Source organism: Adiantum capillus-veneris, chromosome 4 (genome assembly GCF_014529385.1).
Source record: "Adiantum capillus-veneris isolate H3 chromosome 4, ASM1452938v2, whole genome shotgun sequence".
Lineage (NCBI taxonomy): Eukaryota > Viridiplantae > Streptophyta > Polypodiopsida > Polypodiales > Pteridaceae > Adiantum > Adiantum capillus-veneris.
The window spans coordinates 132,452,878-132,597,056 of NC_140934.1; the positions used below are offsets into that span (position 1 = coordinate 132,452,878).

General features: G+C 43.4%; 1 protein-coding gene across 3 annotated transcripts; it reads right to left on the bottom strand.

Moving 5' to 3' along the window:
• Positions 1-17,583: 17,583 nt before the first annotated feature.
• LOC147460000 (EKC/KEOPS complex subunit tprkb-like protein) lies at positions 17,584-113,407 on the bottom strand. Of its 3 annotated transcripts, none has more exons than XM_086511156.1 (6): positions 113,231-113,407; positions 67,117-67,183; positions 66,289-66,411; positions 66,112-66,195; positions 18,128-18,214; positions 17,584-17,995 (listed from the first exon to the last, which is right to left on the bottom strand). In XM_086511156.1, exons 1-6 carry the CDS (start codon positions 113,305-113,307, stop codon positions 17,828-17,830), a joined length of 606 nt encoding a protein of 201 aa, XP_086367282.1. In that variant the 5' UTR covers positions 113,308-113,407; the 3' UTR covers positions 17,584-17,827. The 3 variants fall into 3 exon arrangements, with proteins under 3 accessions (XP_086367282.1, XP_086367284.1, XP_086367283.1); XM_086511158.1 differs by having other exon boundaries at positions 17,706-18,041; positions 113,231-113,400; XM_086511157.1 differs by lacking the exon at positions 113,231-113,407 and having other exon boundaries at positions 17,706-18,041; positions 67,117-67,278.
• Between the last annotated feature and the right edge of the window lie 30,772 nt (positions 113,408-144,179).

Here is a 144,179-nt window from a genome sequence, read left to right on the forward strand (position 1 = left end):
TGATGCTTAGTGTTTTAAAAGAAGATGCCGACAACTTGGCCAACATAGAAGCAGAAACTTCTCAACTAGAGCTTGACATGATAGAACCAAATGAAATACCACCATTCATGGCGTATTGCCCAAATTGTGGACGAAAGGGTGGACATTTTTTTGAAGATTGTCCAAGAAACCCAGACAACAAGGACACATCAACCACCAAGCAAGGTACAAAGCAAATTGGAAATGTGAATCTTAATGTAAGTGCATTTAACTCGTTACTTTTAATGCAATTAAATGATTTTGCATTACCATTAGAAGCACAATTTGAAACACTGCAAGTTCAAAATCAACATAAAGATGCACAGGCACCTGAAAAGCTTAAACTTGATTCTTTGAACAACAAATTCTTGCATGAATTTAGTAAAGGTGTCGAGACATCACCAAAGGGTGAAAAAACTTTTAGGTTTGCAAATGATTCTGCATCCACTGTCACAAGTGTGCAATCATTTAGTATAAGGGACACATCAAACAGAATGATGTTAGCTTTGTATGGTACACATAATTCATATGCACACTATGTAGACCAAAAAGTGAAACTGTACAAAAAGGAACGACCAATGTTTGAACGGCCCACATACCAACTCATAAAAGTGCGTCCAATGATAGATCAGAAAGGATGGTTCCTTTCAGAGGAAAGAATCTATTATAGCCCATCCTCTCTAGAGCTGAAGGATATTACCTGAGTGAAACCGGAAATCTATTCAGAGCCAAACCCTCCTCCATCAAAAATAAGCTTCGATGTTGTGACCAAACGAACATATACTTTGACCAAAACAATCATAGATATAGACAAGAGTCTAGCATCTATGATGCCTTGGGTCCTGAAACCACAGAAACCCATATCATAGGAGACCCATGGGATAGAAAATATCAGGCATCTACCATGCCTTGGGTCCTGAAACCACAGAAACCCATATCACAGGAGACCCATGGGATAGAAAATATCAGGGCAAAGATAATGTTATCTACAGCTTGACTTGGGAAATAATTTGTCAAGTTTCACGGAGATAAATAGAAAACTATGCAGCAGGTTTACAGATGCCAAACATCAACAGTGATACCCAAAGTGTACCTTCACAATCCTAAAAGATGAGACTCAACCAGATCCAAAAAATTTTGAGCTCTCAATTTGTACATTGACCCATGTGGCATTTAAGACCATGGTAGGTAGAGCTAGCTTGCTGAGGACACAAAATAGAATCTATAAGGTTTGAAATTCTCTTCACAATGTACTTTGGAGTATAACATGTTCCTGCAAGTGATGAGTCCGTCCACACAATGCATGCACATTTTCAAATGCTTGACCACATATTTCATTGATAGCCTCCTTTAGATATGAAATTTGCACATGGTAGATACAACAACATGGCAGCCTGTTCTTTAGCTTTCACACAAAGTAAATCTACTCTGATTCAAAGGCACTAAGCTGGATTTGTACATCTAGAAAGCTACTCTGATTCAAAGGCACCATTGGAAGACCATATGATTGTTGGAAGTTTTCCATTGACCCAGAAACCATCAAAATTTGCAAAAAAATTCTTTTAGGAAGATCGTCGAGGACAAAAGTTTCAGTTGATCTCCACAAGTCAAAGTCAAAAGCTGAGAAATCCCATAGTGTTCAAACAGTTGCATGAGACCAAGCTCACATATGCATATCAAGATGCACATGGTAACGAATATCAACAAGATCCTGACCTTGTACAAACCCATGTGGATGGTACGACTGAAGTCAAAGACTATCTGAAGATGATGCAAACCCGCAAGTTGCCAGACTAGGTGACTGAAAAGTCAAGATCAACGAAAGCTAAAGTCCAGAAAGATACACAAATGTCACCACCAAAATCTCCTCCGAAGAGACAAATTCTGCTAGAAAGTACAGTGGATCTTCTAAGATCAAAAGTTACTCAAATGCAAGCACACAATGCTCAACAATTGCAAGAAAAAGGTGCGGTATTACAACAAAATGAGCCAACATCAATTGAAGCAGGTGATCAAAGCAAAGAAGATGCAAATAAAGCTCAACCAAAGGACACTGCCACAACAAAAGCAGTCAATAAAGAAAGAAATCCTGAGACGATCAAGTGCAACATTGTTGGTGAGAATGAAGAAAAACTGTCAAAAGAAGTGAAGCTATATTTTCAGCTAGATAAGAACCTAATGTCCTTTTGCACTTGGAAAAGATGTGGTCAACCACAACTGAAAGATGCTTCTAAATGTGTGAGCATATCAAGAAAAAAACGAGCAGAATGCTGGGGAATCATCTCCACTACCATTGAAGTAGGTTCACAGATCATCATAGCTCAATTCTATGTAATAATAGCAAAAGATATGCGAGACGACATCATAATGGGAATGCCAATGGCCCAGAAGATGTTAGAGATACAGGATGTAAATAGGATGCAGTCTTCAGAGACAACAAAGAATGAAGACCAAGACTAGTCACCCGTGGATGACAGTACAAAGTCCTCAAGCACAGTTAAAATGGAGACTGATGCCAAAGCAAAGCTTATTGAAGATGATTCTTCTCCATCATTTAGAACTTCAAAAGAGCTTAAAGCAATCAGGCAATAGCAAAGTGCGGATCAAACAGAACAAAAAGCAACCACGATAGCAATTGAGCAAAGAATGCCACCAGAGCGAGAAGTTAAGAAGAATGAGGTTGCAAACAACCAAGAATAAATGGGAAGTCCAAAGATCAATCAGAGAGTGCCAGTCGAATTAGCTGATGTAAGCTAGATTGGAACACAAAGTCTCAAGCTACTCTCCCTAGAGACACAATTAGATCAAGATGAGACCATGGAAAAAGAAAAACAAATACAAAGATCTTCAATAGAACCAACAATGAGAATAGCTATAATTCTCAGTAGTACAAAAGGAGCAAGTGTCAGATGCAATGCTCTATTGGATAAAGAAGCAAAATACAATATGGTTGTAGAGAACATCAAAAGGATCCTCCAGATCACTCCATGCAAACATGATAGCAAAACAATGCGAGGTTTGCATACAAGTAAAAAAGAAATGGTTGCTACCCTTAGCATCCAAAATCATGAACAACAGGTGCAGTTTCACGTGAAGCCTTCAAAGGAAATGCTTGCAGATGTCATCCTTGGACATCAATGGTTAGACCAACACAAGGCCTACAAAGAAGATAAAATGCTAATACTCTCTTCTCCAAGAGGTAGCCAACAACAATTACACGTATCGTTAATGCTAGATTCATAGTTGCAGGAGTCACTAGAATCAAAGACAAATCGTGCAGACAAAGGTAAAGCTAAAGTGAAACTTCCAGTGATTAACAAAGAAGGTGTGAAAGCATATGCCTCTACATCAAAGAACCCTCATGGATTAGCTTCTTCAAGTAAGTTAGGCTTTCAAAACTTCAAGTCAATTGCTGACCCAACTAAAACCTCAATGGAGACACTCAGAAAAGCAAAGATATATCAGCTAAAGTACTCAAGAAAGCAAAGAAAAGTTAAGCAAGTGTTCATTCCGAGCAGTTTAGTCAAATTCAATGATCCGATTTGGGTTAAAGACGGGAAATCAACACAGAAAGACAAACACATGGGATGGATAGCATCACACTGGAGCTTAAAGGAACAGAAGTACTATGGAGGTAACACATAGATATGGGTGCCAAAACCGCAATTTAGGGCATATGAAGTGACTTCAAGTCCCTCCCAAGAAAGAAGGCCCACAAGGTATCAACCTCAACAATATCTTAGAATACCTAAGAAGCAGGTATACAACAAAACAACATCGAAAGAGGCTCAAGTCTACCACAACTTTCAAGAGGATACAAAAAAAAAGACGGATCTCAAAGAGTCGTCCCCTTGGGCAAGGATTTTACACAAGGTATACAAAGATTTGGCTACCAGTCAACCACAAGCCAACTACAACTACACCACACCTGCATGAAGATCTCAAGAGCTCAACAAGACCTAGAGCTCAACAAAGTCAACAAAGGAGATACAAAGGTCATCAAGAGATTTGGATTCCTAAGTCTTCCAATGCTCCTACTCAAAAGCCAGATGCCGATAGCCAACAAAGGCCTACAACAACATCAAAGACTCCTATCAACAGGCCTACTTGGAGAATCAAATGAAGAATGGAGTCTTCACAGTCAAAGAAGGACAACCCAACCAACAAGAATGCAAATGCCAACTTGGTCCTTCAATAATCCTCTTTTTGAGGATTCAAGCTTACTTTTACCTGAAGACATGTTTGTAGTAAGCACAAGAATGTAAAAAGTCAAGTTGCCAGGGTGCAAAAAGCACTCTTTGGCATAGTCAGAGTCGGGCTGTTGAGCCATAAAATGAGCAAAGCATTAGTCCCAAAGCTTCAAGTCATATTAAACTCTGTGCTAAGAGTCGTAGTTATTAGGCTTACGCTCAAGCTGGAAGAGTTGAGCATATAAAGTCATGTTGCTCATGCTGGATGAGATGAGCATAAGAGTCGAAGTCTACTAACTTACAATTGGTGGAGTGTTGTAGAGTCCAACACTCACGCACAATGCACAATAAGATAAGAGCACATATTCTCGTCAACAAAAACCATTCTTAAAGGAGTGCCAGCTTGCAAAGCTATGTCATATGCTTTCATAGCTACACTATCTTTCTGAAGACCCCTCAAAATTATTCTGGCACAGCATATTGTTTTCCATGCATTTTTGTGTATGCATAAATAGGATGTCCCACCATTGGACGTATGCATTAAGCACTCTTTTTTGATTCCACCTATGCACCTTGAGTGGACTACAACAGGAAACAAATGTTCCATCATGCTACCCTTTCATATTTGTTGTCTCTTTATTTCCATATCTATCAGCAAATAATCGTTTGAGTACTTAATTAATATTTCCTATGCTAATAAGTACTCCAATAATGTGCGTATCCCAATGGCACTTCTTTTCCAATGGATTTTTTCCCTTTGGTCATCCACGTATTAGACCTTAATTTAGAACCTCATCATTCTATTTCCCTTGTACATAATTTTTGTAAATAAATAGAAGCCTCCTCATTATGCTATTACAATGGACAAATGCAACATCATCTCTCACATCAGGCATATTCTGACCAATGAAGATGCTGCAGCAAATTGAACCTCATCAAAAAATTCAACGACATATGAAGACAATCAGCCTATCAACAACCAATCAAAACCTTCCACAGCCTCCACGGACACTTTTAAACAGTGCCCGAGGACGGGCACTAAAATCGGAAGGGGGGAATGTTAACTAACCCGATGTCAGTTAACAGGAGTTTCTAAAGATCCAAGCCTTATGAATGCACATCGAAGATGAATATGAAGAAGCAGTGAAGATTGGAGTTACACACTTTTCACATTTTTCCAAAATGGCCATGTATTGTAATTTTCCGATTTATTTAGCCGTTGTGATAATTGTAACATGTTACGGGCTCAATAAGAGTTCCAAGATGTAAAGCATAGGTCACTTAGTGTACCTGGGTTGCATATACAATAAGTGTGGAGACTCAATGGTCTTGGGCGTCGGACATTACACATTTTAGACCTTGGCTAAGGTATAAAAGCCAACTTTGTAAAGATTTGTCAAGTTTTTGGATAATGAAATACACAGTGTGAGCTAACGGCGCTCACTCCTCTCCTTCTCGCACTTCCTACTCCCTTCCCGGTTGTCACATTGCAGCCGCGTTTGTTATTTCATACACAATCTTCTGCTGCTTCCCTCAAGATTTGATCCTAAGCCACAAGTCCAATGCTCCACTTTCCTACTCTTGTCTAGCCGTCATTGCCATAACCTAGAATTAGCAAGTAGCTCTCCCCTTTGGTGGAAATTACAAAAGCATCTATTGACACACTTACCTCAAAAATTGTCACCTTTACACCATTTACCTTGCCTACACATGCAACACAAATATTGTTGGCCATCTTTGCTTGCAAGAAAGTGTGCTCTTTCACTACCAATCCTAATTTGTGCATAATCTTTTCTGTCATTACACAAATTTTTGCACCTCCATCCACATAAATATTAGAGATCCATTGATCCCTGATCTCAACATCTATCACTGGTAGAATATCTTTGATGCCTTGGACATTGATAGCCCCAATAGATTTAACCTTAGCTTTCCTAGTACTCACCATCTTGGACTAGAACATCCTCATCTTAGGCAAGAGATGAAGGAGATACTGCCAAGTAATCTTTGGCCCTTGCTTACTAACATTTGCAGACAAATCATATGGTAAAGATCCTATCCCTAGCAAAAATCCTCTATACCAATGTGTCTTCAAGACTTGCTCTTCCTCTTTGTTGCATCCTTAGGAGCCTATGATGAACCTTCTTTCGGTGCCTTCTCCCACTCTAAGGCATCCATTTTATCAGACCTTTGTCTTCTTAACCTTTTGATAATCATCACATTAACTTCATCCACTTTTCCACGATCCAAGATAATGATTGACACCGCTTGTTGCTCACCTCTTGGGGGAAGTGGGGGAATCTCTGCTAGTGTAAGTTGTGGTGGTGGCGGCACAAGGTGCCTCAAGATGTGTATTGACGGTGTCATGGGTGTAATAGGCCCTCCTGGTGGCCTAGCCCATGGAGAAGTCACCTGATGTTGAGGTGGTTGGCGTGGATTTCCATTCCCTTAAGCTTGGAAAGAAAAGGGCAGAAGTACATGACATGCCCTACTTGCCCACAATTATAACACATATTCTTGAGCCTACCGTTAGGCACTTCGTTGATTAGCTCCATTGGCTTATGGTGGGTATCTGACCACTTGAACTAAAGTTATGGAGATTCCTTCCAACTATTTAGTAATCTACTACAGTAGCTCTTGTTGTGGGGCTTTGGGGTTGGCTAGAGCCATTCCCACCATTGGCCTTGGTTGTTGTGCCAGTGTTGGGGGCTCAATTCCTCCTCACAAATGTGCTTAGAACTTTAGCTTATGATCCTTATCCCTTGCATGAAGAATAATCTAGTCATAGGAGGTTAGGAACTTTTCTTTTACCTTCTCTCTTAAGATCTAGTAGAGCTCGGCCAAGAAGCAATATTTCTTCAAACAATCTAATGCTCCTTAATGAAGAAGACCACTTCTCCCATAGTTTTAGAAATGGTTCATCATACACCTCGTAACCATCACGAGAAGATTGGAAAAGTTCTTGGAGTTGTCTTCAAATTTGGTATGGGTGCTCCTCTTATTAATAGTTATTGAGAAAATCTATCTTCAATCTCTCCCAATCCTCTCTCACATTTAGAGAGAGCATTTGATACCATACCTTGGCTCTTTCTTGTAGGACTAGAGAAAAAGCCCTATCCTTGGTTGCTTCGTCATCTTGCCCAGATACTAAGAAGACCATCTCTAGATTATCTAAGAAACCTGGAGCAAGTTCACTCGGCTTTCCATGAAAATTTGCAAAAGACATTCTACCTTTGAACCAAGAACTCAAAAACTATAAAGACTCTTCTTTTTTTCTTCCTTTAAAAAATTTAATTTTCAATGATCCATACTGGTTTTATACAAAGGGTTGGCCAATTGGATTTTTTCTAAAAGGAAGCAAGGGACTAGAATAGAATAAAAATGGACACATCAAAGGAAATGGACACATCAAAGGAGTGATGATAATCAAGGATGGGCAAGATGATAGGATGTGGGGAATTGAGGATTTCACTTAGCAATTTTGCTTCAAACAAAAAAAAAACCTTCTATTGATATAATATTTTTCTATCTATATATACATCCACATGCATATGATGTAAAAAATGAAAGGAAAAGAACTTAGGACAATTATTATTGTCCATACGAGGTATGGGATAAGGTTTCACCTATTGGAGCTGCATACTTTTGGTGTTGATAAGGCGATACATCCACAACAGGTCTCTATCACTCATGATATCCACTTTGCCAAATTCCTCACTCAGTGTATATGAAGTGATGATCATATTTTTGATAGATTCAAGCCTTTTGGCCAACAATAGTTTTACATGGTTTCCATAGTTAGCCTCGCTCATAAAGGTCCACCATTTAGGTGTAACTCGTCATTGATCCACTCAGTTGCATTTGTAGTGGATAGCTTTCTCAACATGAGCTATAAAGAAAGGACGGGGGAGACCCTCGATATGCTCACCAAAACTCCGGCTACAATGACCAAACCACTTCTCTCTTTGACATGGGAAAGACCTTGCTTGGATTTGCTTTAGGGTTGATGAAATGGACTGATTGCACTAACATACATGCCATAAGACGGCACGCCGCCTTGTGCTTCTTTGCTTTAGAGGATAACCTCCACGGTAGCCTAGGTGGTATCTTGGCTATTGTGGTTGGAGTAGGTTCTAGACTTGAAGCACCATCATTGTTGGGCACCTCTTTTCTCCAAGGGCTCATGTAACTTAGTTCTAGCTAATGACGATAGCCTTGCTCTTACCCTTTGCTCGTGCCGCGCCTTTGGGCCACTTAGGGATGGACATAGCCTTCCTTTTCCTTGGTGATTCCTTTAGTGAAGAAAGGCTTTACCACTTTTTTTCCTCCTTTTATGTAGACGAGCTAGTTACTGTGAGCGTCGATGAAGAAGATTTCTGCTTTGAATGCGCTTGCCAAGGCTACATCACTCATTTGGGGAGAAAGTAAAGGTTTTGGAAAGCCCTCCTCCATGGGGGCACCATTTCATTAGGGATGCAAATTGGACCTGGTGGCCTCAACAACAAGACGATGCACATTAGACCTCATCCGGGGGGGGGACCACCTAGCTAGGAGTATAGAACGCATCATGGGGGTATAGAATTTGGGGGGCACCACCTAGCTAGAAGTGCGGCTAGGAAGCAAGGTAAGGATTAACACATGACACACAAATACAAGGATGCTAGAATGCTCACTCTTACACTCATCACACACAACTAGGAATGGAATACACTCTATCCACATAAGGAGGGTGACATGACACATGTGCAAGAGAGAGAGAGAGAGAGAGAGAGAGAGAGAGAGAGAGAGAGAGAGAGAGAGAGAGAGAGAGAGAGAGAGAGAGAGAGAGAGAGAGAGAGAGAGAGAGAGAGAGAGAGAGAGAGAGAGAGAGAGAGAGAGATACATTCAACAATCATGCCAAGCATCCCATCGCAAACCTTGAGTCATAAACCATCACAAACATGTATATAGATCACAAAGAAAATAACGTGAATTTTCAAGAAAGAGAGTGTCCTATCTATTGGTGTTGATGTGTACACGAAGATGATTCATTGTAGACAAATTTGGATGAGTTTTCCATCTGATGCGTTGTGCCTTGTAGATCCTACAAGCTGATATCACTCCATGAAAATTCGCCAATGGTGCTAGCAAACTTGGTGGCATGTGGTGCGTCCAATGTTATCGGTGCAAGCTTGTGTAGTGACATGGGAGGGAGTGCAAGAGTGTGAGGTGAATCCTCTTGAAATTTGTGTTTAGTGTTGTTACAACTCAAGAGAGGAAAAAACCATCAAATATGTAACGCATCATGGGTGCCTATAGTTGACTATAGTGGATACGACGATGACTAGAGTGTGCCTCTTGGTGGTGTTGTGTGTTTTCAAAGAGACCTCCTCCTCTTTATATAGGTGGGGAGGAAGGATTATTTACAATTTTTATTTTCCAAACACAAAGGGTCCATGTATAGCAGGGCTACAATGTCACTGGCACATGACAAACAGTCAGTTGCAGTGGGCTGGAGTTCACACTAGACAGACTCTTGCCTGGGCAGTGAGACATGGCAAGTGGTACGGATGGTGGTCTAGTGGACACTGTGGCCAGATCACCACCACCTTAGTTTGGAGATAGTCGTAGCTGGATTGGGATATCTGCTAGCCGTTGGTGGCTCTTTAGGAGATACATGTGTGTGGTTGGTTCGAGTCGTCAGACACATTGGATCATCATCTTCTTTGTATGGTCGTGAGTACTTGAGTCTAGTATCTGGAGTTCACGCACAACACGTCTACACCATCCCTGCACATTTGAGCCTTGACACCCCACTATACCTGTGAGTTCTGGGGTGGAGCCGAGTTAGTCGAGTCCCATGTTGTTCAGGTTCGACCGTTGAGTCTTGTTTTGCTATGTTATTCTTTGTCTTTTGTGTTTTCATCATGTTGGAGTGAGATTTCATGCACACTGCACTGAGGAGAATCCAATGTAGAGAGCACGACACATTATCTCCGTTATAGGTGCTGTCATTTTTGGCACGCCCGATGGGACCTCAATTGAAGTCTCACTCCGTTGTGCCTACAGGTTGAGGAGTTAGCTGGTTTAATCTCTCACCTATGTTGGTCTGTTGGTCTTGCCTGCTATGATCCAAGTCCAGCTTCCTCTCGACCAGTTCGTCTAGTCACTTGCTCTGGTCTAGTCACTCGTCTTGGATTAGTTACTCGCCCTGGTCCACTCACTTGTCTTGGTCCAGTCACTCGCCTTCGTCCAGTCACTCATAGACTTGGTCTAATTTCTCATCTTGGTCACTCGCATTGGTCTAGTGGAGTCTGGACCACCTCCGTAAAGCGTTAGTACCCAAATTTTGGATGGGTTTGATTACTGCATGACACATACAAGGCAGTCCAAGGATCGACAAAGTCCATTGCTAAGTCCTTTGAAGTACTACCACAGAAAACGTCAACCCTTTGTGCCAAGCAAAAGTCCACCTGTGACAAATAAAGCAAAGTCTGGTCTTACTCTTCACCTACATCCAACATGGTTTCCCCCTATGGCCATCCAAACCACACGCCACCTTTTCTGATAGCCCCTCCTATGCAAGGTATACAGAGCAATTTTCCATCTCAGAGATTTTATCATGCCCATGCTCCCTCATCTCCTCAAAGCTTTTACGCCTCCACCTCCAACTCCATGTGCCAGGAGCAAGGACCACCTCACCCTTCAACTCGCCCATTGAATCGGCCCATTTTGTGCTATCGATGCGGGGAATATGGACATTACCAAAGTAAGTGTCCTCTCCATGTGCCATGAAGTCTAGAGATTGGAATGAAGAGTGTAGGAGAGATGAGAGAGTAAATTATGCTGTGCAAAATCCACACAGCCGTAGAGATGTGCGGTGATGACAGTATTCATGTTTGTTTTTGCCGTAGAACTTCCTACACAAGTGAGTAGTCTCTTTTGCTACTCGTACTACATGTGCGCCAACTTTCATCGATTTCAAAGAATGAGAGAGAATGTCACATTGCCTTGCCATATTCCGAGAAGGGTAAGAGGGTGAGAGGGAGTGTGCATGGTGTGTGGATAATAATGAGAGAGAGATAAGATACTTGGGTCGGAAAGTCTAGAGAGACAGAGAGAGAGAAAGGATAATAATGAGAGAGGTAAGATACTTGGGTCGGAAAGTCTAGAGAGACAGAGAGAGAGAACACTGACGAGGGAAAGAGAATGAGGATGGGAGAGGGGAGGGGTGTGATTATGGTGTGTGTGTGCGTGCGTGCGTGTGTGTGTGTGTGTTGAAGAAAGAGAGAACAAGAAGAAGAAGAGAATTTTAACATCGTAGAAAACTAGTTGAGTCACTTGCTTCCCTAAATTTACATTTTAGTCTTAGTTCCATCGCTTTTTGAGATGCGATAGGTGTTGGTCTATTGAGCACTAGTGGAGAGAGAGCCTCCGTGGTGCTATGAGGGAGGTAGCGGCACCCCTCTCCATAAATATATGTATTTATTTAAAACCTTAAAAAAAAAATCCAAGTGCACTTTTGAGTAAGAAGCCCATCATGCACTTTGTGGGCTCTTTGTAGATACCCCCCATCTGACATACATATTGACCAAAACATTGCTAAGCACGTTTTCCCCCAAGAACCCTTGACTAGCTACTATAACCTCATGAATTTTTTTCTACCCATATTGGCATCTCGCACAGTGCCACATACCTTCAAGATGCAAGGCAGGGAGTTTTTTTTGTTAGATCTACCCTCTCCTGCCCTTTAGCGCATCCTATAATCAACGCACTCCAAAGGCTAACGCTTTGAAACAAGAGCTTGCGAAGCCTTCAAAGGATGCCACAACATCATTGCAGATTGAGTCACCCACGTCGATGCCTTGTGCATTGTCTTGGGCCTTTGCAGAGGAGGCCCATGTAATTGCATCGTGGTGTGCAATAGAATTTTCCTTTTAGCTGTTGATTATGCCCGAAAGGTGGTCTTGAGGGCATTAAAAAGATGGTGTATTGCCAAGCACGACCTCAAGCTTCCTCGGCCAGTATTTTGTTCATTTTTTTACTTTTCTTGTATTTTTTCTCATTTGGCTGCTAGTTATGTACATGTGACTTCTCTTAGATGGGTTGTGAAAAGCATGGATCAAGCATGTAGGTAGCACACATGGCAGCCTCTAGCCAAAGAGGATGTGGCAAAGATTGGTTTTTTATCATACATCATGCCATCTCCATAGTGACCTATTTTTTCTTTTAGCAATACCAATTTTTAAAAGGTGCATAAGCCACTATATATAGGTGTTTTATTCCACGAACAACAAAAAATGCATCAAATTCTTTTGACATGTACTCCCTCCCTTGATCAAAAGGAAGGGTGTCCATAGTACAACTGAATACATTTTCAATCAACAATCAAAACTATTTTAAGCATATAAACACTTTGTACTTAGCCTTAAGTGGACATACCCATGTATGCAGTGAGTAATCATCAATGAAAGTCACGAAGTACAAATTCTTACTAAAAGAAGGAGGGTGCATTGGACCACAAACATCACTATGAACAAGCTACAACTTGCGAGTGGCCCGCGTTAAATCAATATTCAAAAACCTAGAACACTACATTTTTCTCAAAATATAGCCTTCACAAACATGCTTAGATGGTACCTCCAAAGGGGACAATGAGGCAATCATATCATATTTCTGCAAACTCATCAAATTGGAAAAATTTAGACACCCAAACCACAAATGACAATATTCCCATTGGGGACATCAAGAGAAGTGAGCAAGTCATGATGAGATGTATTGTGATTTGTAGTACCACTGTCCCATTCTCCATCGACAACAAAATTTTAATTTTGCAATGGCTGCATTTAAATAAGATTTGCTTTCTTTCTTATGTTCCTCTTTAGCCTTTATCTTAGAGGGTAGCTTTATCAGAAGATCAATAGCTCCACAATAGCTGCAACATAACTTTTCTTTCTTCTTTCAAAAGGTCTACTAGATGCATTGTTGTTATATGAGCCATTTGTCATGGATGTTTTGCTACTTGAAGAAGGAACATTGGAAGTTGTAGCATTATTATTGCTTCCTCTTCTTTGAGCAACAACAAAAGCCTCATCAACAACACTTTGCTTAGCCTTGTTTTTTCTTGACATAACCTCTTATAACAGCAAAGTGTCCAACCCATCAAACTTAACATCATTAAATTTAAAAGTTTTTTTTTCTTGGCATAGCCTCTTATAACAACAAAGTGTCTCACCCATCAAACTTAATAGCATTATCGTTTTCCTGTGTAACAAGCCTCAAAGTGGAAGCAAAAGTCTAATATAAATCTGGTAATACATCTAGGACAATCTACACAAGTGAGTGATCAGGCATGACTTCACCTGCAACAATGAGTTCCTCATTGGTATCTTTCATTTCAACGAGAAAAATGTTCATTTCATCTCCCTCATGCATGACCTTTGACTTTAGCTATTTGTGTAGAAATTGTATTTTTGTCTCATTGTGACCTACATACAATGCAACTAGAGTATCCCCAACGTGTTTTTTGTTTTGGCTGAATGAATGTAACGAGTAATGGTGCACTTGATAGACCACACAATTAATGCATGTGCTTGTGCATCTCTACTATCCCAAAAAGTGTGTTTAGTTGTAGGTAAACCACCAGCAATAGGAGAACAACTACCCAAATATGCAACATCCTCCACAAAACCTATGCGTACATCAAAACCTTAAAAAATGTTCCATACACCCTTGAAAACAAGTACATGATGTATCATGTAAGCCCACAATGGATAGTTGTTTCCATCCAATTTTTCGTTAGCAAACAATATCTTGAAAACATCATTGCTCTCAGCCATAGTGAAGGATTAAACTTGATGTAGAAAATGCCCAAACTGAGTAGAAACTAAAGGAAAATTGCACGTGCTATATATCACAAACCATAGTAGATTGTCAAAGACCTATTGTGCAAAATTTTGCAATGAAAGAAATTCTACAAAAAGGATGAAATTGCATGTGTAGTACTTGTAGTTGTGAAAACCGAGCCAAAACCTATTCTCTCACCAAAGCTCACCAAATTGAAGAAAGTGAGTAGGGGGGTTCCCGTGACATTGGCGACTATGCCTGGAGGATGCAACCTGCTTTGATACTACCTGTTGGAGTTAGGGTTACAGTAATGCACACACAAGTTAGAGATGGAGAAGAAGCTCATGGAACACAACAGAGAATACATTACTTGGGTATGAAAGTACAAGATAAGATAGCCCTAAAGTGATGGGCGTATATACAAAGCATGGGGGAGAAAACCTCCTAGTGGAGAAAAGAGTGCCAAGACGGTCCTAAGTATGCCCAACTATCATATACAAGATAACAAATATGAGCATTCTTATGATTCATTGAAATCGACATGACCATCCCAAATGGACGGGCACTTCAAAAAGCATTAGGCATCATGTCAAGGTAATGATAACTCAAGTGACGGGCATGACCACACCATTGATCCTTGACAAGTACCAATGTGTTTGGGAAAAAAAACTATAATGGGCTCATTGATGAAGGTGGGGCAAGCAACTTCATCAGAGAGGAAGAGCTTTCAACCATCATTGAACACATGGGACCATTAGACAAAGATAGTTGGTAAGAGAAACTATATGGTTTTAGGGTTGTGTTTTTACTCTCAAAACTTCACCATCTTGTCTAACGCTAATAGGTTTAAAAGGTCTATGACAACGGCTCACCATGGAGGCCCAAGGAGAGCTAAGACGTTGATGCCTTGTTTAAGCTTGAAGCGGATGCACCTATAATTTACTCCATGAGAGTTATTTTTTAGGCCAAGGAAAAGAGACCATTAGATTTTTTGTTTTCACTGCCGAGCCAACATGCAAGTGGACCTTGTTAACAATCTACAACAAGCATGCGTCCAAGTTGACTATCACACTATATGTTGTAGCAATGGGTGATAATGGTATGTCATATGTACGATATAAGGTTGAATGTTTTTCTCTTCCACTTTTGTGTGCTTCATAACCTCCTCATCATAATCATAGTGATCTAAGAAATATGCTTGTATCTTAGAACGCAATGACTACTCATAGTTGCTACATGTGAGATGAAAGAAGAGGATACACATGCACAGTGTCTGTTTTGGACCATCTTTGAATGAAGCAATGTGGTCAAACACAAGCGAACATACATTCCATGGCTTCACGGCAAATGAAACCCAAGCAAATCGAAATGTTATTTCTTGCTCCTTGGGAAAGCACTTTGGCTCCTTGTTCCTACAAACCACAAAGGTTGGCTACATGGGAAAGCACGTTGGCTTGGGTCCAAGGTTCACGAGCAAAGTAACACTATGGCAAAGGCAGTGAGGATTATAAACATGTTCACTGCAAGAACTCCCATGTATCAAGGGCGTCCCTTCTTTGATGGGAGATTGGGGGTTTTTGGGACACATGATAAAAAACATAGCACATTAATAAAGGTTGAGAACAATCCTAGTCATCAATCAAAATCCACCCAAAACCAAAAATTTAGACGATGCCTTGGAAAGATTTAGTTTGTCAATACTTCTTTTAATAGGAGGTCGAAGAGCAAGGTGCAAAAATTCATTGCAGGTTGTGCGAACGAAATTCACACACTAGCATCAACAAGACATATGTGGTTTTGCCAAGATAATGTGATCTATTGCTACGTAGTGGACCACAACATAGATCCAACGACTCATTCTCATTGATCATATGAAAGAGCATATGACTAGTAGCTTTAGGATAAGTACACGATGAAAATTAGAAAAGTTGCAACGTCAATGGGAAATGTAGCAACAACATCTTCAACCAGAACAAGGAGCTCTACAAAGGAAGATGGAAGCAACCCAAGAATAAGTGTTTGCAATGAAATCCAATTGATATATCGGCCAAGAGAATACGAAAGGCATTTGAGATGTAAGCAAGAATCATGAAGGAGATGGTGCAACTAGAGAAAGCTCATGATATTTTCAAATTTCTTGTAGACACTGACACACATCAACGCCACATCTATAGTGTGGAGATTTAAAGGGATCCATCCTAGATTTGACTTTCTACAACATGAGGAGCAAGGAAAGCCTTATCCTTCTTGTAAACAATAGTACTTTGCGCTTCAATCTTGAGCTAGAAAGGATGTAGGTTCATTCACCAACCCCATTCTCATAGAAGAGAAGGTTAACATTGCCCTCATCCTTGCACCGGCCGATATATGACCTACCCTTGTATGGAGCAGCACATGCGTGCTACCGACGACTATGTACAATGGGCTCCATCTAGACTTTTTGCCTTTTTTGAAATGAAGAAGGCTCTTTGAATAGGTAGAACCTTGTATTGCGCAATATTTGTATTGATTATGGTAATTTGATATATTTTTACATATTCGAAATTTAATATTTTTTCTAGTAAAAGAACACTCACTAGAAAATGCTTGCCTAAAAGCAACCCATGTATCTCGTGATTTTAATCGCTTGAGCATGAACTTGAAAAGAAAGGTGTTTTGCCTTTAAAATGTCTTTAAAATGTCCACAATTGGCCCCGGGTTTAGACTAGATCTAGTGAGCAAAATAAGAATAGGAGATTTATGTCATTCTCAAGTGTGTTTCAACGCTAAAATGATCACACGCTGTATCAACTAAAAATTGTGATGTGATAGAGAGCTAATTTTATTGTGAAAGGACTCAAATTCATCGAGAAGAATAAGATACCATACTCTAGAGCTACCTAAAGGCCTCCACATTATGCAGAGATGCAATAAACTTTTACTAATGTCATAATATAGAGGCCCTAATCTCCATGCTTCATAGCGTCAAGCTCCCTCCAGGCCTCAACTGTGAGACAGAGAAAAAGAATCTAGAAAATTTCCACCCAATTGTTCTATATATCAACCCTCGGCAACTAGCTCTCCTTTGGAGCCCTTGCTTCTTTGACACTTAGACTAAGCCTTACAGTTGTAAGTCATGTCAAGCCAAGCACAAACAGGCTGCCAATCCTAGTATGGTAGATCATTGAGGGCAATACAAGAAAACCGAGAGAGAGGACAACACAAATGCTACACTGCACAACCGTCGATGGAATGGCCTAGGCAAACTCATGTGTCAGAATGCGAAGTTGAGCATTTGTCCAGGGTGATGTTGCCTCAGGGATTGCTCTTGTAGCATAATTTTTATTGTGTTCAAAAATCCAGCTCCCTAAACAATAGAAACACTGTAGGTACTATCCCCCTTCACAATCTTTTAAGAAGGCTATAAGAAGCCCCTGCGCTTTCAATTCCTTTGCCCCGAGCTCAAATCTTACTCCAGAAAAGGCACGTAAGGCCACCAAAGGATTACCATCAACTGAATACATAAAGATCACTAGGTTCATGTTATACCAAATGCAGCTCAACAAGAGAATTTGGAACCTCGCAAGTGTCCTACTATGATGCTAATCAGCACATCATATCGGCCCTCATGACCCAATGTTCACCAAGAGCTCTTGTACATTCCAATATACGAGTTGCATACAACCATGACTCGTCACCACACGACCTTTAATTAAACAAGTGGATATAAACACACATTCCAAGAATCTCACCAGGATGAAGTTTTCTCACTGACAATAATCAGACAAAACCGCCAAAATCTTCACCCAGGGATCTCACAGAATGGACATTCTGATCAACTCCTTCCATGAAACATACCATGTGGCACTGTCATGTGCCATTGAATCTGCTAAAGAAGATAAGTCGAGCTCAAAGGAAGAGAACTTGGAAGTGTTGAAAAGGTCACATAGCATCCCGTGCTGCAATGCGACATGCCACTGCATCTGCTAAAGAAGATACCTCGAGCTCAAGAGAGGAAATCTTGAAGTGCTGAAAACAAGATCAAGGTTTCTGTAAAGAATTGGTTTTATAGACGACGATTTACAAACCACAGCCTGTCAATGAAAATAGTTTACCTTTTGTATTAGTGGCTTATCTGATCTTTTTTCAAGCTCCTCTAGGTCAATTTCCTTGCCCTTGACTAGACCTCTTGCAGCCTCCAGCTGAAAAACACAATAACAAACACTTCTGTTTTCCAAGTTCCATAATGTAATGAACAAAATTATCTGATCTAACCAAGACATTGAGCATGGGCTTAAGACTGTAAAAATCAACTGAGAACAGCAATAACTCCTAGACGAAGCACATATCTGCAATGCATCCCTATGGCTATTCATTCCCTCGTCCATGTTTGCTATCACTAAACCTGCACTGTGCCCTTGTTCTCCCCACACGCCCTCCACCCTGTCGATTGCCATGAAGTACTCTCTTCGGCCTTCTTGGCTGCTGCCGTGCTGTCTCTTCACTGCCTTCCCTCCTCCCCAACCCCTCTTCCCCCCCTCCATCAAAGGTTTGTATTGCTGTGACTTCTTTGGATTGCATCCACAAACTGATGGACAGTCGGAAGAGGCCAATTCTATTGTCCTAGACCTGCTTAAATGATATGTGTTAGACAATAAGGGCAAGTGGGAACAATATTCACTCATGCTTGGGTATGCATACAACAATACGGTGCATTCGTCAACAGGCAGGCACCCTTTGAAATTGTTGAGGGTGGCAAAAACGTTCCTCCCATTTTGCATACAAAAGATGAGATTTTTGAAGCAGATCTTATGTAGAAAATATGGATGAAATGTATAAGAAGATTAAGCTTGCTTCGGAGAAGACTCAAGCAAAGCAAAAAAGGGCTACTGCTCGTCATCAACATGAACTTTTGTTTTCACTTGGTGATTGGGTTCTCTTGCAATTTGAAAAGGCAAGATTAAAGAAGATGAAGGGCAAGGAAAGGTGGTTTCCAAAGCTCAGTATGCGCTACTATGGGCCTTTTCAAGTAATTGACAAGATCAACCATGTTGCATATAGGCTGAAATTGCCAGACAGTTGGAAGATTCATAATGTGTTTCATGTGAGTCTTCTAAGACCTTTTGTGGGAGATGTGGCAAACGTTATTTGGTGAAGTTTAAGAACTATCCACCTATGGATGCAAAGTGGATGGAAGAGATTGAACTGGTAGAGTCACCAAATGTATTGCAGCTTCACCTTGAAGCCTTTGGTTTACAACCCACATATTCCCCAACTCAGATCACCTTAGTAGAGCAAAGGTCGAAGGCTTTGACACATGCTCAAAAGGGGAGTGATGCTAGAGCTAGCACTTCTCATGTACACACAGATTCAATGCAATAGAAGTGTACAAATGTTAAAGGTCCAATGCTCACTTCTATAATAGATAGAAATGGCAAAAGTGTGAAGATTCCATTAAGTCATTGCATGGTCAATGTGAAACGGCCATTGGCCAAGAGTTTCACCCGCGGGCCGCAAGAGTCAAGGTTAGCAGCCACAAGATGGTTGGGCCGATCAGCACTGAAATTTGACTAGTAGAGAAGGGGCTAAGCTAAGTTAAGGTCTTTTTAGGCCAGGTAAGGAATTGAACCAAATGGGGCAAAGTAGACACATGTCAGATGGGGAATCTTCAAAAGGACACCTCACAAATCAAGAAGCACAAGGCCAGCTTGATGGGGGCGCCCAAATCGATTTAGAGAGAGAGGGCTGATTTGGGGATTATCATGCATTACAGTGTTTGTGTGAGTAGTGGGTGCAAGTGCTCAAGCTTCCATGGTGAGCTTGCCTTCTCCCTTGTCTTATGTAGCACACTCTCGTGCACCTCATTCCCCTTTTGAATACATAATCGTGATGCCCAGCTCAAGGGCTTTTCATTTGTTATGTACAGTTGTGAGGATTCTATGCTCAATTGCCAAGACAAGAGCCTCTTGCTTGAGTACCGAATCAGCTAATTGCTGATTCAAAGCATGCACATGCACTAATAGGTTGATTTAGACTCGCAAGAAATCTCATCTAAATCAAGGGGTAAGTAACCCTACAGGTGCGGGAGCTGAGGCCGGGGCTACCCACCCTTGGGCCGCCCTCCTTAGATCTTTGGGCGGCCATACCCTCTTAGTGCACCACATTTAGTTTCCATGTCGATCAAGGCATTGCCTAGCACATCATGACTCTCCAAAACCCTTAACCGGCATATAAACTCTCGACCAAAGCACTACCAACCATGGCATCTTCCCACGCAATCCGTGACCGGCCATCTCCTTGTCAATTCTCTCGCCCATATCAATGTCCTATGAGGCCACTCACCTTCAAGGGGCAAGTATAGATGAGAGCATTTGAACAAAGGTCGTTTCTTTCACATTCGATTGAAATTGCCCACAAAAACCTTGCCATAGCCATAATGGGCATATCCTGTAATCAACGGTTTCCAACAAATGACATTTTGAATAGAGCTCATCAAGAACCTTATGTGCTTCCATAAGGGCACTACATTTGATTACATATCAGCCAAGCATCACCAACCACAACACATTTGGCATACATCTTGACCTAAGTAGTGCTGACGAGCACAAATCCACCAGCATACCTTGCTATCAATGCACTGCAAGAGATGACATTCCGGACAAGATGCTCCTCAAGCACTCATTGCTCTATTAAGTGCACCATATTTGGCCTACATATCATTGAACTTGCTCGTTACTGAGCCCTGGTCACTGCTCAATAACCACATAGACATTGGATAAGCTTACTCTACATCCTCTTGTCATTTTTCTCATCATGGAAGCAGAGCGACACGACATCCACCCCCTCCGAACCTGCACTGCATTCGGTCTCTGCCAACAGGTCTTCAATCTACATTTGCTATAAGCACTTTAAGCTCTTTGCCATCAAGCTCACATAACTGGTAAATACATGCAAAAGAATATAAGGTTTAAACCCTATCATCAATGGTCTAGCTTTATCATTTGGTAACTCCGCATCGCAAATCTTTGAACCATATTTGCCGTATCTTTAACACACTCAATTATGGAAGACCCTGTATAGTGAACCCCACCAAACTCAAGTATGCTCCAGTTAGTTGTGCACACGTCTTGACCATCAAGCTCGATTCAGGGAGCTCTGTCAAGCTCAAGTATGCCTTAGCCTGTCTGCACATGAAATGGCCGTCAAGTCCTTTACTTCCACTTTCGGCAACGGAACCAACCCAAAAGGTGTGAAGACACTCCATCAATTGTCGAAAGAAGTCAAATGGAAGCTAGCCATGTAAACTTACTAACCACAAACCAAAAATTCTTTCCTTCATAGCATAAATCCAAAAACAAAACCTAGTACCAAGCAACCTGCTACAAGAAATAACTGAAGCACCCAATTTTCCCTTAAAATCATCTTCACATTGCCTTTGTTTGTTGGATGTAAGTTGTTCGATCTCAAGATCTAGTACCGTAAAGCTTGCATGGATCAAAGCGTTTGCAAATTCACTCCATTGCTCGAAAGAACACTCTGTTATCTCTTGGTACACTTCTATGAAATTTGAATCCACAAGCTGTCCAAAAGCCACAATCATTTGGTCCTCGGGTACACCTCGGCTTGTCATCTCTACTTTATAGCATGTAAGGTAACCTTCAGAATCATACCCTTAAAAAACATTATGTTCTTCATACACGACATCTAGTGCTATCTCAACAGCTTCGTCCATCCTCATTTGTTGTGTTTTCTTGGTTTCCATCACTTGTAGATACCCTTTGTACTAGCTCTAGCATCTTTGCATAGTCTGGAGTCACAATCATCCAATCTTTTTGATTTTCCATCTTCATTGCTGTCACCTGGTTCCCGAGTCTTCACATCTCTTCTATCTCCCACCCCGGCTTGTTTCGCATCTGGTTCACAAGAATGTCGGGGGATATGTGGTCGGAAGGTGAGCCGGGAAGGCGCGGGGCCTTTGGCTATGAGAGATGTGTGTGAGAGAGAACAACAGATGCAAATAGCTTCAACAACCGCCATGAGCATAAATAAACCTTGAGTAAAGCTTAATTAATAACCAAAGCGGGCCGTTAACGGCACCACAGTTGAAACCTAAAGAGTTTAAGCTCCTTATAAAAATTATGCAGGCCGTTAACGGCACCATGACTTATCAACAAGATTAACAAAGTTTAAGCTGATGATGATGATGGAGATTGAATTAACTGAGAAAAAGAGCGCCAACGACGGTAACGAGCGCGATCGCTCCCTCTGTTCTTCTCTGCTACTCTTCACTCTGCCTTAATTGCCAAAAAACTCTCCTCTTGCTGCCTTCTTTATGTCCCTCCAATGTCGAGAGAGAATAAAAACGAGGTTATGCCCTTCTTCTGACTTCTCTCTTATTTTAATATGCTCCTTAAGTGCTCTTAATGCCCTTAAGAACCTCCTTAATGCTCCCTTCGCATCCTCTTTCCCTGCTTATTCTTCTTGAAGCTGAATGTGAGGGAGATATGGGAGCTTGAGGGTATGCGAGAGAAACAAGTCAAAAACTTAGTATATCCGACTGCTATGGATCTTGAGCTCCCTACAAGAGTATATTAGAGCTTAAAGGTTATAATTATGAGGGCAAAAAGCTAAGGGAGATCGGCTATGGCGGTGAGAGGAAGATAGGAGAGTGAGATTTGGGGAAGAGAGTTTTTCTAGCTTGAGAGAGCAATAGAACGAATTACGGTGGCTTCATGTCACATACTCATGATGTGGCAATACTGCTCGGACACACACACACACACACACACATTGTACGGACGTCCACAAATTGCATTGACGGGCTGATGACGTGGCAACAGTGTACGGAATTCTGCTTTTTGGGGCTAGATTTTGAAGCCAGTTGCTTTTGGGATCATCGCTTTAGGAACCAATTGCTTTTGAGTTTAACTCTTTCTGGGGCTCTGCTTTTGGCTCCCTTGTAAGAATAAATAAGCCCTTAGGAGCCTCACTCTTCAGAGCATCTGGATGTAGAGTCTGCCATAGGATCCCTCGGGTGTTGTACTTTGCTCAAGCATTAATATAATAAAGAAATACCGGAAGCGGCACCAGCTTGTGGGGCCAACACCTCTGGGCACGGAACTACGTCGGGCCGTGTTGACTTAAATTTTAAAGCTATGAAGTATTTAAAGTGATTCTCTCTCGTGTCGCGCCAGATTCTTGACTTGGGGTACCCAAGTCTGTGACACTTTGGCCCACGGGAGAGCACACGAGAGAGAGACACGGCATACCGGTCCTATCAAAGAGCAGACATGGCATTTGGGCACTTTGGAGAATCTGTGTCCCGAACCTGGACTTATTAGGTACTTCCACCCTTACTTCATCGCGCATCGGACACGCTCCCGTCTTCATCGCTCTGTCTTACAGGCCAAAAAGAATCCTAGATTACACATGGGTTCTCGTGGAGAATCTAACAAGATAACGCCTCTCAGCGGAAAGGCAAAGAAGAGTTAAAATCCGGTGTGGGAATTGAAGAAAAGAATGAAGATTTGGGCAAATTTTTTTCGACGGAGAAGTTTGCCATAGCGAAGTACAAGCGTTAACTGTTGTGTGAAAAGGTTGATCAAGTACTCCAGAGACCCGAGATTTGCAAAACACCTGAAGAATTACTCGAGATCCTCTCAAGACGGGATGAAAGCTGAAAGGACAAACGAGTGCAAAAAAGTGGAAGCTTTACTCACCGGAAGAGCTAGAACAGAACTGTTGACTAGAAGATGAACCAGATACTCGAAAGGCCACTGAAAGGGATACTGATATATTGACAATCTGGTTGTTTGTGACAGATAACTGGAAATAGGAGCGAGAAACTCGCATCTGTATGGATTGGGATCCCCGGAAATGATTACTCACACACGACAGTATTGGAGTACAGATGTAAGGTGCAGCGGAATGAATGTTGTATTTTCTCAAGATTAGTGATTTTTATTGCTCAAGGTTCCTTTTAGTTCTTAGGGAAGGAGAGAGCCTTCCGTCTTGTAGAGTGCTGTGATCACGAACAAAGTGAGTGGATATTGTGCGTGCAAGTGAATGAGACTGAGAGAAGGAGAGAAGAGATACGAAACCCGAGAGTTGTAAAACCCTCCTCCGAAGGCCCCACTCTCGTCGGTGAGAGTGGTCTACTTTGATTGCACAAAGGTGTACAATGCGAATGCAATGGACTGATGCAATGGGACTATGCTGATGACGACGACGACGACGACGGCGACTTAGGCTGAAATCTGTGATCTTCTATTGGCTGAATTTCGTGGTCTTCTTGGTGGCTAAAAATGACTGTTTCTTGCTGTTTTCATGGCTGAAAATGACTGGTTTGTTCGGGGGTCATGCTGAGGGTAAAAACGCTGATGGGTCCTGCTGCTAGCCAAAAACGCTAGGCTGATCTGAATCTGCAATCCAAAAATGCTGATTGGGCTGATTTGGGAAAACGCTAGGGAAGCTGATGAATCTACTGGCGATGGCGGGGATCTGCAAACGCTAGGGTGCTGATGATTGATGGCGATGGCCTGCTGTGGAAGGGAGCGCCAAGGATGGGGTGAGGATGCAAAAACGCTAGAGGGTCATGAGGGGGTGCCTCTTCTGCCATTTAGTGCTAACTTGGGTTTGCTTATATATTAACTTAGCAAAATTGCCCTACCTACTTTTGTTGGAAAGTCACTTAAAAATAATAAGTGAAAATAACCAAAAATAGGAAAATAGGCTAAATGCACTGGAAAATTCTCCTAACTGATGCTAATGGATTCTGATGGGCATTCTGATGATCATGTTGTGTGCAACCGGAGGATATGCATCTATACTAAGTGACTGGGCATGCACGGTCTACGAATAGACTCACAAAAGTGCCAGATCACTGTTAATCTAAACCGACTGAACTGACTGAACCCTACTGTGGTGTAGCTTGTCAACGGATACATAGGGTTGGGATGTGTCACGTGACAACAGATGGAATGATCACTCGCACACGATAGTGCTAGAGTGCAAAAATCTAGGGACATGATCGCAATATGGGATTAGTCAATCCGACATTAGTGAGATCTGGGATAGATCTAGATATGGTTGCTAAATACGTTGCCAAGAATCATGGTCCTAGATCAGAACCGAATCCATGGACGTGATCGCGATAAGGGATTAGTTAATCAACGTCAATGAGGTCCGGTGTGGATCTAGATGCGATCGCAAAATACGTCGCCAAGAATCACAATCCTAGATTCTATGTGATGTGATCTGAATGTGATGTGATGTGACTGTCGTCTTTGTATAAGTGCCAACCCCTTCTGGTATTTCTTTATATAGTAATGCTTGAGCAAAGTACAACACCTCTGGGCACGGAACTATGATGGGCCATGTCGACTTAAATTTTAAAGTTGTGAAGTATGTTTAAGTGATTCTCTCTTGTGTTCGCCCCCAAGTACGTGATAGTGGTATCAGAGCATCAGGCGTGTGCTTTTCTCAAAGCATACGGTCCTATCCAAGAGCAGATAAGGCACTTGGGCACTTTGGAAATTATCATTGAAGAATCTTCGTGTCCGGACCCCAGACTTATTAGGCACTCCCACCCATTTCATCGTGCATCGGGCGCCCTCCCGTCTTCATCCCTCTGTCTTACTGGACATAAGCCAAAAAGAATCCTAGATTACACATGGGTTCTCGTGGAGAATCTAACAAGATAACACCTCTCAGCGGAAAGGAAAAGAAGAGTTGAAATTTGGCATGGGAGCTGAAGAAAAGAATGAAGATTTGGGCAAATTTTTTTCGAAGCAGAAGTTTGCCAGAGCGAAGTACAAGCGTTAACTACAGGTTGACAAGTGTGTGAAAAGGTTGATCAAGTACTCCAGAGACCCGAGATTTGCAAAACACCTGAACGTTTACCCGATTGATGAGATTCACTCGAGATGGCGTGAGGCCATTGATTCTCCTCTCAAGATGGGATGAAAGCTGAAAGGACAAATGAGTGTAGAAAAGCAGAAGCTTTACTCGCAGGAAGAGCTGGAACAGAACTGCTGACCAGAAGATGAACCAGATATTGGAAAGGCCACTGTAAGGGATATTGATGTACTGACAATCTGGTTGTTTGTGACAAATAACCGGAAATAGGAGCGAGGAACTCGCATCTGTATGGATTGGGATCTCCGAAAATGATTACTCGCACACGACAGTGCTGAAACTCGCACACGACAATGCTGGAGTGCAGAAATCTATGGACACGATCGCAATATGGGATTAGTCAATATGACATCAGTGAGATCTGGGATAGATCTAGATGTGATTGCTAAATACGTTGCCAAGAATCATGGTCCTAGATCAAAACCGAATCCATGGACCTGATCAAAATATGGGATTAGTTAATCAACATCAGTAAGGATGTAGATGTGATTGCTAAATACGTCACCAGGAATCACAGTCCTAGATTCTATGTTATGTGATCTAAATGTGATCTGAATGTGATGTGATGTGACTGTCGTCTTGTACAAGTGTTGGATTTGTGTCGTCTAGTGCGTTGGTGGGTCGGTGTCTACAGAACTAGTTATGGCTTATGTCTGATTTTGCAAGAGTAATCGAGGACGATTACAATTCTTTCAAGAGGGGGGTATGTCACAAATTGATGACGTGGCAATACTACCCCCTACGAACGTTGACGTGGTAGGGACTGTACGGACGTCCACAAATTGTGCTGACAAGCTGATGACTTGGCAGAATTGTACGAAATTCTGCTTTTTGTGCTGGTGCTTTTTGGGGATCATTGCTTTAGGAACCAATCGCTTTTGAGTTTAAATGCTTTTGGGGCTCTGCTTTTGGCATCCCTTGTAAGAATAAATAAGCCCTTAGGGGCCTCACTCTTCAGAGCATCTGGACGTAGAGTCTGAGAGCAAAGGACCCCTCGGGTGTTGTACTTTGCTCAAGCATTAATATAATAAAGAAATACCGGAAGGGGCGCCAGGTTTTGGGGCCAACACCTCTCGGCACGGAACTACGCCAGGCCGTGTCGACTTAAATTTTAAAGTTGTGAAGTATTTTAAAGTGATTCTCTCTCGTGTCGCCAGATTCTCAACTTGGGGTGCCCAAATCTCTGACACATCGGCCTATAGGAAAGCACATGGGAGAGAGATAGAGAGCTTTTTAGCAACAAGTTTTGGCTTAGGAATGAAATTCTAAGAGAGACCCCCAAATAATGAGCTTATCCTTCTATTTATAAACTTCTCCTCCCTTTGCATGCATTAACTGCCACTTGCTAACTATAGCCGAAGTTTGCCCCCTTCCTACCACTAGCGCTAGCGCTAATGCAAAGGGGGCATGACCTCCGATGACGTGGCAAGCATGGCAATCGACTACACCAAATCCAACAGAATTGGCACCACATGGGGGCGCCATGCCAAGCTGATAACAACTCGCTTCATGGTCGAGTGCATACGAGGCCCACACAGCACGCTGCGAGCGCTTTGCTTCTCCCTTGCACCCCTGATTCGCTGCCAACGCCATGCCTCACCTCCTTTTGTCTTCCTTTTCTCATCCATTAACCCTTGGGCGGCCCTCCTTTAGTCTTTGGGCGGCCATACCCTCTTAGTGCACCACATTTAGTTTACATGTCGATCAAGGCATTGCCTAGCACCTCATGACTCTCCAAAACCCTTAACCGGCATATAAACTCCACCAAAGCACGCATGGCATCTTCTCACACGATCCATGACTAGAAATCTCCTTGTCAATTCTCTCGCCCATATCAATGTCTTATGAGGCCACTCACCTTCAAGGCGCAAGCATAGATGAGAGCATTTGAAAAAGGTCTTTTCTTTCACATTCGATTGAAATTGCCCACAAAAACCTTGCCATAGCCATAATGAGCATATCCTGTAATCAATGGTTTCCAACAAATGACATTTTGAAGAGAGCTCATCAAGAACCTTATGTGCTTTCATAAGGGCACTACATTTGATTACATATCAGCCAAGCATCACCAACCACAACATATTTGGCATACATCTTGACCAAAGCAGTGCTGACAAGCACAAATCCACTAGCATACCCTGCTATCAATGCACTGCAAGAGATGACATTCCGGACAAGATGCTCCTCAAACACTCATTGCTCTATTACGTGCACCATATTTGGCCTACATATCATTGAACTTGCTCGTTACTAAGCCTTGGTCACTACTCAATCACCACGTAGACATCGGATAAGCTTACTCTGCATCCTCCTGTCATTTTCCTCATCATGGAAACGGAGTGGCACGACAACTGCCTCTCCTCATTGTAAGTCTATGGATAGTGATGTTGCTTGGCGCTTGACCAATTTATCTTTACACATGCTCCTTTGGATATGTCAAGGGAATTGAAATGGTGCAGATCTAGGTTTTACGCTTCTAGACATCTTTATGTAACAGGCAGGCACCATGTGCCAACGGAAACGAATTTTTTGAACAGACTTTTAGTACCTTAAAACAACTGAACTGAAAGAGATGCACGGCACACGAGATACGGAGTGACGAAGTTCCACCCCAAGCGAGCACTGGCCCTAAACCCTGGCGCCCCTTTCGGTATTTCTTTATATTGCTTTGACTCGGTACAACGGTGGCGTCACGTATATGCACCTTCGTCGGAAGCATGCCAAATAGTGAGCTCTTAAAGGCCCTAGGCTTAAAAGCAGTTACATGAAAAGCATCCAACTCTAAAATCATCTTGTCCTCAAAAGCTAGCAACGTAAAATTAGGGTATTCTGTACACTCCCATGCCAACAGCTTGCAACACAATTCATGAGCATCCGTACACTTGCCATGTCATCAGTCCAGCAACGCAAATTGCAGAGCGTCCATACAACAACTACCACGTCATCAATTTTCCACGCAATGTTTGTGTGTGTGTCGTGCTATTTTAAACCTAGTCACTTAAGCACCATCGAATGTGGCCCCATAAGTTGGTGGAAACTTTTCTTTAAGGATTAGGCCACTCGGCAAGACTTAGTAAGGTGGTAAAACGTCTTCTGTTGCTTCTTCTTAGGGTTTAGGCCCCTTGGACAGGATCTGCATGTCGGGTAGGGTTAGGCTCAGAGAGCCCTAACCCGCCGCGTCTTCAGTGGCTTGACATGTTGTTGGGCACATTTCTGACACCCCATTTTTTGTAAATTTGTACATATCCACATCACGTCAAGAATTCAAGTAGTGTGTGGGATGCTTCTTTATGACCTTTTTATCTTGATTTGGCAAGCACATGTACATGCACCACAAGTCGCTAGTCTAGTGACAGTTGTCGGGTTACTTTAAGTGCCCGTTCTTCTGTTTTTTTAAAGGAGACTTGTACATAACTTAAATACAGGTACAAAATGAAAAAAGTTCAGGAAAATGTGAGCTTTTTGTTGGCTTTTGGTCGTTGGAACTCCCTCATGCTCTCTCTATTCTGTTTTTTGCCCTCGACTAGCTCTCTCTAAACCTAGTCTTCCTATTACACCATCCCGTTCGCGTTGATTTTGCACATAATTGTCTTTTGTTGCAGAGTTTCCAGAGATTTTTTGAAGCTTGAAATCATGTCTTTTGGAGTTATGGTCTGTTATCTACAGTCTACAGTGTATGGAAGCTTTGGGGCAAAACTATGTAGGTTGAATTGTGGAAACCCATACGTCTTGTGGGTGATGTATGCTTTGAAGGGGGAGTTTTAAAGTGGTTTTTGATGCAGGGCAAAGCTTTGTTTTCAAGAGCATTGATACGTGATGTTAGGAGTTTTTTGGAAGAAGTGATTGCGCATATGTACATACACATGCATGGTGCATCGAATAAAGAATTGCCCATTTTCCAGAGCTAGGTGGTTGTGGGGCCCACATGTGTACAGGTAGGACAGCGTATACATAGTACATCGATTTTTATCATCACCAGTATCATTGTGTTTTTCTATAATAAAGAGGAGTTGGTAGAGCGTAAAACTTCTCGAGGAAGCTATCAACGGGCCGACACTATGAGGTAAGCAGGTGCATCAAGTGGCATCCAATGGCGTCAGGAGGTCGAATGGGCTCCAGACTTGCACGTGGATAAGTGAGGACTCAACGGGAGTGTTTTCTTGTGATGAATTATGCAAAAAGGTCATCATGAGAACTGTATTTGGGGGCCACTTCACGTGATTGAGGGATGCATTATTGAGAAAAGTTGAGTGCCAAGTGTAGGGATGGATATAGAAGGGTAACGAAAACGCACTGCGTGGCCATTTTTTTTTGCCCTATTCGGGTCCGTTAGAGGTAAATCAAAAGGCCAAACGTGCCCAAGGGATAAAGTGAAGTGTGGACACTAAAAAATCTAAGAAAAAAACCAGAAAAACGTGAAGAGAAGAGGAGGAACAGCCACAACTCAGTTTTTGCTGTTCTTGGAGCCTGTTTTGGCCATAAACTGCTCATCCGAGCTCGAATTTGAGCACTTTGATATTGTAGACTGGGGTTTTTGGCCGTTCCGGACGCAATGGCACTGTCCATTTTACCAAATTCCTCATTATTTCTTGCTATTTTGGCTGTGTAAGTTTCTTCTGTGAACGAAGCCTCTACTCAAATTTGTGATTGTATCTGGCATATTTCATCCATATGGTGTGAGCTATTTGTCCCATTGGTGTCGGCCCAAGATCAATTGTATCTAAGCATGATAAATCTTCCTCCTTTGAGCTGATTTGTGTATATGTGTGTGTGTGTGTCTGTGTTGAGTGGACAAATGAATAGTCTCTCTCCTCTCACTCCATCGGTGTGTTTCCTGTCTCGGCCAGGTGGATTGTGTAAGCTGAGTGGTGCCCCATAGTGTGTGTGTGTGTGTGTTATCCCAAGAGAGTGTGTGGAGTGATTATAGAGGCGTTGTGTGTTTCCATCCCGCTCACAGCGACGTCCGTAATTCCGTGTCTAAACAGGTTTCTTCCTTCTTTGTGGTATAGTCTCTTAGGTGGGCGACGGCCAGTAAATTCCCAAGGGGACTGCTCTTGTTGGATTTGATGGTGTTTCAAAGGGGTTTCCCAAAGCTTTTGGTGTTCTTGTAGTGCTCTTTCAACGCTTTTGGGTGACATCGCTATAGAGGTGTTCCAGGTTGCTTGTTTCCCAACAGTGTTTTGGTGTCCGCCATCGAGGAATCGCTTCAAGTTACCTTCAATTTACAGGTTTTAAAAGACACGGCGTTTAGTTTTCAAGAGTTTAGTGGGAAATCAAATGAAAGTGCCAAAGGTTTCATTGAGCGAATGGAGTTTGCTTGCCTTCTTGCTAACAACCAAGACCCAGAGTGGGTGCTTCGAATCTTCTACTTCTGTTTGAAGGAAGATGCTAGGGAATGGTTGGAAGGCTACGAAAAGGAGCTACAATCAGCCCAACCTCCTCAAGTTATAACTTATGAAATGGTAAGACGTGCTTTTCTTACAGCCAAGGGCTGAAGTGAAAGTTGTAGAGAAACCAAGGGTCCTCGTCAGGGAGCCGGTTTATAATCAACAAGCTTCTCAATGTGAATGCTTTTCGCAAGAAGATGCAAGAGGTTGTAGGTCTTATGAAGAATCTTAGTGTGCATATGATGGGAGGTGGAAGAGGTCAAAGCTATGGATATGGACTTGGCTATGGAAGCAATGAGGGGTTTGCATGTGGTAGAGGAAGAGGCATGGCTAGAAGAGGAGATATGTTTCAATGTTACAATTGTGGTGAATGGGTCATAAAAGCCCTCAATGTGTCAAGCCAAAGAGAATGGGTAGTGACATGTTTTCTCTTCCTTCACAAATTCCTTCTCGAGCTCAAGACTATGGTATTGAGATTAAAGGGGAAGTAGGGCCAAGTGGTTTGACAGCTAAAGAGAAGGGAAAAACAAAGGTGGTAAGCATAATCCGTTTGGAAAAGAAAGAGGATGATTCGGGAGCTATGGTCATGCCAATAGGTAAGAGGGTTAAAGATCATGACATGAGTGATGCAAGTCCCAACCATAAAAGAGGGAAACAGGTTGAAACAAGTACATATAAAGAAAAGAAGAAGAGAAAACCCAAGCAACATTACAATGCATCCGACTTTCCTTTGGGAGAAGGGCAGCCAAATTATAGCGTAAGGGCTGATTTGGTGAGTAGAAAGGCTGATGTTACCTTTGGGGAACTCATGGAGATGTGTCCTAAGTTGAAGAGGCAGTGGAAGTATGTAGTCAACCCCATGAAGAAGGAGCCTGCAACGGGGTCGGTGAGAGTCCCATCTTTGAATGAGCTACCTGACAAATGCCCTACTATCATGGCATAAGAGAAAGTGCATTGAAGAGGCTTATATTGATGGAGGTGCACAGGTATGTGTTATTACTCAAGCTTGTGTATCAAAGTTGGGACTCAACATGGTGAAGAATTCAGGTTTTCGCATAAAGCTGGCCAACCAATCCAGGGTGAGGTGCTTGGGAGTTATGAAGGACTTGGAGGTGGATGTATTTGATGTTAAAGTGCTGGTCAATTGTCATGTTATGCCTGCGGGTATTGGTGCTTTTTCTTTCATCCTTGGAAGACCATGGTTATAGGCAACCAAAGCTGTACAGGATTGGGGACATGGTACCATCACTCTCTACAATAGAAGGGGTGATAAGAAGAGGTTTGATATGGCTAGCAAGAAATCTTTGGACACTGATTTTGATGAGCAAAGTGATGTAGAAGAGTACTCAAAGTGAAGAAAGAGTACTCAAAGTGAAGAAGAAGACAATGGGGATGATGACAGTGAAGTGGAAGATAGCAGCGATAGTGATCTAGATGTTTCCTCATTGTTTCTTGAAGAAGAGCATGATGAGAAACAAAGATTTCTTGGCCTTACGGAGAATGAGGGTATCTCTGGTCCTTATGAGCAAATTGAAGAGCTGATGCAACCCAAAGTTCAACCTAATGTCAAACAGAAGCTAGTACAGGGTATGTTGTCTCCCGACTTGACTAGTCATGAGAAGGGTGAGTACCTACATATGATACATCAATTTCCCAATTTATTCATCACTTCTTATGAGGAAATTAGAGGCTTCAAGGGAGAGGAAATTCACATTCCAATCAAGGAAGGAACTCAGCCCGTACGCCAAAAGCTAAGGAGAATGAGACAGGTACAACCTAAGGCTTTAGAGGAAGAGGTAAACAAGCTTCTCAAAGCAGGTTTCATATGTCCTATGAGTATTGTAGAATGGGTGAGTCCTCTTGTTGTCACACCCAAGAAGGATGGAAAGTGGAGAATATGTATTGATTTTAAGCCTCTAAACGCAACCATGAAGAGAGATCCATACCCTCTTCCTTTCATAAATGACATACTTGATTCTATTGTAGGGCATGAGAGGTATAGTGTATGTGATGGATTCTTTGGATATTTTGCTCACCTTTGCTTTAGAAGATCAAAAGAAGACCACATTTATCACACCATGGGGATGCTTTTGTTATTGTGTGCTTCCTTTTGGTCTTATGAATGGTTGTGCATGGTATCAAAAGCACGTCAATAAGGTGTTCTCTCCCTTTCTTGGCAAGTTTATAAAGGATCTTATTGATGACTTTTGTATTTATGGCTCTAGAAAGGATCATTATGCAAAGCTTGGGATGGCATTGAAGCAATATGATGAAAGTGGAGGTCAACTCAATCCAAAGAAGTGTCATCTTGCTCAACCAAGAGTGAAGTTTTTGGGGCGTATGATCTCATAGAATGGGATTGAAGCGGATCCTGACAAAGTGAAGGCTTTGGTGCTCCTCCCATCACCTAAGGATACAAAGCAAATTGCTACTTTCATTCAAAAGGTGAAGTATACGTCAAGGTTCATTCCCTTGTCCTCTCAACTTCTTTATTCTCTACAACAAGTAGCAAGGTTGGATCCTCTACAATGGACAAGAGAATGTGAAGAGGTTTTTCAAGGTATCAAAGAGGTTCTTGGTTCTCTTCCTGCTATGCGAGCTCCTAATTGGGATAAGGAGTTTTATGTAAATCCATGAGTAGGTGAGGATGCTACTGGAGCTATGCTTCTTCAACGAGGTAACAACTCCCACTACATGAAGCCTATCTATTGTGCTAGCAGGGTGAAGCTAGAGGTGGAAAGAGGCTATACTGAGGTGGAGCTCATCATTGGTAAGTGTGATTTATGCATGTAGAAGGTTTAGGCACTACCTTCTCCCTAAACCATTCACATTCCTCACTAGCTACACTCTTCTACCTCAATTGGTGAATAGATCTACTTTGTCAAAGAGGCTCATGAAGTGAATTGTGGAGCTACAAGAATTCCAATTCTCTTTTCTTGTTGAGGAGAGTACAAGGGATACATTGGCTGATTTGCTTACTTATAAGGAAAGCCTCTTCTTATTAAGGAGGAGGGGTATGTGTGGCCAAGCATTCAACATGATGTTCATCATTGGTGCAAGTCTTGTAAAGAGTGTCAAAGCATGGCAAGTAGGGTTCTCAAATCAGAAATTAGAGGCACCATTGTGGCTTATGATGTGTTTGAGAAGTGGGGTATTGATACAATAGGTCCTCTACCTATGACAGCTAGAGGCAAATGTTACATACTTACTCCTGTTGACTATCTATCCAGGTGAGCCGAAGCCAAAGCTGTTAAGCACATCACGAGTAAAAATGTTTCGCGATTTATATTTGCTGCAAATTTGGCATGCCATTGCAGTTACTTTCTGACAAGGGTCCAAGTTTAAGAGGAGAGCTGGTGGATTATCTATGTGAGAAGCTCCATGTGCATCGCAGGTTTACTACTCCATATTATTCCCAATGCAATGGCATGAATGAAAGGTTTAATGGAGAACTCATAGGATGCATACGAAGGTGACAAGAAACAATGTGAAGACTTGGGATTTAGAGCTACCTTATGCTTTATGGGCTTACAGGACTGCCATCAAATCAGGTACCGGTTTCTCTCCCTTCCATCTAGTTTTTGGTGAAGAGGCTTTACTTCCTATTGAGGTAGAGATACCAGCTTTGAAGCTAATGCTAAAGCTTGAAGAAGAGCCCAATGATGCATTCAAGGAGAGGCTTCTATATTTGCAATGTGTACAATTGGATAGGTTACTGGATTTTGAGCATTATGAGCAGGTCTTGAAGAACAATCAAGCAAACGCAAATGAGAAGGTGAAGGACAAAGATATCAAGAAGGATGACATGGTGCTTTGTTACAATAATAAGCTTGATAGCACTTTTCAAATAAAGTGGCAAGGTCCTTTCTTGGTCTTAAACAGGTTTCCAAATGGCACATATCAGCTTGCTGACTTGGATGGTGCCCCATATAAAGCACGTGTGAATGGCTACAGGTTGAAGAAGTATATTGCTAGGTTGATGACTGTAATTGAGCATGAGCCTTCTTTTGAAGAATTTGTTGATCATGTGGCTAAGAATGAAGATGAAATGAAGACTCCCTTATGTTGTTTACAAGATCTCTTTTGTGTTGTTGATCATGAATGATCTAGCAGGCTGGGGTGTGGCAAACTATGTTGGGCGCAATTCTGACACCTCATTTTTTGTAAATTTGTACATATCCACATCACGTCAAGAGTTCAAGTAGTGTGTGGGATGCTTTTTTATGACCTTTTTATCTTGCTTTGGCAAGCACATGTACATGCACCGCAAGTCGCTAGTCTAGTGACACCTGTCGGGTTACTTTAAGTGCCCGTTCTTCTCTTTTTTTAAAGCAGACTTGCACATAACTTACATACAGATACAAAGTGAAAAAAGTTCAAGAAAATGTGAGCTTTTTGCTTGTTTTTGGTCGTTGGGACTCCCTCATGCTCTCTCTGTTCTGTTTTTTGCCCTCGACTAGCTCTCTCTACACCTAGTCTTCCTATTACAACATCCTGTTCGCGTTGATTTTGAACATAGTTGTGCGTGGGTTCGATTTGAAGGATTTGAACACTTTTGTTGCAAAGTTTGCAGAAATTTTTTGAAGCTTGAAATCATGTCTTTTGGAGTGGGGTTTTGGAGTTATGGTCTGTTATCTACAGCCTACAGTGTATGGAAGCTTTGGGGCAAAACTATGTAGGTTAAATTGTGGAAATCCATACGTCTTGTGGGTGATGTATGCTTTAAAGGGGGAGTTTTAGAGTGGTTTTTGATGAAGGGGAAAGCTTTGTTTTCAAGAGCATTGGTAGGCGATGTCCGTAATTCCGTGCCTAAAGAGGTTTCTTCCTTCTTTGTGGCATAGTCTCTTGGGTGGGCGACGGCTAGTAAATTCCCAAGGGGACTACTCTTGTTGGATTTGGTGGTGTTTCAAAGGGGTGTCCCAAAGCTTTTGGTGTTCTTGTAGTGCTCTTTCAACGCTCTTGGGTGACATCGCTAGAGAGGTGTTCCAAGTTGCTTGTTTCCCAACAACGTCAGCAGTTTGTGACATTCCCCAATCTTGAAAGAAGAGTAATCGTCCGCGATTACCATAAATTTGCAAAACAACTCAAGTTAGCTCATAAAAATTTTGAGGGTCATTCTGAGAGACATTCCGAGGGACAATCAGTTTTCTCATTCTAGATCGGAGATCTTGATATTCCGGCGTAGCGAAATTAGCCATCACACCCAGACCGCGCTGATCTTGAACGGGTATCTTGATGCACTAAAATTACATACCCAGACAATCTCACCCAATTAGGAATATTTAGTGGTTGGCACATCACAATGTAACACAAATGCTCACATATTCATGTTACAAGACAAAGAAACATATGGTCGCCAATAAACACTCCTCCCCCTACAAATAACCATCCTAGTCCGCACCACGAGCTGTTCAAGACTCCCTAATCACTCCTCCTGCAAATAACCTTGGGCCATGAGATAATAGAGGCCTTTTACAAACCGGACCGCACCCTGCGTCGCTTGGAGGTGCTGAGAGTAACTATTGCTCAGAATTCTTAATACTCCCCCGTAAATAACCATCTAGGTTTGGGCCATGAGTAAAAACAACATTTTTCAAACATTCATTAGTCTCTCTCTCTCTCTCTCTCTCTCTCTCTCTCTCTCTCTCTCTATACACACACACCCCCGCAAGTAACAACAAAGGTCTGGGCCATGAGTATGGGCAAGCATTCTCAAACATCAATTCTCGTCAATACTCCTTCCAAACAAATTTCAAACAGTATTTTCTCAAACAAAGTACAAAAGTATCTAGATACAAAGCAACTAGAAAAATCATTCGGGTTTTTGTTTGGATAGCCGAACGTTTAAGGACAACCGGCCTGTCCGACATCAAGGTAATCGTACGATTCCGGATTTGGAGTGTCGCGTCATTTTTCTAGTGCCAAGGCATGCCCAAGAGAACGTCGCAATTGTGCAACTTCATGATGTGGAAATCCGCTTTTCCACATATCCTTGGATAGTCACTAGAAAAGCACCAATCAACGGTACCACCTTCTGAGTTTGTCCCGTGGCTAACTCGGCTTCAAGTTCTCCACCCTGTGCATCATAATCAAATCCCATTTTAAGTCCATTTGCTTCAGGAATTCTGAATGGATGAAATTTTCGGTAGCTCCCAAGTCAAAGAAAATCACGGCTATCAAGTCATTGACTTTTCCATATGCTCTGTACAATTCATTTGTACTTTCAAGGTTTATGCCATAAATGTCAGGAACAAGGCCAATGGCACGTTTAGCCCGTTTGGCTAGAGGTGGTCCTCGGCTTTTGTCGACTGTCAACACAGCTGTTGGTCTATCAATTCGAAGGGGACAAGTAAAATAGTTATGCCCTGATTGAAAGCATCCAAAGCATTGGCCTTTTTGTAATAAAGTATCGCGTTGTTGAGGCGTCGAACGAGGCCTTTGAGGTTAACTTTCATGAGAATCTAGAGAAGTTGTTCATTGTGATCGAGGGTTCAGGTTTGTTGCCGGAGTTTGGTTTGTGATAAACTCTAGCTTTCCTTATATCCGTCAACCACTGCATGGTCCATAAGCTCTTGCATGGTTGAGACTTGTTTTAACAAACAACATTCTTGTAATGGTGATGGCAATTCAATGGTGTATCACTCGCTCTAGTCCTCCAAGGGAATGAATTTAAAGAAAGACACAGGAAGGTAGACATCAAGAAACCTTTGGTTATAGTCTTCCATGGTCTCTGTGGCAAGCATTTTTAAGTTTCCCCATTCTCATTCTTGACAAGATCTAGACTTCAAAGAGAAGTCACACAAAAATTGTCTTGAAAACTTGCCATGTTGTTGGAGCATGTGGTTATGATGTCGCGATTGAACTCCATCAATGCATAGCATTATCTTTAAGAAATCCCGTTGCTCGAGAAATCTTCGATTCTTTTGTATAGTTCCCCAAAGTATAGATGTTGTCAGTTTGTTGTAAAACTGCAATGCTTTCTTTCAATCTTTCTTTCATCTTTGAAATCTCTCAGCTGGTTAGCTGCGTACCCCGGGTACAAATAATAAGGATATCCACACGGGCTCCAACCATTGTACCCTAGTGGCGGCGGTGGTGGAGGTGGTGGTGGCAACACGTTTCAAGCCTTTGCTATGTTTATGCAGCAGCAGCAAGCTGCTGAAAGAAGGGAGCCTTCGTTGACCAAAGCCCTTCAATCAGTGGTGAAGAAACTGGATCAATTTGATGGTAAAGATGTAGCGAAGTATCTTTGTGGGTATGTAAAGGAGATGGAGTTGCATAGTGGGCCTGAAGCAAAGATGGTACAAAGTTTTGAGCTAGCTGTGGTTCCTGAGATCAGAGAGCATGTAAGGGGAATTCGAAATGAACATGGAGGAACTTGAGAAGCGTTAAAATTAGCTTTGAAGGAAGAGTATTTCATGGAGGACTCTGAAGCAAAGATGGTACAAAGTTTTTAGCTAGCTGTGGTTCCTGAGATCAGAGAGCATGTAAGGGGAATTCGAAATGAACATGAGGGAACTTGAGAAGCATTAAAATTAGCTTTGAAGGAAGAGTATTTCATGGAGGACTCTAAAAGGGTGACTAAGAACCTTTTTAGAGTGGGTAGTTAGGCCAAAAGAGGCACTTTCACCTATCGAGCTTCCAAGGGAATTTGAAAGGCGCTATGATCAATTATCAAGGACTATAAAATGGCTACCTTAAACTCAAAGAAGACACAGCTCTTTTTACAGGCTGCAGGGAAAAAGATTCAAGAGATACTACTTGAGGATAAGGATGTTGAACAAGGCTTAAAGACCAATTGGAATGAGGTCGAAGATGCAGTTTTATTGCTGGCTGTCACAGAAACGGAAGCGTAAACTTAACACTTTATAACTAATTTACTATTTCACATAAAATTATGCACGACATAAAATTGGGATAAACAATGCATAAAAGTTGACACAGCACTAGGGACCAAAAGCATGGTTTCATAAGCTTACTAGCTGAAATTTATCATTCATGTAGCCGTGAACGGCTAAAACTGCTTCGTGCCGGAATTTTCTGCACGGGAGAAGTTTTCTGTTGTTATCTACTCGCATAGGAGGTACCCGCACAAGTGCTTCTTGGCTGAAATTGCCTCTAGACTTCCTCGGAATGCTGAAATTTTGTGCAGACAGCCGATACAGTGCTTGTCTGAATACGTCTACTCCCCGCAGAGACACACACAAGCTCTATGGTCTGCCCTGCACCTTCGCTGCAAGTTCAATAGGCTTTTTACTGCTCTCACAAGAGCTCTCAGCAAGAGGACATGAGAGTCGGAAGAGATATGAAATCGGCTGGGTTAATAACGCCCCAGATTGGCCAGAACATTGGGATTTGACGTCCCTTTTTAAGTGTAAAGGTTAAAAACCTTTTAGAATCAGTGGCCGGTGGGTTTGAACGCGGCCAGAATAAAAAAACTAAGCTTGTAGCGTAAAAAAACAAAGAGACCAGCGTAGCAATTTTTCGATCACTCTCTCTCCACTCTCATGCAGTGCCAGATGGCAGTTCTTCCCGCCAAACTATAAGGAAAGGCTAGCGCTATCTCTTGTAGGTTTTCTGCAACAGTTTCCTCACACACAAAGAGCCTCCTCTCTTAGCTCTTAGTTCAGCCACGTTCTCACTAGAAGATTCACTTGTTCATAATTGGTACCATTAAATTCATGTATTCATTCTGTGTACACAAAAATAATTTTCATTTAAATGTAGCCGTAGCTAAAATTATTACACTAGCTAAGCGACGACGACGGAGAGACAAGATGATAGTCAATCCTACTCAAGCCCCAAGCATTCGTAAGAGTTCCATAAAGCCTGTTATTGTGGTTCCAAAGAGTGACAAATCCATCTTAGATGTATTGTTAAAGGAATGCAAGGGCTAAAGTTAAAGCTTACAGGCTAGAAGAAAAGGGGGAACCGTTGGGTCAATCTACAAGGCAAAGACCTCAAAACAAAGAAGGTTTTGTGCATATATCAAACCTTGCCCTATCCAATTCCTTCCTAAGATCCATAAACCTTCCCTTGTAGCCCGCCCTATTTGCTCCTATCGAGGATACATGTTAGAAAATGCCTCCAAATGGCTACACTACCAACTTTACCCTATCCTCCTTACACAGAAACAACACCTAAAGGCTCACTATCCCTCATCATAGATCTCCAAAAGAAACCCTTCCCTCCACACAGTCTCCTCTTCACTTTTGATGTGACCTCTCTCTACCCTAGCATCCCCATATCCCAAGGACTTCTAGCTCTTAGAAGTTCTATCACTAACCATTTTGATAATCCTAAAACGGAGTTCATCATCTCACTTGCCACCCTAATCCTCTCACACCATTATCTTTGCTTCAAAGATAAAGTGTGGAAACAAATAAAAGGCACGGCTATGGGGTCAAACTTTGCAGTAGTTTATGCTTGCCTATTTCTTTGTCACTTAGAAAACCACTCCCCTCTTATCCACAACCCCAACCTGGCGTATTATAAAAGATTCATAGATGATGCGTTTGGAATCTGGACAGGCACACTTAGCATACTCTCCAAAGCACTAGACTTCTATGCCGCCCTCTACAAAGGCATATAGTGATCACCCATGTCATCTCCACCTTCGAAGCCACTATCCTGGATGTCCATTTTCATAAAGGACATCGATTTAACCAATGTGGCATTCTAGACTCTAGCTGCCACCAAAAACCACTAAACTCTTACCAATACATACCGTGGATCTCTTGGCACCCTCTCCACCAAAAGTTGGCTTTTATAAAAGCAGAATTCAGACGATATATCATTAGAGAGAGCACCTCAAAGGGCTTCTCAAGCCTAAGAAAACTCTTCTTCCAAAGGCTCCTTTGCAGGGGTTATCCTAGAGGGTTTTTAATTAAAGTCTTTTGCTCAATCTCTTACCAGGAGAGACCTTCTCTTTTAAGCAAAATTCCAAAACCCAAAAAAGTTCTCCCCGCTATCTTTAAACTTCCTTTCTCACCAGAAACTCGGAAACTCAATCCTACCCGTACCATTGGAAAACCTCTCCAACTAGCCTGCAGCCTTTCCCCCTCCCTTGCACATCTCGACAAACCCACCCTTTGTTGGACTAATGGCCCTAATTTAAGCTCTATCCTAACTAGAGCCTTAAAACCGCATTGAAGAGCATCTCTTTCCCCTTATAGTTTACCCTACCCTAACACCCATTTTTGTGTTTTGTAGGAATACGCCCAAAGATTTCACATACTTGGACAACCCCTTCTTGGCCTTTTTCCTCTCCCCCTTTTTTTTCCTAGTCTTTTTTGAGCCTCCCTCGACAAGGAATCTCCCCCTTTTTTTCCTAGTCTTTTCTGAGCCTCCCTCGACAAGAAACCTCGACATACCTAGGGTCATTGTACTCCCTTCTTTGTGTTGATCTCATGATGTAAAGAAAAACCCCCATACCACCAACTACCCTCTACCCTTTACCATTAAAAGTGTTTATTGCCCAAACATTTGGATATGGTAATATTGTCATACCTCCCTCTCTCTCTCTCTCTCTCTCTCTCTCTCTCTCTCTCGCAAACCCCCCATCCACCCCCATCTCCCTATATTACACATGCTAACCCACACCCTCGTAGTCTCCCTCACTCTCGTTTGCTCTACTTGCAATACACTTGAACCCTTGAAAAACCACACTGCCTTTAACTTAACGGTCTCCCCCTCTTTCACTTGCTCACTTGTAAAACCACACTGCCTTTAAATTAACGATCTCCCCGTCTTTCACTTGCTCACTTGCAATGCAATCATACCAGGCTACCTTCAAGATTAACGGTAATAAATTTTGCCCACTCCACCGCAGCCTCCCCTCACTCCCCTTCGCTCTAGTTGCAATACACTTGAACCCTTGTAAAATCACACTGCCTTTAACTTAACGGTCTTACCCTCTCTCACTTCCTCACTTGCAATACAATCAAACCAAGCTACCTTCAACATCAACGGTAATAAATTTTACCCTCATGAAATAAAACAAATTTTTTTTCCTCAAAAAAAATTCTTTCCCGCAATTTCTCTCGATCCCCCCTCCCTGATTTCCCCTTCTTTTGTTGAGGGGAGGCCTCTCCCTTAAATACTAGCCTATGCCCTCACCCCTTTTCCCTGAACCTCTCTACAAATCTTCTAAATTACAAACCACTTTTTGACACTTTTTCCCAAACAAACTTCCCCCCCCCCCCCCCTTTCTCGACATTCCCCAACCCACCTCCTATATAAACTCCCCCTCCCTCTTTTGAACTCCCCTGTATACCTCCTACCACCTCCTACCACTAATGAGCTCCTCACGGAGCGAAACGCGTTTGGTCAACCTCTCAACCCTTAACCTAACCCCAGCCTTAAACCCTTTTTCCCTTAGGATTAAACTCAAGTGCTACGCACGGTTGGCATAATTTTAAAATTGTCTTGAAAACTTGCCATGTTCTTGGAGCATGTGGTTATGATGTCGCGATTGAACTCCATCAATGCATAGCATTATCTTTAAGAAATCCCGTTGCTCGAGAAATCTTCGATTCTTTTGTATAGTTCCCCAAAGTATAGATGTTGTCAGTTTGTTGTAAAACTGCAATGCTTTCTTTCAATCTTTCTTTCATCTTTGAAATCTCTCAGCTGGTTAGCTGCGTACCCCGGGTACAAATAATAAGGATATCCACACGGGCTCCAACCATTGTACCCTAGTGGCGGCGGTGGTGGAGGTGGTGGCGGCAACGCGTTTCAAGCCTTTGCTATGTTTATGCAACAGCAGCAAGCTGCTGAAAGAAGGGAGCTTTCGTTGACCAAAGACCTTCAATCAGTGGTGAAGAAACTGGATCAATTTGATGGTAAAGATGTAGCGAAGTATCTTTGTGGGTATGTAAAGGAGATGGAGTTGCATAGTGGGCCTGAAGCAAAGATGGTACAAAGTTTTGAGCTAGCTGTGGTTCCTGAGATCAGAGAGCATGTAAGGGGAATTCGAAATGAACATGGGGGAACTTGAGAAGCGTTAAAATTAGCTCTGAAGGAAGAGTATTTCATGGAGGACTCTGAAGCAAAGATGGTACAAAGTTTTTAGCTAGCTGTGGTTCCTGAGATCAGAGAGCATGTAAGGGGAATTCGAAATGAACATGAGGGAACTTGAGAAGCATTAAAATTAGCTTTGAAGGAAGAGTATTTCATGGAGGACTCTAAAAGGGTGACTAAGAACCTTTTTAGAGTGGGTAGTTAGGCCAAAAGAGGCACTTTCACCTATCGAGCTTCCAAGGGAATTTGAAAGGCGCTATGATCAATTATCAAGGACTAAAATGGCTACCTTAAACTCAAAGAAGACACAGCTCTTTTTACAGGCTGCAGGGAAAAAGATTCAAGAGATACTACTTGAGGATAAGGATGTTGAACAAGGCTTAAAGACCAATTGGAATGAGGTCGAAGATGCAGTTTTATTGCTGGCTGTCACAGAAACGGAAGCGTGCACTTAACACTTTATAACTAATTTACTATTTCACATAAAATTATGCACGACATAAAATTGGGATAAACAATGCATAAAAGTTGACACAGCACTAGGGACCAAAAGCATGGTTTCATAAGCTTACTAGCTGAAATTTATCATACATGTAGCCGTGAACGGCTAAAACTGCTTCGTGCCGGAATTTTCTGCACGGGAGAAGTTTTCTGTTGTTATCTACTCGCATAGGAGGTACCCGCACAAGTGCTTCTTGGCTGAAATTGCCTCTAGACTTCCTCGGAATGCTGAAATTTTGTGCAGACAGCCGATACAGTGCTTGTCTGAATACGTCTACTCCCCGCAGAGACACACACAAGCTCTATGGTCTGCCCTGCACCTTCGCTGCAAGTTCAGTAGGCTTTTTACTGCTCTCACAAGAGCTCTCAGCAAGAGGACATGAGAGTCGGAAGAGATATGAAATCGGCTGGGTTAATAACGCCCCAGATAGGCCAGAAAATTGGGATTTGACGTCCCTTTTTAAGTGTAAAGGTTAAAAACCTTTTAGAATCACTGGCCGGTGGGTTTGAACGCAGCCAGAATAAAAAAACTAAGCTTGTAGCGTAAAAAAACAAAGAGACCAGCGTAGCAATTTTTCGATCACTCTCTCTCCACTCTCATGCAGCGCCAGATGGCAGTTCTTCCCGCCAAACTATAAGGAAAGGCTAGCGCTATCTCTTGTAGGTTTTCTGCAACAGTTTCCTCACACACAAAGAGCCTCCTCTCTTAGCTCTTAGTTCAGCCACGTTCTCACTAGAAGATTCACTTGTTCATAATTGGTACCATTAAATTCATGTATTCATTCTGTGTACACAAAAATAATTTTCATTTAACTGTAGCCGTAGCTAAAATAATTACACTAGCTAAGCGACGACGACGGAGAGACAAGATGATAGTCAATCCTACTCAAGCCCCAAGCATTCGTAAGAGTTCCATAAAGCCTGTTATTGTGGTTCCAAAGAGTGACAAATCCATCTTAGATGTATTGTTAAAGGAATGCAAGGGCTAAAGTTAAAGCTTACACGCTAGAAGAAAAGGGGGAACCGTTGGGTCAATCTACAAGGCAAAGACCTCAAAACAAAGAAGGTTTTGTGCATATATGCATATGGTGTGATAGTACTCACCATGCGAGGGATTGTGAAAGTTTCAAAGATGTTTTGATGAAGGAGCTTGTTTTCTTTAAAGATGGCAAGATTCACTTAAGTAAAGCAGGTAAGCTCTTGGGGACAAACTTTGGCAAAGGCGCGATGAAGAAGCTACTTGAGGATATGGCTACTAGCCATGCCATCTCAATGGTTGAGGCAACTACCTACGGGCTCAAGGTAGATCCCATTAGCCATAAAGGATTCAAGGACCAAGGTTCACGAAGAGGTATCTAATGGTATTGGAGAAATGTGGCCATGTGCAATAGAATCTACTATGAAGGGTAAAATTAGTAAAGTGGTTTTGCATGAAGCTTGAGATTGCATTAGGCTAGAAATAAGTTGAGATGATTCCATAGACTCTTTGTCAGTGCATGCGTACATTGCCAAATGTCAAGCCAATGAAGCCGTTGTTAAAGAGAAACACAGGCATGAGAATGGGGATAAAGGATCTTCAAAAAGGACCACGAGGAGTGGAGGTAGAAACAACACACTGCCTCCTAGAGCAACTTCTCCACAAGAGATGCCTATACCTGAAGTGCCTCTGCAAGAAGTTTCTAAAGAAAAGAAGAAGGAAGCAATGAAAGCTAAAGCAAAGGCTCCAGCCTACAAGTTCCAATCAGATATAGAGGCAGTGACAAATCTCAAAAAGGTTTTGGAGGAGAGGATTTTGAACAGTAAAGTTGAATTTACCTTGGGTGAGGTCCTTCGCATAGCAAAGAGGGAGTCCCATGAAGAGATCATTGACATAATCAAAAGAAAGCAACAATCTCTTACTGAAGCTATCCATGTACAGGGTGAAGGAGAGACTTTAAATGCCAAGCAATACAGGTTTATGGTGAGCAAGGTGATGAAACCGTTGTTGGCTGCTACAAGTCTAGAGGAGTAAAACACGTTCGCTTCTTGGATGATGAAGATTAAGTTGAGACAACCCACAAGAGTTATTATTCCCAGAGTCATTGGGCAAGAGCAACTACAAAGACCCTGGTAAAAGTGGGAGACTTAGAAGAGCCATACATTGCACCGATAGATCATGGGTTAGAGATTAACTTCATGTCCAAGAGCCTGTATCGAAAAGGCAAACGGCCAATCAATATAAATCATGCATGGATGATTCGTACAACAAATAACTCATCAAGGGAACTATATGTAGCTTGTCCAAATGTAAGGGTGACTATAGGGGATGTGAAAGATGACCAAAACTTCTTTGTCCATAAAATGTCTACATACTCTCTTATCCTTGGGCAGCCACACATCACTGCTACTTGTATGGAAACAAAGGTGATGGACGATGGATCAGCTTATGCTAGGATTGTTAGAGTTTTGTCCGATGGTGGCCCCAGTATCTCCCACGAGCAGATTAGGGAGTGAAGGCTGTTTTCTGGCTGTGCCCGGCCGTACTTGAGGTAGACATACCTCTTCACGGCGGTGCACTTCACTGTGTTGCTCACTCGGTAGGCTGGCATGAGGTGGGACTCCCATTCCTAGGGTTTTCTGGGGTGAGTCTTCTGCAGTATTGCTACTAAATATGTGTGTCGAGTCACTTTTAGTGAGTTTACATATTTATTAGCATTTATTATGCCATTTATGGGATCGTGGGATTTTGTTGGAAGCAGGGCAAATTCGTGATTTGCCTATATATGCAACCCCTACCCCTTGTACTTTTGGCATGTGTTATCAGTGCAAAGATCCAACGTTTGGGCACACTCTCTCTCTCTCTCTCTAGCATTTTGCACTTGCTAGCGTTTTGGTGTGCCACGTCTCTAGCATTTTTCTCTCTCCACATCGATCTTTCTCTCAACATTTTGCCATTGATCTCTCTTCTCTCTACTAGCGCTCCCTTGCCACTACGCATTGAGCCCCTACACGTGTGGTTAAACGCATGTTCGGTTACCCGTGCCCGTTAGGTGGGCAGTACATGAGAGGAGCTTGACGACGAGGAGATCCATTGTGGTAGATCCGAGATCTATTGGCTGCCCGGTACATAGAGGTGGTTTGCTTGTGGTTGCAGACAAGTTCATCACCCAATTAACCCTTTTCTACTGCACCTTTGACATGGTATCAGAGCCACGATGTGTTCTCGAATCGGACCGGTGATTTGTGTGAGTTTGTGGTGCTGATTTTTCGAGACGAAAAGAGACGGTTTTATGTTTTTTCTGCGTTTTTCACTCTTTTGGGGCTGATTTCTGTTGTAGTGGCCAGATTTGCAGATTTATCTTCTACCTCGACCTAGCCTTATCACATGCTTAAATTCTCCAACACCATGGAGAAGAGTGTAACAAACTTGGGCACCCCAAGTCTTTAATCAGTCGTGACACGAGAGAGAAGAACACTTCAAGATTCATCACAGTTCACAATTTAAGCGACACTGGCGGATGTAGTTCCGTGCCTAGAGGTATTGGCCCCAAAATCTGGCACCCCTTTCGGTATTTATTTTTACATTACTCTTGAGCAAAGTACAACTCCCATATAGGTCCTCTGCTCTTAGAGTCTGCGTCCAGATGCCCTGAGAACTGAGGCCCCTAGGGCCCTTTTGTTGTTACAAAGGGATGCTAAAAGCAGAGCCACCAAAAGCAATAAACTTAAAAGCAATGCTTCCAAAGCAACTTGGCCAAAATTTGCCAGCAAAAAGCTGTAGCGCAAAAAGTGGAAATCCGTACAGCTGTCAGCACGAATTACGGACTGTCCGAACAGTCTACCACGTCCACCTGTTGTACGATCTGCCATGTCAACCTGTCGTACGTTCTGCCACGTCATATGTTTGTGACATACCCCCCTCTTGAAAGAATTGTAATCGCCCTCGATTACGCCTGCAAAACAGACATAGGCCATAAACCAATTCGGTAGACACTGACTCTAAGTACTGACGCAATAGACCACACGAAGCTAGCACTAGACCACACGAAGCTAGCACTTCCACAAAGACGACTCAGTCAGTGCACATTCACATCACATCAATCACATAGCACGTTTTGTCATCGATCTCTCTTCTCTCTACTAGCGCTCCCTTTCCTCTACGCATTGAGTACCTACACCTGTGGTTACACACGTTGGAGAGAGGGAATGGGAACACACCCGGAAACACACACAGATACCTCTCTATATCCCAGGATACTCACAGAACCCCCATCCACTAGAAATCACCATCAAAATTGCACACATCTGCAAGCAAATCATGGTTTCCGTGCATACCAACGCACACACGCTTTGCACAATCGGCAAATAGCAATCACCCCAATTTCGTCCGCTTCCAACACTTCCACAACACGACACCTCTCTCTCTTTCTCTCATACACACAGACAGCCGGGGGGCACACACCAGCACCACACATGCTTGAGCAAAGCAAAGAAGAGAACAGGGGAAAAGGGGACGAGACGGCACAAAAATAGGCAATGGATTGCTTCCTCTTCAACAAAAAACTCCCTGTACAACCACCATACAATCCGCTACATGAAGGGGACACACCGCTCTCGACTCGGCTCCGTCGGCATGCGCATCGACGAGCAAAAAACATCTTCGGCAGCCCTTGTTGGCTTCTACCCTGTGGAGCCCTCCTCGTTGAGAGCTCTCCTTGTGCACGCTCTCTTCTTCTTCCCAAAAACCGAGCCGCCGCCTCCTCTAAATGCAAAAAACAATGTGACCCTTATAGGGCGTGGAGAGTCTTTTCTATTTCTGTCGAACTGTTCTATTTTTAACTCCCACTTTGCATGTGATCAATCTCTTTTCTACCTTCGGCTGCCTTGGGGCCCAAGGCTCGTGTGAGGTACCCCTATGTAGGGTAGTAGCGCCAGTGTTACTGGTGGGAAAGAACCCTTATCCTCATAAAAAAAGGGAGGAGGGAGGAGGCCCTTCGAGCCCCCCAATGTGAACAACTCCTCGCGGAAACTGCCATGTCATCATCTTCTCGCAACACATTGCCGCCAAGATCGCCGCCCAAAGCGGTCGTCGGTCACCCACAACAGCGCCAAGCGCCGTGCGCCATGGCCAAGAGCCTCATAAGCTCCCCTTCTCTCTCCTGATACACAAGTGGTTGCTCACGGTGCACCCCATATACCCCCGCATCCATTTCTCTCGCCCCCGCATGTGGGATATTAGCCCTCCACGTGGCAGCACCACGATGCACTGCCTCCCAAAGCTCCAACACCCCCATCAAAAGTTATCAAAAAACTTCTCCCCCACTCCAGTGCTTTGCCATTTGATACTTAGGGCTCCAGTGACCAAGCCGTAATGACCAAGCCGTAAAATCCCAATGAAAGCTCCAGTTCTCGACTTCAATCCGTGCAGAGTCCGACGCGCTTTGACTTTGCAATGTCCCCCAACCGAGGCCATCAAAACTAGGGAAAATCAAATGTCAACAAACTATTGACAACCGGCGTCATCTTCAACCTTCAGTATCCTACCAACCGTAACTCCGATTGACAGTAAATTGCCCTACCTAGACTTTGACAAATAAGTAAACTAAATACCTTAAAGACAAAAGAAATAATGAGATCACACTGGGCAACTCACTTGAGATTCCAAAACTCCAACAGAAAGCTAGCTGCAAACACGTAGATCTAGCACACAAAACGCAGCAGATCTATCACGCAAAGCAGGGCTAAAAACGCAAATCTTGATGATGCCGATGATGGGAAGCAATGGGAGCACTCGATGCAGCGAGGGAATAGCCGAGAAGAGGCTCAATAGGTTGTCGAACTACTGGGCTGCTGTCACAAACTGCTAACGTGTCAAGCCACTAAAGAACGGAGCCAACCTGCAGATCTCGCAGAGAGGCCTAAACCCTAAGGAGAAGCAGCAAAAGAAGTTTTAACAACTTGCAAAGTCTTGAAGAGTGATGTAACAAACTTGGACACTCCAAGTCAAGAATCAACCGCGACAGCACCAAATAACCACTTCAAAACAATTCACAGATCACAATAGATTTGCACTGGCCCGGCGGAGTTCCGTGCCTAGAGATATTGGCCCCAAAGACTGGCGCCCCTTTCGGTATTTCTTTTTGTATTAATCAATCATCAAAGTACAAGAGAGCGGTTAGGGTTTCACTCTCAGACTCTGCGTCCAGATGCTCTGAGAAGTGAGGCCCTCACCACTAATTTAAAGGTTACAAGGGATGCCCAAAAGCAGAGCCCCAAAAGCTTTTAAAATCAAAAGCATCAGTTCTCTCTCTCTCTTAGAGAGTCTTTTCTTTTTTTTTTATAAAAAAAAGCAAAAGCAAAATTTGCGTCGCTCATCATTTTCCAAAAAATAAAAAATAAAATTTTTTTAATAATCCGCCTCCGCGATTTCCGGAAATTAGGGTTTCTTGCAAAAATTAGGGTTTGCAAGAATTTTAGGGTTTCTGCTGTCCGCCACATCATCACTTTGTGACATACCCCCCTCTTGAAAGCATTGTAATCGACCGCGATTATGCCTGCAAAACCGACAAAAGCCACAAACCGTCTTAGCAGACACTGACTGTTAGTACCTACGTACTAGGAACACACATCTAGCACATGCACAAAATCGACAGTCACATCACACGACATCACCAGACATCACAGGACATCACATGACATTCAACATTCATTCGGATCTTAGACCATGATTTATCGGCAATGTAGCTAGCAATCACATCTAGGTCCAATCGGGACCTCATCGATGTCCGATTGACTAACCCCTATTGCAACCATGTCTATTCGAGATCAATCAGACCAAAATGCTGCAGTCATTTCGGCTATCAGTTCCTGCACTCGCAAGAAGTCAAGAACAAATCAGTATCATAATCAAGAATTCCATTTCATAAAGTCATCCAGCAGAATACTGTCAGCTCTCAGTATCCCTGAAGCTCAAAGAGACATTAGTGACTTTAGTATCAAAATCGAGGCATCTGTTGACAAAGGAGCGGAGTAACTCTCCTCTTGTGCATCCCACTGCACCAGATCTTCGGCCAAGCTGAGTTTCTGGGTTCCGTTTAGAGTAGACTATGCTAAACCAAAACATCGAGGTAAAGTTTCACAATCCGAGGAGTATCTGCTAGGTCCTCCTCCTCCATCCACTTCGCATCAAATGCAGGAAAGTTCTTGAACTTAACCAAGAACCGCCTTCAGACTTTACCTTTCTTCGTATCATTATGTGCCAAAATCTGTTCAGGAACAAGGATCTCCTCGTTTTCTTCCACTTTGGGTTGCTCATCGGGCTCCCCATCATCAGGCACATCACCTTTAAAAGGTTTCAAGAGATTCACATGAAATGCATTGTGAATCCTCCAAGTATCTGGCAGTTTCAGTCGGAAGGAGACTTCATTTATCTTTTCAGTAATCTGGAAAGGGCCGTAGTATCGCATACTAAGCTTTGGAAAAAGCCTCTCCTTTCCCTTGTTCTTTCCTAGGCGTGCCTTCTCAAAACGTAAGAGCACCCAATCATCCTCCTTCAATTTCATGTCGCGACGATGGCGATCCGCTGCCTTTTTCTGTCGTTCTTGAGACTTCTACAAAGTCTCGCGAACCTTGGCAAAAGCCGTATCCAGATCTCACGTATATTCATCCGCTTCAAAGATCTTATCTTTCGTGCTCAGGAAGGATGGAACCTTCGCAGCAGTTTCAACAATCTCTCATGGCGTCTTCCCCGTCGAAGAGTGTATCGTGTTATTGTAGGCAAATTCCACCAAAGGTAATTTCTTTTCCCATTGAGTCTTGCGAGATACAAGACTTCAATAAATCTAAAATCACTGAATTGGCAATCTCAGATTGCCCGTCAGTCTGCAAGTGGAACGATGACGAGAACTGCAACCGCGTGCCAATGTTCTCCCAAATTGCCTTCCAAAACAAACTCATAAATCTGGGGTCTCTGTCGGAGACAATCGTCTCAGGCGTGCCATGTAATCGGAAAATCATCGTGATCATTCTGTATTCTCGGGAGATAAAAAAAAATGAAATCCATTTCAATATTTTCCCAGGGGCGGGTGGGTATGGGTAAAGACTGTAACAATCTCTGTGCCTTATGCCTATCAAACTTGACCTTCTGGCATACCAAGCAACTGCGCACAAACTCTTCCACATCCTTCTTCAGTCTCCGCCAAAAGAAATCTCTCTCTACCCCTTTCATGGTGGTAGCAATGCCGCGGTGACCCGTAAAAGGTGGACAGTGGCAATTAGTCATAACCTTTTCCCTCAACGGCTGTGTAACTCACAACATAGTCTTTTTCATCAAGTAGCCTTCCCGAAGGGAGTATCCAGCTACTGTCTCCCCATCCCGTATCCGTGTGAAAATATCTGCAAAACCTGTATCTGTGGCATACTGATCGACCATATCCTCGAAGCTCCTATGATGTATCGCGGAAATAGCCAGAACCAACGGTTTCCGAGACAAAGCATCTGCCACCACATTCTTCTGTCCCTGCACATGGACAATCTGGAAGTGGAACTGTGACAAGATGTTCACCCACCGCATCTGCTTTTCCGAAAGCTGCTTCTGTGACAAGAAGTAGCGCAAACTCTGATGGTCTATAAAGACAGTAAAATCCGCTCCGAGTAGGTAATGCCGCCACTGAGTAAGAGCATGGATAACCGCCAAAAGCTCTTTCCCATAGATTTGTGCTGTCATCTCCGGCCTAGAGAACAAACGGCTCTCGTAAGCTATGACATGGCCTTCTTGCAGCAAGACCGCACCCAGACTACGACCACAAGCATCACAATATACTTCAAATGACTTCTGCAATTCCGGCAAAGTCAAAATAGGTCTCGTAGTCAATTTCTCTTTCAATGTCCGAAAGGCAGTCACCTCTGTGGGTCCCCACGCAAAAGGTACTCCTTTCTGTGTCAAGGTATGCAAAGGGGAAGCAACCTCTGCAAACTTTCGTATGAACCGCCTGTAGTACAAACACAGTCCCAAGAAGCTTCTAACTTCATGGACATTCCTCAAATCGGGCCAATCACGGATAGTCTCTATCTTGGCCGGGTCCATTCGCACTCCTGCTGCTGACACAATGTGTCCCAAAAAGTGTATCTCTAGTAGGAAAAATTCACTTTTCTTTGCATTAATCACTAACGTGTGATCTCGTAATGCCTGAAAGACTTGAAGCAGATGATCTCTGTGTTCTGCCTCATTCTTGGAGAAAACAATGATGTCGTCAAAGAAAGTGCCAACAAATAGCCTGTACTCTCGAAAAATCCTGTCCATCATCCGATTAAATGTCGCAGGAGCATTGGTTAAGCCAAAAGGCATCATCAAAAACTCAAATAACCCAAAAGTCGTCCGAAAAGCTGTCTTGTAGACGTCTCCCGGTGCTATTCTGATCTGATGATATCCACTCTTCAAGTCAATCCTGCTAAAGCATGAAGATCCCTGTAACCTGTCGAGTATATCATCGATCCTAGGAATCGGAAATCTGTTCTTGATGGTGATTTCGTTGAGAGTGCTATAATCGATGCACATTCTCCAAGATCCCTCTTTCTTCAAAACCAACAACACTGGAGAGCAATACGGTGAAGTACTAGGCTGGACAAGACCCTTTTCCAAGAGGTCTTTCACTGAGTTCATAATCTTTTCATTCTGTACTCGGCTCACACGATAAGGTGGCCGATTCGGTGGCGTGCTTCCAGATATCAGATCAATGGTATGATCTTCAGGTCCTCTCAAAAGCAATCGGCATGAGCGTGGAGAAAAAAAATCTTGGCGTTCTTTTCTTCAGGTCAAAACATATTGAACTTTTATCCATCGTTCAGTTCTCCCAAAAGAATGAGTAAGAAAACTGAAGTTCATCAAGTACAATCTCTAAGCCCTTCATTTATCAAAGTCGCTTTCTCGGCCCGGTAGTCAACCACGGCGTAGTTCTTGTGGTACCAAGGGATCCGGAGTAGAACGTCACTCACGTGCCCTGAACACCCCTGTCATTGCAAACGAAGTTTGCCAATGCTTGGTGTAATGGCAACATCCCATCCGGGTGCCAGTCGAACTACCTCCGCCTGTGGCGTCAGTCTGTCGGGCGTAGTTCCAAATCGAGCCGCCAATTTTAAGTGAAAAGAAGTTGGCCTTGGCTCCTTCAAAAGAGCTTCCTGATCCTTCGCTTTGCCCCGAAAGCGGCAAAGTTTGTACTTTCATTCATTAGATTCGGTGCAGGTCCCACGCCATGTGGTACCAGTTCTGCTTTTCTATCTGCCTTTTCTGCCACATTCCTCAGCTGCTCTCGAACTCTCAGACCTGTCGTCGTCTTTATCATTCTGTTCTTTCTGTGCCTTATCAGGGCACTTTGCGGAAATATGTCCATGTTCCCCGCATCCAAAGCACTTCCCCTCTTTGATGAAGTGAGCTCTCTCCTCAGGAGTAAGCTTGGGTCGTGCATCCTTTTTTTTCTCTGGGTTGCTCTTTTTCATTCTACTTTCATTCCCAAAAGTCTGTTCGGCTCGTTGTGTCATGGCCTCATCTGTGGGGTAGGTCAGACTACCAGAGTGAATGGCAAAGCCCCGCTTCGCATGACTCATCAACTCCTGAATAGAAGCTGACTTCTGTTCCAAGCAGTGATCTCGGATCTCTGTAGGTAGACCCAAGGTAAACCGCTCAATCTGTTCTTTGAACGAGATCTTCTTGAATGAAGAGGTGGGTAGAAAAGAGCTCCAGAATCTTTCACAATAAGAATTCACTGTATCGCTCTTGGTCATCCGGAGATGGTTCCAAGCAGCTCGTATATCTCGCTCAAACTCTTGAGTCAACCAAGAAGAAATAAAAAGCCTCTTGAATTTCAGCCATGTAACTGGCACAGTCTTGCTTAATAGAAGCGTGGACCACCAAGTACGAGCATTCCCCTTAAAGTAAGAGGCAGCTCTCCGAATCTTGGAGTGCTCTGAATAGCGTCCTCCCGTGAAAGCGATGTCAAACTGCTTTATAAAAGACAAAGCCTTCGAAGCATCTGAGTATCCCGAAAAAGTATCAAACTTAAGTGCTTGGCCACCTTCCTTAAACTCTCGAACTTTCTTGCTTTTATCTTCGAGAAAGTCATACTGGTTGGCTTTGTAAAAATTCCTCTTGTTCGTATAAAAGTTTCCGTTGTCAGAGTCTGAACTGTCCGTAGACGAGTCCTCTGTAGAAGTGTCAGTCTCTGGGCGAGATTTAGCCTTCTTTGCCTTTCTCTTGCCCTTTCCAAAGCGTTGCTTCTTGCTTCGCTTTTTACCTTTTCTGTCTTCTTCGCTCGAATCTGAGCTGCTAGAAGAACTGTCAGAAGAAGAAGAAGAAGAAGAACTAGGTAGGTCTTTAAACTTGACGCGCTTCTTCAATTTCTTTGCCTTGTCGAATGTCGACTGACGACCCAAATATCCCGGGAAGTCAGTACCTTTGTTCTGCTTTTTGCCGCGCTTTTTGCCTTTCTTTTGCACGTCGAAAAGCTGAGCAATCCGTGCATCAACCACGTTCTCCAGTTCCTTCTCCGTATATTTCTTGGAGGCAGAAGGTTTCTTGAGAGCGGGTTTCGGGAGTGGTGTTGTGGTTCTCTGCAACTCCATCTGTACCTCTTTCAAAGAGGTCTGGTTCATATATTTTGCCATCTTCGGGTCCTTGGCAAAATTGAGCATCATCTTTGTTGCATCGCCAATCAATTGACGACGCTCCATCTCTCTTTGCTCCGTCTGAGTAGGCCGAGGCGGGCCATACTCTCTGTCTGAATCTTCGTTGTGATCCCAGCCCGCATCTCCAGATGCAGAGGGAGTCGACTGATCATTGCCTAAAGCCATAGGTGCCGTGGAAAAAAAATTCGGGGATCGGATTTCCCGTAGAAGAGAAATCGGCCGTGCTCTGATACCACTGTAACAAACTTGGACACTCCAAGTCAAGAATCAACCGCGACAGCACCAAATAACCACTTCAAAACAATTCACAGATCACAATAGATTTGCACTGGCCCGGCAGAGTTCCGTGCCTAGAGATATTGGCCCCAAAGACTGGCGCCCCTTTCGGTATTTCTTTTTGTATTAATCAATCATTGAAGTACAAGAGAGCGGTTAGGGTTTCACTCTCAGACTCTGCGTCCAGATGCTCTGAGAAGTGAGGCCCTCACCACTAATTTAAAGGTTACAAGGGATGCCTAAAAGCAGAGCCCCAAAAGCTTTTAAAATCAAAAGCATCAGTTCTCTCTCTCTCTTAGAGAGTCTTTTCTTTTTTTTTTATAAAAAAAAGCAAAAGCAAAATTTGCGTCGCTCATCATTTTCCAAAAAATAAAAAATTTATAAAAAAAAATAATCCGCCTCCGCGATTTTCGGAAATTAGGGTTTCTTGCAGAAATTAGGGTTTGCAGGAAGTTTAGGGTTTCTGGCAGAAATTAGGGTTTCTGTTGTCCGCCACGTCATCACTTTGTGACAAGTGACCTATTTTTTAAGAAGAGTTCACACCAACTTACGGGACCCCTTCCGATGGGACCCAGGGTACTAAAGATAAAACAAGGCCCTCACACACACATAAAAAGACTAGCGAAAAGCTGATGATGTGACAGCTGTATAGACGCCCGAATTTTGCGATGGTTGCTGACATGGCAAACTGTATGGACTTTAGCATTTTTCGCTGACAATTGGTGGCGTGGTAGGTGTATGGATTTCCGTGATTTGCAGTGGGCAGCTTTTCAATGCCATCTTTTTGGACCAGAAGCTTTTGTGTTTGAAGCTTTTCATGTAACTGCTTTTCATAGGCCAAGGGCCTTTAAATATGTGCAAAGGGCTCATACTCTGGTACGCTTCAATGTGAAGGTGCAGGGAAGGAGTACCGGCGATGTATTGAGTTCAAACAATATAAAGTGTAATGTACCCAACATTTATCTATATAAGTCATTTCAGTTATTTTGAAAAACAATTGAGATTCTCAATTTTGTGAGTCATCATGAGTTTATCAGAGCAATCGGATTGAAATCGGGTTCAGAATCTATTTATTTATGATCTTTCTTTATGTGGAACAATAGGTTTATGTGGGAACCTAATCTATGTGTGAATAAAAAGCTTAGAGATAGTATTTGTATAAAAGAAAGAGAGGTAAGTCAAAATTAGGATACTTCTTTCTTTCTCTCTCTCTCTCAAGATAGAATGGAAACTTGTAAGTATAGAGCTTTTTAAAAATCGCGCATAGGATTCGCGAACGTTAAAATATATTTATTTATTATTTATTTATTTTAAAAATTAAATTATTTTTTTGTATTTTGTATTTTTATTTTTATTTTTTTGAGCCGCGACGTTCCGCGAGCTTTTCCTTCTCCTATTCTTGACACCCTCTCAGTATTCTTAGCATCTCCATAGGGCCTATATAAAGGACCTGTCACAAAACGGGAGCATACATGAGCACTTGAAAATCTGAAAATTAAAATACTTTCCAAATGTGAGAGAAGGGAGAAGATCGACACAGTATTGGGGACCAGAAGATGGGCTGGTCCCCCCCCCCCGCCCCCGTTAAGAGTATTCTTTTATTCACGGAGAATTTGTATACAAGCACGAGAACCCGAGGGAACTCCGTTCTGTAATCTTAGACCCGAAGGTCGTGCTTTCCCGTAAAGGGCTTGGACACAAGGCCGTTCCTTCTTTCCCGTAAGGGACTTAGGCGCGAAGCCGTACTTTCCCGTAAGGGACTTAGGCGCGAAGCCGTACTTCCTGTTAAGGGCCTTCCCATAAGACGGGAGATCAAACCACACAAACACACGACAACAATTCATATGGCGAATCCACAATAGATACCTGTCACTCTTGCGCGGGAAAAAGCGACTTCCGTGCTTCGTAGTCTCGCAATCTCTTGCGGCAGAGTCTTCTATTGCTGACGTTGGTACCTCCCGTGAGTGAGAGCATGTGGTGCTTTTATAGCTCCCTGGCCACGGCACGAATAACTGCTCGCGTAGAGACCGCGGCCGTTTTTTTTTTTTTTTTTTTTTCCCCGCTGTTCTACCCGAAATAGGGAGAGAGAATTTGCTGGCTGGTTTTGTTGCTTTATCTTCTAAGTGGCTGCCCACTTATTAAGTGGGCGGCCGGCATATTTTAAAATTGGTTTGAACCTGCCCAAAAATAATAAGTGGACAGCCGGCATATTTTAAAATTGGTCTGAACCTGCCCAAAAACTCAATAAAACCTTATAAGTTAAAACCAATGCATTTCACAACACTTCCCAGGCGTCCCTGGATGCAACCACATGCACGAATGCAATGCAAACATAGATTCCTCGCGGGCAAGCGTCTGCCTTCCCGCGATTGTTCCTGCTTTTCGTAAAAAGCTTCATTGAACCTATCTTTCTTCTTGTGCTTGCGTTCTTACACGTATTTTCTTACTCAGTTCGGATTTCCTCCTTAGCCTACGGAATGCCCCCTTACTGATGCACCCGTCACCCATCATGTGACGCATCAGGGGCACTCGTAACCCGGCCCTTTCCACCGAACATACGGAAACTCCTTCGCGATGTTTACCGTCACCCATCAAATGACACATCAGAGTTGTCCGTTCTTGATGGCAGTTCCTGTAGCTACAATCTTTTAACAGTTCTTAGTGCACATAATAAAATATCCTAAAAAAGAAATTAATCATTAAAAATAAGAAAATAGTCCAATTAGCAACATCCCTCTGGCTTCTAAACAGTTGACCTCAACTGTAGTGCTTGGACATATACCCCTAGTATCTCGGGATAAGCTGCTAATTCCTCCCGAGTCATCCACTGAGCATCTAAGTTCGAATAATTCTTGAACTTAACCAAATACTTCCGTGTTATATTTCCGGACATAAGGGGCCGCTCCTGATGACTTACAATCTGCTCCGGTTGGAGTATTTCTTATGTTTCCTCAACCTCAGGAGGTTCCTCAGCACTAGGCTGGCTTGGAGGCGGTCCCACATACGGCCGGAGTAAACTGACATGGAAAGCATTATGGATCTTCCAATTAAGCGGTAGCTCTAATCGGAAGGTGACATCATTCACTCGTTCAGTGATCTTAAACGGCCCATAGTAACGGGTAGAAAGTTTTACCACCTTCCCCTTATGAGACGCTTGTTTCTTAAGTCTTGCCTTCTCAAACTCGAGTAAGACTAACTATCCGACTGTTAAGTCTAGATTCCTTCTCTGCTTGTCTGCAGCTTTCTTATGCTTTTCATGAGAGCGTAGAATAGCTCTCCTAACTTGTCCGTAGGCGGTGTCCAAATCCCGGACATACTCATCTACTGCAAAGATCATATCCTTAGTTAAAAGGATGGGTGGAAGCAAAGGCTTACCATAGAGAATCTCAAAAGGTGCTTTCCCCATCGATGAGTGTATGGTATTGTTATACGCATACTCGACAAGAGGCAAATATTTCTCCCAGTCTGATTGCCGGTCTGACACAAAAGCTTTTAACATGTCCAATATTGTGGAATTGGCTATCTCACTTTGCCCATCCGTTTGAGGATGGTAGGCAGATGAAAAATTCAACTTTGTACCAAGAATATCCATCAAGGCACGCCAAAAATTTCCTGTCATGCGAGGATCTCGATCGCTCACAATAGACTTAGGCATTCCATGATGCTTAAAGATCTGTGCTAGAAAGACCCTAGCCATATGATCTGCTTTGATCGTTTTCTTGAATGGTATATAGTGTGCTTGCTTGCTAAACCGGTCCACAATGGTCCAGATCGCGTCATTTCCAGTCTGAGCTCTAGGGAGGTCCATGATGAAGTCCATGGCAATACTTTCCCAAGGTTCATTAGGCATAGGCAATGGTTGTAGCAACCCAAGCGTCTTATGCCGATCATACTTCACTTTTTGGCAAACCAAGCATTCCCTGGCATACTTATCAATGTCTGCTTTAAGGCTAGGCCAAAAGAAATATCTTGCCATTGCTAAGGTCGTAGGGAGAATACCCCGATGACCCGCATAAGGCGAAGCGTGTGCTTCATCCATGATCTTCTTTCTTAATGGTTCCGCCACACATATGGCATGATGGTGGTAGAGATAACCGTCCCGAATGGAATAGGGAAACTCATTCTCTCCACGATGTAGCTTTCCCCAAATGGTGAAGAAGTCTGGATCATTCGGATACAGATCCGGTAGTGCTTCTAATTCTTGGTGATACACCGAAGTGATAGCGTTCACCCTTGGTCATCGTAGACCCCTCTTTGTCTTGCACGGTAAGTGCTATGCTCCATCTTTCTGGGCGTCCCAGTTGAGTGTGCGTCCCAGTTGAGTGCAAATCCTCAGCAATGATTGCTGACTCCATCATCCTTTGAAGAGTATCATGCGGATACACCTTCATACTCTTTCGAAGCTGCGGTTGGAGACCCGCTTCGAACTTTCTTTTCTTTTCCTCGTCGGCAATCTTCATGAAGGGAGTGACCTTCAGAAGAACCGACCAATACTTGTCCACATAGGTCGTTACTTTTTCATGTTCCTTCTGGGCAAGCCAATCCCATTCTTTCCGTATGTCCTGCTCGAAGTCACGTGGAAGAAATTGTTCATAAAATTCAGATTTGAAGCTCTCCAAAGTTCTGGCTTGAGAACCTTCGAGAATCTTGGTTAGCCACCAATTACTTGCCGTTTCCTTGAGGTGCATCCCCACATGGCGTAATTTGGATCTTTTTGTGAAGTGCCCATTGGTAAAGGCGACTTCAAACTGTCTGATGAAGGACAGTGCTTTCGAGATGTCTCCCTGCCATTGTAGGTTTCGAACTTGATGTCCTTGTCGCCCAATTTGAAGACTCTCATGCGATGTTGAGACTTGCGACCATGCTTCTTGAATCGAGGCTTATCTTAAGGTTGATGAAGAGTAGTAGTAATAGCGGCTTCCTCCTTCTGACGAGATGATCGAGAAGTAGAAGCATAATCAGGAGAGTACGATGGAAATGAGATAGACATGTCCTTGCTCTCGTCTAGCAAAGAGAGCGCTTTTTCCTGGCCTTTCCTTGGAGTAGGCCGTTCATTACTATCCGAAGATCCTTTGTGCACCTCGGCACGTTCTTCTTTTCTTGCCTCCTATGGTCTCAAGCCAACAGTGTTGTCTGGATGCTTGACTACATCAGTTCCATTCGTTTTCTTCATTCCGCCCAAAAGCTTTTGGACGTCTGGCAACACTAAAATTTGTTGCAACTCCGCAAGCTGAGCTTGCACTTGTTGAAGCTCCTCTTCAATGCTTCTCCCTTGGCTCGACATGGTTCTTCCCGTTCTTCCCGGAATCGTCCTTCTTTGCAAAGAAAGAGAGGAGTCCGAGCTCTGATACCACTGTCACAAAACGCGAGCGTACACGAGCACTTGAAAATCTGAAAATGAAAATACTTTGCAAATGTGAGAGAAGGGAGAAGATCGACACAGTATTGGGGACCAGAAGATGGGCTGGTCCCCCCCCGTTAAGAGTATTCTTTTATTCAGGGAGAATTCGTATACAAGCACGAGAACCCGAGGGAACCCCTCCGTTCTGTAATCTTAGACCCGAAGGTCGTGCTTTCCCGTAAAGGGCTTGGGCACAAGGCCGTTCCTTCCCGTAAGGGCCTTAGGTGCGAAGCCGTACTTTCCCGTAAGGGACTTAGGCGTGAAGCCGTACTTTCCCGTAAGGGACTTAGGCATGAAGCCGTACTTCCCATTAAGGGCCTTCCCATAAGACGGGAGATTCCTGCAAAACAAACCACACAAACACGTGACAACAATTCATATGGTGAATCCACAATAGATACATGTCGCTCTTGCGCGGGAAAAAGCGACTTCCGTGCTTCGTAGTCTCGCAATCTCTTGCGGCAGAGTCTTCTATTGCTGACGTTGGTACCTCCTGTGAGTGAGGGCATGTGGTGCTTTTATAGCTCCCTGGCCACGGCACGAATAACAACTCGCGTAGAGATCGCGGCTGTTTTTTTTTTTTTTTGGCGCTGTTCTACCCGAAATAGGGAGAGAGAATTTGCTGGCTGGTTTTGTTGCTTTATCTTCTAAGTGGCTGCCCACTTATTAAGTGGGCGGCCGGCATATTTTAAAATTGGTCTGAACCTGCCCAAAAACTCAATAAAACCTTATAAGTTAAAACCAATGCATTTCACAACACTTCCCAGGCATCCCTGGATGCAACCACATGCATGAATGCAATGCAAACATAGATTCCTCGCGGGAAAGTGTCTGCTTTCCCGCGATTGTTCCTGCTTTTCATAAAAAGCTTCATTGAACCCATCTTTCTTCTTGTGCTTGCGTTCTTACGCGTATTTCTTACTCAGTTCGGATTTCCTCCTTAGCCTACAGAATGCCCCCTTACTGATGCACCCGCCACCCATCATGTGACGCATCAGGGGCACTCGTAACCCAGCCCTTTCCACCGAACGTACGGAAACTCCTTCGCGATGTTTACCGTCACCCATCAAATGACACATCAGAGTTGTCCATTCCTGATGGCAGTTCCTGTAGCTACAATCTTTTAACAGTTCTTAGTGCACATAATAAAATATCCTAAAAAAGAAATTAATCATTAAAAATAAGAAAATAGTCCAATTAGCAACAGGACCCTTCTCCTCTCACTTTGAACACCCACATCTACGGAAGCGGAAGCTCTCTTGCAACGACGCACCGGAGGGAGGCTCTCTCCCTTAACCTCTCATCTTCAAGCCATCTCCATCTCCAATCGTCGACGTGCCGTCTCCCGGTTTGTGAACACACTCTCTCTTTCTCCCCAACAACGCACTTTTCTTTTCTCTATTCCGAAGCTATGGCTCCAAAGTGTGTAACGCGAAGTTCTAAGGACGCCCATGCCATTGCACCACCAAGGAAGGTGGGAAGAAAGGTGTCTACTTCGAACGTATCTCATGCGGAAGCAGCAACCGAAGAAGAAGTCGAAGCCATCCAACCTCTAGCACAGGAGTTAGCCGCACGCGCTTCAAATCCGGTAAGACAAATTTATAATTATGCATTGCTATTCATGTTTGACTTGGGAAGCTAAGCATAGGGAACCCCTTAAACTGTCCGAGAAACGTGATTTATCACAAGAAACAAACATATGTTTTCATAGATTAGTAAAAGACTGTTTGATAAATAGTCACAGTTTGTTGAATTGTTATTGCTTAATAAATTGATATTGTTTGATAAGTGGATTCTGATTAATATAAAGAATTGGGTGATCGTGTTTGAAGAATCGTTTAAAGAGAAGAATTGTTGAAAGAATATCTTTTGTTCCTCGCGGATAGCGAGATGATCCCGCGGTTAGCGGAGATTAAGATAAGGTTATCGGCTCTCTTTTGTTCGTCGCAGTTAGCAGGATGCCTCGCGGGTAGCGGGATGCCTGGCGGTTAGCAAGATGCCTCCCGGTTAGCGGGATGCCTCGCGGGTAATGGGATGTCTGGCGGTTAGCAAGATGCCTCGCGGTTAGCGAGATGGGAAGGTTGCGCAATTTGCGATTAGCGAATAAATCCTTTGCAAAGGCTCTATTGGTTAGACAAAGAAAGTCCGCGAGTAGCGGCAACTCATGAGAAATTGGAATTTTTATTTTTGTTGAATAATAGGGTTGTTTTCATTAGGCTTTGTTTGAACAGTTTTGGTATTGTTTGAAGGGCTGTAAAAAGAACCTGTGTTTGGAATTAATTAAGGAACATTGTTTGTATATGTTAAACAGTGTGGTAAAAAGTGTGAATGTGGGGTGGAAAGTGAGGGCTGGCTCAGGTTGCCAGTCAAGGATGGGTGGTCTCGATTAATCGAGAAACTCTCCACTCCCTCTTATTAAGAGAAGTGAAATTAGAGACTCATTGTGCCATGAGTCGAGATGATCCAAATCTACGTGACACAAGATTACTATTTAGTTTAAACTAAGTTTCGTATCATATTTATGGTTTATGGATGGCGGCCGTACCTCTTAAATGTGGGGAAAAAAGCATTGTTTATGGATTCTAAATATGTCAATGGGATTTCATCTTTATGTTAAGAAGCAGCTTCATTAGAATCCTAGATTTATCGACCTGGCTTGTGGCGTATGACCCTTCTAACCACGTAAACGATGGATAGAGGACTTCCTCTCTTCTGTTGCTCGTATCTCTACTTTGTGGAAACAGAATAGGGTGTCGTCAATGGAAAAGAAGAATAAAGGAAGGCCATCTGTCAAGTCGCTCCAATCTTCTCAGGGTTGAGGACCTCACATAAAGAAATACCAAAAGGGGGCCAGGGTGCCAAGGTTTGGGGCCAGTGCTCTCTCGGGGTGGAACTCCGCCACTCCCGTCTCGTGTGTCGTGCACTCTCTATCTCTTTCACTTGAGTTGTTATTTGAAGTGCTTAAAGTTGTTCAATCTGTTCTTTTCCATTGGCACGTGGTGCCCGTCCCCGTGACAGCTGCAACAAAGAAGCTAGCGGTGACAAATCCTAGCTGGTTTCAATGAGTGAAAGGGCTGAAATTTGAAAACGTTGGGTTGATCTGTCGCCAAGGGATGGCGCTGGGGCTGATCCGCTGCTTGGATGCAAAAATGCCAAGGCCAATCTGCAGAAAAACGCTAGGGCTGATCTTGTGCTATCTGCAACTGATGGAAACGCTGGCAAGGCTGCTTCCTTTATAGAACTTTTTGGCCAGGTCAAGACATTTAGGTTAGATCAGTAAAAATGTGCAAATGCATGCACCCGGGCAATAACTCGCTGCTCAGTGAAACATTTAACAAACCGACCAGACCAACACATTCCTCTAACCTAGACCTACACGCTTGTCAAGCCAGATGCCCACCGTAGTGTAATAACATCTGTCAAAATGCTTGTACAAACGATTTATACAAGAGGGTTAAAAATTGGAAAACCTAATCTAATGGACTTGTCCAGACATGCAAGTCCTGCAAACAGGCTCACAAAATTGTCGATACTAATCCTCCTAGGATTCTTGACACTCCTGTCTAGGGATAGGTGGAAAATTGGCTTTGGAAGTAGATGAAGCATGTCCACATGGCACACAAAGCCATGTGCACGTGACAAGATATGTCTCACTTGTCACCTTTAGGTGCTGCTTGTTGAGGACTTGGATGGATTTGCTCCTTGCTTTGATTTGGCACCCACATTCTTGTGTAGAGGAGGACCAAAGTAGAGAGGCAAACACTTATTTGGGATGCATATGTGAGATTCAGAGGCCATTAACTAGGTGAGAGGACACACATTGATTGGGCTAGACGGGATGATGGTCAGGCCGCATCTTTACGTCGTTGGTTGGATGCTTCCTTGGTTGGTGTAGAGGTCATTGGTGCTACCTATGAGATCCAAAAAGGGGTTGCTACATGTATGAGAGAGATTGATGCAGCTACTCCTCCTAATTGGCATGGCTACATTGGGAGACAGACTGTTTTACCTTCTCATCACAGCTCATGGTCGTTTTTGAACCCACTACCTTCACTAATTATTACAAGTTCAATTTCTTTCAAGTATTAAAGAGTTAAAGTGATTCTAGTGTTGCAAATTCTAGTGGTTCACAGGTAATTATTTGAAACATGTGTCTAAAGTGGTACAATTGTATCAGAGTAATGCACTTCCTTGTTCTTTGTAACCGAAAGATTCTTCCTTAGCATTGTACCAGAGTAATGCACTTCCTTGTTCTCTGTAAACCAAAAGATTCTTACTTAGCTAACCAAGTTGAATTATACACGGTGGGACTGCCTTTTCCGGTCCGACACTACCTTGTTGGCTAACTTGAGTTGGAACTTAAGGCATGTTTCCAGATTGGCTATCAAATAATAAAGAAGGATTTGGGTTTGTAAAGACGGCGTCGACTTCTCAAAAGAAACCAACACTTCCAACACGAAATAAGGATATGAGAGGTACGACTTACAAAATGGCACAAAGATGGAGGACTCCAAGGGATAAATCCTATAACGCTTCAAAAGGAAGGGTTGTACATGTGGACAGAAGAACTACATATCTGAAGAGTGCCCTAACAAAAAAATGTGAACTTCTTTGACTGATAAATCCTCCACCTAAGAAACCACGTCCAAAAGTTGGATTAATTGCTGCCTTGAATGGAACTTCTACTAATGATCCATCTCAAATAAATCAATAAAAAACATGGAGTTCGAGTATCACCTTGGGTTTTGATACCATGTCAGAGTGCAATATAGGCTATGGCATCACCAAGAAAAAGGGAAAGAGAACAAAAGGGGGGAGAGGGGGGGCAATGTAAGACATAAGAAGACTCCCCTTACAATGCAATCAAGTGGTGAGCTCTTTCATCACTCTGCTTCAAAGAGGAGACCAACTAGTGACATCCAGAAATAAGATAAAGTACCTCTGCAACTGTTGCATTGAACCTTGCAACCAGAACATAGGTTGAGCTTTCATTCAAACCACATCTTCTTAGTGATTCTGTTATCTGCACAGTTGCCCAAACTTTAACGCAAGATATTCAAACATTGACACAAGTTCTTTTGAGGGTGCAATCAGAAGTACAGTGGGTATGACATACATGTTTTGATCCAGAAAAGTTGTATATCAGTTCAGAATGGAGAGTACGAGTGACCAAGGTACTCTGACTTAAAGCTAGCACCGTTTTATGCGCTGCAACTAGCAAAGGGAACAAATCTGGAACCTGAACGTAAAAGATACAGAGTACTCTGTAAGCACTGAATAGCACACGTTGCCATTATCATCAGGATGTTTGAATTCTGCCATTTGCTAGAAGAAAATGATCTCACAATTGAGTGTGACAGAAGGAAAAAAAATCCAACAGTCTACCAACCATGCATCCAAAAAGAAAGATTCTGTGAAACCTTATGAGCTATAACTTGTAACTGAATATAAGGAAGAATGTACTTTACTAGAGAGAAACTTATAGCCATATGGATCGAGGTAGAAATACATGTAGTGTTCGATGCATGATCGGTATGTTATGTACGAAGTATTACGTAGACTAGTGTGAAACAATATATATATACCTAGATGAATCCAGGATAAGCTCAGATTCAACTCTAAACGAAAGTGCAAGGTATAGACCCATGGTAGTTCAGAAATAAAAAGAATCATTGTAAGCTTTGACTTCTAACAAATAGAAATATTCATTAGACATCTAACATATCATGCGTCTAGAATTTTCCTGCTTTTGTACTTATCGCATTTCATGGACATTGGAGATACTGACTCATGAAACAGTGTGCTGTTCCCGATTTACTTTCTATTGTACTTCTATAACCTCATTCCATAAATTTGAACAAAAAACTTATTCCACCAAAAGAAAAACATGCCCAGGAGCATATACACGATTCTAAGGTCTTCATATTTCAAGAGAAGGAATTACCAAAGAAGCATTGAACAAGGCCAAATCTGGCTCAAGAGACCCTGTTTGGACAGCCTGCAAGAGCTCCCTACAAAATAAAGTAATTGTAAGGTTGTATGCAAAACACCTAAAAAACACATCAAAACGGGCAAATACGTTGTTGGACATAAACAGAACAAGAGAAGCACCTCGATGTGTGTGTGTGCGCACGCGCGCGCGCGTGTGTGTGTGTGTGTGTGTGTGTGTGTGTGTGTGTGTGTGTGTGTTTTGCTATTTTTAGACTTATACACAAAAGAAGATAGCAGTTCAAAAGACAGCTAGCTTTCGTTAGCACAAAAACAACTCAGTCTTTGATTCATTTGAAGTGAAAGAGGCTAGGTTCAACGGTGGTGGACAACAGCTTAGCCAAAAAGATCCTAGGTAAAGATAAAGTCCCCACTTGCATCCATATAAACAAGACAATAGATTCGTTAGCCTCGAATACGTATTACAAATGTCAACAAACCTATCAGTTGTTATCCATATCCTACTAATAACCTTCTTAACTTATATCAACCATCCATGTAGTGTTAAATATCAGCAAGTATCCATTCTCAAAATAGTAAGCCACAAATGAAAGTGACGTGAGACGGGCACCACGTGCCAATAGATAAGAACAGACTGAACGGACTTTTAGCACTTCATTAACAATTGAACTGAGAGAGAGAGAGAGAGAGAGAGAGAGAGAGAGAGAGAGAGAGAGAGAGAGAGACCACGTGGCACGGGTGGCGGAATTCCACCCCACAGAATATTGGCCCCAACCTTGGCGCCCCTTTCGGTATTTCTTTATATTGCATCAACACAATACAAGCCGATACTCCAGACTCTGCACCTTCTCCAGGAAGCATGCTAGAGAATGAGCCCTAACCTCATATTTAAAGGCCCTAGGCCCCAAAAGCAGATTAAAGTAAAAAGCCTTCAAACTCAAAAGTATCCGGTCCAAAAGCAAACCCAAAAAACTGTCAGCGTAAATCACAGAAATCCGTATAGCCTGCCACGTCATCAGCCAACGCAAAACGCGAAAATCTGTACAACCTGTCACATCACCATGCCAGCGCAATTTTCGAAAATCTGCCACGTCATCACTTTTTGCGTGTGTACGGGTCCTGCTTTATTTTAATCCTTTATGTCACTTGGCGCCCCATCGGTCGGGGTCCCCATAAGTTGGTACGACTTCTTCTATTACTTGCTCTTCTTAGGGTTTAGGCCCCTCGGCCGGCATCTGTAAGTTGGCTCCATTCTTTAGGCTTTGACACGTCAGCAGTTTGTTACATCTCCACTTCTTGAAAGAGAGTAATCGTCCGCGATTACAGTATATCTGCAAAACAACTCAAGTTAGCTCAAAAATTTCCGAGGGACAATCGGTTTGCTCATTTTATTAAGGAGTTAGCTTTTCCTTTCGGCTGTTTTGATCAAGGAGTTAGCTTCTCCTTTCGGCTGTTTTGATCAAGGAGTTAGCTTCTCCTTTCGTCCAGATCGGAACTCTTGATATTCCGACATAATAAAATTAGCCATCACACCCAGACCGTACTGATCTTCCACGGGTGTCTTGAAACACTAAAAATACATACCCAAGCAATCTCATCCAATTAGGAATATTCAGTAGTTGACACATCACAATGCAACACAAATGCTCACATATGCATGTTACAAGACATAGAAACATAAAGTCACCGATGAACACTCCCCCCGAAAATAACCATCCAGGTCCGGGCCATGAGCTGTTCAACGACTCCCTCATCACTCCTCCCGCAAATAACCTAAAAAAGGTCCGGGCCATGAGATATAGAGGCCTTTTACAACCAAAGGCCCCCCAGACCGCAGCCTGCGTTGTTTAGAGGTACTGAGAGTACCCACTGCTCAGACTTCTCAATACTCCTCCCGCATAACCATCCACGTCCGGGCCATGAGTAACAACAACAATACTCCCCCCGTAAATAACCAACCACAAGGGTTCGGACGATGAGTAAAAACAGCACTTTCAATCATTCAATACTCACCCCGCCAATAACCACAAGGGTCCCGGCCATGAGTATGAACAAGCATTCTCAAACATCATTTCTCACTACTCCACCCGGGAGTAAAATCACCAATCATTGAAACCAGTATTAAAACCAGAGTCAAACAATTCAAATCTGCACCAAGACAGGTTCAAAACAGATAGCATCCATTTCAAACAAATTCCAAACAAGATCACCAAACAAGTTCTCAAACAGATTTCAAACTTAAAAAGCAATCTCGACATCAATCGAGCTCGAAAAGTCGACTAACTTTCCACCTTGAAATCTGCACCAAAAATTAGGGTTAGGTTCATTCCATAAGGTCGTAGTTGAGCACAGCATGGTCCATGAGCTCTCGGACAAACAATGTTTCTTTGAGGGCGATGGTAGTCCCAAGATAGCAACCGCACTGGACCTCCAAGGTCATCTGCTCGTGAAGAGACATCTACTGAGAGATGTTGAGAAATTTCAAGTTATATCTGCTAGGGTTTCCATGGCAAGCATTTCAGGATACCCCACTCTGCCAGAAGTTACACTCCACAGGAAGATGTCACAAACCCTATAACTTCGGGCAAAAATTTTCTTGCAAGCTTGCCAAGTACTTGGAGTATGCTGCTTGGTAGCTATCAACATCTCCATGGCACTGTTTCTGAGAAAAACAGTGACTTGAAACAAATCCGTATCCTTCTCTTGCAAGTGATCTTAATTGGCTTATGCCCTGTAAGACATGACCAGTGAAGACAGGAGCGCGCCCGATGCGCGATGAAGTAAGGGTGGGAGTGGCTGATAAGTCCGGGTTGGCAGGCCAAGATACCTCAAATAAAATTCCAATAGCTCTGTCTGCTCTTTTGTAGGACCGGTATGCTTTCAGAAAAGCACACGGCTGATGCTCTGATACCACTGTCACAAGAAGGGCACCACGTGCCAATAGAAAAGAACAGAGTGAACAGACTTTTAGCACTTCATTAACAATTGAACTGAGAGAGAGAGAGAGAGAGACGACACGCGACACGGAGTGGCGGAATTCCACCCCCGAGAGTATTGGCCCCAAACCTTGGCGCCCCTTTCGGTATTTCTTTATATTGCATCAACACAGTACAAGCCGGTACTCCAAACTCTGCACCTTCTCCAGGAAGCATGCTAGAGAATGAGCCCTAACCTCATATTTAAAGGCCCTAGGCCCCAAAAGCAGTTTAAAGTAAAAAGCCTTCAAACTCAAAAGCATCCGGTCCAAAGGCAAACCCAAAAAACTATCAGCGTAAATCACGGAAATCCGTATAGCCTGTCACGTCATCAACCAGTGCAAAACGCAGTAATCCGTAAAGCCTGCCACGTCATCATGCCAGCGCAATTTTCAAAAATCTGCCACGTCATCAATTTTTCCGTTTGTGCGGGTCCTGCTTTATTTTAATCCTTTATGTCACTTGGGGCCCCATTGGACGGGGTCCCCATAAGTTGGTAGGACTTCTTCTATTACTTGCTCTTCTTAGGGTTTAGGCCCCTCGGCCGGCATCTGTAAGTTGGCTCCATTCTTTAGGTTGACACATCAGTAGTTTGTTACATCTCCCCTTCTTGAAAGAGAGTAATCGTCCACGATTACAGCATATCTGCAAAACAACTCAAGTTAGCTCAAAAATTTCCGAGGGACATTTCGAGGGACAATCAGTTTGCTCTTTTTATTAAGGAGTTAGCTTCTCCTTTCTGCTCTTTTGATCAAGGAGTTAGCTTCTCCTCTCGGCTGTTTTGATCAAGGAGTTAGCTTCTCCTTTCGCCCAGATCAGCACTCTTGATATTCAGGTGTCATAAAATTAGCCATCACACCCAGACCGTACTGATTGGGTGTCTTGATGTACTAGAATTACATACCCAGGCAATCTCATCCAATTAGGAATATTCAGTAGTTGGCACATCACAATGCAACACAAATGCTCACATATGCATGTTACAAGACATAGAAACATAAAGTCACCGATGAACACTCTCCCCGAAAATAACCATCCAGGTCCGGGCCATGAGCTATTCAACGACTCCCTCATCACTCCTCCCGAATATAACCTAAAAAGATCCGGGCCATGAGATATAGAGGCCTTTTACAACCAAACGCCCCCCATACCGCAACCTGCGTCCTTTGGAGGTGTTGAGAGTAACCACTGCTCAGACTTCTTAATACTCCTCCCGCATAACCATCCAGGTTCGGGACATGAGTAACAACAACAATACTCCCCCCGTAAATAACCACAAGGGTTCGGGCCATGAGTAAAAACGGCACTTTCAATCATTCAATACTCACCCTGCAAATAACAACAAGGGTCCCGGCCATGAGTATGAACAAGCATTCTCAAACATCATTTCTCACTACTCCACATGGGAGTAAAATCGCCAATAATTGAAACTAGTATTAAAACTAGAGTCAAACAATTCAAATCTGCACCAAGACAGGTTCAAAACAGATACCATCCATTTCAAACAAATTCCAAACAGGATCACAAAACAAGTTCTCAAACAGATTTCAAACTTAAAAAGCAATCTCGATATCAGTCGAGCTAGAAAAGTCGACTGACTTCCCATCCTGAAACCTGCACCAAAAATTAGGGTTAGGTTCAATCCATAGGGTCGTAGTTGAGCAGAGCATGGTCCATCAGCTCTCGGACAAACAATGTTTTTTTGACGACAATGGTAGTCCCAAGATAGCAATCGCACTGGACCTCCAAGGTCATCTGCTCGTGAAGAGACATCTACTGAGAGATGTTGAGAAATTTCAAGTTATAAGCTGCTAGGGTTTCCATGGCAAGCATTTCATGATACCCCACCCTGCCATAAATTACACTCCGAAGGAAGATGTCAGAAACCATACAACTTTGGGCAAAATTTTTCTTGAAAGCTTGCCAAGTACTTGGAGTATGCTGCTTGGTAGCTATCAACATTTGCATGGCATAGTTTCTGAGAAAAACAGTGACTTGAAACAAATCTGAATCGTTCTATTGCAAGTGATCTTAATTGGCTTATGCCCTGTAAGACATGAACGGTGAAGACGGGAGTGCGCCCGATGCGCAATGAAGTAAGGGTGGGAGTGGCTGATAAGTCCGTGTTGGAGGGTCAAGATACCTCGAATAAAATTCCAATAGCTATGTCTGCTCTTTTGTAGGAAAGCACACGGCTGATGCTCTGATACCACTGTCACACGACGGGCACCACGTGCCAATAGAAAAGGACAGACTGAACACACTTTTAGCACTTCATTAACAATTGAACTAAGAGAGAGAGACAGACGACACGCGACACGGAGTGGTGGAATTCCACCCCAGAGAGTATTGGGCCCAAACCTTGGCGCCCCTTTCGGTATTTCTTTATATTGCATCAACACAGTACAAGCCAGTACTCCAAACTCTGCACCTTCTCCAGGAAGCATGCTAGAGAATGAGCCCTAACCTCATATTTAAAGGCCCTAGGCCCCAAAAGCAGTTTAAGGTAAAAAGCCTTCAACTTCAAAAGCATCCGGTCCAAAAGCAAAGCCAAAAAGCTGTCACCGTAAATCACGGAAATCCGTATAGCCTGCCACGTCATCAACCAGTGCAATAGGCGGAAATCAGTACAGCCTACCACGTCATCATGCCAACGCAATTTTCAGAAATCTGCCACGTCATAAGTTTTTGTGTGTGTGCGGGTCCTGCTTTATTTTAATCCTTTATGTCACTTAGGGCCCCATTGGACGGGGTCCCCATAAGTTGGTAGGACTTCTTCTATTACTTGCTCTTCTTAGGGTTTAGGCCCCTCAGCCGGCATCTGTAAGTTGGCTCTATTCTTTAGGTTGACACGTCAGCAGTTTGTTACATCTCCCTTCTTGAAAGAGAGTAATCGTCCGCGATTACAGCATATCTATAAAACAACTCAAGTTAGCTCAAAAATTTCCGAGGGACATTCCGAGGGACAATCCGTTTGCTCTTTTTATTAAGGAGTTAGCTTCTCCTTTCTGCTCTTTTGATCAAGGAGTTAGCTTCTCCTTTCGGCTGTTTTGATCAAGGAGTTAGCTTCTCCTTTCGTCCAAAACGGCACTATTGATATTCCGGTATCATAAAATTAGCCATCACACCCAGACTGTACTGATCGGGTGTCTTGATGCACTAAAATTATATACCCAGGCAATCTCATCCAATTAGGAATATTCAGTAGTTGACACATCACAATGCAACACAAATGCTCACATATGCATGTTACAAGGCATAGAAACATCAAGTCGCCGATGAACAATCCCCCCGAAAATAACCATCCAGGTCTGGGCCATGAGCTATTCAACGACTCCCTCATCACTCCTCCCGCATATAACCTAAAAAGATCCAGGCCATGAGATATAGAGGCCTTTTACAACCAAACGGACCCCAGACCGCAACCTGCGTCGTTTGGAGGTGCTGAGAGTAACCACTGCTCAGACTTCTTAATACTCCTCCCGCATAACCATCCAAGTCCGGGACATAAGTAACAACAACAATACTCCCCCCGTAAATAACCACAAGGGTCCGGGCCATGAGTAAAAACAACACTTTTCAATCATTCAATAGTCCCTCCCCAAATAACCACAAGGGTCTCGGACATGAGTATGAACAAGCATTCTCAAACATCATTTCTCACTACTCGACACGGGAGTAAAATCACCAATCATTGAAACCAGTATTAAAACCAGAGTCAAACAATTCAAATCTGCACCAAGACAGGTTCAAAACAAATACCATCCATTTCAAACAAATTCCAAACAAGATCACCAAACAAGTTCTCAAACAGATTTCAAACTTAAAAAGCAATCTCGACATCAGTCGAGCTCGAAAAATCGACTGACTTTTCATCCTGAAACCTGCACCAAAAATTAGGGTTAGGTTCATTCCATAAGGTCGTAGTTGAGCACAGCGTGGTCCATCAGCTCTCGGACAAACATGTTTCTTTGACGACGATGGTAGTCCCAAGATAGCAATCGCTCTGGACCTCCAAGGTCATCTGCCCGTGAAGAGATATCTACTGAGAGATGTCGAGAAATTTCAAGTTATAATCAGCTAGGGTTTCCATGGAAAGCATTTCAGGATACCTCACTCTGCCAGAAGTTGCACTCCAAAGGAAGATGTCACAAACCCTATAACTTCGGGCAAAAATTTTCTTGCAAGCTTGCCAAGTACTTGGAGTATGCTGCTTGGTAGCTATCAACATCTGCATGGCACTGTTTCTGAGAAAAATAGAGACTTGAAACAAATCCGTATCCTTCTCTTGCAAGTGATCTTAATTGGCTTATGCCTTGTAAGACATGAGCGGTGAAGACAAGAGCGCGCCCCATGCGCGATGAAGTAAGGGTGGGAGTGGCTGATAAGTCCGAATTGGCAGGCCAAGATACCTCAAATAAAATTCCAATAGCTCTGTCTGCTCTTTTGTAGGACCGGTATGCTTTCAGAAAAGCACACGGCTAATTCTCTGATACCACTGTCACAAGACGGGCATCACGTGCCAATAGAAAAGAATAGACTGAACAAACTTTTAGCACTTCATTAACAATTAAATTGAGAGACAGAGACAACACGCGACACGGAGTGGCGGAATTCCACCCCAGAGAGTATTGGCCCCAAACCTTGGCGCCCCTTCAGGTATTTCTTTATATTGCATCAACACTGTACAAGCCGGTACTCCAGACTCTCCACCTTCTCCAGGAAGCATGCCAGAGAATGAGCCCTAACCTCATATTTAAAGGCCCTAGGCCCCAAAAGCAGTTTAGAGTAAAAAGCCTTCAAACTCGTAAGCATCGGGTCCAAAAGCAAAGCCAAAAAGCTGTCAACGTAAATCATGGAAATCCATATAGCCTGCCACGTCATCAACCAACACAAAACGAGGAAATCCGTACAGCCTGCCAGGTCATCATGTCAGGGCAATTTTAAGAAATCTGCCACTTCATCAGTTTTTGCATGTGCGCGGGTCCTGCTTTATTTTAATCCTTTATGTCACTCGGGGCCCCATCGGTCGGGGTCCCCATAAGGTGGTAGAACTTCTCCTATTACTTGCTCTTCTTAGGGTTTAGGCCCCTTGGCTGGCATCTGTAAGTTGGCTCCATTCTTTAGGCTTTGACACGTCAGCAGTTTGTTACATCTCCCCTTCTTGAGAGAGAGTAATCGTCCGCGATTACAACATATCTGCAAAACAACTCAAGTAAGCTCAAATATTTCCAAGGGACAATCAGTTTGCTCTTTTTATTAAGGAGTTAGCTTCTCGTTTCTACTCTTTTGATCAAGGAGTTAGCTTCTCTTTTCGGCTGTTTTGATCAAGGAGTTAGCTTCTCCTTTCGTCCAGATCGGAACTCAAGATATTCCGGCGTAGTAAAATTAGCCATCACACCCAGACTGTACTGATCTTCCACGGGTGTCTTGATGCACTAAAATTACTTACCGAGGCAATCTCATTCAATTAGGAATATTCAGTAGTTGGCACATCACAATGCAGCACAAATGCTCGCATATGCATGTTACAAGACATAGAAACATAAAGTCGCCAATGAACACTCCCCCCGCAAATAACCATCCAGGTCCGGGCCATGAGCTATTCAACGACTCCCTCATCACTCCTCTCGCATATAACCTAAAAAGGTCCGAGCCATGAGATATAGAGGTCTTTTACAACAAACGCCCCCCAGACCGCAGCTTGCGTCGTTTGGAGGTGCTGAGAGTAACCACTGCTCAGACTTCTTAATACTCCTCCCGCATAACCATCCAGGTCCGGGACATAAGTAACAACAACAATACTCCACCCATAAATAACCACAAGGGTCCGGGCCATGAGTAAAAATAGCACTTTTCAATCATTCAATACTCCCCCCGCAAATAACCACAAGGGTCCAAGCCATGAGTATGAACAAGCATTCTCAAACATCATTTCTCACTACTCCACCCGGGAGTAAAATCACCAATCATTGAAACCAGTATTAAAACCAAAGTCAAACAATTCAAATCTGCACCAAGACAGGTTCAAAACAGATACCATCCATTTCAAACAAATTCCAAACAGGATCACCAAACAAGTTCTCAAACAGATTTCAAATTTAGAAAGCAATCTCGACATCAGTCGAGCTCGAAAAGTCGACTGACTTTCCATCCTGAAACCTGCACCAAAAATTAGGGTTAGGTTCATTCCATAAGGTCGTAGTTGAGCACAGCATGGTCCATTAGCTCTTGGACAAACAATGTTTCTTTGACGGCGATGGTAGTCCCAAGATAGCAATCACACTAGACCTCCAAGGTCGTCTCCTTGTGAAGAGACATCTACTGAGAGATGTCCAGAAATTTCAAGTTATAATCTGCTAGGGTTTTCATGGCAAGCATTTCAGGATACCCCACTCTACCAGAAGTTACACTCTGAAGGAAGATGTCAGAAACCATATAACTTCGGGCAAAAATTTTCCTAAAAGCTTGCCAAGTACTTGGAGTATGCTGCTTGGTAGCTATCAACATCTACATGGCACTGTTTCTGAGAAAAACAGTGACTTGAAAAAAATATGCATCCTTCCATTGCAAGTGATCTTAATTGGCTTATGCCCTGTAAGACATGAGCGGTGCAGACGGGAGCGTGCCCGATGCGCAATGAAGTAAGGGTGGGAGTGGCTGATAAGTCCGGGTTGGAGGGCCAAGATAGCTCGAATAAAATTCCAATAGCTCTGTCTGCTCTTTTGTAGGACTGGTATGCTTTCAGGAAAGCACACGGCTGATGCTCTGATAAAAACGACTGATGTTTCAAGTCACTGTTTCTGAGAAAAACAGTGACTTGAAGCAAATCTGGATCCTTCTCTTGCAAGTGATCTTAATTGGCTTATGCCCTGTAAGACATGAGCGGTGAAGACGGGAGCGCGCCCAATGCGCGATGAAGTAAGGGGTGGAGTGGCTGATAAGTCCGGGTTGGAGGGCCAAGATACCTTGAATAAAATTCCAATAGCTCTGTCTGCTCTTTTGTAGGATCAGTATGCTTTCAGAAAAGCACACAGCTGATGCTCTGATACCACTATTACAAGACGGGCACCACGTGCCAATAGAATAGAACAGACTGAACACACTTTTAGCACTTCATTAACAATTGAACTGAGAGAGAGAGAGAGAGAGAGAGAGAGAGACAACACACGACACGGAGTGGCGCAATCCCACCCCAAAGAGTATTGGCCCCAAACCTTGGCACCCCTTTCGATATTTCTTTATATTGCATCAACACAGTACAATCCGGTACTCCAGACTCTGCACCTTCTCTAGGAAGCATGCAAGAGAATGAGCCCTAACCTCATATTTAAAGGCCGTAGGTCCCAAAAGCAGTTTAAAGTAAAAAGCATTCACACTCCAAAGCATCCGGTCCAAAAACAAAGTCAAAAAGCTGCCAACGTAAATCACGGAAATCCGTATAGCCTGCCACATCATCAACCAACGCAAAACGCGAAATTCGTACAGCCTGCCACGCCATCATGTCAGCGCAGTTTTTGGAAATCTGCCACGTCATCAGTTTTTACGTGTGTGCGGGTCCTGCTTTATTTTAATCCTTTATGTCACTTGGGGCCCCATCAGACGGGGTCCCCATAAGTTGGTAGGATTTCTTCTATTACTTGCTCTTCTTAGGGTTTAGGCCCCTCGGCCGGCATCTGTAAGTTGGCTCCATTCTTTAGGCTTTGACACGTTAGCAGTTTGTTACATCTCCCCTTCTTGAAAGAGAGTAATCGTCCGCGATTACAGCATATCTGCAAAACAACTCAAGTTAGCTCAAAAATTTCCGAAGGACGATCAGTTCGCTCTTTTTATTAAGAAGTTAGCTTCTCGTTTCTACTCTTTTGATCAAGGAGTTTGCTTCTCCTTTCGGCTGTTTTGATCAAGGAGTTAGTTTCTCTTTTCGTCCAGATCGGAACTCTTGATATTCCGGCGTAGTAAAATTAGCCATCACACCCAGAGTGTACTGATCTTCCAAAGGTGTCTTGATACACTAAAATTACATACCCAGGCAATCTCATCCAATTAGGAATATTCGATAGTTGACACATCACAATGCAACACAAATGCTCACATATGCATGTTACAAGACATAGAGACATAAAGTCGCCGATGAACACTCCCCCCGAAAATAACCATCCAGGTCCGGGCCATGAGCTATTCAACGACTCCCTCATCACTCCTCCCGCAAATAATCTAAAAAGGTCCGGGCCATGAGATATAGAGGCCTTTTACAACCAAACGTCCCCTAGACTGCAGCCTGCGTCGTTTGGAGGTGTTGAGAGTAGCCACTGCTCAGACTTCTTAATACTCCTCCCGCATAACCATCCAGGTCCGCAGGCCATGAGTAACAACAACAATACTCCCCCCGCAAATAACCACAAGGGTCCGGGCCATGAGTAAAAACAGCACTTTTCAATCATTCAATACTCCCCCCGCAAATAACCACAAGCGATTCTGAACATCATTTCTCACTACTCCACCCGGGAGTAAAATCACCAATCATTGAAACCAGTATTAAAACCAAAGTCAAACAATTCAAATGTCATGTGACACATCCAACCCTCTGTGTCCGTGGACAAGCTACTTCATAACAAGGGTTCCGTCAGTCCGGTCAGTCTAGATTAGAAGTGTTCTGGCACTTTTGTGAGTGTTCGCAGACCGTGCATGCCCAGGCACTTAGTGTAGATGCATATCCTCTGGTTGCACATAGCATGATCATAAGCATTCCCATCAGAATCCTTCAGGGGAATTTTCCAGTGCATTTAGCCTATTTTTCCTACTTTGACATTTTTCACTTATTAATTTAAGTGACTTTTATTGGAAAGTAGGTAGGGCAAATTGAGTAAGTTTGTACATAAGCAAACCTAGGCTAGCACTAATTGGCAGACGAGGCAGCACGAGCACTCGCTCAACGGGCAACTTCTCAGCAGAACCCCAAGCCCTAGCGTTTTTGCTCCACAGCAACCACCTAACGTTTTTGAACCAGATCAGCCAGCGTTTTTGCTCCTGCACATCCCTGGCGACAAAAGACTCAACGAGAAGCCTAGCGTTTTGCATTTGCAAGACATCCGGCGACAGCATAACAATTTTCAGCCCTAGCGTTTTTGGTTTGCAGATCAGCCCCGATGTTTTGCAGATTCACCGCGACGGAATATCAAGAAACCTCAGCGTTTTCAGTTTTCAGCCCTTAGACACCGCAGATCAAGTCCCGTACCTCGCAGATCTCACCTTCCAGCAGCAGTTCCTCGCCGCACAGTGGGATCCATCGAAGTTCGCAGTTCAGCCCGGAAACGCAGATTTCAGCATCTGCGTTTTCAGCGCGTCGTCGTTGCATCATCGTCATCGACATCGTCTCCGACATAGAGTCAGAATTCAGCAGATAAAGCTTTGCAGATTTCAGCCCGTCTCATCGTCGTCGACATCGTCGGCAAGTCCAAGCATTCTAGAGATTTGTGCAATCATAAGTAGACCGCTCTCGCCATAGAGAGTGGGGCCTTCGGAGGAGGGTTTTACGTCGTCTCTGGTGTTGTATTCTCTTCTCTATCTCTCAGTCTCATACACTTTCACGCACAGTGTCCATTCACTTTGTTTGTGTTCATTGCACTCTCTCAATAAGAACGGAAGGCTCTCCCTTCCATAAGAAAAAAAGGAACCTTGAGCACAGTTCTGAGCACTTATCTTGAGCAAAGTTTAAATATTCATTCCGCTGCACCTAACATCAAATCTGCACCAAGACAGGTTCAAAACAGATACCATCCATTTCAAACAAATTCCAAACAGGATCACCAAACAAGTTCTCAAAAAGATTTCAAACTTAAAAAGCAATCTTGACAACAGTCGAGCTCGAAAAGTCGTCTGACTTTCCATCCTGAAACCTGCACCAAAAATTAGGGTTAGGTTCATTCCATAAGGTCGTAGTTGAGAACAGCATGGTCCATCAGCTCTTGGATAAACAATGTTTCTTTGACGGCGATGGTAGTCCCAAGATAGCAATCGCACTGGACCTCCAAGGTCGTCTGCTTGTGAAGAGACATCGACTGAGAGATGTCGAGAAATTTTAAGTTATAATCTGCTAGGGTTTCCATGGCAAGCATTTCAGGATACCTGTCACAAACGGAAGCGCATGACAATATAAAATATACTCGGATAAATAGAATTTATCACTTAATACTGAAGCCAAAGGATATAGAGAGAAATAGATAGTGTGAGAGAGAGAGTGAGAAGATCAACACAGTACTGGGGACCAGAAGATGGGCTGGTCCCCCCCCTTAAAGAGAATTCTTTATTAGGGAGAATCTTTTTACAAGCACAAGAACTGGAGAAAACCCCTCCGTTCTAAATCTCTGACTCGATGGCCGTTCCTTCCCGTAAGGGAAATCCGAGAGACAAGCTCTCAATCCTTTTTCCGTATGTACTCGGAGTTGAGACTCCGCAAACAATTTCCGAATTCCGTTTCCGGAATTCCCAAGCGTAGGCCGAAGCCTTCTCGCTTCTCCTTCGCAATGAAGTACCTGCAAACACACACGCAAACACACGACAACAATTCATATGGCGAATCCACAATAGATACCTGTCGCTCTTGCGCGGGAAAAGCGACTTCCGTGCTTCGTAGTCTCGCGCGATCTCTCGCGTCTTTTGGCGGCAGAGTCTTCTCTTGCTGGCGTTGGTAACCCCCTTCAGTGAGGGCATGTGGTGCTTTTATAGCTCCTTCACCACGGCACGAATAGCTGCTCGCGGAGAGATCGCGGCTGGGTTTTTTTTTTTTTTTTGCTTTTTTTTTTTCTTTTCGACCCGAAATAGGGAGAGAGAATTCGCTAGCTGGTTTTGTTGCTTTATTTTCTATGTGGCTGCCCACTTATTAATAAGTGGACGGCCGGCATATTTTTAAAATTGGTCTGAACCTGCCCAAAAACTCAATAAAACCTTATAAGTTAAAAACAATGCTTTCACAGCACTTCCCAGGCGTCCCTGGATGCAACCACATGCACGAATGCAATGCAAACATAGATTCCTCGCGGGAAAGCGTCTGCTCTTCCCGAAAAACTCGTTAAAATATTCTGCTTTTTAAGAAAAGCTTCTCAGAACCCATCTTTATTCAAGTGCTTGCTTTTCCTTGTGCACAATTCTAACACAGTTCGGAATTTCCTCCCGACTATGGATATTCCCTTTCCGATGCACCCGTCACCCACCTTGTGACGCATCAGGAATACCCATCACCTAGTCCTTTCCTACCGAACTTACAGTACAATCTCCTTCACGATGCTCTATGTCACCCATCCTGTGACGCATCAGAGATGTCCGTTCCCGGATGGTCGGATACTTCTTTCCGATGCTCCCTGCCACCTATCCGATGTGACGCATCAGAAGTACCCGTTCCTGGTGGCCTTACAGATATTCCCGTTCTCAATGTTCCCGTCGTTACTTTAAATGACGCACTAGGAATACTTTGTACTCGGATGTCTCCAGTGAGAAAAGCCCTCTCACTTAAAATTCCAATAATTCATTTAGAATTATTTTTCCTTGGTGTTCCAAGCGAGAAAACCCTCTCACTTATAAATCCAATAATTCATTTAGAATTATTTTTCTGTCAGATAAAGCCAATTTAGCAACAATACCCCACTCTACCAGAAGTTGCACTCCGAAGGAAGATGTCAAAAACCATGCAACTTCAGGCAAAAAATTTCTTGAAAGCTTGCCAAGTACTTGGAGTATGCTGCTTGGTAGCTATCAACATCTGCATGGCACTGTTTCTGAGAAAAACATTGACTTGAAACAAATCTGGATCCTTCTCTTGCAAGTGATCTTAATTTGCTTATGCCCTATAAGACATGAGTGGTGAAGACGGGAGTGCGCCCGATGCGCGATGAAGTAAAAGGGTGGGAGTGGCTGATAAGTCCGGGTTGGAGGGCCAAGATACCTCGAATAAAATTCCAATAGCTCTGTCTGCTCTTTTGTAGAACCGGTATGCTTTCAGAAAAGCACACGGCTGATGCTCTGATACCACTGTCACAAGACGGGCACCACATGCCAATAGAGAAGAACAGACTGAACAGACTTTTAGCACTTCATTAACAATTGAATTGAGAGAGAGAGAGAGAGAGAGAGAGAGAGAGACGACACGCGACACGGAGTGGTGGAATTCCATCCCAGAGAGTATTGGCCCCAAACCCTGGCGCCTCTTTCGGTATTTCTTTATATTGCATCAACACAATACAAGCCGGTACTCCAGACTCTGCACCTTCTTCAAGAAGCATGCCAGAGAATGAGCCCTAACCTCATATTTAAAGGCCCTAGGTCCCAAAGCCTTCAAACTCAAAAGCATCCGGTCCAAAAGCAAAGCCAAAAAGCTGTCAGCGTAAATCACGGAAATCCATATAGCCTACCACGTCATCAGCCAACGCAAAACACGAAAATCCGTACAGCCTGCCACATCATCATGCCAGCGCAATTTTCGGAAATCTACCACGTCATCAGTTTTTGGTTGTGTGAGGGTCCTGCTTTATTTTAATCCTTTATGTCACTTGGGGCCCCATCGGACGGGGTACTCATAAGTTGGTAGGACTTCTTCTATTACTTGCTCTTCTTAGGGTTTAGGCCCCTTGGCCGGCATCTGTAAGTTGGCTCCATTCTTTAGCCTTTGACACGTCGGCAGTTTGTTACAAAATGAAATGAAATGATATATTAACGTGTACAAAAGGCCAAAATTATGAGAGAGAGAGAGAGAGAGAGAGAGAGAGAGAGAGGTCCATTTGTTTAATGATGTCCATACTGAAACAACAATTATGAGTCTTTTGTTCTTGCTTGATCTCATTTTAAATCGAGCATGAAAGGATTAGAGGGGATTAGCAAGCATAGCATTCATATCAGCATACTTAATTATCACACTAATTATTCAATGTAAGAGAAAGAGAGAGAGGGAGATTGTGTAGACTCAAAGATAACTTGATTGATAATGAACTAACAACACTTGCGAAGTACAAGAAGTGGGTACTTCTGTAGTAGTAGCAAGTGGCTAGGACCACCTCTCAAGGGTCACATAGCATCTCTCTGAGAGATCAAGGAATCAACCAAGTGGCTACATGTGGCTCCTAAGAATATGAGAGGCTATCTTGGACTCTTGTGCAACTCACCATGCCAAGTGTGCTAGGCCATGTGCCCTCACATGCTTATATGATGACTGCCATGCTGATTGTAGAAAAGACGGTTTACACACCAGTTATCGGAATAGACCAAAGGCCATAATCCCAAGAAACCTCCCCTTGAACTTTGGACTTGGCTAGTAACCCACTACAAACAGCTCACACTACCACAAAGGTCAGACCACACAGGTTATGCCAAGAAGACCGGACCACAAAGGTTATGGTGACTCAATAAACTATGGTGCCACGGAGACCAAAGACTCCTTCCCTTGAGCTATGAGTCTCTTACAACCAAGCTTGTCCACACAGATCGAGTTGTCCTCCAAAGATGATTCCAAAAAATGAGGCTGAGGTTCACCCATATTTTGCCTACAAGCTATCACTGTCATTGTCACTGCCAAAACACGGGACACTGACTTCACGTTAATCTCTTCTAATGTGTTGCTCTCTGGCTACTACTTCTTTGTCGACACTTGGTAGAGAGATGCCCCATCTTTCTACAGTGTGTACATGCTTTAAACCTCCCGGCAATCGTTCACTTCATATTTAGGATTTCTACATTCGTAGCATGTCTTGATACCTTTATTTGATGCAAAACTAGATGTAGTCCTGAGAAATGAAAAATTAAATGCAAAACTAGCTTATGATGATGTTGTTTTTCCCCTTGAAGATAGCTTTCCCTTTTCTCTCATGGTGCCAGATGGAGCAGTCTTACCACCTGAAGACTCTTCAAGGGTAGCACAATATCAAATCGCCCCCGTATACAACAATCACATACATTGCAAAAGTTAATGCCTTGGAAAGTAAAAGTTTAACTTTATTATTACAAGAAATTAGAAAGAGTGAGAACAATGCTTTGAAGCGACGCACGCTGCTGCTCCTCCTCCCTCCCTCGCCAGCACCTGTCGCCCCCCCCTCCCGCCATCGCTAGCCCTCCCCCCCCCCGCCCTTGCGCCGCCAGCAACCTCTGCTCCACGTGCTCGCTGTCTTCTGCCTCCCCTTGCCTTGCGCTACCCTCGTTGTCCGCCCCTCAGCCACCTGCCCGCCCGTTCGCTGCCCGCCATCCCCTCGCTGCCGCTGCCAACCCGCTACCCCCACCCTTTGCCATTTCCAGCCTGCCCCGCGCCACAACCACCCCCCCCGCCCCGCCCGTTATCTTCGTTCTCTGCCACTCTCACGCCGGAATTTTCCTTGTGATTGACTCTCACAAGTGCTAATTTCCGGACAATGCTCGTTGGGGCTCTTTTGCAAAAAATCTTTTTCTGTTTCTTCTCCGACACAGCAGCAGACACAGATGGAGGCTCAAGCTCCGCCACAGAGGGACTCTGATGAAGTCCCCTCGCTCGACCCCGTTGAGCCCACCATTCGACTTGCTCTTACTCCGACAGAGCAAGCGAGCCTAGCCGCAGAGGTGGATCGTCTGCAGGCGACTTCCGTCATCTGGAAGATTCTCGGCACCAGACCCAGCAGAGGAGAGCTGCGTGACCTTCTCCAGGCCCGCCTTCTTGCAGAGGTGGGCAAGATCTTGGACATTCAAATCCTCGGATGGGGCTACTACCAGATCGAGTTCGAGACCCCCGAGATGGCGTCCAAGGTCATCGCCATGAGTCCGACCATCCGAGCAGCTCAAGCCCACTTTCGACAGTGGAGACATGGTTTTGACCCTGCTTCAGATGTTCTGGTAGAGGAGGCAGACTTCCCCATCTCCATCTGCTTTCCTGGTTTGCGGAGGAAGTACCTACCACTCTTGTCCAGGATAGGCTGAGCGATTGGGACTGTCTTGGAGACACCTCGCACAGCAGCCTCAGTAGCTGCCAAGGCGGCCGGCATTCCCTCAGTTCGCGTTCTGGTTAGGGACACTCACACTCTCCCGAAGGTCATTCTTCTGCCTCGGGTGAGTGGGGGTTGGTTTAGACAAAGCGAGGAGTATTCGGGCCTCCCGAACCAGTGCTTCATTTGTCGACAAATGGGCCATCTTACGAAGGCCTGTCCACGGAGGCGGCCTCGACCTACACCACAGACTCAGCCCCAGCCTACAAGGGCTGGCTAGCAGCCACAAGCAGAGACAACGCACACATGCAGAGCCACCCTCCGAGCCTGGGACTCCGGGGGAGGAGGGATGGCAGCAGGTTCGTGGTTGACGACGGCAGGGGTCACAGCGAGACAGTCTGACACTCAGAGTGGTCCTCAGGCGTCTACATAGGAGCAGTGGGTTCCCACGGGGAACCGTTTCGGTCCTCTTGAGCAGGATGAGGTCCCTGCTCCAGCCCCCACCTCAGCTTCACCCTCAACAGCCCCTTCCCCCCCACAGTTCCCCCCCTCCTCATCATCCTCCCTCCCCGCCTCCTGCTCCCGCCGCCTCTTCCCCTCGCCCCTCTACTTTTGCCGCTCGCCCCCGCCCCTCTTCTCCCCCTCTTCCCCCTGCTCCTACACCCCCCCCTCCCGCTCCAATTTCTCAATCGACCCAGGGGGTAGGGCCCTCTTCGGCTGCTAGGAGATCTCTTGCCAGTGCCTTTGCCACGAGTCGCTTGGCAAGGGAGGGACAGCCTTTCTTGCGACCCCCTTTACAGGTACAGACGTCTCCCTTTGCAGCAGTCCCTCGTGGTCTGACGAGCTTCGACGTTTGGTGCCGATGGGACTTCTTTGACTACGACTTTACACGTTTTCTCAGCGACTCCTCAGCAGACCATGAGGCAGCCTGCTTCAGGGTTCATGTTCTGTTCCTTGCAACTAGGGGGATAGAGGCCTTAGACTTGGCGGTTGGCTTCTCTTTTCCCCTTTGCGGCAAGGACCAGACTGAGTTGACTCTCGACTCAATGTTGGAGTGGGTGCATACACAGGTCCTAAAGTTCTCTCACAACATGGGAGACCTAGGAGTTACAGACTTGCTTTCTACTCTCCGGCCATTGGCCAAGTTTGCGGTGACTCCTCCATATGCAACAGGATGTAGATACATTCTGGTTCACCTCTTTGCTAATACTCAGTGCTCGCCATGCTATGTATACATTCATGAGGACTCCTGGATAGAGGAGGTTGCTTTACGTACGGCTCGCTCTACTTGGGCTTGGGCCAGGCACTCGTTGCAGTCACGCCTATCTAGAGGACGCTCGGATGCAGATTACTCCCCATCCAAGCCAGCCTCGAAGATAGCATGTCTAGCTGTTGCAGCAGCATCTCTTCTCTCTCGCTCCCCATGAGGATCGTCTCATGGAACGTGCAGGGACTTGGTGGGCCCCAGTTTCAGCGTCAGCGGGGCCGACTGCGTCAGGAGCTTCAGCGCTGCCTTGTGGGAGGAGAGATTGATCTCCTTATGCTACACGAGCATCATCTGTGTGAGAGCCGCATTAGACGTGGTCAGCTCTTGTGTGCACGATGACACTTTTTGGTCAGCTGCTTTTGGACCTGGAGGCATCCAGGGTGGGGTATGTATGACTATTGCGGATTCTTTGCAGCAGGCCATTGTGGACAGAGGGATTAGTATGTCAGGCAGAGCTCAGTGGATCACTATGCAAGTTCAGGGTTGCCTTGTGGGCTTCTTGAACATATATGCACCCAATGTGGTGAGTGCATGAGCAGAGTTTTGGTCACAGATTGTTGAGTCTCTACCGCAAGCAGAACATTGGTGCATAGGGGGTGACTTCAACGTGTTGAAGGACCCTTCTGACAAGATTGGTGGTAGCCATGCTACTGTGCATGGAGTTGAGCTGGCAGCTTGGGAGAGGTTTTGTATGACTCTGAGGGTCTCCGATGTGTGGCAGCACTCTAGTTTTGTGAGGCCCCAAGACAACCTGGCCTTCTCTCGTTCGGACAACAGAGTGGGAGGAGTGAATCTATCGCGGATAGATCGCTTGTACACTAGTAACCATCTCAGTGACTTGGGTGGGACAGTTGGCATTCTGGCAAGGACTTCCTTCTCGGACCATGCACCAATGATCCTCACAGTGGCAGACAGACAGAGGAGGGGGAGCACAATGCTTCGCATACCTGAGAGGGTCTTGGTGGACTCTGCACTCAGAGAGCGAGTAGAGGCTCTTTGGACAAAGAGCTTGGACATGCAGGATTCTCCTGCTAACAGAGTGGCCTCAGGACTAGCTCAGATTAGTCGTTTCTTTCTCCAGGAGTCTTTGGCTCGCCTGGCTGCAGCGAGAGAGGAGGAGCAGTGTCTCAGACGGGGCGTTGCTTCCTTGCAGAGAGCACCATCCACACAGTCCTTGGTTGGAGGAGCAGCTACAGCAGGCTCGCCAGGAGCTTGTTAGCACAAAGGAGCAGCGCCATGAGTTTGCTTTCCATCGACAGGCATCTCAGTGGACACAAGTGGGTGACAGAGTGACTGGTGCTTTCTTCGAGGCAGTGGAACCTCGGCATACGCATGCCAAGGTCAGTCAGTTGAGGAGGCCCGACGGGTCAGTTGCTTCTGAGCCAGAGGACATGCGTGCAGTTGCTACTAACTTTTACCGTGAGTTACTATCTACAGAGCCTCAGTCAAAGCGTCAAGATGCATGCAGGGAGCAAGTGTGGGCACAGATGCCTTGCCTTGTGACTGAGGAGATGCGTCAGAGGCTTGAGCTGCCACTTCAGCTTGAGGAGTTGCATACGGCTCTTAGTGCACTCCCCCGTGGTAGCTGTCCAGGAGAGGATGGCTTGACTCCCAGTTTTTTCTTGGAGTACTAGGACTTGCTTGGCCCAGATCTCTGTAGTGCTTTTCAGTACATCTTGCACACAGGAGAGATGCCTAACAGCATGAGTGAGGGTCTGATCTACCTCATTCCCAAGGAGGGTGGCTCCTTGGATGAGATTCGACAGTGATACCCCATCACCATCCTCAACTCAACCTACAAAATTCTTGCCAAGGCTCTGAGTTCAAAGATCCGGCCACTTCTTGAGAGCCTTATACATGGGACTCAGACAGGTTTTGTCAAGGAGCGCAATATCCTTGACAACATCTTTACTTTTTGGGAGGCTTCTGCCCTAGCGCGGCTCCGTGGTGAGGATCTGGTGATTCTTCTTCTCGATTTTGAGCAAGCCTACGACAGACTTGACTGGGACTTTCTAGAGGGCACTCTACACAGGATGGGCTTCTCAGATGCTTGGATCAGAGGGGTGTCAGCCTTGTACAGATGGGCACACAGTCAAGTACTTTTGTCAGGAGGTAGAGGTGATCGTTTCATGCTCACACGTTCAGTCAGACAGGGCTGCCCTCTTGCCCCCTTCCTCTTTTTGTTCTATGCTGAGGCGATGAGCAAGTTTTTGGTGTCACAGCAGGTTGGTTTACAGGGCTTAGCACTCCCTATTCGGGGAGATGAGCTACTGGACACTGAGTTTGCTGACGACTCAGCCTTGTACTTGGATGGCCAGAAGGCCAACCTTCACAGCTGTGAGCAGGCTCTTGAGACCTGTTGTGTATCTGGAGCACTGATCAACTGGAGAAAGACAGTGGCTTTTTCGGTTGGTAGTGCTCCTGTGCCCGACTGGATGCTAGGTGAGGGTTTCAAGTGGATTCCCCCAAGGACTGCATGTTAGGTGCAACGGAATGATTGTTTGCACTTTGCTCAAGATAAGTGCTCCGAACTATGCTCAAGGTTCCTTTTAGTTCTTATGGAAGGGAGAGCCTTCCGTTCTTAATGGAAAGTGCTATGATCACAACAAAGTGAATGGACACTGTGCGTGCAAGTGTATGAGACTGAGAGATAGAGAGAAGAGAGATACGACATCAGAGACGTTGTAAAACCCTCCTCCGAAGGCCCCACTCTCATCGGCGAGAGTGGTCTACTATTGATTGCACAAAGTGGTACAATGACGATGCAATGGACTGATGCAACCTGGGACTATGCCGATGACGACGACGGTGATGACGACGACGACTTTAGGGCTGAAATCTGTGGTCTTCTAACTGCTGAATTTCGGGGCTGATTCGGTGGCTGAAAATGACTGGTTTGGCTGCGTTCTTTAGGCTGAAATTGGGGTTCTTCTGCATGGATCTAGGGCTGAATTTGTTGTTGTCTTCAAGGCTGAAAACGCTGGTACAATGGCTTTGCTAATGGCTGAAAATGAAAACGCTGGTGTCCTTGTGTAGCGCTAGCAAAAACGCTAGGCATCTGTGAAAGTTGGCGATGTCTGCAAAGCTGAAAAACGCCAGGGATCTGGGAATGATGGCGGTCACTGCAAAGCTGAAAACACCATGGCTAGGGAGAGGTACTGATGAAGACCAAAACGCTAGGGTTGATGGTGCTTGAGGGATTCTTGCTAAGAAGGTGCATGTTGAGCGGGGAGCTCCTGCTGCCTCTTCTCCCATTTAGTGCTAACTTGGGTTTGCTTATATACAACCTTAGCAAAATTGCCCTACCTACTTTTGTTGGAAAGTCACTTAAATTAATAAGTGAAAAATGTCAAAAATAGGGAAAATAGGCTAAATGCACTGGAAAAATCCCCTAACTGATTCTAATGGATTCTGATGGGAATACTGATGATCATGTTGTGTGCAACCAGAGGATATGCATCTATGCTAAGTGACTCGGCATGCACGGTCTACGAAATTACGAATAGACTCACAAAAGTGTCAAATCAATTCTAATCTAGACTGACTGGATTGACTGAACCCTGATCATGCTGTAGCTTGTCCACGGACACATAGGTTTGGATGTGTCACGTGACATCCCCTCCTTTTCAAAGTGAGGTACTGGTACCGAACTGTATGGCGTCAAGGGAGATCGCCAATAGCATCCGGAATCCTGGAAGGGACTCTTCGCCGGCCCACTCTGATGTGTGGATCGTGCGGTACTTGAACTTCATAAAGATCTGCAATGCTTGCTTCTTTGGGCCGCGCCGAAAGCGACAAAGTCTTCTGTGGCTCCTTCCTTACTTCAACTTCGTTTAGAGACCTACTTCTTTCATCTTCAAGAATCTCCATGGCTGAAAATTCCTGAAACCATTTCCAACACAAAACCATGAACATACCCATTCCATGTAAAGTGAAGGAAAAAAATCTTGTCTTCGCTAAAGACTGTGCATGCAATGTAGATGAACAAAGAGACGGAGTGACAACCCATTCATCAAACACATGCAAACAATGAGATCGAATCTTTCTCTTATGATCTAGAGCAATCAACTGTGGCAATTCACAACAGAAATGCCCATGCTTGGCGCTCATACTTTCATGTGCTCTTTCTACAAATGTGTCATGCCAAGGAAGAGACATAGAATGTGACTTCCTTACAAACATACTTTTCAGCTTTTCATGAAAAATCCGCATACATTCGTGCTCATCCATGAGAGAAACGTGCTCAACGAACAATATGTCATGCTTAGGAAAAGGGATCACATAAAGACGCTGACTAAAATACAGGAAACGATCACGAATGAAACACTCGTACAATGTGTGCGTATCAATCATGTGAACACATAATACTTCCTGTGAGGGTTCTTTGGACCTAGGCTCGAGAGGCAAGATCGATCCTTCGTGATTGATCGAATCTGCAACGAGGTTAGCTTCGCTAGAAAAAGCATCCACTAACACATCATCCTTGTGAACAATCACATCTTCTTCATGCAACTCATCATGCTTGTGAGAAATCACATCTTGATCATGCAAATCATCATGCTTATCTTTGTTATCCAAACCATCAAGCAAATCATTATCATTCAAATCATCATGCTTCTCATAATAATGCAAATGCTGTGGAGAAAAAGAGACTGAGAGAGTCTTCTTCTCCTGAATCCTTTCAATCTTGTCCTGCATATTAGCAATGAGAGATGGAGAATGAACAATGTCCTCTCCATGAATGACAATAGGAGAATCACTTTTGGCATTGAGAGTTAAAGTGTTAGTCTCAAAATCAATGAGAGCGTTATTATCACAAAACCATCGAATGCCCAAAATCATATCACATCCTAAGAGAGGAGAAACAACAAATCTTCTAGTGAAGGCAGCTTGTTGAATTGCAAACAACACATCAAGGTACTCCTCCGTGATGAGAGCGTCCATACCGGGAACAAAGCCAGAGACCTCGATAGGAGATCTCAGACTAACTTCGAGGCGGGCTCTCTCAACAAGAGAGGAACTGATCACATCATGCATACTACCTGGGTCAAACAATATGACAAAACGCTGCCCCGACGTACGACCATAATATTTAATGAGAGAATCATCCATGGGAGGGTCATGAGAAACTTAGAGCACACTCGTGTTATCATTCATTGTATTGACACAGGAAGTAGGTTCTGTGGATTCTTTAGACTCATTCGATTCAAGCTTAGGACATGTTCTTTTTATGTGACCCTTAATATGACAATGAAAACGACGACCTTCCTTAGAATAAGTGCTTTGCTCTTCCGAGGTGATGTATCCTCCTACAATTCCTTGTGCTACCTTTTCATCTGGAGTAAGCTTAGGTTTAGCAATTGTGTTAGCCTTACCCTTAGATTCATTGGAAGAATTCTTTTCTGAGAGACTGTTGGAAGATTGGTTAGAAGAGTTACCGTTCTTACCGTTCTGAGGATTCTGAGAAGTCTGCGAGGTACTTGTGGAAGTCTTGTTCTCCTTAGGATTTCCCTTGTCGTGCTTCATCTCTTGTGCGAGAGCAATCGCTACCGCCTTGTTGAGATCGATTGGATCGAGCACCTCGACATCGTACTTGATATACTCGTCCAATCCAGAGAGAAATGTCTCTTTGCGCTCATCATCCGATTTTCGTAATTGAGTACCTAGCTGTAAAACACGATTAAAAAAAAACATAACCGGCATACCATTTTGCTTGAGAGCGCACCAATCGTCCTTCAATCGTGCGAGGTACTGAGGTGGCATAAACCGCGCCTTGAGCTTGTCTTGGAAATCAGCCCAATTGAAGGAAAGGGGCGTGAATTCGTCGACTTCCTCTAGGTGCGCGGCTAACTATGACTCTTGCCATGCGTGGTACCAATTAATGGCATCACCGACAAGGTACATAGATGTCGTCAGAACTTTGCTATTTCCTGTCTTTTTAGTTGTCACAAAATAAGCATTAAATTGATGCAACCAAGAATGAATAACCGTAGCATCCATCTTACCATCATACTTACTGAAAGTCAACTTCTCTGTGACTAGATGGTTGGAATCCGCGTCGTGGCTTGCGCCACTTGATGAACTCCCACGATCTTTGGGTGGGTCGGACTTCGAGGCAAGTACTTGTCGAATCAATTCTTGAGTGCGTCTTGAGCCTCACGCTCAATCTCCAAAGCCACTCTTTGAGCTGCACGCTCGGCCTCAAAGGCCGCGCTTCATGCTGCCTCTTACGCCTTTCTTTGTTGTTTTCGTTCTTTGCGTTCGTCGTGCTCGCGTTCTAAAGCAAAGCGATTTGCTTCTTGTTTATCCATCATGGCCATCATCTGCTTGACCATTGCCTCCATAGGGTTTGGTACACTTGGTGGCGTACATGGCGAAGGGGGAGGGTCAAAAAAATCTCCTGGTGGGGAAAATTCTTCGTCGCCTCTCTCATGCTCATCACCGACGACCATGCACTATGATCTTTGGTGCTTAAGTTCACGAGGAACTTGGGTTCTTGAGGGTCTTGAGGTTCTTGAGGTTCTTGAGGTTTTCTTTCGCTTGCAAACCATATTTGAGAAGGATCTTCTCTTCACCCGAGGTCTACTCTTTCCTGTGGGCGTACCCCTTGGCAGCCTTGCGCTCACACCAAGGTTGCTTTTTCCCACCTCACGTCGATTGGCCGGCCGCTAAGTGCACGGTCCGCTCTCAATGAGTGAAAAGAGACACAAGGGGAGGCTGGACAAGCTCTTCTTTCTTGGGATTTCTGTCACTCTTCAAAAACACAATTAGGAATCGACACGCCCAAGCGAACTTAGGTTCGTGTGACCGCAACAAGCAAAAAAATAATAATTCTTGTGGTTCTTCCCTTGAGTGATACAAAACACTGCCAAAGCTCTGATACCAATGTTAGGTGCAGCGGAATGATTGTTTGCGCTTTGCTCAAGATGAGTGCTCCGAACTGTGCTCAAGATTCCTTTTAGTTCTTATGGAAGGGAGAGCCTTCCGTTCTTAATGGAAAGTGCTATGATCACAACAAAGTGAATGGATACTGTGCGTGCAAGTGTATGAGACTGAGAGATAGAGAGAAGAGAGATACGACACCAGAGACGTTGTAAAACCCTCCTCCGAAGGCCCCACTCTCGTCGGCGAGAGTGGTCTACTATTGATTGCACAAAGTGGTACAATGACGATGCAACTTGGGACTATGCCGATGACGACGACGGTGATGACGACGACGACTTTAGGGCTGAAATCTGTGGTCTTCTAACTGCTGAATTTCAGGGCTGATTCGGTGGCTGAAAATGACTGGTTTGGCTGCGTTTTTCAGGCTGAAATTGGGGTTCTTCTGCATGGATCTAGGGCTGAATTTGCTGTTGTCTTCAAGGCTGAAACGCTGGTACAATGGCTTCGCTAATGGCTGAAAACGAAAACGCTGGTGTCCTTGTGTAGCGCTAGCAAAAACGCTAGGGATTTGTGAAAGTTGGCGATGTTTGCAAAGCTGAAAAACGCCAGGGATCTGGGAATGATGGCGGTCACTGCAAAGCTGAAAACACCATGGCTAGGGAGAGGTGCAGATGAAGACCAAAACGCTAGGGTTGATGGTGCTTGAGAGGTTCTTGCTGAGAAGGTGCTTGTTGAGCGGGGAGCTCCTGCTGCCTCTTCTCCCATTTAGTGCTAACTTGGGTTTGCTTATATACAAACTTAGCAAAATTGCCCTACCTACTTTTGTTGGAAAGTCACTTAAATTAATAAGTGAAAAATGTCAAAAATAGGGAAAATAGGCTAAATGCACTGGAAAAATCCCCTAACTAATTCTAATGAATTCTGATGGGAATACTGATGATCATGATGTGTGCAACCAAAGGATATGCATCTATGCTAAGTGACTGGGCATGCACGGTCTACGAATAGACTCACAAAAGTGCCAGATCACTTCTAATCTAGACTGACTAGACTGACTGAACCCTGATCATGTTGTAGCTTGTCCACGGACACATAGGGCTGGATGTGTCACGTGACACTGCAGTTCGGTACTTGGGCTGTCAGGTTGGTTTAAACTCGTCTCCCGAGCAACAAATTGCTCCCCTCCTCCTGTCTATCAGGAGGAAGTTGTTACATTGGAGCTCCGCACGACTTTCTTTGGCTGGCAGAGTTGTAGTGGCCAACCAGGTGCTGTTGGCTACTATGTGGTACATCACTTCTTGCTGGATCTTCTCGAGTTCTTGTATCAGCCAAGTAGAGTGGCTGCTCGAGAACTTCCTGTAGTCAAGGCGTGACTCTGACAGCCCGGGCCAAAGTGGCTTGACAGATCATCATTCTTCCTTGTTCACAGGGAGGGCTTCGGATCATAGACCCAGCACAGCAGAGCAGAGCCCTTCTTGGGAAGTTCATCGTCCGAGGTCTTCTTCCAGGTGAGGGAGCCTGGAAGGAGTTCTTGTTACAGCGGCTTAGTGCTAGGGTGTCTCAGGCAAGAGACCCCTGGCAACCTTCGACTAGATGGATCTACACAGAGATGCGTAGAGTTGGTTTGAGCAGGAGATTGGAGGATCGTTTCGCTGTGGGGTTGCTTCGATCTTGGGAGCACTTGCGGCGAGGCCTGGAGTAGCGTCAACCTACTTGCATGACGGAGAAGCACCTACGACAGCCCCTTGTTTGGAACCCCATGGTTAGCACTCAGAGAGGTCACTTGGTTGGTAGTCGGCCTCATGTTTCCTAGGGTTCCATGGCAGCGGGTCCAGCACGGTCTTTAGGTGACTGGTTACAGTTTTCAAGCTTATCAGAGGAGCTACACGGCTTTCAGCTCTACAGGCATGAGAGGGGTGCAGAGCATGTGCCAGGACATCTCAGAGGTAGTACCAGTTGAGTGGCTCACGCCTCTCGAGTTAGCAGCGCCCAGATGGATGGGAGCCTTCACGCGACGGGAGGTTCTCATCTCTGTTTGGGCTTGCTCAGAGACTGTTTCCTCCCTGTTTTTCGAGCTACAGGGTGAGGGACGCTTACAACGAGTTGCAGTAGAGGCCCCGCAGGTGGCAAAGTGCTGTTTTCAGAGGATCCGAGTGGTGGGCATTTGTCGAAGGACTTGTGTCATCAATCCTGACCCAACTGCTCTTCAGACTGGACACTGGAGATTGTGGGCTTCAGAGAGTTGTCCACTGGCACAAGTACAGTGGGATCCTGGAGAGTGGCTGTGGAGGGACCCTTTCTCTTTTGCAGACCACCCAGGTGTCCCCTTCTTTCAGTACACTGTTCGACTGGGACATCACATACTGGCAGCACACAGAGAGGCTCGCCCTGCTGCAGCACCTCATTGGCAGAAGGAGGGTCTCACAGCTGAGTTCTTGGCAGCTTTTTGGGAGAGGTTGTGGGACTCCAGACTGCCGAGGCGAGTCACTTTGTTTCAGTGGCTGGTCGCACACAGAGCTACAGCAGTTGGGAGCTAGCTAGTGCATAGTGGCCTCTCGTCTGCATGCACAGCTTGTGACCATCTTGTGGAGAGTCAACGTCACTGTCTTTGAGATTGCCCCTTGGCACAACAGGTGTGGCTTCGTGTTCTTTGGCTGATCCCCGCTCTTTCCACAGCTTGGCAGCACACTTGGGATTAGCTGCTTGGTCCACTCTCACGGGCCCGGCACTTCAGTTTGAGCTATCATCCACCGGTAGGATGATAGTGATGCAGGGGGGGCGACCTACACTCCAGCCTGCCACAGAGCTTACTCCACAGGAGTGGTGCAGTGAGAGAGGTGTGTTGGGAGCTCATCGATGGCTTGACACTCTGGTTCATCTGGCGGGCCCGTTGCTTCCGCATCTTCGAGGCTCGTCCTGTACCACCAGCAGAGACTGTTCGGGATCTTTGGCTTGAGTAGGTTCATACTCTCAGAGGACACTTTGAGAGACTCCAGGGCAGTTCCGACCGCATGCGGAAGCGCAGAGAGGCTTTCCTTCGACTTCGGCATCCTAGGCCATTTTTCACCATGGTCCAGGGTGTGCTCAGATGGCACTACCGTCCACCTGTGTGGCTCTTCCCTCCTCCCATCCCATGATCCAGACTTATTGTACATATGTTGTTTTTTCATTGGGAGAGTCTCCCCATCATGATGGTTGTAGTCCTCTCTTGTAGAGGAGGTTGTAGCCCTATGGGCAGTTTCATTAACTAATAGAATGGATGTTTTTCTCGGAAAAAAAAAATGCTTTGAAGCTCTCTTTTTTTTGTCCCTTTTAATGCTCTTTGAGGACCTTCCTATTTTGTAAGTTTAAAGAACCCCGATTGAAGACAAGCCTTGAGCTTCCTTTAGAATTTGAGCCCTTTTGGTGAAGCTTAAAACTTATGAAGCTCTCCTTGAAATTTTGTTGCTCTTTAATACCTCTACACATAGGAAACACCCCTAGGAGAGGCTTTGAGGCTTATGGGCAAGCCTTGCTATTCTGCTCGTTGGAAAGACCCCTAGTAGAGGTGACCCGTGGAAAGACGTGGCCTGTGGGAAGGGGGGCTCCCACGAGTAAAAACAACACTATTCAAACATTCAATACTCTCCCCACAAATAACCACAAGGGTCCTAGCCATGAGTATATGCAAGCATTCTCAAACATCAATTTTCTTCAGTACTCCTCTTGGGAGTAAATCACCAATCATTGAAGCCAAGATGAAAACCAGAGTCGAACAATTGAAATCGGCACCACGACAGGTTTAAAACACATATCATCCATTTCACTCAAATTCCAAACAGAATCACCAAACAAGTTCTCAAACAAAACTCAGAAAACTGTCAAAGCTAATTAAAAAAGCATTCTCAAAATCAATCGAACTCCAAAGTCGACTTGCTTTCCATCCTAAAACCTACACCAAAATTAGGGTTAGTTTCCTTTAATCAAATTGTAGCCGACCGTAGCATGGTCCATAAGCTCTTGAATTAATTGAAACAAGCCTCGACAGACAGTGTTTCTGTGGCGGTGATGGTAGCCCCAAGATATAGCAATCACACTGGAACTAGAGTTACCCGAAATGCAGAACGGGAACGAGATCCCCCCGGAACAGGTGAACGGCACAGGGGTCCAAAACGGAAACGATGCAGAACAGGAAGCATTAAAACACCCATATAATGCAATTTTTAGCTTTGTGTGATTGAATAGAAGTAGTACTAGAGTCCTTTTACTCTATTACTCACAAAAAACTTGATTTGAAGACCATTTAAACTTACTATGACAAATGTGTGTCGTGTACGCCTGAGAGGGGGAGAGAGGGAGAGAGCTTGAGAGGAGTGAGAGAGAGAGAGAGAGAGAGAGAGAGGGGGAGAGGGAGAGAGTTTTTAACCTTGTACAGTCTAGACTTGAAAAGCTTGAAAGAGGGTAGAGCTTGAGAGTGAGAGGGTAGAGCTGTCAAAGTCGCCGATGCATAAGCGTAGAGACCACGGAGACTGAGCACGAGAGAGAGTGGGCAGAGAGAGAGAGTCTCATAAACCAATCAACCTTCGCAATGAATATTTGAATGTGTAATTACAATGGAGGCAAGGGGTTGCTTATATAGAAACCTCGGTAAATTGCCCTACCCAGACTTTGACAAATAAGTAGCATAAATACCTAAAAGCCAAAACAAATAATGGGTTCACATTGGGTAGTTCACTTGAGATGCCAAAACTCTAACAAGAGCTTGAACCTTGGTTCTTGAAAGCTTGTGTGCATTGTGAAGGTAAGGGGTGGAGGGAGGGGCATTTAATAAGGGGGAGGCTCATAAGATAAAACACCTAAATCTGAAAATCTACCCATTCCAAGCCATTCCGGGCCTGCCGTTCCGGTATCACATGCTTGTCCGGAACAGCTGGCCGTTCCAAGCTAGAGCACTCCCCGAAACGCCGTTCCGGCGTCCCTGTCCGTGAAATGGCGTTCCCTAGTAACAGTGACTCGACCTCCCAGCTTATTAGCTTGAGAAGACATACCTGTTATGAGATGTCAAAAATTTCAATTCGTAATTTGCTAGGGTTTCCATGGCAAGCATTTCAGGATACCTCCTCTAGCAGAAGCTGTACTCCGAAAGGAGATATAAGAAATCATGTAACTTCGGGCTAAAATTTTCTTGAAAGCTTGCAGTGTGCGGCTTGGTAGATATAGACATCCACCACTGCAGTCACTGCCTCTAAGAAAAACAGCGGCTCGATAAATCTTTGATCCTTCTCTTGCAAGTGATCTTTATGGCTTATGCCTTGTAAGACAGAGCGATGAAGACGGGAGCGTGCTCGATGCGCTGATAGCCGTTTTTCGGCTCTCTGTAATTGCCATAGTGAGTTATCTCACCCTATCAAATCACTCAAACACTGTGGTTACCCTCACCCTTTCACTGTATATAGGTGCGTGTGAGTTAGGAGACTTTTCCCATATCTCCTTACTGAAATAAAAAACCCTCAATTAGCTAGCCATTGGGCTAGTTGAGCCAAAAAAATAAAAAATATAAAAAATATAAATATATTATGACCCATGCGTATGTAAATATTTCTTTGTATATAGGGCCTAAATAAAAGATTTTTTCATAATCATTTTGGTATTTATTTAGGTATTTCTACCTAGGTGTGTGTTATTTATGCTCTGTACATTGCCTCACCATTACCACAATTTTTCTTACCATTTTTCATACTCTTTATTCCATAAAGAAATATTTTAATGTAAGCTTCTCTTATATTTGGTGTAACTCCACCCCAACAAAAATCCAAAAAAACTAGTTTTATTTATGTGTATATTTTTTCACTATTGTGATTTTTCCCTTCCTACATCTATTTTGTTTTTTTCTAAAAAATTAGAACACCAAAAATATTCATCTTTTTATGGTAGCCTCATAATGAGAGAGATTTCTTTTGACCCCTTTATATTTTTTCCACTTAAATTATTTATATTTGACATGTACATATTTTTTAGACCCCTCAATATTTGATTTTCTTAGTTGTACTATTCACTTATATCATGATCTCAACAATATCTTCAATTATAGACCTACCAAATAAGGTCAAGGGTAGCTGGCATGCATACATGCACTATGGAGGGCTCACTCTTAGAGGTATTCAAAAGAATCATCCAAAGAAGGACCCCACAAGGACTTTGTGTAGTGGAAAAAAACAGTCGGTTTTGCTGAATTTTTAAAGTTCACTTGCTCTCCGAATTTGAAAAGGTGATACAAACAAAAGTTGTAGCTCGTGGGCTGAACTTTTGCCTCAAATTTTTTCATATTTTTTTGAGCTACGAGCTGTGAGATATGATTTTATTAGTGGACCCTAGTTTTCCCATGCTATGCAGCCACACTCTCTCTTCCACTTTATCATTTTCCTCTTTCACACACACTTCTCCACTCATCATCCCCACCTCTCTCACCACTCCTCTCTGCACCCTACTCACCTTCTCCTCAACCATGAAGAATAAGAGAAACCATGGTGAACTCATACCTCCCACACACAATTCCATTCCAAAATTGACCACCTAGTCTCATTTTTCCTCCTCCAAATTACCCATATCTATCAAAAAAACCACAAAATTCAACCTCTTCTCTTAAAAGACAGCATCATGGTGGTTGATTACTCAGCTTCAATTACCTTGTCTCTCAAGGAAGGTCAAGAGTGGAGAAAAAATGTACCGTCCAAGGTAGTGGACCGTCAACAAGCGTCAAAATTGACCCTACTCAAGACCCTTGGAGCATCAACCTTGTAAGAAATCCACCTTTTCTTACCTCTTAAGAGTTTTTCTTCCTTATTTGTATCCTACATGGATACTCCCATTGTAAATATCCAATTCCATTTGTAAATTAATACTAACTCTACTAACACTAACCCACTATGAAAAGTCCTATCACCTCCATTTCTCTCCTCTCTCTTTCCCCACCAACTTCTTGATAATTCCAAGCAAAAGAAATTAGATAAATTGCTGAAAATCTAACCCAACCATGGTTAGAGAAGTAACCCTAGCTTTCAAAATTGCTATAAAAGGAGGGTGTAGCTAGCACAAAAAGGGAGAGAGAAGAAAGAGCACTATGCTATAGCTTGAGAAGCCAAGCTCAACCTCTTGAGAAGGAGCTCTTGAGTGGAATCTCATTGGCATTAGGCATATGTATGTGTTGTATTAGGGGTGATTAGCAAGGGAACTCTATGTCATTGTAAGAGAGAGAGATCATTAAATTGAGAGTAGGAAATCTATCATTTCTCCTACTAGTGTAAACCCAACATTTGCTGAATCAAGGAGGGTGAATTTGGACTAAGCATGGATACCTTGTCTCCCTTCCAACGTGACGTCATGGACAATAATGATGTGTAAGTGTCTTGGTGTTTTATTTAAGTTCTTGATAGCTTGTCTCCGGGTATTGTTATCAATTTAGTCATAAATCCCACATGCTGTAAGAGGGCGACAGGGTGGAGAGGACTCCCCTGGCCTTAAGACAGTGATTGGGGTGGTTTTTTTTCTTGTAATGTGTTGTGGTGTAATTTACTCAGGATATGTTGAACAAATACTAATCTCACTTTGATTGGTCATGACAGATTTGTAAGAAGGCATTAGTACAACAAGCACCCTCTTCCCCCTTCTCTCTCTTTCTTACATATATATATTTATGTTTGCTTGATCATTAACGATACACTTCAAAGCAGCCCGAGCACTCTCTCTCTCTCTCTCTCTCTCTCTCTCTCTCTCTCTCTCTCTCTCTCTCTCTCTCTCTCGTGTTTTAGTGTGTGAGTGTTCCATTGGAGTTAGGGTTAGTATAAATTCCTTGCTTGTTTGTGGGTTGCTCTAACGATTCTCCTCTTTTGCGTCCTAGTTCGCTCTTAAACTAGGTGGTGCCCCTTGTGTAGTTGGGATTTGGCTGGGGGTTTGTTGTTTTGGTTTGTGTTGTGTTGTGCCCTAGCCCCATTGAGCAGCACGGGAGCCTTGAAGGGTGTCTAGAGGTTGCTCTTCTTGTTGCCCGCCCCGGACCGCTTCAAATTGGTGCCCCCACTGAGGAGAACAACTTATGTATGTTTTTGTGTAGGATCAACTTTTAGCATAGTCAAGTAGTTTGCATGAATCACGAGAGTTTGTATGATCCTTTCATTCCCATTGCAAGGCAAAAGATACACATAATTGTTAGTACTAAGTTGCAATTTCAAAGGGTAATTCGTAGGATTTTAGGTCCTCTTAAGTTAGCCGAGATAAACACTTCGGTAAATCCTTTTATTTTGCCTCTCATTAGGTACAATATTAGCTTGGACGTTTATATTTTTGTGTTATTTTAAGCGTTAGGACATGCATAGGCCATGGATAATGGCCCAGGAATAGAGGTTTTTCCCTTTCATTTTACTCCACACATTAGAATAAACGTTGCAATTAGTAGAAAGATCCATTTTCAACAACGAATGGTGTTCATGTTTGGTGCCCAAAGAGTAGGAGAAATTCTTGCATCACCAAACCCTGTCATTCTACCTCTCATCAACTACCACACTTCTTTTGATGTACATGTGTTCATTTTATTTTAAAATGAAGTGCAGCTCGGCAAAATAGTGTATATGTTTGTTTTTTCTTTGTCCAAGTTGTTACAAGAAACAAAAAACGATCATTTGTTCTAACAGGGAATGTGTGTGCAGTGAAAGTTCAATCCTTAGAGATCTAGCTCTATTACCAATTGAGTTGCAGGAGCAAGTAGTAAGGCGTCTCCCTCATAACAAGAGCGTGGTGAAGTTAAGACGAAAGGTCCTACGCGTGGATTCCATTTTCCTCTTGTTGTTGGGCACTAAGAAAGACCGCGCATTCATCCAACTAGTGTGTGCCCTAAGATTGGTAAATAGAGTGAAATTTGGCATTTGGCGAGTGCATTTCACCATTGAGGAAGACTCTTCAGGAAACTTGCGGCCAGAGTTCATGCTTCATAGACTCACATTTGGTGAATTTTTCCCTCATTTGCGTCTTATTAATAGTCTTCCTTTCGCTTTCAACAAAGGAGATAGGGAGCTATTCAGAGCTTGTCTTAATAAAGAGAGCATAGAGAAGATTGCAAATTTGTATAAATTCTCATCCTTCTCTACTTTCTATGACACTTTGTTCATAGAGACACTGTAAATCTCTTTATGCTTTTGAATGATTTAACCATAATCCTAAGGAGTTTTTGTCCAAGAATTTTGTAGCACAAGTGGAGTCTTTAAATCTTGCAAACTTGATTGGACTTGATGAGGATGTTCTTTATGAAATTGTGAGAAGTTTGCCTCACTCCGACTGTGTGGAACTCGAAGGAAAGGAGCTCCTAGTCAATTGCTACTTTCTCACGGCCTTCGACGAGCATGAAGATCTAGTTTTTATACAAACCGCTTGTGCGTTGGGAATTGTAGAACAAGTGCAATTTATCACTTGGGACGTGGTTGCTCTTTTGGATCCAGAAAATGAAGTTCTAGAGATTTCTGTTTATCGCCTTAGAATAGTCTACCTTTTTGTTTTGATCAAACAAATCGAGACCTCATTGAAGCTTGGATAGCTGAAGAAGAAAACCTAGAGTGGTATTTTCTTACTTCTTCATTTACAGGCGAGTGGTTCTAAATCTCTATTGTATCTCTTATTGTAACTCGTGTTGTAATCTTTCATAATAATGGAGAGCCAACGCCAAATGTCTGGATATCCTCTTTTCTTTGGAGGGCCTGGAGAGGATGCAGAATTATTTTTAGCAAATTTCAAGATGTCTTGCCGTATCAAGAGGATAGTAACCGATCAAGAACGTGTAGAAATGTTTGAGGTGGTCCTTAGGAAAGATGCTAGTACCTGGTTTGACTCTTTGTCTGAGGAAGTTAAGGGAAATTACACAGAAGTTTTGAATCGTTTTAAGAGATACTTCTTTGATCCCCAAAACACTCAAAAACTATGGCAAGACATTGTTTCTCATAAGCAAAAAGACTTAGATGACTACTACTTGTACAAGCAAGAGTTTCTACGTCTTTGGGCTCTATGGATACGAAATGTTGCTAACCCTGGTGATGGTGCAGAATTTTTAAAGAAGGAGAGGTTCATAGCCGGACTCTTTCCTAACCTTAAGATAAAAGTTGAGGCGGGTGCACCTGCTACTTTTGATGCAGCTGAAACTAGGGCTGCTGAGAAGTATAGGAAACTCAAGTGCTTAAGGGGAGAGGTTCCAATAGAAGGTCTTAGACCCAAAGGTAAGTCACAAACATCAACATCTAGGGAGCTTCCTGAGGTAACGGCTGAAGTGATTGAGAAGTTAAATATCTTTAAGCAGCCTGTCAATTCACCTTGCACAAGCTGTAGGTCCAAAGGGACAAGCAAAGAAGTCAGAAGAGAGAGAGCCACAAACTAGGAGAGTCTTGCAATGTTGGAATTGCGGAGGGTCTGGACATGGGATGTATAATTGTCCTTGGCCCCGTGGAGAGCCAGGGAGACCTAACTTGAATTACCCAGTGATGAATGTAGGAGAAGGAGCTGGTCAACAACCAAGGCTTCTACAAAGGCCAAATGAACCAAGACCACCTCCACAAGGGGTAGAAGGAGTTCCACCTTTGCCAGATCCAAATGTGCATGTGGTAGAGGTAACAAATTCAAATGAGGTTGACATGGAAGCTAATGGCATTAAGCGTGGGAGAGAAAAAGGTAAAGATAAAGAAGGAGTCACATCACAGAGTGACCATGGACAAGGCAAGAAGGCAAAGGAAACCAAGGAAACCAAGAGGACTCGACGTCGTATCAACCTCCAAGACTTCCCTCTTGGACATGGTATGGCTCCGTACAACTTGTTGGAAGACATGAGAGGTAAGGGTCCTGATATTTCATGGCCTCAATTTCTTGCATTATGTCCACAAGTTAGGAGGGATTTAACAAGGGCAGTTAGCACTAGGAGAAAGGTAAAAGAGAGTGTGCCTGTTGTAAAAATTGCACAAGCTGAAATGAATGAGGACATTACACCGGTGCTAGACTGTTACATCAAAGGAAGATTGGTTAGGAAAGGTCTAGTGGATGGGGGTGCACATATTTGCATCATGACAGAGGGACTCATGCAAAGACTAGGCATGCACATCCATGAGACACCTGAAATCAAAGTCAAGATGGCAAACAATAGCAAGGCTAGGTGTGTAGGCATTTGTAAAAATGTCTTTGTAGAGGCCTTTGGCATTAAGAAAGCGGTGGATTTTTATGTTATGTCGACCAAGGGAAGTGGTTATCCATTTATCCTAGGAAGACAATGGCTAATGAAAATGCGAGCTTTGCAGGATTGGGAGAGTGGGAAATTAATTTGAAGGAATGACAATCATAAGAAGGTTGTCTTTGACATGAAGGAGCAACGCCAAGAGGAGCTCCATGAAGAATCATCTTAAAGTGAGACGGAAGAAGGTTGGACCGATAGCACTTCAGAAGAAGAAAGTAGCGGCAGCATTACTGAAGAGGAGTCTTCCATCGAAGTCATGGGGGTAAGGTTTAAGCCAAGCAACCAAGAGACCTCTTGTCAAGGCTTGGAGGAGGTAGGTCCTCAAGAGAACGAAGGTGTTCAAGATGAAGGGATGCTGGAAGGTATGCTATCAACAACACTTACAAAGGATGAAAGAGAGGAGTTCAAATGTGTGCTAAGGAAGTTTCCTAGGCTTTTTGCTAAAGACTACACCGACGTGCGTGGGGTAGATGTTGTTCAACACAAGATTGAGTTAAAGCCTGAGGCCACACCTAAAGCTCAGAAGCTACGAAGTCTAGGAGTTATAAAGGAGCAGGCTCTACTCAAGGAGGTAAGAGAGCTTCTAGCAACAGGTTTCATTTATCCAGTGGAGAATTCAGAGTGGGTCTCTCCTGTTGTTGTCACTCCTAAGAAAAATGGCAAGTAGAGGGTGTGTGTGGATTACCGTCCCCTCAATGAGGCAACAAAAAGAGATCACTTTCCCCTCCCATTCCAGGATGAAATACTAAATGAGGTAGCTGGTCATGAGAAGTACACTGTGTGCGATGGTTACTCAGGTTACTTTCAAATAGGGATTGCATTGGAGGATCAATTGAAAACAACCTTTATCACTCCTTGGGGTTGTTATGCTTTTAGAGTCATGCCATTTGGTCTGACAAATGCTCCTGCAACATTCCAACGTTTCATGAATATGGTGTTTCAAGCATTCTTTGGAAAGTCAATTAGGGTGTTCATTGATGATTTCTGTATTTATAGCTCAAAATCATTGCATCTACAAAGGGTAGAAGAAGGTTTAAAGAAGCTCTACGACATGGGAGGTCAACTCAACCCCGACAAGTGCCATATAGGTGAGGATGAAGTAATCTTGCTTGGTCATAAAGTTTCTTACAAAGGCATTGAAGTGGATCCTTCAAAGGCAAAGGCTCTTATTGAGCTACCATCACCCAAGAGTCTTAAGGAGGTCATCTCATTCATTCAAAAGGTGAAGTATATGTCACGCTTCATTCACTTAGCCTCGGAGTTACTGCACCCTTTGCAAAAGTTGACACAACAAGTAGAATTTGCATGGTCTGATGAGCTTGAAGAGTACTTTTGTAACATTAAAGCCATTTTGTCAGAGCTACCAACACTCATGCCTCCTTGTCGGGAGTACACATTCTTTGTTAGCTCTAGTGCTGGGAAAGAAACAATTGATGCAGTTTTGCTACAACAAGATCCCTATAGTACCAGGATGCGGCCCATCTACTTTGCTAGTAGGGTCATGAATGCCTTAGAGAGAGGCTACACGGAGGCAGAACTCATGATGCTTTCTCTCATGTTTGCGATAAGGAAGTTTAGATCCTACTTGCTCCCAAAACCTTTTGTAATCCTCACCGCAGAGAATTTGTTCCCTTGGGTGTCATCTCAAATGAATCTTAGTACTAGGATCTCAAAGTGGATTATGGAGTTGCAAGAGTTTCAATACTCTTTCAAGGTAGAAGATAGTGTACGTGCACAATTGGCAAGGATTCTCACTTATAGGGTGCATGAAAAGGAGATTAAGGTGCCTGAAGTAAAGACCCTACCATTGCCACCACCAAAAAGTATTCCTAATGCTTTTACCTTGTTCTTTGATGGAGCTTTTCGTCGAGCCACAGGAAAAGCAGGGGGAGGGCTAGTGTTGCTCAACCCAAGTGGAGAGGTGGTCATGAAAGAGAAGTTCAATCTACCAAGTTCAGCTAGCAACAATGAAGCACAATATGACACACTACTTCATGGTTTAAAAATATGCATTGGCCATGGTATACAACGTCTCATGGTAAAAGGAGATGCACTTCTCATTGTGAAGCAGATTTTAGGCATTTGGGCATGCAAAAATGAAAGACTAAGGGCCAAAGTTCATACCATCCGTAAGCTATTTAATCAATTCGAGGAGGTGCAATTATATCATATTCCTAGGAAACAAAATGAAGATGCTGATTTACTTGCACAACAAGCCGTTGTATGTGTAAAGAAAGAAGTGCAGGTCATCATGGTGGCGGCTGCTGTGAAGCAACCGAGGTACCAGGGATTGGAGTCATTGGCTCCCATCATTGGCTACATTTTGGAGAGTGAGTTTCCACCAGACTTCACAAAAGCTCAGAAGAGGAGACTCATGAAGAAGGCAAGCATGTATCTCTTCCTAGAAGGCTCCCTCTATCAAAGAGGGAAGGATAAAGTGTGCAGAAGAGTACCAACTATCGCGGAAATTCCAGCCATTCTAAAAGGTTTGCATGAAGAGGCATGTGGTGGTCATTTTTCCCAAGAATTAACTGTGAAGAAGATTTTGCTTGCGGGGTATGTTTGGCCAAGTCTGCATGTAGATGTCCAACATTGGTATAAAAGTTGTCACAATTGTCAGGTAAATGGGAATAGAAGATTGATTTATGGTCCAAGGCAAATCGTGCTTGCAAATGGACCCTTTGAAAAGTGGGGCATTGATGCTATGGGTCCTCTGCCTAGGACAAAAAATGGTAAACTCTACATTCTAGTGACTGTAGACTATATGACTAGGTGGGTGGAAGCACAAAGTGTGGCAAAGGTAAATGAGAGGACAGTGAGCAAATTCGTCTACACTCACATTTGTTGTAGATTTGGCACACCTTTGGAGATTGTTTCTGATAATGGTCCAGGGTTTAGAAAGGGATTGCTCACAGAAGTCTGTGAAGAACTTCACATTCTACATCGTCACAGTACACCCTACTATCCCCAATCAAATGGTTTGGTAGAAAAAGCTAATGGTGTCATTGCAGGCATCATTAGAAAGATGATGAAAAACAAGACAAAGTTGTGGGATGACTTCTTGGATGGTGCCTTGTGGGCGTATCGAACCACATATAGAGAAGCCACGGAGTTCACACCATTTCACTTGGTCTATGGTCAAGAGGCTTTACAACCAATTGAGCTAAACATTCCAACAATGCGACTTCATGGCAAATCAGCACAAGATGATCAAGAAGCATGGATGGATCGACTTCTTACCTTAGCTGAGCTTGAGTGGAAAAGAGAAGCAGCATACAAGTGCTATAAGAGGAAAGCCACACAGACAAAGGAGAAGCTTGACAAGAAACTGAAGGACAAAGGCATCAATGAAGGAGATCTTGTGCTAAGGTATGACAATCGACTCGATAATCGTTTTGATGCCAAATTTGAAATAAGATGGCAGGGGCCATACATAGTTAAGAAGGCTTTCAATTCAAGTTACTATCAACTTATGGACTTGAATGGAAAAGAGCACTCTAGGAAGGTAAACGGCTATCGCTTGAAGCCTTACTTGAGTCGCCTTTTACCAAACGATCTACCATAGCAAAAGGCAACTATCTCATGTAAGTATTGTTCCATGAAGCATGAGTGTAACACAAACCAAAATTCCAAGGGGCCAAACAATGAAGATCTTGTCAAGGAATCTGAAGCACTCTCTTTGGAAAAGATTCTTTATGATCGTACATGAATATACCATCATCCTGGGGGAGGGCTAATGATAGCCGTTTTTCGGCTCTCTGTAATTGCCATAGTGAGTTATCTCACCCTATCAAATCACTCAAACACTGTGGTTACCCTCACCCTTTCACTGTATATAGGTGCGTGTGAGTTAGGAGACTTTTCCCATATCTCCTTACTGAAATAAAAAACCCTCAATTAGCTAGTCATTGGGCTAGTTGAGTCAAAAAAATAAAAAAAATAAAAAATATAAGTATATTATGGTCCATGCGTATGTAAATATTTCTTTGTATATAGGGCCTAAATAAAAGATTTTTTCATAATCATTTTGGTATTTATTTAAATATTTCTACCTAGGTGTGTGCTATTTATGCTTTGTACATTGCCTCACCATTACCACAATTTTTCTTACCATTTTTCATACTCTTTATTCCATAAAGAAATATTTTAATGTAAGCTTCTCTTATATTTGGTGTAACTCCACCCCAACAAAAATCCAAAAAAACTAGTTTTATTTATGTGTATATTTTTTCACTATTGTGATTTTTCCCTTCCTACATCTATTTTGTTTTTTTCTAAAAAATTAGAACACCAAAAATATTCATCTTTTTATGGTAGCCTCATAATGAGAGAGATTTCTTTTGACTCCTTTATATTTTTTCCACTTATATTATTTATATTTGACATGTACATATTTTTTAGACCCCTCAATATTTGATTTTCTTAGTTGTACTATTCACTTATATCATGATCTCAACAATATCTTCAATTATAGACCTACCAAATAAGGTCAAGGGTAGCTGGCATGCATACATGCACTATGGAGGGCTCACTCTTGGAGGTATTCAAAAGAATCATCCAAAGAAGGACCCCACAAGGACTTTGTGTAGTGGAAAAAAACAGTCGGTTTTGCTGAATTTTTAAAGTTCACTTGCTCTCCGAATTTGAAAAGGTGATACAAACAAAAGTTGTAGCTCGTGGGCTGAACTTTTGCCTCAAATTTTTTCATATTTTTTTGAGCTACGAGCTGTGAGATATGATTTTATTAGTGGACCCTAGTTTTCCCATGCTATGCAGCCACACTCTCTCTTCCACTTTATCATTTTCCTCTTTCACACACACTTCTCCACTCATCATCCCCACCTCTCTCACCACTCCTCTCTGCACCCTACTCACCTTCTCCTCAACCATGAAGAATAAGAGAAACCATGGTGAACTCATACCTCCCACACACAATTCCATTCCAAAATTGACCACCTAGTCTCATTTTTCCTCCTCCAAATTACCCATATCTATCAAAAAAACCACAAAATTCAACCTCTTCTCTTAAAAGACAGCATCATGGTGGTTGATTACTCAGCTTCAATTACCTTGTCTCTCAAGGAAGGTCAAGAGTGGAGAAAAAATATACCGTCCAAGGTAGTGGACCGTCAACAAGCGTCAAAATTGACCCTACTCAAGACCCTTGGAGCATCAACCTTGTAAGAAATCCACCTTTTCTTACCTCTTAAGAGTTTTTCTTCCTTATTTGTATCCTACATGGATACTCCCATTGTAAATATCCAATTCCATTTGTAAATTAATACTAACTCTACTAACACTAACCCACTATGAAAAGTCCTATCACCTCCATTTCTCTCCTCTCTCTTTCCCCACCAACTTCTTGATAATTCCAAGCAAAAGAAATTAGATAAATTGCTGAAAATCTAACCCAACCATGGTTAGAGGAGTAACCCTAGCCTTCAAAATTGCTATAAAAAGAGGATGTAGCTAGCACAAAAAGGGAGAGAGAAGAAAGAGCACTATGCTATAGCTTGAGAAGCCAAGCTCAACCTCTTGAGAAGGAGCTCTTGAGTGGAATCTCATTGGCATTAGGCATATGTATGTGTTGTATTAGGGGTGATTAGCAAGGGAACTCTATGCCATTGTAAGAGAGAGAGATCATTAAATTGAGAGTAGGAAATCTATCATTTCTCCTACTAGTGTAAGCCCAACATTTGCTAAATCAAGGAGGGTGAATTTGGACTAAGCATGGATACCTTGTCTCCCTTCCAACGTGACGTCATGGACAATAATGATGTGTAAGTGTCTTGGTGTTTTATTTAAGTTCTTGATAGCTTGTCTCCGGGTATTGTTATCAATTTAGCCATAAATCCCACATGCTGTAAGAGGGCGACAGGGTGGAGAGGACTCCCCTGGTCTTAAGACAGTGATTGGGGTGGTTTTTTTTCTTGTGATGTGTTGTGATGTAATTTACTCAGGCTATGTTGAACAAATACTAATCTCACTTTGATTGGTCATGACAGATTTGTAAGAAGGCATTAGTGCAACAAGCACCCTCTTCCCCCTTCTCTCTCTTTCTTACATATATATATTTATGTTTGCTTGATCATTAACGATACACTTCAAAGCAGACCGAGCACCATCTTTCTTTCTCTCTCTCTCTCTCTCTCTCTCTCTCTCTCTCTCTCTCTCTCTCGTGTTTTAGTGTGTGAGAGTGTTCCATTGGAGTTAGGGTTAGTGTAAATTCCTTGCTTGTTTGTGGGTTGCTCTAACGATTCTCCTCTTTTGCGTCCTAGTTCGCTCTTAAACTAGGTGGTGCCCCTTGTGTAGTTGGGATTTGGCTGGGGGTTTGTTGTTTTAGTTTGTGTTGTGTTGTGCCCCAGCCCCATTGAGCAGCACGGGAGCCTTGAAGGGTGTCTAGAGGTTGCTCTTCTTGTTGCCCACCTCGGACCGCTTCAGCGCGATGGAATAAGGGTGGGAGTGACTAATGAGTCCGTGGTCGGAGCACGAAGATTCCTTAATAAAATATTGAAAATTTCGTGTGAGCTTTGGAAGCGCCAACTTGCTCTCTCTTCTCTTTGGTAGGACTCGTATGCTTCCAGAAAAAACGCATGTCTGAAGCTCTGATACAACCGTCACATGAATGGGCACCACGTACCAATGGAAAAAAACGGACTGAACAACTTTAAGCACTTCAAATATCAACTGAACTGAAAGACATACACGACACACAAGATGAGAAGTGGCAGAGTTCTACCCCAAGAGAGCACTGTCCCCAAACCTTGGCGCCCCTTTTAGTATTTCTTTATATTGCTTCAACTCAGTACAACGCCGGTACTCCATTCTCTACACCTCCATGCAGTAGCATGCCAGAGAATGAGCCCTTAGCTCATATTTAAATGCCCTTAACCATGAAAAGCAGTTACATGAAAAGCATTCATCTCTAAAAGCACTTGGTCCCAAAAACTGGCGTGAAAAGCTGTGAGCGTGAATTATGAAAATCAGTAAACCTGCCACATCAGCAAACAGCAGCGCAAAACGAAGAAGTGTCACGGCAGATGTTAGCGAAAATTGTGGATTGTCCGTACAGTGCCACATCATCACCTTTTTACGCATGTGTGTGTGTGTGTGCAAGGTTTACTTCTAGTGACTTGGGCCCCCATTGAACGGGGTCCCATAAGTTGGTAGGAACTACTCTTTTAAAAAAATAGGCCACTCGACAAGACTTTGCAAGTTGTTGAAACTTCTTCTGCCGCTTTTGCTTCTTCTATTGTTCCTTCTTCTTCTATTGTTTCTTCTTAGGGTTTAGGCACCTCGACCATGATCCGCAAGTTGGCTTCAGTGGCTTGACACATCAACAGTTTGTGATAGATTCTTCAATCAATCTAGCATGAGAGAAGATGATCTAAACTAGGCCTAATTGCAACCTAAAGAAACTTAATGCTTTCTAATCAAGCTCGCTTAATCTATGGAGGGCAGTGGCCTCTTGGATCTACCAAGGACGTGTCCCCACATAGATAGGTTAGAACTTGGTTAGTAAGAGATGGACTTAATGATGATTAAGAGATATTAATCACCCCAATGACTTTAATACCAATTGAAAGGATTAGAATTAGCAAGCATAACATTCGTATTAGTGTACTTAATTATTACATTAATTACTCAATGCGAGAGAGAGAGAGAGAGAGAGAGAGAGAGAGAGAGAGAGAGATTGTGTAAACTCAAAGATAACTTGATTGATAATGAATTAACAACAACACTTAAAATGTACAAGTGGTTACTTACGTAGTAGTAGCAAGTTGTTAGGTGCACCTCTCAGGGATCACATAGCATCGCTCTGAAAGGTCAAGGAATCAAATAAGTGGCCACATATGGCTCCTACAAATATGAGAGGCTATCTTGGACTCTTCTGCAACTCACCATGCCAAGTGTGCTAGGCTATGTGCCCTCACATGCTTATATGATGAGAGGACTATTGATTGTAGAAGAGACGGTTCACACACCAGTTGTCGGTATAGGCCAAAGGCCACAATCCCAACAGGACAATCATTACCAACTAGCCTAGCGTATAACTTCTGATTTGCTTCAGCCATGTGCCACCTCCTCCCCCTGACTTTGAAGACAAGTTGACTGGTTGGTGTCTTTGCCATTCCTATGGCTCAAATCACAGCTAAAACATTTTACAACAAGCCTCAAACCTCCTCCTTGAGTATCAGAATGTGTAATGCACTTACGCAATCGCAAAAATCCTCTGTTTGGTGGCAACGATGTCTTTCTAGGTTACAGAAAAGTTACATTCCGCTAAAGTAAAGGCTATTCCTCTAGAAATGTCTTGTTGGAGTACTCCCTTGGAGGCTTGTTAAATGCAAAATTTCTGGTGGGCACTGCAGAAAATGTAGACATTCACGAGAGGCGCATGTTCGGACTTGCCCACTTGCTCAGAATTTATTTTTGCATCTTACTCAGTGCCTGCATGTGAGATTCCCCTATCACAAATTTGGGAAAAACTTCTAGATGCTTGGTTTTACCTCAAGCACACCAACAGATGCTTGCATTTCCTTTAAATGGGTTGAGGGGCCTTAACATTCACATAAATTTCCACCACCTTACTGGACCCTTTTTGCTTCTTTATGGCATCTCTCACGCAGACATTGCATACACTTTCTCTGCCCTCTCCGAGTCTTGAGTTATGGCCTACTCATCGTACAGTATCTTCAAACTAGTGTTACCCCAAATAAAAAAAAGACTGTGCGTGCGTATGTGTGTGTGTGTGTGTGTGTGTGTGTGAGACAGAGAGAGAGAGAGAGAGAGAGAGAGAGAGAGAGAGAGAGAGAGACCTGCTGTTAGTGACATCGCTGAAGAGAAGCACGGCGAGACTCTGGCCCGGCTGTGTATCAATTTCAAAAATCGCCATTTCTCAGTAGCCACGAGGTGGAAATTTGAAAATATTTTTAGATGGTTTTTAGCTCGCAGAAGGGCCAAAATTTCAACGACAGCCATGCACTTGATGCAATAGACCCTCTAGGTCACAATAATCTGCCCGCAACACCTCACTCGTTGCACTGGGTACATGGTGGGGTCCTTCATGATGCATACATGGAAAATCAGTGCCTCATAGAACAGTTTCTCTCACCATTGGGGTGAGCTAGCATGACTAGCATGAAGTGAGGCAGGTCGTTCACTCCAGCGAACTAGTGATACTTTGTCAAAAGGCCGATTTTCACTCTAGGGCTTGGTTGAAGCACCCCTAGCGAAGTTAACATACAAGATTGCATATAAGGTGTGAAGTATGAGGTTGCTTAAAGTTCTTTCAAGGGCCCTCCGCAAGCGCTGCTAGTGCGACTATGGGGGAGCCCTCTAAGCGTAGATAACAGTAATAGTTGGACTAGGGTATGGAACAATTTCAATTGGGGCTTTATGAACGCAGCAGAGTTTGGGGTTGCTTGAAATGATTTTGAGGTCCATCCACAAGCGCCTCTAGTAAGCATGTGGGAAACACTCCAAGCATAGATAACAATAAATTATGTAAAAGTTGGTTAGGGTATTGAAAAAGTCCAAAACAAGGAACAAATGCTTTCAACCATGGCATTTTGATGTAATTCAAGGACAGAACGAGTATTGAAGACCATCTTTGAATTTAAGTTTAAATAGAAGGAACACGCTTCTAGCATCCTTAATCTTATGTTGAGTAAACTTTAGAGAGCTTCATAAGATAAGATTGTCGTTTGTGTTCTTGCATAACCTAATACACATCACTATTGTTTTGAGATGGAACAGCTTTTATTTATGATGAGGAGAATCTTATGTTTCATTAGGTTATGCAAGAACCTTGTGTTCTTGCATGACCTAATGCATATCACCATTGTCTTGAGAAGGAGCATCTTTTGTTGATGAGGAGGAGAACCTTATGGTTCCATGTAGGAAATCTTGAGCTAATTGCTTAATTGTACGGACATGTCGCCATATAAGCAAGAGTACCTTTGCAGTAAATGGTTCATTATGCATGGCCTCTCACTACATGCCAGAAAGGTACATCAACTCTATGGCACTCTCCCAACAACATTTCTTTCAATGTAAAAGGTAAGGGGTGGAGAGAGTTGAAGGAGGAGAATAAAAAGCTCACAGTAAGCTAGACAAAGGAAAAAGAAATGGACTATAGTTTCTTCGTGGAAAATTGTTGGGAGCAAGGGTGGGCTTCCACCCTTGGCCATGAAATAAAACCTTAGACCTTGCCTTAATGGAGAAGGGAAAAGAGACAGATGGAAGGGGAAGATGTTGACACATAAATAAGGGATGGAGATGTTGACATGTCTACACATAATAGTACACAAAGAAAAGAAGGAAAGGGGACAAACTCTTACACAAGAATATGACACAATGAAGCTCCATAGCCCGAGACATAGCTTAAGAGAGGGGAAAGGAAAAATTGAGAGAATCTACACAAGAATGGGCTAAAGATTGTCGCCCCAAACTCCATTGCACCTCTTGTGGAGTTTGGTATTTAATATTTGATATTACTTGTTGATGTCAAAAATTGGAGGCTCCTCTTTTACACTTAGTCCACTTGAGTTATGAGTGGAGCATCACTTATTGCATGACTCTCTTCGAGTGAGTTCTCACTATCCTTTTTACGAAACAACCAAGTGGCTTATTAATAAAAGATCTAAAACATTGTTGGAATTGGAGCTGATCTCTTGAGACAGCTAATTCTAGTGTTGAAGGATTTCAGCTACTTAGAGTAGGAAGAGTTCAGACAGCAGACTAGACAGAAATCAGTGACTAAACTGAAATATGAATACTGAAATGAGAATCAGACTTAAAGACTGGAATAAAGTTCAGATTCAGATTCAGAAGACTGTTGAGAAGTCAGTATCACTGGAATATATATATATATCATGATTGAGATTACAGTGAATATGATTACAGAGAGAGGAAGTGTAGCCGATAATACTGCCACTGATGCTCAAGTGCAATTATAGCTCCAAGCGCTAATACAAGTGATAACAATTGCCCCCCCGATATCAAAGTAATGGGCCCTATTTATATGCTTCGGGTTTACCGTAGTAATTACTCTAGTAATTACTAAATGATTCACTGCCCATCTTCTAAGAACACGTTCCCACATGGTGACGCGCCAGTCGTCTACATCCTTCCCTTCTTTCTTGAATTTTGGCAAGATTCCAAAATTTCTGAAAAATCCATTGTCTGGTTTTGATGTGGAACTGAAAAATCCATCGTCTGGTTCTAATGTTGACAATCCATCTTCTGGTGGATTGTCAGAGTCTGACATTGAGAAGATGGTGAAGGATGCAGAGCTCTAAAAAAGAGCACTATCTTTTTGAGAGGCAGCTGAAAAGGCCAAGGTGGAGCTGTCATCTCTCCCTACATGCTGAGAAGAAAAGTCGCCCCTGAATTTTGAGATAGAACTACCCATAATCCTTCCATTGGACCGTCTTCCTTTTGCCCTTGCTCTTTGACCGTGTTGGTGCCTGAGAAGTCCCAGCATTAGCATTCTCCTTCTGAATCAGTCGGTAAATGGCCTCCTGCTCAAGCTGATCCCGCCGGTCTGTGGTCATCTCTACCTCATAATGTGTGAGAGAATGATAGGTTTTGGTGTCAGGATCATAGAGTGTACGCCTGCCCTTGCTCGATCTGGTTCTGGCCAGTTTATGACAATGCGAAGCAGTATGGATCCATCCTTCGGGAAGAGGCTGATTGGTTTTGACGCGAGCTTCGAAAAGAATGTCAGCCATCTCCCTGTACTGCGGTGCCAACCCCGGCTTTGCTGCAATGTCTTTCTCAGGCAGTTTGGAAAATTCAACCGTGAGCTGTAGTAGCTGATTAGTAATCTTAGTCAATCCTCTGACCTGAATCTTCCACTGGCCCATACACAGCTGAATCCTGTGTAGCTCTTCCTTCATTGCCTGGATGTCATTGATTTGAAGAGCATCATTGAGCAATGTCTGCCAAGTCTTCCATTCCACAGTTGATCGCTCATACTTATCCCTAAGCTCATCAGTTATTTTGAAATATGTGAGTCGATCAACTAGTTCTTGATGTTGAGAATACAGCGCTGGAAAAAAATCTTGGCAACTCAGTTTCTCTTGCTGGAACAGCATACAAGAGAACTGGAGAATCAGGCACAAATTCCAGGAAATTCAGAACTGCCTGGTTCTCTTGTTGCATCATCTTCCTAGTAATTCTTACTAGCTGGAATAGGGTTCGGAGAGCAGTTGCCTGTACTCCTACTGACATTCGCGTATGGAGTCCTCTGCTAGTGGCTGTCTGGTCCTCCAGGATAGCTTTCACGCTCTGGTCCAAAACACCTCTGGCAGTTTGCAGTTGTACCAGAACATCCTTAAGTTGGAACCTAACATCCTTCATGCACCGGTAAGTTGGTTTGTTACCCAGCAGAAGTTCCAGTTCTAGAGCTAAAGAGTGACAATCTGCAGTAGACTGTCTTTGCCAATGCGGGTTTACCACTTTCTCATCAGCATTGAGTATCCATTCTGGAACTCGTTCCAACAGCTGAACTGTACTGGGATGCGCAAGTAGTCTGCAGGCTTCTTTATCATGGAAAGCAGCAGATTTCCAATGTTCCACCATTTCCCTGGCTCCCACATATAATCTTTGGAACCTTTCTAAATCAGTCCATAGAGCATCATCCTCCAGATACTGTCTGGTGATGGAGGCTTGTTGATGTCTCAGCTGCTTATTCAAGGTAATGAGCTGCAGTGAATGCTGATGATCATTCACTGGTCCTTCATCCTTAACCTTCATTTTCCCTTTAGCCTCTCTGCTGTGATGGGACTTATTAGTTGGCTCATCTCCAGTGTTATTGGGCTGCTGTTCTTCAGTCTGCTGATGACCCGACTGTTGTTTTGTTTCCTATCTTTCCTGCTGTTCCTCAGTCTGGTCTGGTTGGTCTTGCTGTGACTGGCCTCCTTCATCTGGCCCTGTCCCACCAGTACCAGGTCCTGGGGGTGGAGATGGTGATGGGGCATCTTCATCATCCTGTGTATGCCCGGCTTCTTGATCATCCTCCTCCTTATCAGCTTCATCTTCTTCTTCTTCTTCATCCTCCTCTGGGGATGTCTGCTGCTCAATATAATCCATGATGGCTTGGTTCATCAGAGCATTGTTGAACTCACTCACCTTGTCCTGCAAATCACTTTGCAGACTTTCCATCAAGGACTTTAAATTTTCTAAATAAAAAATAGCATTGCCTGCGGGGTTCAAAATTTCAGACAAGCTATTGTAGATGTATATGTATGTCAGCGAACGCTTCAGAGCTGTATGGTGTAATAGCAGCTTTCTAAATTCTGCCCGCTTCGTTCTGAGCCACATTTCAGCTCGCTCGGTAGCTCTTGATGCTTCATTCCTTTGACTCTTTATGATCATAATTTCAGACTCAGCTTTAGCTAAATTTTTGTTCAACAACTCCTGAGCTCTGTCTGATTGAGCTTCCAATACCCTGTGTTGTATGTTCTGCACTTCCTGGGCTTTCTGGAGTGTGGCAATCTGATGTTGTGCTTCTGCCAAGTCAGCTTTAAGCTTTTTAACTTCATCTTCTGATCCAGAAACCTCCACCAATTGTCCCATACAGTTGACAATGGTATTCCAAGAGGACTGTATCAATACTGAACATTTGTCTTTGACCGTTGTTGGATCAGAATCAACTGGTTCATATATTGCCACAGGAGCCACATAAGATAGAGATGCATAATCAGTTTTGGTAAGTAAGAGATGCCCTCTCAATTTCTGAGTTTGCAGTTGCTACAGCTTATCCTTTTTAACCAGTTGCAGAGGGTTTTGAGAAATGACAAGAACTGTTTCAGACATAGTTGAGGACGCTGGAACTTTCCCCTTATCCAGTTGATTCTTGCCTTTGTCCCCTGACTGGTCTGGTACCTTTGCCTCAGTGACTAGCTTTACCTGATCTTTCCTAGTAGCACAAGCAACAACTGTATGTTTGACAAATGTCTGATCAGGTACAGTTGTCTCAGTGCTCGCTGCCTTTACCTGGCTTTCGATTTGCTTCAAGAATTCACTGCTTTTGGTCAGTGTAATTCTTGGTTTCTTTGAACTACTAGCTTCCTCTGCAGTAGCTTTCCTTTTCAAGTCCTTGGAAGTTGTTTGATTGTCCGTTTCCTCATCGTCTGAGGACAGTTCAATTTTCTTAGGTTCAGAAATAGGCTGCTCACTCCAAGCCAGCTTTACCTGCTCATTAACATCTGTAGCAGTAGCCCAATACAGAAATTGCCAGACATACCATGCCTTGAAAACAGTTTGAGATTTCAACTTGGCAGTCTGTTGAAGTACATTATGCGAGAGTATTTGACACAGGTTGATATGGACTTGTGGATCCAGTATCTTGGCCAACAGCATAGCAAATAATTTTTTTGGCACATAAGTAGGGTTATTCTTAAGACTGACTGCTTCGGCTACAAACCTGTAAGCAGCGGAGGCTTCCAGTCCTGCTATTGGAACTCCTTGAGCACTTGCCTTGCGCTTCTTTCGAGCTGCTTCATCCTCCTTTAGAGCAATACTTACTTGCTGTGCAGTTGCCACCGATGGTTTAGGCTCATTGGGCATCCGAAATGCAAATGCAATGGCTTCTGGTGTCACTGACACCCTCCTATTATTTATCATAGCACTGTTGTTTTCTGCATCAAAAGAATCAAGAACTTGCTTGATGATCACTGCATCAAAAGCAATCCTTGTCGCTTGCAATACAACTCGTAGATCCCAGAGTTGTAGCAGAGTCATTGCATGATCAGTAAAGACATATGGTTGGATTTTACTGTATGGAAGAACAGGAAGGCTTGCCTTTGCCTCTGCAATGATAGCCTGGGTTTCTTCAAGAGTTTCCTGCATCTTCTCTGAACGTTTCCTTCTACCCATACACTGTGAGGTCGACGACGATGAAACAAGCGAAGGCGAAGAGGACGTACTTGTGTTCAAGCCGTTGCCTGGTGTCGCTGGTAAGGTTGTCTGACAGTCAGCTGTCTCATCAGAGGTTGAAGTTTGCGGCTGTAGTGAAGAAACCTCGGAGCTTGGCGATGGCGAATGGTTGACAGGAGGAAAACGTCGCGTAGGAGATTTATGAGGAAAAATGCTAACTCTCCTGACTATTATACGTGTTCGCGCCATAAAAGATCCACCACTCGCCGCACCTAGACTTGTGTGCGTCGTTGCTGACGTGGCAAACATGCATTGGACAAGACTGCAACCCATCCTTGTAATAATTATCACTGGCATACCATTTGACCGTTGGCCACTTAAAATTTGAAAAATGTGTTCATAGTGGTTCTGAACTGATTCCCACTCTGGCTGGACCATACGGGTACTGGTTCTTAAATCAGCCTGATCTGATTCTTCAGGTACTGGTTCTGAAGCTGGAACTGGTTGCACATGGAAAAGACCAAAAATATATGATTCTAGTATCTCTTGATCAACAACCTCCAGTTCCTTAGTGACTTCTTCTAACCCAGTTTCTCTGGTCTGTGAGTAATAAAGTTTGATCTTTACTCCATTATATACTCCCGGCAACATCAGTCCCGATAAGTCTTTTAATATGACTGTGCCATTGGAGAAGACCCAATCAACCTCAAAAGGTCCTGCCCAGGCAATCTTCAAATTCGGCTTCTTTGGACCCAGTCTTGACTGATATAGAAGCACTAAGTCTCCTTTCTGGAATTCTCGGACTTTAATTCGGCGATCATGCCAGTGCTTCCTTCTTTGTTGAACAATTTCCGGCTCCAATATAGCTCTTTGCCTGAGTTCATCTAACTACATCAGTTCATCCAGTCTTTTCTTAAGATTATGGTTGAAGTCTAGTCCATACTTTACAGCCATTCTCAGACTGGGGATTATAAACTCCAGAGAAACCACAACTTCAGTTTCATACACCATTCTGAATGGTGTCATTCCAGTAGTTACCTTATAAGCTATCCTATAAGCCCAGAGAGCAGTCTGAAGCTTCAAATCCCATTGGTCTGGTTTCTTTTGTACCACCTTAGTGAGAATAGTCTTAATTGTCTTATTGCTACTTTCATCTTGTCCATTGCATGTGGGATAGTAAGGAGTAGATTTCCGATGCTTGGCTGAAAGCATATCCAATAGGATTTCCATAGTATCATTGATGAAATGTGTCCCTTGATCGGTCACAATTTCCACTGGACATCCATATCGGCAGACAATATTCTCAAACAGAAATCTTGCAGTTGACTTGGCTGTGTTGTCAGGAAGAGCCTTAGCTTCAACCTGTTAAGTATGGAGCCTGATTTACCCTTGTAATTTGCTGTGGTAAAAGCGCACATTTGTAAGGCCCACATTATGAGGAGAAGCCATCGTGCGTGAAGGAAAATCACTCACCGGAAACCAAAATTTTCACGGACAAGAATCAGGGGCAACTTTAATCGAGACTTTTTTTCACCGGAATATTATGGCCGGACGGCGGCCGGAAAGTGGTCGGAAAACAACCGGTCGGTTGGCCGGTGGCCGGTGGTCAATGGCCAATGGCCGGTGGTCGGAAGTCAATGGCCGGTGGCCGGTGGCCGAATTCAATGGCCGGTGGCCGAATTTAAAAGCGGACTTGTCTTCTCAAGGGCGGCCACACATGGACGGATTGGAGGGTCCGATTTGGACTTATTCGCACAAGGGCGGCTACACATGGCTGTCTCTCATAAGAGAGGGCAGCCCTTTTGGCCTATAAAAGGAGGCCATTTCTACACACATTTCATAATGTGAAGTTGATGCAACAAGGTGAGTGTGAGGTGGTGAGAGTGAAGCAAGGCGGGAGCTCCATTAAGGGTATAATCCCTTTGTAAACTACTTCTTGTTTTGAAGTACTAAAGCCATTGAGTGGCTGCTTTCCCGTGGACGTAGCCCACATTGGGTGAACCACGTATATCGTGTGTACTCTCTCTCTCTCTCTCTACTCTATAATCTCGTGTATATAAACCTGTCTCTCTCCATTAAGTAATCTACTCAATTATCTATTTAGCTACGTCTTATTTCCTAACACAACCCACTTGGTAACATAACAAGTAGCCATCACGATGTACTTGTTCTTCCTAGGAGTCACCTTCTTAAAAGGTCCCATAAAATCCAATCCCCATTTCATGAATACTCCCAATGGTTGTATTGGCATTAAGGGAGTCATGTCTGCAGCTGTTGGTCGGCCCATTCTCTAGCATATATCACAAGTTTTACAAAAGCTTCTGACATCAACAATCATTGTTTGCCACCATAGACCTGCTTGCATAATCTTCTTGTAGGTTACTTCGTTGGAAAAGTGTCCACCAGACTCTCCATTATGTGCCTCTGAGATAACTTGCATTCTTCCCTCCATTGGAACACATCTCCGAAGTATACCATCCACACCCAATCGATAAAGTACTCCCCCAATGATGGTAAATTTCAGGCTTTTTATGATCAGAGCCTTCTTCTGATTCTGTTTCCAATCTTCTGGAAAGGCACCTTGGGAAAGGAATTGATAAATGTCATACCATTTAGGATCCACTGATTCTTCTGCTTCTAACTGAAATAAATCAGCATCCACTGGTTCATCTCTCAGAGGTGATTCTGAATATCCTTCTGTACTTCTGGAAAGGAAGTCAGCTCCACAATGGTTTCGGCCAGGCTTATGGAAAATTCTGAACTCAAATTCCATAAGGAACATCATCCATCTTATCAGCTTGCCTTGAATAATGACTTTGTTAATCAGAAACAGAAGAGCTTGATGATCCACATAAAAATGAAATAACTTCCCCAATAGGTAATGCCTGAACTTTGTAGCGCTAAAAACCATTCCGAGGGCTTCTCTTTCAGTAGTCGTATAGCCTTGTTCAGTCTGACTAAATCTCTGACTAGCAAAATAGATCGGATAGTCTGTCCTGCCATCTGGCTGAGCTAATATTTCCCCCATTGCCAATCCTGAAGCATCTACGTGTACATGAAAAATAATATCCCAATTCGGCTGCCTGAGGACTGGTTTGCTGGTAATGGCTTTTTTCAAATTCTAGAAACTCTCCTCACATTCAACAGTCCAATTGAACTTACTGGTCTTCTTTGTAAGCTCATATAGTGGTACTGCTTGAGAGGCAAATTTGTGTACAAATCTTCTATAAAAATTCACATACCCCAAGAAAGAACTCAACTCAGAAGCAGTTCTAGGAGCTTTAGCTTGCTGGACAAATTGTATTTTGTCATTGGCCAATTTCTATTCTATTGCGGGAAACCACATGTCCCAGTAGCTGTCCCTTCCAAACGAGAAATACTGATTTAAATGGATTCAAGCAAATCCTTTTCTCCTGACAGCGTTTAAAAACCATCTCTAGGAATAGAAGGTGTTGTTCCTCAGCTGAATAGACCGTGAAGTCATCCATGAAAATGGCGAGGAACCGATGAAGAAATTCATTAAACATCTCCATCATACACCGCTGAAAAGTAGCTGGTGCATTGCACAGGCCAAAAGGCATCACCAGATACATGAATGCTCCCCACTCAGTGATGAAAGTGGTCTTGGCCCTATCTTCTGGAGCAATCTGTAACTGGTTATAGCCGCTATAACCATCCATGAAGCTATACATCTCATATCCTGCGATCTCATCAAGCAACATATCAGTAAAAGGTAAGGGAAATGGATCCTTGATGGTCTGGGCATTTAGTTTCCTATAGTCGACACAAACCCTTAATTTCCCATTCTTCTTAGGAACGACGACTATTGGAAATAACCAATCACTACTTGCTACCTTCGTAATGAACCCAGCCTTGAGAAGATTATCAATCTCCTCCTTGACCTTCTTTGCATAGTTGGGGTTCATCCGGTATCTTTGCAATCTGACTGGCCTAGCTTCTGGTTTCAGTGGTATTCGGTGCTGACAGACTTCAGGATCTACTCCCTTCAAATCTGTATGTTCCCAGGCAAATACATCTTTATAGTTTTGGAACATTTTCCTTGCCTTTTCCTTCATTGCCGGTTTCAGGTGCTTGTTGACTTTGATCATTCTGGGATTTTCCTCTGATCCCAGTTTCCACTCCTCCACTTCTTGATCATCTGGAAGCAACCAATTTGGTCCTCCTCCTTTTCGTTTGGTTGAATCTTCAACGTAGTCCCAAGAAGGTCCATTCATCTCTGAATCATTATTCTGATTTAGTGGATCCTCTTCAGAACCTAATGATACTGGCTCTTCTATTTTGCCAGTATCCGCTGGTTCCTCCATTCTTCCAGTTAGCTGAACGGTTCTTTCCCCTGTATTGACTTCAGTAAACTGATCAGGGATTTGTCTCTTCTGCTTGTCAGCTTGTTCTTTGTTTATTAGGACTGCATTCAAATCAATTTTTGCCAAAGGAAAGATGTTCATTGCTGCTAGCATTCGCTCAACTCCTTCGGCCTCAGTTCGTTTTTCCAGCTCCTGCTGTTGTTGGTCTGGATTTTGATTCTGCCACTGGCCCCTTCTATGGTTAAGGTCTGGTTGGCATAGTCATGAACAACATGTACTGTTCTTAACCATGGGCGGCCTAATAGCATTCCATATGCTCCCTAGACATCCAAAACTAGGAAACTAGTTTTGAATTTTTCCCTCCCCACTCTTATCTGCATGTTTTCAATCATGCCCGTCGCTTGTATGACTCGATGATCTGCCATTCTTACTTTGAATGGTGCTGGTTTCATGTTAGTGATACCCATTCTTTGCTGAAGATGGGCTCCCATTATATTGACTCCTGCTCCTCCATCTAGTATGACGCTTGAGAGAGGTTCCCACTGCTTTCTGACCTTGTACTCTACCTGAATAAGTGGAACTTAATCATCCCAGACAGCCTTCAGGTCTACTGTTCTGGCCTTTGCCTCAGTCTTCCTACGCTGCCTGATAAAGTTGGCCACCTCAGGTAAGGTCTTTCTTATATCCTCCAACTCTACAGTCAGCTTCTGGATTCTATCACAAATTTTCACCTGAATTTCCTCTTGCTCCTGGTCAAACTGATTGTCAGAGCTTGAAGAGCTAGTGTTTTCATACTGCCATTCTTCTTTAGCAGTACTACTCTTTCCTTCCTCTTCCATATCACCAGCTAGGTCCATGTACCACAGTCAGCATGGTCTCTGTCATGGCCGGTACTGACTAATCTTTATCAATCGATTGGGCTGGTATCTTCTGAATGACTCTAGCCTTGGAACTTTCTGGCTGCTCTGGCAGCTTCTTAGCTAAATCCTCTATGATTTTAGCTGCTAGTTCCCGCTGCTCTTGCCACTCATCTACGACCTTTTCCTTACCCTTGGCCTTCCAAACTTCCCTTTGTTGGGCCCACTTGCTGCTGTTGGAGTTGGATGGTACTTTTGAAATGTTTGGAATCTCTTCAATGATTACTCCTTTGCTCCTGGTAACTACTCTGACTGGGGCTCTGGTGCCTTAGCCTCAGTAGCAGTTGTTACCGGTGCATCTGGACATTGGGCTGCAAAATGACCATACTTCCCACAGGTGTAGCAATTCATGCTTCTGGTCTGGAAGTTGCCTCTTCCTCTTCCTCTGCCCATTCCTGGTTGGTATCTGCCTCGTCCTTGACCAGTACCACTGGTACCTGGTCCTTCTTCTTGGGCTACTTTGATTGGCTCTGCCTTCACTGGTTCAGTGTAGGCAACCACTGATAGATCCTTTCCTTTCTTAAAATGATGAATTCAGATGCCACAATTATTCCATAGGTGACCGAAGGCCTTACAGTAGGTACATTGTGGGCATTCCGTGGAGATGTGGTCCTTGGATTTACATCTTGAACACCAAGTCTCCATCTTCCGAACCGGATGTCTTGTGTGGCTAATCTTTGCAATTTGCCTAGCCATTTTTTCAATTCTCTTGGTCCATGATCCTTTCTTTGATTTTTCCTTTGTCCAATTATCGGAGCTGCTGGATGTTTCACTGGAATCGGTTGCTTCAGTAGCCAAACTACTGCTAAACTGGTCCTTTGCTTCTTGTGGCTCTTTTCTTTCTTAGCCTGCTGTTCCAGTTTTAATGCTCGCTGGACCAGGTCGGTGAATTTCTTTGTAGGAGCTGGTACTTCTTGTTCTCTCAGCTTCTTGCTTCTGAACCCATTCAGAAACCATGCCCTTAATCTCTTCTCAGACGGTGGTTCTTGCAACTGTCTAGTCAGTTCTTTGATCTTTTCGACATAGCTGCAGACTGACAAATTCCTCCGTTTGATCTGATCCAATTCAGAGAGAATATCCTCATCCCCTCGATTGTCAGAATATTCCAACCTGAAGGCCTTAAGTAATTTATTATATGATCTCAGTTGGCATGCAGGGTAATGGTAATACCATTTCCTTGCTGCTTCCTTCAAGGTTTGTGGAAAGTATTCCCCCCAATCATCTTCATCAATGTTTTTTAGTTCAGCATACTGCTCAAAATCTTGTATGTGAACATCAGGATCATCCTTTTTCCCTCCTTTGAACATGGGAAAGGAAATCTTCATGGAAGCGGTGTAATCATTTTGGTTACTGCTGATCCCGCCAGTTCTCTTCTTGGCTTCAGACTGACGCTTGGGAACCTTCTTGCAATTGTCAGTGTCAGCATCCCAGTCGATCTCTGTCTCAGTCTCAGTATCAGTATCCTCTCTGTTTTGTCTGCTAGAAGTTCGGTGACTTCCCTTTCTGCCTTTGATATGCTCATCTTTCTGGCGAGACTGAGAACTCTTGGAACTCTTTGCCTTTCGTGCTTTCTGTTCTGCCCGTCTGCGTCGAGAATGACTGGAGTGCTATGAGTCCTGCGCCTCATCAGCCTGACTATGCTCCTCCTGAGCCTCACTGTCAGTCATTTTCTCTTGCTTGGGGTCAGACTCTCTTCCTGACTCCTCAGGAATGGGGTCCACACGATTGGTAGATTTCCGGCCACGATTGGATTTTGGTGCCATTTGCTGAAAACTTCAACTGGGAGAAGAGTCTTTCAGTCAACGAGCTTCAACTCTAGCCACCGTGATCGCCAAAATGAAATTGGAGCTGATATCTTGAGACAACTAATTCCAGTGTTGAAGGATTTCAACTACTTAGAGTAGGAAGAGTTCAGATAGCAGACTAGACAGAAATCAGTGACTAGACTGAAATATGAATACTGAAATGAGAATCAGACTTAAAAACTGGAATAAAGTTCAGATTCAGATTCAAAAGACTGTTGAGAAGTCAGTATCACTGGAATATATATATATCATGATTGAGATTACAGTGAATATGATTACAGAGAGAGAAGTGTAGCCGATAATACTGCCACTGATGCTCAAGTGCAATTATAGCTCCAAGCGCTAATACAAGTGATAACAATTGCCCCCCCGATATCAAAGTAATGGGCCCTATTTATATGCTTCGGATTTACCGTAGTAATTACTCTAGTAATTACTAAATGATTCACTGCCCATCTTCTAAGAACACGTTCCCACATGGTGACGCGCCAGCCGTCTACAATTGTGAAAATATAAAATGGCCAAGGATTTTATTTATTTGTGACGCCTTCTCCTCAACTCCCAGAATTCCAATCTACAAGTCACCAACTCACCGTTAGTAAAAATAAAAAGATAGCATAGTAATTACCCATTATGCTCCAACTATCCCAATTGTAGTTAACCACATACAAGTGGAGGGTGCCCAGTCTCGTAACAAAAATACACCTAGAGCATCATCCAAAGCTAACCCCTATATTCGGGTACAACAAGAAACCAAAGATTTAATAGTCACTTGGCATAAGATCTGACTATGCTAACCATGTAACTTTCGTTGAAATCCCTCAATCTATCAAGGATAAGGGAAGCCACCATATGGGAGACATTTTGTATCTAGCGTGTATGAAATCTCCTTACATCCAATGATTATTAAGTCATAAGTCATGCATTTGCAAATACTTGCCTTAAATGCATTCTAAGCAAGAACAATTTGCTTTAAAGAAATTGGTCCTGAACTAGCCCAAACCATATGGAGCCCCCTAGGAAAAAGTTAAAATTTAGTTAAGGCGTATCACAACATCCAAATTCTCCATGTTCCAATAGCATAAATGTTGGTATACTTGCAATGCCCACCTCTCTAAGTTTTGCCACCACAATATATGATGCACAGTTTGTAAGGCCCCCATATTAGGAGAAGCCAATGGTGCACATATATTTGGTGGATTCCAGCTATGCACGCTGATGAGATCTCTATTTGTGATCGTAGGTGGTACGGAGCAAATTCAGGGGCAACTTTGGGGGCCTCGGGGGCTTCCGCCCCCGAGACTTTTTTTTCCCTTCGTCGAAATATTCCTTTACGCCGGAATATCTTGGCCAGACGACGGCCGGAAGACAATCAGAAAATGGCCGTCCGGTGGCCGGTGGTCCATGGTCTTTGGTCGGTGGTCGGCGGCCGGTGGTCTTTGGCAAGTGGCCGGATTTCCTTGGCCGGTGGCCGATTTCTAGGAGGACTTGTCTACCCAAAAGCGGCTACACATGGGCGCATGGGAGAGTCCTACTTGGACTTGGCTATCTAAGGGCGGTTGCACATGGGCGTTTAGAGGCTCCCTTACAACTATATAAGGAGGCCTTTTCATGAGTATTTTGGTAGAATGGTGTGCACACTTGACGCACACAGCACATCCTTGTGTAAGGATTATTAGTCCCTTGTATTCACTTGCTCTAGTTGTCTAAATCGCCATCTAAGCTCTACCTTGAGAGCGCATGGGTGGATGACGCCATCAATTTGTATAGTGGGCTAATCTAAATTTTTTGATTTGCCACTAATCTACTTTGCATCGTGTCTCTCTCTACTCTCCTTGCTACTAGATCCTTATTGTATTACGCATTTCTTACATGGTATCAGAGCTATAGGTGCTCGTAGCTAAGAAAGTACGAGTAGTACTTGTATTACTTTGCAAAATCAATTATGTCGGCGTCTTCAAGTGCCGTTGCCGGTGCTACTCCGCTTCGCATTCGTCCACCAGCATTCACCGAAGGAAAGCTTGACGGCACCAACTACACATTGTGGAAATTCAAAATTTTTGCAATTCTAGATTCATATGAATTGTTGGATACGGTGTTGGGGTCAAATGGTGCAGACCTGGAGCCCACTGCAACAAATGATCTAGCAAATCCAACCGTTGTAATTCCCCCGGACGCTACTCTTCTACGTGCTTGGAAAAGAAGGAATGTAGATGCATTATGCGCCATTGTCATGTGTGTAAGTGATTCTGTCCTCACTTTGATTCAGCATACCACTAAAGCACATAAAGTTTGGAACATATTGGCTCGCCAATATGAGGCGCACAATCACACCAGAATTCAAAATCTGGAAAATCAACTTGCTGCTGAGAAATTTGCTGATGGAGAGAAATTGGAGGCATTCATCAAGCGGATTAAGGACCTCCAAGATCAATTAGCTGCCGTTGGTGTGGCTATTTCTCCAGAAGATTTAGCTCGGTGCTGCATTCGCATACTTCCGACGAGATATGATGGTCTCGTTACAGCACTCAACACTCAGGTTCGTCCAACCCCTCTTATGTTTGAAGAACTAAGTGCAATGTTGCTTGAAGAGGAGCTACAACTCAGAATCAGGGATGGTGGAGGTGATGCTACCTTCACAGCCAATGCAAAAGGCAAGGGGACTACGTCAAATGCTTCTAAGAAGCCCAAGAAGAGGAAATTTTCAGGTAGCTGTTTTTACTGTGACAAGAAGGGTCATGCTGTTAAAGACTGTAGAAAGAAGAAAGCAGATGAGAAGAACGGCACCATGAAAGCTTCTTGGAAGGAAAGAGAATCCGCCAACAATGCTGAAACAGACCTTGAACTATGGGCTGTCATAGAAGAGGTATGATCATCAGCACAAACTCCGCTTGTTGATGGATCTTGGATTCTAGATAGTGGTGCATCCCGACATATGACTAGTAAGAAAGACTGGTATAGTTCCTGGAAGCCTCTACAGGAACCCATAAGTGTAATTGTTGGGAATAATGCCAAATGTCCAGTCGAAGGGTCTGGGACAATTTCTTTATTAGCAGCTACAGGTGAAACTAAAGAGCTCTCTAATGTGTTGTACGTGCCTCAAATCAAGAAGAATTTGTTGTCCATTGCTGCAATCATTGATCGTGATCTTGAAGTCCGTTTCAAGAAAAATGGAGCAAAAATCTTGGATTCTAAAGGCAACACAGTGGGAAAGGGTATAAGGCGCAACAACCTCTACGAACTCTCTGCACTTACGGTCACTACAGAAAAAGGTACAACTCAATTATGGCATGAGAGATTTGGTGACTTAAGCATTGCTGTGCTAAAAGAGATGCAAAAATCTGGGATGGTAGCACACTTGCCTCAAATCTCAGAGATGAATGAAGTTTGTGAAGCTTGCATGATGGGCAAGCAACAAAGAAAGGCATTTCCACAAGAGAGTAGTAATCGAGCTAAGTCTCCTCTAGAGTTGGTACACACAGATCTCTGTGGAAAAATGTCTACATCCGCTTTAGGTGGATCTTTCTACTTTTTGCTGTTAGTCGACGACTTTAGTAGAAAGATGTGGGTGTATTTCATTCGTGAGAAGTCTGAAGCTTTTGGAAAGTTTAAAATGTGGCAAAAGCTTGTAGAAAATGAAACAGGAAAGAAGGTGAAGAAGCTTCGCACAGATCGAGGAGGAGAATTCATCTCAAATGAATTCAACAATTACTGCAACGAGCATGGCATAAAACGACACCTTACTACAGCTTACACACCACAACAAAATGGTGTTGTGGAGCATCGCAATCGGACAGTGGTAGAAATGGCAAGGTGTATGCTCAAAGCCAAGGGTATGCCATATTCCTTTTGGCCCGAAGCAGTAAGTACAACAGTGTACATTCTCAATCGAAGCTACACAAAGGCTTTGAAAGGGAAAACGCCTCAAGAAGCCTATTCTGATAAGAAACCTTCACTCTTGCATTTCAAAACATTTGCGTGTTTTTGTTATGCTCATATTTCTGATTCTCAAAGAACAAAGTTAGAAGCCAAAAGCAAGAAGTGTGTATTTTTTGGATATAGTGAAGAATCTAAGGCTTATAGACTCTATGATCCAGAGGCAAAGAAAATACTCACAAGTCGGGATGTGGTATTTGAAGAAGGGCCACATACGGTGGAGAAACAAGGTTCGTCCACTTTCTCATTAAATGAAGAAATAACTCACCATGTGCCAGACCAAAGTCAGGTAAAAAATCAAGAGGAGGAGTTGTCTGATGATGACTCAAATAAATCTAACCAACCTGTTGCAGCATCACAGGAAAAGCCACTACCAAAGTGGGCTCAACAGCTTTTTGATGCTTGAAACCCTCAAGTTCACAATCCTCGTGAAGAGGAGGGGGGTTTGCGACGGTCAAAGAGAATAGAGGAGCAAAGGAGAGCCTCTGAACACATTGTCAACATGGCTCTCATGACAGAAATTGTGGGCTCTGTGAAGGAGCCAGCCTCCGTCGACGAGGCCATGGCTGATCCAAAATGGAAGGAAGCGATGCAGTTTGAATACGACAGCATCATAAAGAATGACACTTGGGAAGTAGTGGATCGGCCTCCAAAGAAGAAAGTCATTGGCACAAAATGGGTGTACAAGCTCAAACATAAAGCTGATGGCTCTTTGAAAAAGTACAAAGCCAGGTTAGTAGCACAAGGATTCTCTCAAGTCGAAGGGTTTGATGTTAGTGACACCTTCGCTCCCACAGCTCGAATGACAACTATTCGTCTTGTGCTTGCTCTTGCTGCTATCTATTTATGGGTTGTTTACCAAATGGATGTCGTGTCATCATTTTTGAATGGAATTCTCAAGGAGGAGGTGTATATTGAGCAACCACCAGGGTTTGAGACACCCCATTCAAAACAGAAGGTTTGCAGATTGAAGAAGGCTTTATATGGCATGAAACAGTCTCCAAGAGCATAGTATGTTAGAATTGATAAGTTTTCAAAAAAACTTGGCTTTAGAAGAAGTGCTTCTGAAGCGAATTTATATGTACTTAGAGAGAATGGAAAACAAGTCATTATTATCTTGTATATTGATGACTTGATAATCACAGGTGATCACAAAGAGCTCATCCAACAAACTCATGAGAGTTTGAGTTCTGAATTCGAAATGAAAGACTTAGGTTTGTTGCATTATTGTTTGGGGATTGAGGTTTGGCAATCCTCAAAAGGCATCTTCATCTCTCAACAAAAGTATGCAACAGAGATCCTAAAAGCTTTTGGCATGATAGATTGCAAACCTGTGAGCACTCCAATGGAGGTAAATGCAAAACTCTCCATGGAAGATTCTTCTCCCTTAGTCGACATTAAAAAATACAGAAAAATTGTGGGAAGCTTAATTTTCTTGTGCAACACTAGGCCGGATACTTCTTTTGCAGTAGGTGTTTTAAGTAGGTTTTCCAACCAACCAAGAGAATCTCATTGGAAGGCAGGTATGCGAGTTCTTAAGTACATCAAAGGTACTTTAAGCCATGGAATTTCCTATGGCATTGGCACAAATACTCTTAGTGGGTATTGTGACTCTGATTGGGCAGGAGATTGTGACTCTAGAAAGTCAGTTTCTGGATTTTGTTTCTCACTTGGTTCTGGAGTGTTTTTTTGGATCAACAAGAAGTAGCCAACCATCGCTCTTTCTTCAATGGAAGCAGAGTATAAAGCTGCTTGTTTTGCAGCTCGTGAAGCAGTTTGGCTAAGGCGAGTCCTCATGGACTTAGGTGTTTCTCTTCATTCAGCAACAACACTTCAATGCGACAACCAGAGTTGCATGGCGATTGCCAAGAACCCTGTCTTCCATGCACGCACAAAGCATATTGAGGTTCAATATCATTATGTTCGAGAGCTAATTGAGGATGAAATTGTGGAGCTAGAGTATTGTCCTACTGAAGATAATTGTGCAAATATCTTCACCAAAGCTCTAGGGAAAGACCAGCTACTTCGACATCTTCATCAACTTGGAGTTGGCACACGGCCAACATAGAGCATCTTCGGGTGTTCATTGAGGGGGGTTGTTGGTATACTTGCAATGCCCACCTCTCTAAGTTTTGCCACCACAATATATGCTGCACAGTTTGTAAGGCCCCCATATGAGGAGAAGCCAATGGTGCACATATATTTGGTGGATTCCAGCTATGCACGCTGATGAGATCTCTATTTGTGATCGTGGATGGTACGGAGCAAATTCAGGGGCAACTTTGGGGGCCTCGGGGGCTTTCGTCCCCGAGACTTTTTTTTCCCTTCGTCGGAATATTCCTTTACGCCGGAATATCTTGGCCGGATGACGGCCGGAAGACAATCAGAAAATGGCCGTCCGGTGGTCGGTGGTCGGCGGCCGGTGGTCTTTGGCCGGTGGCTGGATTTCCTTGGCCGGTGGCCGATTTCTAGGAGGACTTGTCTACCCAAAAGCGGCTACACATGGGCGCATGGGAGAGTCCTACTTGGACTTGGCTATCTAAGGGCGGTTGCACATGGGCATTTAGAGGCTCCCTTACAACTATATAAGGAGGACTTTTCATGAGTATTTTGGTAGAATGGTGTGCACACTTGACGCACACAACACATCCTTGTGTAAGGATTATTAGTCCCTTGTATTCACTTGCTCTAGTTGTCTAAATCGCCATCTAAGCTCTACCTTGAGAGCGCATGGGTGGATGACGCCATCAATTTGTATAGTGTGCTAATCTAAACTTTTTGATTTGCCACTAATCTACTTTGCATTGTGTCTCTCTCTACTCTCCTTGCTACTAGATCCTTATTGTATTCCGCATTTCTTACAATAAAGCAGAGCCTATATGCTTGAAATGAGCCACAAACAACATGATATCTATCATATAAATGGATTATTTAACAAAGGAGAAAAATCTTGAGATCCTTGATTAGAAATTCTGATCTAGTGACAGGTTAGCCGTGAGGTCAAAATGCAAGAATAAAGTTGAAACATGATTTTCTCTCTTTTGACTTGATTTAAAAAAAGTGCAAAAAAATGCCTCTAACGACCTATAAATAGCGATAAAGGCCAAACCACAACATTCTTCTAACGAGACTCTACAACATTCAAAATCTTCAAGATAATTTTTTGGAAGTTTTGACAAGCTATTACAAAATTGTGGTGCAAAAAAAGCCTCGGAATGTGACTCTCTCTCTCTCTCTCTCTCTCTCTCTCTCTCTCTCTCTCTCTCAGTGGTGGCCAATGGGCCATAATGCTAAGGTTGGGTTAAATTAAATCCTTATAAAAATATACCAAAGCTTTGGCGTCTTTGTTTGGGTTTTGTTAAGATTTTTTGAGACTAATTTTTCGAGACCAAGACAGGTGAAAAATGAACAAGAAATGGCCATTTTCTCTCTTAACAATATTCAAAAGCGGGTGAACAACATCTAGTGAGTGGATATGGGTGGGGATTAGCATGGATAATCATCCCACGTCCATTCAATCAAATTCAGAATGCTGGTTGAACCCATAAGTAGAGATGAAGAAAAAAAGTAGAGTTAAAAAATTTCACATGGCTTTACTTTTCTCCTTGCCTACCACCTCGCTGGCCCATCTTGCATGGACGAGGCTGCTCCACTTAACTTTGGGGTATGTGTGATCTGAGGAAGAATCAACTAGGCTCTTAGAGCATGTTTAGGCTCATGCAAAATCACTTATCCTCTACTATAGTAGCTTTGTCTCTGTGTGTGTGTATGTGTGTGTTCGACACACTTCCTTGCTCTATGTAGGTAAAGGCTCTTGTAGCGAGTGGATGTTGAGAGAAGGAGCTAGGATTGTTTTATTTATGTTAATTGTGTGATTAAAGAGCTAGTTTGCATATGGCTTGTCAAGATCTCAGCCTTGGTATAAATATTAAAGTAAGAACATACAAGTGTGAGCTATGATTTTCCAAGTGCAAATGCAAGGCTTCAAGTCCATGAGAACTTTTCCATCAAGAGAGTATTCCAAACAAGAGTTCTACTAAAGGGTAAGCCTATTCAGAATCTAGACTTCCTTGAAAATATTAATCTCAAGGCTACTCCCAAGATGTACCAAATAAAAAAACAAATCAAGAAGAACATCTTGCTTTTCCACATTGTTGTCTCTTTACAACCATTTTGTGTAACCGGCTTGTATCCAACATAGTGTGTAAACTCTATTTATAACTCACTAGAGTATACTAAATGAGTTACCACAACTAAGAGGTGTCTAAAAGAATACCTTTTCTCACTTTCCATAAAAGTAACATGCTAACATAACTCATCAACAAAGATTAAGTCCTTGACTTGTTATCATTGTTCATCAGTAAAACAACCCCACCATAATTGGTGATCGAAGTTGAGAACCTGACCGAAACATGAAGGGACTAAACTTAGTCGTAACATGCTTCCCCTCATGCTAAGGAAACTCCAACTAGAGAAATGACCTTTCCATTGGATTGCTTGGTGCTAACATACAGGCATAGCACTGGTAGTACGGAGGTGTATTTCCCCACTATTTAGAGACAATTCTCCAAAATGACTGGTAAACAGGGATCACAATTCCTTGCAACATTGCTAAGTTTTTAACAATGTTAAGTTAACTTTAGAGATTGAAAAAGTGGATTGAATAAATTTTACAAAGTCTAATCAACTTATCTACAAGCACCCAAACCAAGCCATGACCTTTGTTAGTGATTGGTAGACCCACAATTAATCTCATTGCGGTACTACACATATAGTGCAATATACTTTACAAGCTATCAATTTCATGAATTTGCATGTTGTTCCAAATCAATATTTGCTAAACACTAGGGCCCATAAAACCTAGTTTGCATGCATTCAACAAAAATGGATCCAAACCTGCATTTTCATGAACATACTTTCCAATGCTTATGGCAAATGTTATGCTCACAACAAACAAGGAAAGAACCAAATGCATTCCCCTACAATCACGTGAAAGCCGTTCTAACATATTTGGACCATAATAGAATGTGAAAATCAATCACACCTAAGTATCAAATGAAAACATGTTCATTAATAGAACATAGCTTGCTCCATGTGTAAACAACTATCCGTTAAAGTTGCTTAACAATTATTTTAGACCTTAGACAAGCTAAGCATGTGCTTGAGGTGCTTGTCGTGCTTGAGGTGACTAAGGTGCTTGAGGTGCTTGTTGTGCTTGATGACTAAGGTGCTTGAGGTGCTTCTCATGCTTTATGGCTAAGGTGCTTGAGGTGCTTGTCATGCTTTATGACTAAGGTGCTTGAGGTACTTGTCATGCTTTATGACTAAGGTATGTGTACAGTAACACTACAGGCAAGACACCTTTTGAAATCATTGAGGTAAGACCTAAAAGTCCCTTGCCCATCTCCCAACAAAGGAAAAAAGCTGCTGCTAAGAAGCACAGAAGGGCCTTAACGTTCAAAGAAAATGATTGGGTCTTACTTAAGTTTTCCAAGGCTCGATTGAGGCAAACTGTAATGAAAATGGCCTATTAACTTTGAGAGTAGAGGATATTAGAGAAGTACTTTTATGATATTACTTTGTGAGCATAGCGGGTGAACTTAATTGATGGTAGCAACATAAACATAGCATTTAGTTAACTTGGCATGAACAATACTTTTGCAAGAGAGAGAGAGTTTAGAGAACATGATAACAATTGAAGATCGGATTTATGTGGAGCCGGTCCCCCCTCCAATAGGCATTTGTATTATAGTTTCTCCCATCAAGAGAGACTTGGTACAATACAATCTTTGTGTTCCTTGTGACCTAGATGATGCAATGAAGATGGAAAGCTTCATGCATCATGAGCATAATATAATATTTGTGGAAAGCATTAACTATCCCAAGCCTCAGTCCCAAGACCTCAAACACCTTCAAAGGTGGAGAGAGTTAGCAGGGAATGAGGGTAGGGAAGAGGAAGAGGAAACATTTCATAGGAGAAAGAATTAGTTCTTCACTTAACATCACTCTTCTTGCTAGCATACAAAATAGCATAGTAATGAAGATGGCAAGCTTAAGCATTGAAGAATGTCTCTTGGTTGGATTTGCATTCCATAGCCAAGAGTGTTGGTGTAGACTCTCAACCTCTCTACTTGCTTGGAGAAGGAGAGGGAGCTCTTGCACTTTGCACAATACACAATGAGAGTGTGTGTGGGAGAGTATACCATCAAGAAACCCCCTAACTTGCTTTGGTCGACCCCCCCTTGAAGCTCATGCTTGAAGCTCATTGGACCCCTCCTGGCCTAGCCAATCATCACAAGCAAGGGCATATCAAGCAACAAGGGTAGCCTTGGGACAAGTGTCCCCCTTTCCCCTTTGAGAGAGAGGACTTGATAAATGCTAAAACAATTAATCAAATCCACTAAATTATCATTGGACACCTTGGAAGGCCAATTAATAGGCTTTAGGCACACAATGAGGGTAACCTAGCCAAGGGCTTGACATGTGTCCTACTTGCCTCTTGGGCAAGGGGTGCCCTTTGGGGAAGAGAGTGGTCAAGCAACCACCCCCCCTTCTTTCATGGCTCGCCCCCTCTTTGTAGGAATTTGGTTTGACTTTTGTGACACCTAAAGCCCCTCAACCTTGGGCCCAGTTCTCACCACAAGCTTGGCCCTTAAACCCCTCAAGCTTGGGTTGGGTTCCCACCTCAAGTACAGCCCTAGCATCTCAAGCATGACAAGCACCTCAAGCATCTCAATCATTAAGCACTTCAAATATCTCAAGAATCTCAGTCATCAGGCATGACAAGCACCTCAAGCTTGGGCCGGGTTCCCACCTCAAGCATAGCCCTAGCTTACCTAAGGTCAAAGGACTTTTAACACTAGCTAATCCTAAGGTCTTTAAGCTCCATTGGCTAGCCTTCCTCTTTGACATACTATCTCTCATTTGGACCCCTTTACCATTGGCCTCGTGTTGAGATAGATCTATAAGCACATGTCTATATCCTAACCCTTGTTCTCGTTTATTCTCCACGTTAAATGATCAGTTTAATATGAGAAAATCATTTGGGTTGGTTAGATATTAGATTTTATGACATTACCTCTCTCTTGAAATCATAGTCGTCCTCGACTATGAGGTAGAAGAGATAAAGCCTTAGTCATTAATCAATCTTGCTTAGCGGGTAGAGAATCCATTTTTACCCTACGACATCTTTCCAAGATGGCTAATCCATTTGGTGCTTGGGAGACATAGCTGCCGCAAGCATTTCTGCTCTTTAGGGCCATTTCATTCTCCCAAGTAGAGGAAAAATTCTACTTGGTGTTTGAGAGACGTCGTCATCACAGACATGATTCTAAGCATGGCTACTATTTAAGTTTGTACACAATGAAAAGAGAACTAGTCTTATAAGACAAAAACATTCGTCATTTAAAAGAAATTTGTACATTTGCTTACTCTAATGTATCATTGTGAGCTTTGACAAGGTTCATACTATCCTTAAGTATTCCTTGCATCCATCTAGCATCTTCAAAAGGATAATTTTTGAACTTAATCAAATACCCTTGGATAATCTTACCATGTCGTAGTACCTTGTCTTCATGCTGAAGGATAGCTTGGGGTTGTAGCACCTCTTCTTGGTCTTCAACTTCGGGAGGTTCTTCAATAATTGGTTCACTTGGTGGCTCTCCTTTGTAGGGCTTAAGTAGGCTCACATGAAAAGCATTGTGTATGAGCCAATGGTTGGGCAACTTGAGTTGGGAAGCCATCTCATTGATGGGCTTCAAGGTTCGGAAAGGAGCATAGTATCTTTTTGCTAGCTTAGCATAATACTTTTGATGGCCCGTAGAATTTTTGCCTGTCGTTTGCCTCAATCAAGCCTTAGGAAACTTAAGTAAGACCCAATCATTTTCTTTGAATGTTAAGGCCCTTCTGTGCTTGTAAGCAACAACTTTTTGCCTTTGTTGAGAGATGGATATAGCCTCCTTAAATCTTTTGAAAAGATTCTTGTAGGTCACGGCTATACTCATCGGCAGTGAAGATCTTCCCATGTACTTTAAGTAGCAAGGGACTTTTAGGTCTTCCCTCAATTATTTCAAAAGGTGCTTTTCTCGTAGAAGTATGTACAGTATTATTGTAGGCATACTCTACAAGAGGTAAGTACTTTTCCCATTGTGAGCGTTGATCTACTTCTGTAACATAAGTCTTTAGTAGATCGAGTATTGTAAGATTGGCTATCTCACTTTGGCCATCTGCTTGTGGGTGATAGGCCGAAGAGAAATTCAATCTTGCTCCTAGATTTTCAAAGAGACCTTTTGACAAATTATTGGCCATTCTAGGATCTCTATCTGACACGATGGATGTTGGCAATCCATGGTGTTTGAAAATCTGTGATATGGGATCCGGAAGCATGAGGACTAGTTGGGAGGTAAGCTTCTCTTTGAGCTTGTCAAAAGCATTTTGCTCCTTAGCAGTCCATAAATACTTAACCTTCTTCTTAGTTAAGTCATGTAGTGGTCCTGCTAATTGAGAAAATTTTGCTATGAAGTGTCTATAGTATGCACACATACCAATAAAGCTTCTTAGCTCATGTAGATTCCTTGGATTAGGCCATACTTTTATTACGTCTAACTTTGATGGATCCATATGCATACCATCTTGAGAGATAATATGACCTAGGTATTGAATCTCTTGAAGGAAAAGTTTGCTTTTCTTTTGGTTGAGAAAAAGCTTGTTCTCCCTCAGTGCTTGAAAAATCACTTGGAGATGTTGCTTATGTTCCTCCAAAGACTTGGAGTAGATGATGATATCATCAAAGAACACTCCAGTGAATTTGTGATAGGGTCTAAAGATTTTCTCCATTAGACAGTTGAACGTAGTTGGTGCATTAGTCAAGCCAAAAGGCATGACTAGATATTCATAAAGATCGAAGGTTGTGCAAAACGCAGTCTTTAGGATATCTTCATCCACTATCCTTATTTGATGATAGCCACTTTTAAGGTCAATCCTACTGAAGTAGGTAGAGCCTTGTATCTTATCAAACAGATCTTCTACCCAAGGCACGGGAAATCTGTTTTTGATAGTGATATGGTTTAGTGCTCGATAGTCCACACACATACGATATGTACCATCTTTCTTTTGCTAGGAACAAAAGGGAGAGGAGCTACGCCTCACCATCCCTTTGTCAACCAATTCTTGTACTTGCCTCATGATCTCCTCTTGCTGAGCATAAGAAACTAGATAAGGAGGCTTGCTAGGCGGTGAGCCTCCTAGAAGGAGCTCATGCGATGGTCATCATGCCCTCATTTTGGAGGTATGTCCATAGGGATATCATCGATGAACAAACCTTGGAATCCTTTTAGAAAATTAGACAAGTCTAACTCTTCTTGATTCCTACCATTTACATTTGATGAAACATTAGGACCTTTTAGGGACTCTTTGACAAAAATCATGTACGCGAAAACTGAGCTCTTCATTGATTTATCAAAAGCAGGAGGATTTACAAGTGGTATAATATGACCACACTCACTAACATCTATATACATGTTCTACAAGAGAAGAGGGGTATGGGATCTTGGCTTGTGAAAAGCCCCCATCATTAGCCCTCCCCTTTTGGCTAGAGGCATTCATGCCTCCAGCTCATCTGTTTCTTCTTCCGCTTAGCTGTAGGATCCGATATCGAGTTGCCTTCTGAACTATCCATTCCATTTGGCCATTGGTGAGATTTCTAGGATATTCATGAAATTGCAACAGGTCCGGGTGATAGCCCGTTCCTTGGAATAGTGTCGGTTGATTAAATGGGAAGCCCATGGCTTCCAGAACTTTGTGCCAGTGTCCTCCTGGATCCCAAGTGAAAAATAGGATCATTGTCTTGTCGGTTGATTAAATGGGAAGCCCATGGCTTCCAGAACTTTGTGCCAGTGTCCTCCTGGATCCCAAGTGAAAAATAGGATCATTGTCTGTAGTGTCCGAACAATAAAATTTGCATGCCAAATTGGACCAAATTTGTAACCACCAGTAGCGAGAGGGGAAATGAGCATCTTGGCTCCTGCAAAGACAGAACTGAAAATTATGATTCCCAAGAGTGTACCAAGAATCCACCATATATGGCCGCCTTGTTGGTGTGGTGAGCTCAAGTTGTCTTCAGAATCCTGCTTACTGCCATGACTAGAAAAAACTGCTAGCATATCATGCTTCTTTTGGGTGTGCTCAAACATGTCAGCTTCCTTTACTGATGCTAATAGCAAGCCACCTACCTTGCGGCTTAAATACAAGCGTAATCCACTTACCTTTCTCCAAAGAGAGGATGCACTATTTGTAAAAAAATTGTACCAAATTGCGAAGGAGGTATTCATTCTTGCATTCTATCAGGCTTTTGTCTATCCATGGCTCCTTTGCTCTTATCTCCATGTTGATCTTATCTCTATATGTTATAGCGGCTAGCCATAGCCATAGGTCTAATGCATCCCATGCAAACACAATGCTATGTTGTGGAGGAGTTTGGAACATCCTTAAAAGGTTGGCAACATATTGATCATCAAACTTACTATGAACATCCTCACATAAACTGGAGGCATTACCCATCTCCAAGTTTATAACACCCTTCAGTAGACTAGAGGCATTACCCATCTCTAAGTCTATAACACTACACAATAAAGTCTTGCTCGGTTGCCAAGCTTCTGGAGCAATATCCAACTCCAAACCTTCAGTCATACTTACCTCTTCGTTACGGTCCTCAAGTGAAACTGCCTTGATGCAAGATTCCTTTAGCTTGCTACACTGTCCCGGGTCCATGCTGGTGCACAGGCTTCCATTTTCAAAGCCCTCCCCTTTGCTTGATATGTTGTCCATCTTCTGCAAAGCCTTGCTAATAGGCTGGTCTTCCTCTTCTCTTGTATCTTTCATGACCTTTGCATTCCTCTTACTCTGACGAGGCCTAATCAACACTTTACACCTTCTTACCCTTACTGCCCAATGTTGTCGATTGATTGCTTTGGTGCCTATTTCATCCAAGGTTAAAGATGTACTCACATTTGTAACACATTTTTCTTGACTTACCTCACCCACTGGGGTAGCATCTTTTGATTCTTTAACCTCTTGTTCCACTGCTTCAGTCCTTTGAATAAACTTCTCGTTGATCCTTCTTCTCTTACCTTCATCTTGACCTCTTCTGCAAGACCAATGATACTTGGTGTGCAGGTACCAATTGGTGGTGGACGTAGGATGATTGTAAGTGGTGATTGTGGCGGACGTAGAATTTGTGTTGGTGGGGTTGGTGCTCGGGGTGGGGGTGTTCTTTCTCTAGGGGGTGACAATTGGTTCCTCCTACCTCCTCTATTATAGTTTTGTTGTGGTTTGGGACAGTAGTACATACCGTGACCATCTTCTCCGCAGTTGTAGCAATGATACTCCCTGTTTTGTCGTCGTGCTCTTCCAGGGTCTTGATCTCTTTCTTGACTCCTCCCTTGCTATATTAAGTGGACAGACAAATTCTGCAGTTGGTCAGTAATATGGGCCAACATATCTTGTTGGTCATCTCTTACCCCAAGAGCCGGTGGTGGTGGTGGAATGGTGGTTGTCATAGTTGCTGGTCGACGTGATGTTGCTGTTTCTGTTGACTCGGTTTCTTTGGCTTTCATTCGCAGCTTCTTGTCCTTAAGGCGAGCAATCTCAACGGCTAACTCGTACGTAGCCGGGAATCTACCTTTCACCTTCTCCTTGAGAAGCGGCCATAAGCCATGCGTGAACCGATCTTTTTTTAGGAAATCGGGTGTAGCTTCCCCCCTTGCTAGTGACTCAACCCACCGTTCTCACAAATCCACAAATTTGGACTCATAGGTGGCATATTCTAAAAGACCCTCCTGCTTCAAGTCTCTCAACTTGTCCCACAACTTTTCTGAAGTGGTACCTCCCCCAAAGCGCCTCTTAAAAGTGGTTTTTAAGGGCTCCCAGTCATCCTTGGTTTCTTGTGGAAGTGCATTGTACCATGATCTAACTTCTAGCTTCATGAGATGCTTAAAGATTCTAACCCGGGATTCATCCGTATCTTTGTTGCTCACTACACATGCTACTTCAAAGTCATCTAGGAAGTCTATTACCAAATCCTCCCCCTTCTTTCCTTTAAATGTTGGAAATGCTACACTTGCCATGATTACTGAGAGAGAGCTAGAAAGACACACTGCTTAGCTTGCAAAAGTTTTTTTCTTCTTTACAAGGAGGCATGTATACCCTCTTATATTAGGACATAGATCAAAACTTCAAACGGTACATTGCCTTGTACCAAAGGTAAGACAAATGGTTGATCTGATGCCAGAACCTCAAAAAATCGCTCCCCACCCAGCATGGTGTCAATGACGTGCTGGTAGTGAGCCTTCAAATCCAGTATTACCTTGATTGAGCGTACACGTGTTGGTATGTGTGATCTGTCTTGAGGTAGGTTGTACTGATTCATGTGAAGCTTAGAGGTGCTTAGTCACTGTCCAAGCTTGTGGGAGAGGGTGGTGTTCTTTCGTGAAACAAACTCAGTAGACCCCTAGTTTCTCTAGTGAGAGTGTGAGCCAATTATTCCGTTATCTGTGCTGCAGCATCAGGTGCGACTTGAAAACTGATTGTGATAATTACCTCGGTGACTTGAGTTACCCGATTCTCAAAGTAGAATAGTGTTGATTCTCTATTGTGTAGAGCTCCTTCCATTTTGTTGTTGTGGGTTTGTTGTAGGTTGCGGACATGGTTTCGACCTTCTCCTTCTTCTTCTTGGCACTCGGCCTATGTATATCCACTGGGTTTGGCGTGTTGGTTGACTCTCCCACTGTAAATCGATTACAGTTACGCCTGGCACTCGAGATTTGATGGAGATGCAGAGTTCGTCTAGTTGTGCTTGGAGCTCTTCTTCTTCTGTCGTCCAATTAGCAAATCCTGCTAGCCATTCATCCATTCACAATAGTTTAGGGGTTTCAGTCTTGTAAACTGAAGGGTTTCATGAAAAGATCCTCAGTGGGGGGCACCAAATGATGGGAGCAAAGCGAACCCCGAACCCCGACGGCCTCTAAAACACCGGGGACCGAATGACGCGCCTTGAGCCTGTCATGGTAAAGCAAACAGGGGGCACCACCTAGCTTCAGCGGCTAGGACGCAAAGAACACACCACCATAAAAAAGTTTTCATCCAAGAGAGATGGATGCTTGAGAGTAATGATGAAGAGGAAGGGAAATGAGATCAAGAGAGAGAGAGAGAGAGAGAGAGAGAGAGAGAGAGAGAGAGAGTGAGGGAGGGGGTATAGCGGCTTAGTACTTAGGCACCACAGAAGGATGGCGAATCCGCACACCCTTCACACATACACAAGCTCACTCCAAACACAAGACTAGGTGGCAATTCCGCACACCTCACATGGGCAAAAAATTGCAGGAAAACATACTCACAAAACCTCAAGCTTTATTTAGAGAATAAGGCGATGAAATGGGGAGCATAAGGTAGGGGAATGAGAAGGGAGAGAGTGGTAGAGCGCATGGCGGATAGGTGGGAGTTGATGGCGAAGACTCGCATGAGGGTTATGGCCATCATCCTTCATTTATCTACCCTTCATCTTCCATAGCCCAAGGGTGTAGAGGTCATGCTCAAGGCGAGCATGGTGATTGCGGTGATGGTGATGGTGTGGGTGTGTGTGTGTGCACTAGGCACACACAGTGCATAGTGTGTTCTTTGGTGATGTTGTGTGTGTTTTGTGTGATGGTGACCCCTCTTTATATAGGGGAGGAGGGGGAAGAAATTCTAGAATTTAGAAATGAAGAAATCATTATCTACATAGGCCATGTGACTGTGGGCCCCACTTGTCTAGCTGTGTGTATATGTGCCAGAACAGCAGTCTCATGAGAGAGAGACTAAGAGAGAGAGATGGGTTGATGAAAAAAGTGAGAGGTGACATGGAGA

What these genes read in the sequence shown, in the direction of transcription:
- LOC147460000 (XM_086511156.1), bottom strand. Translation starts at nt 113,307, where the DNA reads ATGGCGATTTTTGAAATTGATACACAGCCGGGCCAGAGTCTCGCCGTG. An exon ending in CCTTGTTCAATGCTTCTTTG is followed by an intron (nt 66,412 to 67,116) that starts GTAATTCCTTCT and finishes TTTTACGTTCAG; the next exon opens with GTTCCAGATTTGTTCCCTTT. An exon ending in ATAAGCCACTAATACAAAAG is followed by an intron (nt 17,996 to 18,127) that starts GTAAACTATTTT and finishes CTTCTTTAGCAG; the next exon opens with ATGCAGTGGCATGTCGCATT.